Here is a 128,468-nt window from a genome sequence, read left to right as displayed (position 1 = left end):
AAACAGAAAATGCTGTAAAATCTCAGCAGGTCTGACTGCATCTGTGGAGAGAGAAAAGAGCCAACGTTTCGAGTCTGGATGACCCTTCATCGGGTCAGACCTGCTGAGATTTTACAGCATCTTCTGTTTTTGTTTGAATTTAATATATTGGTTATGTAGAGCAATCCCTCTCACTACTCTCCAAGTGCTAATGCCTCTGCTGTCTTTTTACTGTAGTTGAATCAGTGACAAAAACAATTTATTGGCATTATTACCTTCGTTTCCCTCCCTCCACACATGCTGGCAACTCTTTAAGACTTGTTTTTGTTTCAGTTTCCAGCATCCATTGTGTTTTGCTTTTCCATTTATAGGCCATCTAAAAACAGAGGAAAAGGACCCCAAATCCATTCATTAGATCAAAATTAATTTGCCAAAGCAGATAGAAGGGAATAGAAACGTCATCAAAGAGGTAGGTTTTAAGAGGGTCTTAAAAGAGGAGAGTGGTGGTAAGACAGCCATGTTTATGGAAATTAAGAGCTCAACAGAGCCAGTGAAAGCACTAGACAAAATAGGCGGTCATCCAGAGTGACCAAATTTAGCAGGGAAGGAGCAGCAAAAAACTGAATGAATTCTTCATGAAATTACGTATGTACACAAACAGGGAATGAAATGCCTAGATCTCGGTCTACTGATATGTTTAAATTTAAGTTTATTTATTAGTGTCATTAGCAGGCTTACATTAACACTGCAATTAAGTTACGGTGAAAATCTCCATATTCTGACACACATATAGATTTCCATGTATTTACATTAAAAAATTCAGATTATATTCCGCATTCTGTTTATGCTACAGTTTTACAAAATTGTGCTACATCTACATGACTATTCCAAAAATGCAAATCAGCAAAAATATCAAAGAATGTAATTTAATCGAGTCAACTCTATTGTAATGATTATTGATTGCTCATAAAATCATCTGGTAGCTGGGGCAGGAACACACATCATGTGAGCCATACTGCACATTATAATGCACATTTCTTCTCGTACATATCCTATGAAAAGTGTAGAACAATGAGAATTTACAATTAGTATCATAATATTCTTCTTTCTCATGTGGAAATGGTGGTGTGGTTTTAATGTCTCTGGATTAGTAATCCAGAGGCCCAGGCTAATGCTCTAGGGTTCAAAAGATACTGGTGGCTCTCTGATACCTAGCTCATGGCTGGAAATTCCTCGAAGTTGGTCCCTCTCCACCAGCCTTATTTACCAGAAACTCTGTTTGTGGATTGAACCTAATCCACATGTTTTTTTTTTGGTTTTGTGTAGTAATTCTAATTTCTAATTTGAAACGTACATAGGTAAAGGAGGAAAGATGGCCATTTTGCAATCCTCTCTTTGTGGTATCCATAAATTGAATATGACACATCTAAAAGAGCTATACTTTATAAGAAAACATTAACAACAATTCTGATGGGAAAGCAAAATCTTACTGGGAAGAAGATTTTCACTTTTAAAAAAATCTTGAGGTCTCAGTCTGGATTATCGCTTGCCCCTTTTGTCTCAGAACAGAATTCAGATTCAGCCGAGGCTGAACAGATCTCCTAAACAGGAGACAGTTCCACATACATGGAACTGCAACACATAGTTGGTTCTAATTGAACTGAAGCTCTACGTGGCAGCAGGAACAAGCCTGGGTATGTTTTTGTCAGGCTGAAAGCTTCCCGAAAGCGGGGAGCTAGCGGGAGAGGCTAGCGGGCCCGGAGAATTCACTCCCAGGCTTGCTAATACCACTTAAATGAAATTTAATATATAATTTAAATTCTAGCCCCGCTTCCCCGCCGATTTCCAGTGCGGAGCAGAGCATGCTGGAAATCCGGTACTGGGAGAGCTAGCGGGACGCGAAGACTCGCGCGAATCCTGCGCCCCCCCCCCCCCCCCCCCCCACCACACAATTCTCCCTAAAAAATTAGCGCGGCGAGATGGGAGAAATGCGGCCATTGAATTTTTGGCAAATAACCGACTGTTGGAATTTTCTGATACTGAAATAACCGGTGTGAGACATGAAAATGCCACATAGGTTCAGTCAGAGATTCATTTCTGAAACTAAAGGTATATGACAGCAATGAAAGTGGTCCTGTTCCAGTTTCTAAAGCTCCTTGACCCATGTTCTATGCTTTGTCTGGATCTTCAGTTCCTACCATGCATTAAAAGATGCGCTTGTGCCTTGCAATGCATGAATCACGTACTGTCTGATTGCAATTCACATTATGTTTTATTTGTTACTCTCTTTTCTCAAGAAGTGTCGAATATTTAATTATTGTAGAACATTTACAAATTATAACTACTTAAAAATCCTAAAGCTCCTTTACGATCATCAGTGATGATAAATGTTGTTATTTCCAGAAATTAGCTCCAGGTATGGGCGGCACAGTGGTGAGCACTACTGCCTCACAGCGCCAGGGGACCCTGGTTCGATTCCCGGCCTGGGTAACTGTCTGTGCGGAGTCTGCATGTTCTCCCCGTGTCTGCGTGGGTTTCCTCCGGGTGCTCCGGTTTCCTCCCACAGTCTGAAAGACATGCTGGTTAGGTCCATTGGCCATGCTAAATTCTCCCTCAGTGTACCCAAAAAAGCGCCGGAGTGTGGTAACTAGGGGACTTTCATAGTAGCTGCATTGCAAGGTTAATGTAAGCCTACTTGTGACACCAATAAAATAAACTTTAAACATTACCTTATTTTCAAATGGGGCAAAATTCTGCAAGAACATAACCACTCTCACGGACCTGTGAGGGCTCCTGGTGTCTTGTTCCATGTGATAATGTAGCACAGTATTGATTTAATAGAGCCACTCGGTCACTGAATGCCTCGCAATTGCATCAATATCAAATACTTTGTTGCTATCTCTTACCGTTATATCACCGAATCAACCATCCGGCATGATACACCCTTCACAAAAGCTGTTGATTGAATAGCAGATTTTCCAGCTGGCTCTGTTCTGAACTTTCTGTTGTTTCAACTCGTTAGCATTTGTGCTCAGAAGAACAGATGAGCAAACAATTTGACAGCTGAACTAAAGTTAAGTACAACCCCACCAACTGCTCATCATCTGACCACCTCTTCTAATGAACACTGATCGTACAAGATAATAAAATCGATTCAGAAGCTATAATTTTCTATTGAGAAGAGATGCATCACAAAGTTTTGAGTCGGCATTTGCCTGTGTGAGAAATATCTTACAACACACTTGGATAGCCCGTTAAAAAGTTGCATAGGATTGCAGACTGATTTTCTGCAGTTAGGTAGACTGGCTGGTTCAGCTGGTTGGATGGCTGGTATGTGGTTCAGAACAATGCTAACAATGCAGGATTCAGTTCCTGTTCTGGCTGAGGTAGGTTTGGGGCCTGCCTCCTCACCCTGCCCTGCAGTAAAATCTTGGCACAAGCTGTGGTTTGGCAATGAATAATTGAGAATGCTACCTGAAGAAGAAGTCAGATTTAATGGGGTTGTTGCCCTCAAACTTGGGTCAACTGCCGCCTCAACAAAAACACTCAAAATACAATGGATTGGCCATGGTAGATTGTCCCCGAGTGTCAGGGGGACTAGCTAGGGTAAATGCATGGGGCTATGAGAATAGGGCCTGGGTGGGATTGTGGCCGGTGCAGACTCAACAGGCCGAATGGCCTCCTTCTGCACTGTAGGAATTCTATGATAATTCTATGATAAAAAGACTCTCAAATTATTGTACAACAAGTCTTCTTTATTGTAAAAGGTAAAGTTGGTGTAGTCCCAGAAGAGACTGCTCTCCTCTTCGAGGGGGTGAACTGACTGGTGGTGATTTAACTTGAGGATCACCACACCTCAGACCTCAGTTGAGAAGGCATGAATAGCCTCAGCCGATACGGGAATTGAACCTGTGCTGTTGGCGCCACTCTGCATCACTGACGAGCAGTCCAGCCAACTCAGCTAAGCTGACCCTTTTATTGTACTATACCAAGTTATCACAAAGTATCAAATTTTACTGCAGAAACTTTAATACACCAGGCATCAACTTTGTTATACACAAAGCATTTAACCTCTGACTTATTTCATTGTACACAAACTAACTAACCTCTGACCTATATTGTTATACTCAAAGTATTCAAAAGGTCTCAAAACTTCTCAACAGATCCAAACTCACGACTGGACTCAGAGATGCTATCCGTGGCGAGGCGAACTGATCAGATTCCCTCCTGATGGGCTCTGTTCTGATGACGCTGAGTCTCAGACTTGGGGTCTTGCTGCTGCTTCTGCAGTGATTGACCCCGGGTTACTACTGTCGATGTCTCCGAATCTCTCTCTCACACAGATATTGCTGGCACTGATGGTGCTTCCAGTCACATACTCACAGTACAGGCACAAATTAATCACTGTCTTCTTGGTCATGAATGCGGAAGAGTTGTGCCCCTGTCAGGGGTTGTAATTCTCTCAGGAACACGACAGACAGAGGTCGGTGTTCAATCACTGTCTGTTCAAGGCACATCAACAGCCTCTGTCGAATCAACTCCCATGCTTGTTCCATAGCTGCACATCCTCTTCTTTGCTGCTCCCACTGTCCTAGTTCAGAATTCACTCTTTTAACCATCAGGTTTGCTGGTGTCTTCACTTTGTTGGTGCCTTTATGGATAACCATCAGACTACAGGGTTGCCACCATTGAATGTTAGTGTGTGATTTATCTCAATAATGAGGTCGCAGTAATGCACCAAGATTTAACATCCAGTTTAAGTTGGTGGTGATTTATTGAACGTAAGGTATTTCTATCCACAGATTTTTAAATAATAGTGAAACATGCCAGAAAAACAACAAATATAGAGATACAGGGGGGAATTGTCCTGCCACCTGGCCGCATGTTTCTCGGTGGCGGGAGGTGGCATGGTGGTCACTGGCAGCGGGATTCTCTGCTCCTACCTCTGTCACTGGGATTTCCCATGATGCAACCCCACACTGCTGTGAAACATATGGGATGAGATGGGCTGCCAGCAGGTCCAGAGAATCCCACTGGCGTGAATGGCCGGAGAAATCCACCCACAATCTATACTCAACTTTAACAACATATTAAAGTTCAGTTTATTTATTAGCCATGAGTAAGGCTTACATTAACACTGCAATGAAAGTTACTGTGAAATTCCCCTAGTCGCCACAGTCCGGTACCTGTTCGGGTCAACACACCTAACCAGCACGTCTTTCAGAATGTGGGAGGAAACCGGAGCACCCGGAGGAAACCCACGCAGACACGGGAAGAACGTACAAACTCTACACAGACAGCGACCCAAGCTGGGAATTGAACCCGGGTCCCTGGCACTGTGAGGCAGCAGTGATAACCACTGTACTATTCTGCTGCCCCGATTCAGAAAATTCAGACAAGTCTGCATTGTAGAGGCAACTGAAGCTCAGTTTGAAAGATGTTGTCATAGACAGGTTTTTCTGTACTGTATTAGAAACAATTGCTGTTCTGTTAGCTCTAACTTCTATTGGACCATATTTATACTTTCATACAAATACTTCAAAGCTATAACTTAGGTAACGTTAAGCTGTGATTTAAAGTTGAGGAACAAACTTTGAAATCCCTTTGAGTTGTTTTCTTTTGGAGTGGGAGGATGTTTGACTCAAAGCACTAGCTGAAGAAATAAATATATTCAAAACCACAAGGTACTTATTTTAAGTGAACTAGTAAAATGATCATAAAGAGTAGGGTGGGCAGCTTGTGAAGTAACCTGTCTGATTACTATGATGTAATTTTAAAATATGCATAGTCAGTCTGAGCTGATGGTAGAATTTGCACCTTTAGAAGTTGTGGTTTCAATTCTTACACGAGAACATAAGCACATTGCTTCAGCTGATATTTCAGTGAGTTCTGACAGAGGTCTGCATTACTGGAGGTGATGACAGAAAGAGCTGCTTTGTTGTCCTCAAGGTTTGATTGGGCCTGTTAAAGTGGTCAGAGAAGATGCATAGAAAGCACTCAGACTTCTGGGTTGGAGGCGCTGGTTCAGGCTGCAATCAGGAGAGGGAAAATCTTTCGTTCTGCCTGGGAGGAGAAAATTTTTCAGGCAACCACAAAAGGGAAGATGTCATCGAAGAGATTAATCCCAGAGACTTAGCTCCCGGGCCATGGCTGTAATACAGGAAAATATTCAATGACCTCAGCAGAATTACCGAGGTAAGGATATTGCCTCTTACTCCAATTACTCTCCACATCTCCGCACCAGCAACCATATTACCCGAATACTCCCTGTCCATGCTTCCCTCCATTCTGCAACAACTTTATTCCAACTACCTCTCCTCCCACTCTGCACTTCTATCCAGGGGCCACAGTGGTTAGCACTGCTGCCTCACAGCACCAGGGACCCAAGTTTGATTCCCGGCTTTGATCTCTGTCTGTGCGGAGTTTGCACATTCTCCCTGTGTCTGCGTGGGTTTCCTCTGGGTGCTCCGGTCTCCTCCCACAGTCCAACGGTGTGCTGGTGAGTTGAATTGGCCATGTCAAATTCTCCCTCAGTGTACCCGAACAGGCGCCGTAGTGTGGCGATTAGGGGATTTTCACAGTAACTTCATTGCAGTGTTAATGTAAGACTACTTGTGATTAATAAATAAACTTTTTAACATTTTCCTAATCTCACCATTATTTCAACCCTCTTCACCCTGCACCTCATACCTTCCACGCCATGAAAGAACTACTAAACTTTGTTAGACACGTTCTCAAAGCCACTTTACAAGGTTGTCACTTGCACACTCCCTTCCTTTGTTCAGAAAAAGGTCAAACACAACATGGAACATAGAAGGCTGAGGATGCCTGCACACCCTGTGTGCCTTTGAAGAAAACTTGCTGGGCACAATGTGCGAGGAAAAGGTCATAAAACTAGTCGGTGGCGAAGTGTTACTCAGGGTTCTTCAGAATGTTTCCTTTCTTGTTTCTGTTTCACCTTGCACACATTGCATAATAAAAGGCAATTGCATTTGGCAACCATTTCCCTCTCCGCTCTTCCTTCATATTTAATCTGACCCTTGTCCATTTCTTTCATTACAACTGCTGGAAATATCAATGCCTCTGTGCCACTTTAGGCAGAAGGTGTCAACCTTCCTGAAGATGCAGCATCATTCAATCTAACTTCACAAGGACGAGCTCAGAGGCTGGCAATGCAGGCACTTCAGAGGGTAGGCTAGAGGAGAGGTCTTTACGTTGGGAGTTGCTCGCTACTGGTTGGCAGGAGCTGGGGTGGGGGATAGGACTTAGAATTTCCAGCTCGCCACGTGTTGAGATCACGTACTAACCCTGCTGCAGAGGACTCCGATTCATATTTCACGGAGTCAGGCGTTTGACAAAGGCTGATTGGAAATACAAGATGCACTGGACAGCTTGCCAACAAGTGTGCATACAATGACGCAGATCATGGAACTCTGCCAGGTCCCTCTCACTGACAATGGGACCCATTCAGCCATGCTGCTTTAAGAATGTGACCTGTCACATCTTTTTAGTTGCAGCTCTTTTACAAGGTAAAAGCTCAGTTCCTTCTCATTACTAGGGTGTTGATAACTCAACCATCCTGAATGCAAGTTGTAAAAGAAAAAACTTGTATCATGGATTAACACAGAACATAATAACTGTTCTATCCACTGGGGAAACACATAGAAGCGGCATTTGCTTCAGTTATACAAGGCATTTGTGAGACCGTATCTCAAACACTGTGTGCAGTTTTGGTCTCCTTATTTAAGGAAGGATGTAAATGCAGATTGGAGGCAGTTCAGAGGAGATTGATACCTGGAATGAATGGATTGGCTTAAGGTAAGATAGAAGAACTGGGCTTGTCTCCACTGGAGATTAGAAAGTGAGGGATGACTTGACTGAAGTATGTAAGATCCTGAACAGTATTGACGAGGTGGACGTTGAAAGGATGTTTCCTCTTCTTGGTCCAGAACTAGGGGGTACATACTTAAAATTAGGAGTTACCCTTCTTAGACAGGGGTGAGGAGAAATCTTTTCTCTCGGAGGGTTTTGTGACTTTGGAATGCTGCCTCAGAAGGCAGTGGAAGCGGGATCATTGAATATTTTTAAGGTAGAGGTACATAGATTCTTGTTGGAAAAGGGAATTAAAGTTTGTCAGGGTAAATGGGGAATGTGGAACTCAACACAAACAGATCAGCCACGATCTTGTTGAATGATGGATCAGGCGCGAGGGGCTGCTTCTATTTTGTATGTTTGTATGAAAGATATGCACTCTGTGCTGTCACCAGAGGAAAGTACTGTTGTACAACACAATAACAGCACCTACAGTACCTCATCACACATACAAGACAATGATTGATAGATATTTGGATATTATGGGAGTTAAGGGATACGGGGATAGTACAACAAAAGAAGGGGCGAGGTAGAAGAACAGCCATGATTGCAATGGAGCAGCTCGAGGGCCGTATTACTTATTCTTGCTGCTATTTCTTATGTTGTACATTAACTCCGACTAAGGGCAAAGTCAACACTAAAAGGGAGTGTAGGTGCGTAATACATCAGCAACATAGTAGCACCAACCCTGCAAGGCATGACCCCTTGAAGTCGGGTTCCCCACCTCTCTGGTGCAAGTGCTGAATTTGTCCTATAGAATATTAAACTTGTTTATACACTTTTTAAAAAACAAATTGTCTAGTTAGTTTTCGCAGGTGTGATTAAGGTGTTAGCAGATCCAAAATGATTTGCAGTGATAGCTGAGTTAATGTTTAAAGAACAATGTTTGTAGAAGTATATGGGGTCATTGTACTATGACCATGTGAAGTGGATTGCTTGCGTACTAAGCAGGTTAGGTAATAAATGAGAGTTTTGTTTATGATATTAGTGTATGAGTCTTGCTGCCTGCAAAGGGATTTGGCAAGGAATTGGCCTTGCCAACGATGCCCACATCCCCAGGAGAATCATCCGGCAGAACTTCAGCACTAGATTGGGCACCATCAGGGGATCACTACCATAGAATCCCTACAGTGCTGAAGGAGGCCGTTCAGCCCATCATTGACTCTCTGACAGTGTCTTACCCAGGCCCAACCCCCCTCCACCCCGTCCTATCCCCATAACCCCACACATTTACCATGACTAATCCATGGGCGGCACAGTGGTTAGCACTGCTGCCTCACAGTGCCAGGATTCTATTTCCGGCTTGGGTCACTGTCCATGTGGAGTCTGCATATTCTCCCCCTATCTGTGTGTGTTTTCTCCGGGTGCTCCGGTTTCCTCTCACAGTCTGAAAGTCATGCTGGCCATGCTAAATTCTCCCTCAGTGTACCCGAACAGGTGCCAGAGTATGGCAACTAGGGGATTTTCACAGTAACTACATTGCAGTGTTAATGTAAACCTACTTGTGACACTTATAAATAAACTTTATTTCAGTGGGCATTTCTTCAGGGTCACTCTCAGTACCCTTGCTCTATGTCTGACTTTAGTTGGACTTCCTTCTTCACCATTTCCTTGATTAGGCCTCTCCGGATGGCAAAATTGTATCGCAATCAGCTAACAACAATCATCTCGGAGACTCTGGGAAGGATATAGTGTATTAGGCCTTCTAATCAGCCCAGAGATAAAGATGCCTATAGTGTAGCCCATAATGACCCGATTGATTGTATAACTCACAATGTGTGCACTCTTGGCTGTTGCAGCGACAACTATCTTCACAGTGAAGCTTCTTCTTCAAAGAACACAGGCACAAAGAATTGTCTGAAAACAGATGAATCAAGATAGAAAACCTCGAATAGTCCAATTGTGGTCTAACTAGTGTTTTATAAAGGTTCAGCTTAACCTTCTGCCCCAATGCCTATTGGACAACCTTCTCAATTTGCCCTGAATTTGTGTACGTACATCTCCACATCTCTCTGTTCCTACATTCCCTTTAAAATTATGCCCATTCGTTTGCATTGCTTCTCCAAATGAGTACTTTGCATTGATACTCCCAACGAGAAGAACATGGAGGATAATGAGATTGGTGTGGAGCATGCTAATATGGTAGGGCACTTTGAGATCAAGAAAGAAGTGGAGTTGGTTCTCTTGAAGAGCAATAAGATGGATAAGTCTCCAGGGCCCGATGGGATCTATCCCAAATTATTGAGAGAGACAACAGAGGAGATTGCTGGGACCCTGACAAAGATCTTTGTATCCTTGCTAACTGCTAGAGAGGTCCCAGCGAGGAGCTAATGTTGTTCCTCCGTTCAAGAAAGAAAAAATGGATAATCCAGGAAATTATAGACCGGTGAATCTCAAATTGGTGGTTGGGAAGATTTTGGAGAGGATTCTAAGGGTTTACACGTATTTGGAAAAGCACAGCCTAATTAGGGAAAGTCAGCATGGCTTTGTGCAAATCTTACGAATATGATTGTTTTTTTCGAGGAGGTGATCGATGAGGGCAGCGCAATGGATGTTGTCTACATTGATTTTACTAAGGCTTTCAATAAGGTCCCTCATGGCAGGCTCATACAGAAGATTAAGATGTGTGGAATCCATGGCAACTTGGCCACTTGGATTCAGAATTAGCTTGCCCATAGAAGTCAGGGAGTAGTGGTGGAAGGTTGTTTTTCTGGCTGGAGGTCTGTAACTAGTGGTGTTCACAGTAAAAAGTCTAACAACACCAGGTTAAAGTCCAACAGGTTTCTGTGTCGATATGTACGATCTTCTTGGAGATCCTCTCCACTTGGAGCCGGCAGTTTGCGGTGTCGATGGTATTCATGATGTGGAGATGCCGGTGTTGGACTTGGGTAAACACAATAAGAAGTCTAACAACACCAGGTTAAAGTCTGGTGTTGTTAGACTTCTTACTGTGTTTACCCCAGTCCAACGCCGGCATCTCCACATCATGACTAGTGGTGTTCTACAGGGACCTGTGCTGGGACGTCTGCTGTTTGTGATATATATATGTGTATATAAAGATATATATATATAAATGACTTGGATGAAAATGCAGATGGATGGGTTAGTAAGTTTGCAGATGACACAAAGATAGGTGGAGGAGCTGTGGATAGTGTAGAAGGTTGTCAAAGGATACAGCAGGATACAGAACAGTTGCAGATATGTGTGGAGAAATGGCAGATGGAGTTTAATCCAGACAAGTGTGAGGTGCTGCATTTTGGGAGATCAAATGTTAAGGGTAAGTATGCAGTTAATGGCAAGACCCTGAACTGCATTGATGTACAGAGGGATCTTGCGGTTGAAGTCTGTAGCTCCCTGAAAGTGGTCACACAAGTAGATAGGGTGGTAAAGAAGGTGTATGGTATGCTTGTCTTTATTGGTCGGGGCATCGGGTGCAAGAATCAGGATGTCAGTTTGCAGCTTTATAAAACTTTGGTTAGGCCACACTTAGAGTATTGCGTTCAATTCTGGTCACCACATTACAGGAGGCTTTGGAGAGGGTGCGGAAGAGATGTACCAGGATGCTGCCTGGATTAGAGGGAATGAGGTATAAGGAGAGGCTGGACAAACTAGGGTTGATTTCTCTGGAGCGGCGGACTGAGGAGAGACCTGAAAGAAGTCTATAAAATTGAGAGGCATAGATAGGGTTGACAGTCAGAATCTTTTTCCCAGAGTTGAAATGTCTAATACTAAGGGGCATGCACTTAAGGTGAGAGGAGGAAAGTTCAAAGGAGATGGGGCAAGTTTTTCACACTGGGAGTGGTAGATGACTGGAATGCACTGCCAGGAGGGGTGGTGGAGTCAGATAAGATAGGAATGTTTAAGGGGCTTTTAGATAAGCACATGAATATGCAAGGAACAGAGGGATAGGGACCAAGGGCAGGCAGAAGGGATTCGTTTAATTTGGGGTCATGTTTGGCACAACATCGTGGGCCAAAGGGCCTGTTGCTGTGCTGTACTGTTCTCTGTTCTATGTTCTCACCAAGCTGTATCACTTCGCACTTCTCGACAAATCCCATTAGTTTTAATCCTGCTAACAAATCTTAGAATTTTTCATTTATTTATTTGTGTCACAAGTAGGCTTATATTAACACTGCAATGAAGTGACGGTGAAAATCCCCTAGTCGCCACATTCCGGCACCTGTTCGGATATACTGGGGACCCCACACACCCCGGACATTCTCTCTTCCACCTTCTTCCATTAGGAAAAAGATACAAAAGTCTGAGGTCACGTACCAACGACACAAGAACAGCTTCTTCTCTGCTGCCATCAGACTTTTGAATGGATCTACCTTGCATTAAGTTGATCTTTCTCTACACCCTAGCTACAACTGTAACATTACATTCTGCACTCTCTCATTTCCTTCTCTATGAACAGTATGCTTTGTCTGTATAGCGTGCAAGAAACAATACTTTTCACTGTATGCTAATACATGTGACAATAATCAATCAAATTAAACTCATACTGAGGGCGAATTTAGCATGGCTAATGCACTGCAATCAGTAAGGATAGGCAACAATACGTCCTCCACGATCATCCTCAACACCGGTGCCCCACAAGGCTGTGCTCTCAGCCCCCTACTATACTCCTTATACACCCATGACTGTGTGGCCAAATTCCGCTCCAACTCGACTTTCAAGTTTGTTGATGGCACCACCACAGTGGGTCGGATCTCAAACAATGAGGAGACAGAATACAGGAATGAGATAAAGAATCTGGTGAACTGGTGCGGCAACAATAATCTCTCCCTCAATGTCAACAAAACGAAGGAGATATTCATCGACTTCAGGAAGCGTAAAGGAGAACATGCCCCTGTCTACATCAATGGGGACGAAGTAGAAATTGGTCGAGAGCTTCAAGTTTTTAGGTGTCCAGATCACCAACAACCTGTCCTGGTCCCCCCATGCCGACACTATAGTTAAGAAAGCCCACCAACGCCTCTACTTTCTCAGGAGACTAAGGAAATTTGGCATGTCACCTACAACTGTCACCAACTTCCACAGATGCACCATAGAAAGCATTCTTTCTGATTATATCGCAGCTTGGTATGGCTCCTACTCTGTCCAAGACCGCAAGAAACCACAAAGGGTTGTGAATGAAGCCCAATCCATCACTCAAACCAGCCTCCCCCCATTGACACTGTCTCCACTTCCGGCTGCCTTGGAAAAGCAGGCAGAATAGTTAAGGACCCCACGCACCGCGGACATTCTTTCTAGCACCTTCTTCCAATGGGAAAAAAGATACAAAATGCACCAACTGACTCAAGAACAGCTTTCTTCCCTGCTGCCATCAGACTTTTAAATGGACCTACCTTGCATTAAGTTAATCTTTCTCTAGACCCTAGCTATGACTGTGACACTACATTCTGCACTCTCATTTTTTCTTCTCTATGAACAGTATGCTTTGTGTAGTGCACAAGAAACAATACTTTTCGCTGTATATTAATACATGTGACAATAATAAATCAAATCAAACCTAACCAGCCCTCCAGCGCCTGGCTGTTGTTCATTGGTGTACTCTTCCTCTTCTTCCTCCTCCTCTTCCTCCTCCTCCTGCTGGGCAGCCTCCTTCCCGACGATGCCCAGCTGGTCAGCCTCCACGTCCTCCTCCTCCTCCTCCCCCTCCAATAGGCCACCTCTCTGCTGTGCCAGGTTGTGCAAGGCACAGCACACCACCACTATGTGATAAGAGATCACTGGGCTGTATTGGAGGGCCCCGCCAGAGTGGTCCAGGCACTGTAATCGCATTTTGAGAAGCCCAATGCACCTCTCCACTATCGCGCGGGTGGCTACATGAGCCTCATTATAGCGGGTCTCCGCTTCAGACACAGGCCTCCGCACAGACGTCATCAGCCATGTCCAAAGCGGGTAACCCATATCACCCACGAGCCACCCCTGCAGCCTGGGCTCCTCCTCAAATGCCTGTGGGATGTCAGAGCTCGTGATTATGAAGCTGTCGTGCACACTGCCAGGGTGTCTCGTGCAGACGTGCATAATGTTCATATTGTGGTCACACACCAGTTAGACATTCAGGGAGTGGAACCCCTTTTTGTTGATGAATCTTCGTGGATTTTGCAGCGGGGCCTTGAGGGCGACATGGGTGGAGTCGATGTGCCCCTGAACATTAGGCATCCTCGCAATGGCCACAGCCCGGGCTTCCTGATGGGCATGGTCCAGATTAAATTTGATGTACTGCCCAGCCCGGGCATACAGGGCTTCTGTGATCTGCTTGACACAGGTGTGCACAGCTGACTGGAAGATGCCATATACATCTCCGCTAGAGGTCTGGAAGGAGCCAGTTGCATAAAAGTTACAAGCGGCCATCAATTTGACAGCCACTGACAGTGGGTGCCCCCTCCCCTCCCGAGGTGCCAGGTCCTGCAACAGGTGGCACAGGTGTTGCACTGTCTCCTTTCACAGGCAGAGGCGTCGGCGGCACATGGTATCTGACATCTGTTCAAATGACATTCGTGCACGGAACTGCCGGGGTCTCTGCTCCCTCCATCTCCTCAACCCCACCTTCTGGGCAAATGGTGGCCGCCTCCTGCCTCTGGTGGTCGTCTCTCTCTATCCCTGCAAGTGGTAAGGCCTTGGCCTCCTGTGCCCGCAATTCTTTCTCCTGCACCTCCTCCTCAGCTCCAGCAGCAGCCAAAAGAACAGCAAGATCAATCAGTTGCATTGCAAAAGCCATCTCGTCATTCTGAAGGCCGGGGAAGGGGGGTGGAGGGGGGGGGACATTGGAGATGGAGAGGAACACATGTAAAGGTTCAGGAACTGCTTGCCCCTAGCCCAGCAATGGTCACTGTCCATACTGCCCATTCCCCCAGCCACATGCTCCCCAGAATCACAGACCCCCCTTTACCCCACCCACATGCTCCTTAGAATCACAGAGCCCCTCATTACTCCACTCACATGCTCCCCAGAATCACAGACCCCCCCCCCCCATTACCCCACCCACATGCTCCCCAGAATCACAGACCCCCCCATTACCCCACTCACATGCTCCCCAGAATCACAGACCCCCCCATTACCCCACCCACATGCTCCTTAGAATCACAGAGCCCCTCATTACCCCACTCACATGCTCCCCAGAATCACAGACCCCCCCATTACCCCACCCACATGCTCCTTAGAATCACAGACCCCCCCATTACCCCACTCACATGCTCCCCAGAATCACAGACCCCCCTTTACCCCACCCACATGCTCCTTAGAATCACAGAGCCCCTCATTACTCCACTCACATGCTCCCCAGAATCACAGACACCCCCCATTACCCCACCCACATGCTCCTTAGAATCACAGACCCCCCCATTACCCCACTCACATGCTCCTTAGAATCACAGACCCCCCCATTACCCCACTCACATGCTCCCCAGAATCACAGACCCCCCCCATTACCCCACCCACATGCTCCCCAGAATCACAGACCCCCCCCCCCATTACTCCACTCACACGCTCCCCAGAATCACAGCTCCTTGAAAGGTTGAGAGGCCGCAGAAATGCAATTTGCAAGGGCTTTGTGCACATCCTTCAGCTGGCAGAGTGCTAAGTGCACTAGGACCCAGAAGCATCCACAAGACCTGAGGTCAGTGCTGAGACCCGGGTCCGTGCTGCAAATTGGACACCCTGTTGAGCAATAGCCCTCCCCTCCACACACTCGCAGAGCCCTCACCGAACCGAGAAAGAAAATGGTCACAACGAAAGTGAGCAGCAGGGAGCCGTCGGACGCTATGCACTTACCTCCTCACTGGCCTTCACTGGTGAAGCGGCTGAATCAGACTTTTATGGAGCATGTCCATTTCGTGCTGATTCCGGATGGGCGAACGCTGTGGTAAAGCGGTAAAGTTGGGCGTGCAACCCATTAAGTCAATTTAAATCCATGCAAATGGCCGTCGCACCCATTTTGGGCGCGATGCGGCCATTTTCGGGCCTTGGTAAAGGGGGAACCGGCACGGATCGCGCTACTCACCTCACGCCCGACTTTACCAAGTTTTCGCGCCCAAGAGCGGGGGCAACCTGATGGTAAAATCGGGCCCATTTCTTCTGTTGGTTGGTGAATCAGTTCTAAATGATCATGGCCTTAGGATTATCATTAGAAACACAGTGGGAAATTCAGAAAAAATTTCGTTCACACAGAAGATCTTTGGAACATGGAATGCTTTCACCGCTGTGTACCACAAGGTATAGAAACAGAGTTTGTATATTATAAAATCGGAGAAGCATTTGATCCCTGCTATTCCCAAAATCCAGAAGATGGCGCAACTGAGCCACTGTCTGGCTGTTGAACCTGAATCCCAACCGGGATTTTGTGATTCCCGCTGACCAGCTAGTGGCCTTTGTTAACAGGAAGGGATTCAGTTCCATCATCGTGCAGCTGGAATATGACAGCTACCAGCGAATGCTGCAGTGTATTCATATGTCCTAAAGATGAGATTCTGGTGCCTGGAATAACTCTGCTGGGCATTTTAACATGCCCCAATGAAGATTTTGATTTGATTTACGATTGACACATGTATTAGTATAGAGTGAAAAGTATTGTTTCTTGCCCGTTACACAGACAAAGCATACCGTACATAGAGAAGGAAAGGAAAGGGTGCAGAATGTAGTGTTACAGTCATAGCTCGGCAGAATAGAGTTTTAGAAGGACAGAACATGAGCAAAAGATAGGATTAGAGGGGATGCTTGGAAGAAGTCGCCTCACTCCGGTGCCATCTTGTATCATTATGGACAGTGCTAGTCTCCTGCACATTGCACAACTCGGTGCCAATGAGGGAGACCCGAGTCACTGAGGATTTAGTGAAATCATAGAAATCATAGAAACCCTACAGTACAGAAAGAGGCCATTCGGCCCATCGAGTCTGCACCGACCACAATCCCACCCAGGTCCTACCCCCATATCCCTACATATTTCACCCGCTAATCCCTCTAATCTACACATCCCAGGACACTAAGGGGCAATTTTAGCATGGCCAATCAACCTAACCCGCACATCTTTGGATTGTGGGAGGAACACCGGAGCACCCGGAGGAAACCCACGCAGACACGAGGAGAATGTGCAAACTCCACACAGACAGTGACCCAAGCCAGGAATCGAACCCAGGTCCCTGGAGCTGCGAAGCAGCAGTGCTAACCACTGTGCTACCGTGCCGCCCTGAGTGAGGCATGCTCAGATGTGGAGGGTGATGAGAAATCTGGCGACCAGCTACATGCATCGTACAGAATTACATGGAAAGCTGTACAGAAAGTGCAGCAAGATATGTGCAAGGAAGTCACGGGAGGTGCTTATCATCACTCAATTCAAATGAACCTCCCACTGTGGACATCAACAAAATAAAGGGCCACTTTCACCCTCCACTTTTACCATTCTCCTCAATTCCAACCTCAGTCTTTGTTGCTGCCGCCTGTACCTTGAATAGTCCAAAAGATGATTGCACCCACCATGGTCCCTCCTAAACATCCCCCGGACTACCCTTCTGACCCCTGAAATACTCCCCACCCACCTGACTGCCCCACACTGGCCTAACTACCCTCTCAACCCCAGTATCCACCCCCACCCCGGCTACCTTCCTAACTCACCCCAAATACCCTCCACCCCCTTGACTACCTCCCACTGTCTCAGCTTCCCAGCTTCCTTCCTGACGCTGACTGTCGCCCGACCATGACTAATCTTCCCCTCTCCTAACCCACCACTGACCAGCGGACCCAGCCATCCCCAGGTAAAGTTGCCATAGTCCCAGGTGACCATAGGCTGCTTTCTCCATTGACGGGGAGAGCTGGCTGGTGGTGATTTAACCTGAAGATCACCACACCTCAAGCGAGGACAAGGTTGAGAAGGCAGGACCTTCATGAATAACCTCAGCCCGTATGGAAATTGAACCCGCGCTGTTGGTGTTGCTCTGCATCACAAACTAGCCATCCAGTCAACCGACCAAACTGACCCCATCCCCAACTGACTACCTGACGCCTCAGCTGACTACCCTCCCCCCCCCCCCCCCCCCCCAACTGGCCAGCTGAACACAACCACCCTCTTACACATTACCTTCTACCTGGCTTCTCAAAATGACTGGGACCTTTAAAATTGCCTGCTTTATGGCAAATAGTGCCATATGCCTTAAAAGAGAGCGTGGTTTCCTCTCCCCTGACGCTTTTTAAATTCAATCATGAGATGTGGTGTCGCTGGGGCAACACCTGTTGCCTATCCCTGAGGGCAGTTAAGAGTCAGCCACATTGCTGTGGGTCTGGAGTCACATGTAGGCCAGAGAAGATAAGGATACCAGACTTCCTTCCCTAAAGGACATTAAGGACCAGGTGGGTTTTTACGACAATGGTTTTGTGGTCATCGTTAGACTTTTAATTCCAGATTTTTATTGGATTCAAATATCACCAAATGCCGTGGTGAGATTCGAACTCAGGTCCTTAGAGCGATACTCTGGGTCTCTGGATTACTAGTTCAGTGACAATACGACTACGCCACTGCCTTCCCCGCTCCTGCACTTGACAGAAGGCCTGGAATGCCACTACATTGCACTTTTCTCACCCAGCCAGAGTGTGTGAGAAAGGTGCGGATGCAATTCAGTGTAAGTAAATAGGGATGGAGTGGCAATCCAACTCTGACTGCCATAACACAGAGGCTCTGGCCCATAAGTGGCTTCTATTTGGTCTTACACACAAGTTGTGCATAAAATGTGGAAGGAAACGAAGCTGGAATAAGTGGCAAATGATACTAATAATTTATCCTGAAATAACCCTCATTGCCATCATTACATTTTCCTAAAACGCTCCATCCATTTGAATCACTGATGAGCTGAGGACCTGCATAGTGTCTTTCACGGCCTCAGGATGTTCCACAGCAACATCCAGCCAACTTTTTGAAATGCAGTCTCCACTGTAATGAAGGAAACACAAGCAGCCAATTTGCAAAGTTCTCATTGTGATAATGTTCAGCTAATTTGTTTTCAGTGCAGTCTGAGGGATAGCTATTTGCCAGGATACTGGGAAGCACTCCCATGCTCTTCTTCAAAATACTGCCATGGGATCTTTTACCCAAGAGGAAAGATGGGACGTTAGCATCCAGGTCTCATCCAAAAGATGGCATCTCTGGTAAGAGTTTTAACAACACCAGGTTAAAGTCCAACAGGTTTATTTGGTAGCAAATGGTATTTGCTACCAAATAAACCTGTTGGACTTTAACCTGGTGTTGTTAAAACTCTTACTGTGTTCACCCCAGTCCAACGCCGGCATCTCCACATCATCTCTAGTAAGTGCAGCACTACCTCAGTACAAGACTGGAGTGTCAAGTTTCTGAAGTGTAAGTTGATTCCTCAGCCTTCTAACTCAGAGACTCACCCAACCACAGCTGACAATGTCCTCTTTTAGTCTCTCTCTCTCTCTCCTCTCTAAGGTCCCTGAATGTGTTATTGCTGAACAGAATAGAAATCTTGGTGGTGATTTTGCCCCCACATTCGCTATGAGTGCAAATGGTGACGTGGGCACGAAATCGCACGAGATTCAGAAAATAGAATCTCGCTGGCGACATCTTGTTTGCTGATTTTCCCCACCCCCTCGCCAGTGAGGTAATGTGACGTTGCCGGCGCTATCAGGCCCCGCCCTGCCACTGTGACGGTGTGGGCCACACCGCCAGAATTTTTGTGCACAGAGTGGCAGAATATCTGGAGGGAAAACTCGGCTGTGTAACTGACGAGCTGCATGCCAGTTTTCGTGTCTCAACCAGCACTCCGTGCACAGAGCGGAAAATTACACCCACCTTGTTTGTTTGGGGTCCCCATATTGCTGCCTATGCTATCTGAGTTTTAATGAGTTTCAGCAGTCCACAACTTTCTGTTGGCAAAGAGATTTTGTTGGCATTGACAAAGATTGTTTCCTATATCCAGTTGATGCCTACGATAAAGAAATACACATCCAATTTATGGACAAGGATCATTCTCTTTATTTAATTGTGGGTGGAATTGAGTAAAGGTAAGCAAACACTTAGGACATGACATTCTGAGTCCCATTGGGTGACAGAGGTGAGGCAACATGTAATGTGGTCTTTTGATTAAGATCAAACATAGGATCGAGTGCAAGGTCAGGTGTACTGCCTGTTCTTATCGGTTTGGTTCTCGTATGCCTCTTTTGTAGGGACCATGAGCTGGATTGAATTTGAATTGATATTTTTTGGAGCAAGCAAGGAGATGGATTAAAGGCTTGCCCTGTCTGCTCTGCACGTTGGCTTTGTAACTCTGAGAAAGGAATAAAAAAAATTTAAAATCTAGTGCATGCATTTGCGAGGAGACTTGACTATCAAATTCTGTTTCAATCACAATGGGTGGCACATGGGTAAGAGTAGAGGGAAGCTAATAGATGCCTGAAAACCTTGGAAGGTGGAGAAAGGCACATTATGAAGCCAATAATGCAAATGACAATGTTTACCTTAGGTAAAGTCATCCCTTCACTTACTTGGCACACTGATCAGTGAGCATGAATGCTTCTTTCCAGTTTTTGACAGGACAGAAACCCCAGCACACCCTGGGTAACTCCCCCAGGGAGAGTCTATCAAAGATTATGATCACCCAAAACGTTCTGCCTATCTTTCCCTATTGGAATGTTTGGAATTGCACATTTCACAGGTCAATTCAGGGACAAGTGGCAACTGTCCTTCTGTCCTTCATTATCCAAACACTTTGAAAAGGAAATAAAACAATGCTGCTCATTCAAAAATGAACCAATAGGAAATTCCTTTTTAAGAGGTCTAGCAATCTTTCAACTGTGAGTAAAATTCAAAGGTGAAATATTTGGAAAGCTGCAGTTTATCAATTCAACATTTTTCAACATACCTGTAAACAACAGTGGAATTTTTTTTAAAAATCCGACTTCCACTGAATAACAATGCAATTGGTATTAGTAACCTTTGCCTTTGAAGGAACATTTTGGAAGAAACTTTTGAAAATGCCTTAAGGATCTTTGCTGGAGCCAGGTTGAACTGACACGTGATGGCAACATCAAATGTTGAAGTACAGAACTGCATCCAATTCTATCAATTATCTTCTTCTGTATTTGAAAACTGAGCAAACTCATATGTACACATTTACAAATATGTATATTTCTGTCTGCAGCCAGATTGGGCTGCATTTTGTCTGGAAACGTTTGAATGGAAATTTGTTTGCCAGTGCTGCTTTGTTATATACAGACTGGTATCAATTCTCCAGGGGTAGGCAATACCGTGGGCCACTACCTGCTCAGTGTCATATGAATAAATATTCCCCTCTTGATACTTCACAATGCTTGCACCATTCAATGCAGATGAATAGTGTAATGGATAGATTGTTTCCAACATGACAGTTGCTGAATCAAGTCAAGAGGATTTTGTATCTCATTCTTTCAATATCCATTCTTCTATTCTCTTACAGTTTGACTGTATAGTAGTTGCATTTAGTCCCTTTTTTAACAGATTTTCTGAGGAAAGCTTAATTGAAAATGGCAAATTGGTTGAGGCTGAAATAAATTGTTTTACTTGAAATATTAATGGTTGGGTTTGATTGCATTCATGGGTAAAAGGGCAAAAGGATAATATTATGTACAATTTACTGCAGTGACTTTTTGCATCTTGCTCTCGCCTCCTGACTTAAAAGTTTGTTTATTAGTCACAAGTAAGGCTTACATTAACACGGCAATGAAGTTAAATTCCCCTAGTCGCCACAATCCGGGACCTGTTCAGGGTAATGCACCTAATCAGCACCTCTTTCAGAATGTGGGAGGAAACCAGAACACCCAAAGGAAACCCGCGCAGACACGGGGAGAATGTGCAAACTCCACACAGACAGTGACCCAAGCTGGGAATCGAACCTGGGTCCCTGGCGCTGTGAGGCAGCAGTGGTAACCACTGTGCCACCATGCCACTTGTATTCCAGACTATAAGATTCCGGATAAATCGATCATTTTCGGTTAGGCAAACTGGAAGAGTGTCACAGGGATCAGTGTTTAAATTTTAAAGTTTTTTTATTAGTGTCACAAGTAGGCTTACATTAACACCGCAATGAAGTTACTGTGAAAATCCCCTAGTCGCCACGCCACACTCTGGTACCTGTTTGGGTACACTGAGGGAGAATTTAGCATGGCCAATGCATCTAACCAGCATGTCTTTTGGACTGTAGGAGGAAACCGGAGCATCTGGAGGAAACCCACACAAACACGGGGGGAACGTGTAGACTCTGCACAGTCACCCAAGTCTGGAATTGAACCCGGGTCCCTTGCACTGTGAGGCAGCAGTGATAACATGCTGCCCTAGGTACCACTGTGCTGCCATATGGCTGGGGCCTCAACTACTTATGACCCTTATTTGGATGAAGGGATAAACTGTGTTGTCGCCTAATTTGCTGACCACATCTTGGCCTTTTGGCTAAGATCGAGTGTCGTCAGATCAAGCCCAAGATGGGCTGCATCTTGTCAACTTGGATCTTGTTTATCTCCCATGTTGGGGCCATGAATTAGATTCAATTAGACTTAGAATTTGGTTTTTGGAGTGAGCAAGGAATGAGAAGGAAGGAGTGAGCACAGAGAGTGGTGGGTGCCTGGAACTCGTTGCCGGGGGAGGTAGTGGAAGTGGATACGGTAGTGACTTTTAAGGGACGTCTTGACAAGTACATGAATGAGATGGGAATAGAGGGATATGGTTCCCGGCAGCGTAGGGGGTTTTAGTTAAGTCGGGCAGCATGGTCGGTGCAGGCTTGGAGGGCCGAAGGACCTGTTCCTGTGCTGTAATTTTCTTTGTTCCTTGTTCTTTGAATGGATTTGGGTTTGTTCAGTCTATTCTGAGCATTGGCTTTGTAACAATCTGAACCGGCACCCACCTCCACCCTCACAATGGCCACCATCAGCATCCCCAGCTCCTCGTGGCCATGAAATGCATGCCCCCCATGAGGGTTCCACTGGGGTCTGCCCCTTGGCACAGATTGCCAACTTGTGCTTGGGGGCAGTGCCATGGGGCATTGCCTGGCCACTGTCTGGGCCATGTCCCTGTCCCACAGGGGCTATACCTACCTTTGTGCCCACAACAGATTCATGTCTCTGTGAACCTGTTGTAAACCGCGCCAACGAGTCTTATATACGGTATGAGGGTTAATATCTGGTGAGGCACAGGTGAATTATTTTAAAATCTATTCAAACGCATATAAAGCGGGTTCATGCCTATTATGAACCTGATGATGTTGCAGGCGGGGGGCAGGGAAGATCCAAAATCGCGAAGTCGCTGGCAAGAACTGCAACTTCCAGATCTTGAGCCCCGCCCGCATTCGCACAGATGGCAAGCTTGAGCTCAAGCTCAGCCTCATTGGCTCTATAATGTCACACTCATGATTCAGTACCTAGAATTTCACTGTGCCACTGAGGAAAAAATAAAAGCACATGAAAACATGGAGAGGGAATACATAGATCAAAAAAACGGACTGAGTTTAATGGCCATGGGTGTGGGGAACTGGGGCCAAGCCCGCCACAGCCATTTCCAGAAGCACCAAAGCAATTGCATGGCCATCAGTTAGCTAACCACCTGGCATCCATCCCTTTAAGGGCTGAGGGCCCTCAGATGGTCAGCTAGTGTTTCAATCCCAGCAGGAGTGGTGACCACTACCGGATCTACAGCTAGCCTGAAGCAGCAACAGTGGAGGAGGTACCAGCCAGGTCAGTGGGTTGGGCTCCTCGCGGCCAATCAGGCCGACACCAGTAAAAGTGAAGGGCCATTGTTGAAGGAAGTGGGGCTTTCCAAACGGGAAGCTCCTGTCACTGGTGGTGGATGTCTGTGGGCCACAAGGTGCCTAATCAGAGATTCCTCCCCCTCTCCCTCCTCGATCCCACAAGGTGGCCACCAGCTTTCACTGAGAGGCCTCACAATGTGGTGTACGGCCTCACTACTACTGATGGTAGGCTAACAGTGGCAGCAGGATGAGGCCCTTAACTGGCCATTAATTGGCTACTTAAGGGCCTCAATTGCCTTTTTTAACCTCTGCATGGGAAGGCCATCCATTACCTTCCCAGTCCCTGTGTGGATCGGAGGGAGTTTGGAAGCTCTATCCTGATTCTATGATCCCCTGCTCCTGAAGGCAAAATTATATTCCATTCACAGATACATTGTTGAAAGGGGGGGGGGGGGGGGGGGGCAGAGTGCAAGTCTCCTTTCAGAAAACTTTGTTTTTTTAAGGCTTTATTTGGTGCATTTGCAATACCTGTCAATGTTAAAACACTGAGGCAAATGATTGGGAGAGATTTTAGGAGGCTCTTAAGGCATGGAGGGATGGTAAGCCCTGGACAGGAGGGATCTAAGTTATTTTTGGGGCCGGGAGGTGCTCGGTTATTTGATGGGGAAGCCACGATAACTTCCCTGCGTATGTCACTGTTTGAAATGAAGGCCCAATAAGGTTATCAAAGTCCAATCTGCATATTCGAAACAACGATCCAGCCCGCTTCCAACAGACAGTCCCTCTCAGCTGTTCAGGAAAGCAGGTCCCATGGCAAGACATTGGAATTGGTATAAATAAATCCAACTAACCATTTGGCTTTCTACCTGTCCAGTTTCTGCCAGGAATGCAGGATCAAAATCAGCACTCAAATATTTGTTTTGCTTCTTTTATGATTGTATTACCACTACCACATTTAATGACTTGCGTACCTGCACACGAAGGTCCTTTTTTTTATCTTCTCCTCAATCTAAAAGCTTCCCATTTAAAGTGAATATCCTGTTTTCATTCCTCCAATTTGTGTTTTTCTACGTTGAAACATATCTGTCCTATTTACGGTCTCCTGCATTCTTTTACTCTCTTATCATCATTTGATGTAATGAGCAAATTTTGAAATCCAGGGTCTGAATTTTTCCGATGGCAGGAAGCTCGACCCTTCCACCATCCGGAGAATCAGTGGGAAATGTATCCCCACTGATTCCAACAGGCCTGCTGCTGTTTTATGCCCAATTGGGTATTCATTGGCAGGAGGCAGGACTTCCGCCTGTACTTGGAAGCAGGTCCCGCCTTGGCTGACAGCTCTCCAGCCCCTCCAAGCACAGTGCTGGAAGAGGCACTGTCGTGTTATGCCTGGGACTAAGTGTCAGGAACCAGTGTGAAGCTAAGTGGCAGGGGCTTCAAGGAGAAGGGGTTAGTGGATGGGCTGGGGGAGTTGGGAGGAAGGGAGGGGGTAGAAAGGGGTATAGAAAAGGTAGGGGGTAGCAGAAGGGGTTATCAGGGTATAGGCTGGAGGGGCTGGCAGGAGGGGTTATCAGGGGGGGGGGAGGGAGGTGCAGATGTGTCCTGTCTGTGAGTGGAGGGCTTCTGATGGAGACGCCTCCTCTCCCCCACCTCCTGACCCAATATCAAGGTCCTTAGCCTTTTCTGTTTCCCATCCTGAGATAGCTGACATCTGCCAGGCTGAAATTTGAGGGCAAGGAATGGCTTCCCACCCGAGATTCTGACCACCCCAATGTAAAATCGCATCTGGGTTAGGGAGGGATTTCGGTTCATGCAATTTCACACTCCCTTCGCCTCAAAACCTGCCAGGGATGGGGTGGGTGGGGGGGGAGGGGTGGTGGGGGGGGCTGGTGTGGAGGGTGAGGGAGTGTAAAATTCAGGGCCAGGTTATTTGTGTATATAGTAAACAAGTGCAGCATCAATACCAATCCCAGTGGAGCATTATCACATTGACTAAACTAAGAAATTGTCCTTTACTCCTTTATTGCTTTTGTTTTCCAACCAATTCTCTACCCATGCTGCTGCTGCCCTTATCCCCATGCTAATAGTGTTGACATAAAGCTCTTATCTGGTTGTAGCCATATGCCTTTTTAAAATTTAACACAAGCTGCACCCAAATCGTTTTTCTTATCTACCTTCTCATTTGTTTCTTCAAGGAGTACAGTGTGGCTCCTCAAAGAACAATCTGCCTTTAATCAATCGGGCTGACTCATCCTGATTAGCTCATGTTTTTCCAAATCCTTAGTAAATTTATCCTATTCTACTGACTACATGAGGCATTCTTTTACTCCAGTAATGTTGCAACACCAGAGAGGATGATCTGTCGCGTTGTCTGGTGCAGAATCCTGAGGCCTGCTGTGTTCCTGTTGCATCCACACATCTACACAAGGTGATTTAGGAAGTGCTTATGATTCTGAGGGCTTTTGCACAAGCCATAAGGCCTCAGATTTCAGGCGAAAGATTTGTTTTAAATGGATAGCACTAACATTGTTGATTCACCTCTTTCATCAACACCTGTAAATGAGGGAAACTATGGTTGATGGGCAGCATGGTTAGTGCAGGTTTGGAGGGCCGAAGGGCCTGTTCTTGTGCTGTAATTTTCTTTGTATGGTGCAGTCCTCAAAATGCTAAAGCTTTTTTTTTCAAAGTTTACAGTCCATTTTTAAGTGTGGTATTGACCACCCTTGTCTAGTGCTCCTTCAACACCCAAGCTCTCATGCTGAACTTGCTGCTGGTGACATTACAAGTCACAGTTCCAGCATGCCCTTTTCCAGGTCTCTAGTTAGAAAGAGTTGATGGCAACTTCCAATGTCCATATTTTCTGGGAAGCCTTCATTTGGCACGTCAGCTCACCAAGGTCCCAGGGGAATGATTTGATTTGATTTGATTTAATTTATTATTGTCACATGTATTAGCATACAGTGAAAAATATTGTTTTTTGCACGCTTTACAGACAAAACATACCGTTCATAAAAAAGGAAATGAGAAAGTGCAGAATGTAGTGTTCCAGTCATAGCTAGGGTGTAGAGAAAGATCAATTTAATGCAGGGTAAGTCCATTCAAAAGTCTGATGGCAGCAGGGAAGAAACTGTTCTTGAGTCAGCTGGTACGTGACCTCAGACTTTTGTATCGTTTTCTGACAGAAGAAGATGGAAGAGAGAATGCCTGGGGTGCAAGGGGTCCTTAATTACGCCGGCTGCTTTGTCGAGGCAGCGGGAAGTGTAGACAGAGTCAATGGATGGGAGGCTGGTTTGTGTGATGGATTGGGTTGCATTCATGACCTTTTGTAGTTTCTTGCGGTCTTGGGCAGAGCAGGAGCCATACTAAGCTGTGATACAACCAGAAAGAATGCTTTCTATGGTGCATCTGTAAAAGTTGGTGAGAGTCATAGCTGACATACCAAATTTCCTTAGTCTTCTGAGAAAGTAGAGGCATTGGTGGGCTTCATGCTAATATCATTTCCACATCATTTTTAAAGAATTTACATTTTCTTTAATTTTTCATGTGGGTATTTCCTATCCGTTAAATATTTTAAAAGCATCGCATTCTAGCTTGAATGCATATGATTTGATGTTGATGTCATTCAGCTGTGTGCTTAGGCTGCTGTTTTACTTTCAGTCTTGTCCTGGATGCTAACAGAGAGTAGCTCTTCAATAAAACCTGCTGTGTGTTACTTTGAATCTATCTGTGGAGGCCTCAGCTTTTCTGTCTGTGTAAAATCCACAACCCCTAACATAATTAGGACATTATACTATCCACACCAAGGAATATAGTCGCGGAAATGTGCCTTAGCCCAGAAGGAAATAAACGAGGAAATAGGAAAAGTGATCTGAACTATTTTTCCTTCTGGAAAGTATATGTGGAGGGTTTGCACTCCAAATACCTTTTCCTAATGCCCAAGAACCAACTGCTCGCAAGGTATTGTCAGAGAAAGTTCAGCCCTTGTTGCCATAATTTCATCACCTTAATTTGTTTTGAGTAAATTCATTCATTCCATTGTTTGTAAAATATAATTTATAAGTCTTTAAAATAATGCAGCTTTCACTGAGCAAAATAGGAACCTTTGGTTCATTATTCTGTCATCAGCTCTTAAGAACAATGCTAAAGGGAAACAATGTTTTCAGATGGCCAGTTGGATTGGACCACATTTCTGGCACCAACTGTATTTCTGGAGTGGAAGTGACAATTAATGATTAAAATGGTATCTGGTCCAGATTTAAAAAGTTTATTTATTTATTAGTTACAAGTAAGGCTTACATTAACACTGCAATGAAGTTACTGTGAAATTCCCCGAGTCGCCATAGTCCGACGCTTGTTCGGGTCAATGCACCTAACCAGCACGTCTTTCAGAATGTGGGAGGAAACCGGAGCACCCGAAGGAAACCCACGCAGACACGGGGAGAACATGCAAACTCCGCACAGACAGTGACCCAAGCCGGGAATTCAACCTGAGTCCCTGGCGCTGTGAGGCAGCAGTGCTAACCACTGTGCCACCGTGTTGCCCAAGCAGATTAATATGGAGAGCACTTTTACAATCTAAACACTTCCAGCTCCAGGATCTACTCTGGTTGCAAAAGCCAATGCTCTTCCCTGAGATCCCTGCACTCATTCCCCATTGGGTGATTGGATCACATGACCCTCCTGATGTACGCCCCTTAAAGGGTCCAGTTACTACATCCCTCCTCCCCTTTAAGTCCCTTATTATACAATACATGAATAAGTTATACAATTTCCAAAACAACAGCAATAATGAACATTTTTACACAGTTTCTTAGAAACTCAGTTTATCGGGGACTTTATCTTTCACTGGGAGTGACATAGCCCAACTGGTTGTGATTCAACTGTAGAGGTAGTTTCCGTTGGACTTGCTTCGCTGGGACTCACTTCTGGAATCTGTGCCTCACCTCCCACTATTCCCTCAGTTTCACTGGGAGCAGAACCTTGGCCCGCCGCTGGCCACTTCATCACATTGAACAGACAATAACACCACTTGTTGGCACAATTGCATCAGGCAGTATCACTGGCTCTTGGGATGGCTGTTCCCTCCTCAAATTTCCTATGTGTTTCTTCATTAACTTGTCCTGCACACCCACCTCATAAGACAGTGGCCCCATCCTGGCCACCACAACTCCTGAGACCTAATTTGGTCCGCCTTGAAAATTCTAAGCACCATCTATTTCAAATGCTCTTCCTATTTACAACAAATCATGATTCTTTTTCTGACAATTTTGCATAGTCTCCACCCTTCTCGCTAAATTTGTAACTACCAGGGTCAACCTGGTCTTTAAGTGTTGACTCACTAGCAGCTCAGCTGGATCTATTCCACCAGTAGTATGCGGGATGTTTCTATAAGGTAACAAAAGACAAAGAAAATTACAGCACAGGAACAGGCTCTTCGGTCCTCCAAGCCTGCACCAAACATGCTGCCCGACTGAACTAAACCCCTCTACCCTTCTGGGGACCATATCCCCCTATTCCCATCCTATTCATGTATTTAAAACATGCCACTATATTTCTAATGAAGCAGGTGTTTACTTCTTCATAATGGTCTTGAACATTTGCACTGCGCATTCAACAAACCCATTTTGCCAATGGTTAGGTTGATTGGCCATGCTAAATTGACCCTTAGTGTTAGGAGGATGTCAGGGGGATTAGCAGGGTAAATGCATAGGGTTACGGGGATAGGGCCAGTGTGGGATCATTGTCAGTGCAGGCTCGATCGGCCGAATGGCCTCCTTCTGCACTGTAGGGATTCTATGATTTGATGATTTGATGAGGGGTGATAAGATGCAGTACGGAAATGTTTTATTCCATTGAAGGCCATGGAACTTCTGGAGTTTGGCACTTGTGAATACTGTCCCACTGTCTGAGATAAGTATTTCTGGTAGGCCATGGGTTACAAAATATTGGCACAGCTCCTCAAATGTGGCGTGTGAAGTTGTGACATCAGGTTGAACCAGACTGTTGATAATCTTGAAATCGTATTTGGCCTTGAGTTAAGCTTACGGGCCCATATTCTCTACATGCCATATGAATGCCTACTTCCGCCTTGATAGATGCTGCTGGCCCAGTCAGAAGGCTGGCCACCTGAGAGTCCTTGCAGTCCGACTGGGAGTGCTAGGCACTGCTAAGGCAGCAAGGGGATCAAGGAGTGCATCAATTTAAAAGCTTGCACTTCGATGCAACCTTCTTATAAACTCAGCAGCCTAAAAGTACTTTCCAACCAATTGTGTCCTTTTGAAGAGTAGATGCTGTTGTTATGGGGGAATTGAAGCAGCTAATTAGTATGCAGAAATCTCTTATAAACTGCAATGTGGTAATGAGCAGATGATCTGTTTTTGTGACGTTGATTGTTGACAGGGGACTAATGTAGGTCAATGAGAACAGGAGTGATAGATGAACGGGATTTGATACAAATTAAGACACGTGAAATTGATTTTTGGATGACTTCAGGATTATGGAGGGTAGAATATGGGAAACCAGTCAGGAGTGCATTGAAATAGTCAAAGCATGAATGAGGGCTTCAGCAACAGAGGAGCTGAGGCAAGAGTGAAGTTGGGCAATGTTAAAGAGGTGGAAATAGGTGAACACTCTGTACTGCAGATGCTGGAATCTGAAGAAAAACAGAAAAATGCTGGAAAATCTCAGCAGGTCTGACAGCATCTGTGGAGAGATGTTTCGAGTCTAGATGACCCTTCATCAGAGCTGATCTTGGTGATGGCCAATGAGACTGGAAATTCATCTCAAATGTGATTAAATGTGATGCCAAGTTTGCAGACAGACTGGCTAAATCTCAGACTGTTGCCAAGGTGAGTGATGGAGTTGATAACTCGGGAACAGAGTTTGGAGTGAGACTAAAGCTGATGGCTTCAGTTCTCACAATATATTTATTTGGAGGAAATTTCTTCTCTGCTCATCCAGGACTGGATATCAGATAAGCAAATTCCTGCCTCTCAGTGACCAATTCAAAGGCATATTAAGTTCCGGGCTATCTTCAGGAGCACCAGAAGAGTTCACCACTGATCTGTGCTCATTTAGTTGGTTTTTAGGTGAGTTGCTTTCTCTTTGACTTACATAGAATCAAAGAGGCAGCAGCCAAACTTTACAGGTAAGTAAGAATTTTATTTTGTTACAGGCAATCTATAGAGTTGGTTTCCTTGGGTCCAGACGGTTCTGGTCTTCTTGTTTCCTCACAGGAAATCAATGTTGTAATGGGAGCCTTATAGATTTTGTCTTGTTTTTCCAACTCTACGTGATGACCAGCAGAATTCTGGTCTGAAATGTACGCATGCTTCCTGCTTACCATTTTTGGGTCTTAGGATGATTTGTGACCCAATTTCCAGGCCATAGACTCTCTTTAAGACTGCTGTTACCATGATATCAAGGTCCTCAATAGTAATTCCCATAATGGCAACAATAGCAACAGCTTAGCACCTTTAACTTAATTAAATGTCTGGAGATTCATCGAAGGAGCATTATAAAAAAAAATATAGCACTCAGCAACAGAAGATATTAGATCAGATGACCAAATGTGTGGTGAAAGTGGTAGGCTAAAGGGGGAAAGCCAGGTGGAGAGATGAAGAGGTGTGAGGAGAGTATCATGGACTGCCAGGGTCCTTGACAACTGAAGGCACAACCACCAAATGGTGGAGTGATACACAAGAAACCAGAATTAGAGGAGCGCAGCTAGTCTTGGAGGGTTGTTGGTTGGAGGTAATTTTAAAGATAGGGAGGGCCATAGAGGAATTTGAAAATGAGGATGAGATTTTTAAAATCAAGATGTTGCTGATCTGGGAGTCAAGGTAAGTTAGTGAGCATGGGGGAGATGGGAAAGGGACTTGCTGAAAGTTAAGGGAGGGGCAGCAGAATTTTGGATGACCTCAAGTTTACGGAGGATAGAAAGTGGGAGACCAGACCTGAGTGCGTTGGAATAGTTGAGTCCAGACATAATGAAGGGTTTCAGCAGTAGATGAGCTGATCCAATCATAATTTGTTATGACACTTCTTTAATACCAAATAATATGCATAACAAGGAAACAAACATTATTGGTGACTTGGTGTAAAAATTAAAAGAGATAATCTTCTGTTTCCAATTTCAGCTCTTCAGTTAATTTAATAAACTGGTCTGAAATGATCAAAACATGTTGCTTAAAATTAAATTGCCTGCCCACTTGTTCTTTCAAGTAGTTAATTTCAAAATACTCATTGAAATTAACATCTTAAATAATTACTTTTTTTGAAGATATTCAAACTTAATTAACTGGATCTGTCCGTTCCTCATGCAAAATAGATGAACATTATATGAAGTATGTGATAATGTGAGTTGGCTGAGGTCCGTGCTTACACGAGTCAAATATCATTCTTGAATGTAAATAATTAATCTCTTTAATTAGCTCCTTATTAAAGAGAGAGATAAATTGCTATAAAATTTGGAGTGAGGAACTGTGACAAGTAATCATATACCTCCCCTTTTATTCTTTCTTCCCGCTTCACATTTTCCCTGGCTCTGTTCTGAACAGTTAATTTTCAAACTTTATTCATTCATGGGATGTGGGTGTCTCTGGCGAGGCTGGCATTTATTGCTCATTGCTGATTGCCCTTGAGAAAGTGGTGGTCTGCTTTCTTGAACCACTGTAGTACATATGGTGTAGTTACATCAACAGTGCTGTTTTTGAGGGAGTTCCAGGATTTGACACAACAATAGTGAAGGAACGGTAATATATTTCCAAGTCAATATGGTGAGTGGCATGAAGGGGAACTTGATGGTGGTAGTGTTTCAATGCATCTGCTGCTCTTGTCCTTCCAGGTGGTAGAGGTTGAAGGTGGTGTTTGGAGCGCCAAACAAGTGCGCTGCTTTGTCCTAGATAATGTCTAGCTTCTTGAGTGTTGTTGGAGTTGTATGCATCTCAGAAAGTGGAGATCATTCCTACATATGCCTAATTTGTGCTCTGGAGATGATGGACAGGCTTTGGAGAGTTCGGAGGTGAGCTACTCTCTACAGAATTCCCAGATCCTGACCTGCTCTTGTAGCTACTGTATTTATATGGCTGATCTAGTTTGTGGCCAATGGCAACTCCCAGGATGTTGATAGTGGCGGATTCAGTGATGATAATGTCATTGAATGGCATGAGTAGATGGTTTAACTTCTTCCAGCTTGAAGGAATTGTTAGGTTGTGTTACTGGGGTCCATGCTGCAGAAGCATGGAAGATGTAAAATTACACTGACTGTGCTCGAGACGAGTAATGGTATGGCCTGCGCGGCCTCCCATGATGTGAAGGATGTTACCCCAGATATCCCAGGCGGGATTTTATGGCCCATGTCCAAAGAAGAACAAAGAAAAGTACAGCAGAGGAACAGGCCCTTCGACCCTCCAATGCTGACCAATCATGATGCCCTAACTAAACTAAAAAAAACCTTCTGCCCTTACTCGGTCCATATCCCTCTATCCCTCCTTATTCATGTACCCATCCAGATGCCTCTTAAATGTTGCTAATGTGCCTGCTTCTACCACCTCCTTTGGCAGGCACCCACCACTCTCTGCATAAAAAACTTGCCCCACACATCTCCCTTAAACATTCCCCCTCTCACCTTGAACCTGTGCTCCCTTGTAATTGAAACTTCCACCCTTGGAAAAAGCCTCTGGCTATCCACCCTGTCTATGCCTCTCATAATTTTGCAGACCTCTATCAGGTCTCCACTCAGCCTCTGTCTTTCCAGTGAAAACAATCCTAGTTGATTCTATCTCTCCTCATAGCCAACATCCTCGAGATCAGGCAAGTAGTTTCAGGATGTTGCATGGTTGGGAGGAGAACTTGCAGGTGGTGATGCTCCCACATGTCTATTGTCCTTGTCCTTCAGGGTGATAGAAGTTGTGATTTTGGAAGGGGCTGTCAAAGGAGTCCTCATAAGTTGCTGCAGTGTATCTTTAAGAAGGTATGCACTGCTGCCATTGTGGCATGGATGGTGGAGGGAGTGGATTTTGGAGATGGTGGATGAGGTGCCAATCAAGCGGTTGCTTTGTCCTGGATGTTGCTGAGCCTTTTGAGAGTTGATGGAGTTGCACTCATCCACGTATGTGGAGAATATTGCATCACACTCCTGAATTGTACCTTATAGATGATGGACAAGCTTCAGGGAATCAGGAGGTGAGTTACTTGCTGCAGAATTCCTAGCCTCTGACCTGTTCTTGCTGCCATAGTATTTATATGGCTAGTCCAGTTCAGTTTCTGGTCAATGGTAACCCCCAGGATGTTGATAGTGAGGGGATTCAGTGATGGTAATGCCATTGAATATCGAGGAGCGCTGGCTGGACCTCTCTTGTTGGAGATGATCATTGCCTGGCACTTGTGTGGCTTGAATGTTACTTGACGCTTATCAGCCCCAGCCTGAATGCTGGCTATGTTTTACTGCATATGGGCATAGACTGCTTCAGTATCTGAGGAGTCGCAAATGGTGCTGAACATTGTGTAATTATCAGCGAAAATCCCCACTTCTGACCTTATGATGGAGGGAAGGTCATTGATGAAACAGGTGAAGATGGTTGGACCTAAGGTGCTACCCCAAGGAACTCCTGCAATGATGTCCTGGAATTGAGATGATTGACCTCCTTCATGTAAGGTATAACTCCAACCAATGGAGAATTTCCCCTCAATTTCCAATGACCCCAGTTTTTCCAGGCTCCTTGATGTCAGACTCAGTCAAACCTGATGTCGAGGACAGTCACTCCCACTTCACCCCTTGAGTTCAGCTCTTTTGTCCACGCTTCAACTAAGGCTGTAATGAGATCAGGAGCTGGTGGCCATGGTGAAACCCAAACTGAGCATCTGTGAGCTGTTTTTTTCTGAGTAATTTTTCTGGGCGGCACGGTGGCACAGTGGTCAACACTGCTGCCTCACAGTGCCAGGGACCCGGGTTCAATTCTGGCCTTGGGTCACTGTCTGTGTGGAGTTCTTCCCGTGTCTGTGTGGGTTTCCTCCGGGTGCTCCGGTTTCCTCCCACAATCCAAAGATGTGCAGGTGAGGTGGATTGGCCATTCTAAATTAGTGTCCCAAGATATGTAGGTTAGATGGATTAACCATGGTAAATGTGTGGGGTTATGGGAAACAGGTCTGGGTGGGATTGCCTCTTAGTGTCAGGATGATTACGTGGGGTTGCAAGGAAAAGACCTGGGTGGGATTGTTGTCAGTGCAGACTCAATGGGCCAAATGGCCTCCTTCTGCACTGCAGGGATTCTATCAATACAATTACCGCTTGATAACACTGTCGATGACACCTTTCATCACTTGGCTGATGATCGAGAGTAGACTGCTGGGGCGGCAATAAACTTGGTTGGATTTGTCCTGCATTTTATGGACAGCACATACCTGGGAAATATTCCACATTGCCAGATAGATGGCAGTGTTATAGCTTGAGCAGCTTGGCTCAGGGTGCAGCTGGTAATGGAGCTTAAGCCTTCAGTACTATTGCTGGAATGTTCTCAGGGGCTTTGCAGTATCCAGTACTTTCAACTATCTCTTAATATCAAACGGAGTGAATCGAATTGGCTGAAGACTGGCATCTGTGATGCTGGGGACCTCAGGAGCAGGCCGTGAATCATTCGTTCAGCATTTCTGGCTGAAGGTTATTGTGATTGATTCAGTCTTGTCTTTGGCACCGATGTGCTGGACTTCCCTATCATTGAGGATGGGGGTAATTGTAGTGCGTCCTCCTCCTATTAGTTGTTTAGTTGTTCACCACCATTCACAACTGAATGTGTCAGGGCAGCAAAGCTTAGATCTGATCCGTTAGTTGTGGGGTTGCTTAACTCTGTGTATCACATGGCACTTTTGTTGTTTGGCATGCAAATAATCCTATGTTGTAGCTTCACCAGGTTGACATCTCATTTTTAGGTACGCCTAGTGTTGCTCCTGGCATGCCCTCTTGCATTCTTCATTAATCCAGGGTTTGGTGATAATGGTGGAGTGGGGGATGTGCTGGGCCATGAAGTTACAGATTGGAGTTGTATTATTCTGCTGCTACTGGTGGCCTGCAACACTGGCTGGATGCCCAGACTTGTGTTGCTAAATCTTTTGAAATGCATCCCATTTAGAATGATGGTAGTGCCACTCAACGCAATGGAGGGTATCTTCAACGTGAAGACAGGACTTCCTCTCCACAAGAACAGTGCAGTTGTGACTCCTGGCAATGCTGTCATGCTCAGCTGCATTCTGAGACAGGTAGGTTGGTGAAGACGAGGTCAAGTACATTTTTTCTCTTGTTGGTCCTTCACCACCTGCTGCATACCCAGTTTATCAGCTACGTCCTTTTGAACTCAGCCAGCTTGGGCAGTAAAAGCGCCACTGACTCACTCCTGGTGATGGACGTTGACGTCACCCACCCTCAGTACGATTTGTGCCCACACATCACCCTCTGTGCTTCCACCAAGTGATGTTCAACATGAAGGAGTACTGATCTATCAGCTGAGGGAGGGCAGTAGATCGTAATCAACAGGAGGTTTCCTTGCCCATGTTTGATCTGATGCCATGAAACTTTATGGGGTCCAGAGTTAATGTTAAGACCTTCCAGTGCAACTCCCCCCTGAATATCCCACTGTACTGCCAGATCTGGTGGGTCTGCCCTGTCAGTAGGACAGAACAGGAATGATGATGGTGGTGTCTGAGACATTGTCTGCTAGGTATGTTTCTGTGAATGTGACTATGTCAGGCTGTTGCTTGACTAGTCTGTGGGACAGTGCATCTAATTTTGGCACAAGTACCCAGATGTTAAAAAGGAGCGCATCCAGAGTTGACAGGACTGGGGTTACAGTTGTCGTTTCCAGTGCCTGGGTTGATGCCTCGTGGTCGTTAATTTTTTTTTCCTTTTTGTAGACTTTGTAGCAGTTTTTAATACAACTGAGTTGCTTGCTGGCCCATTTCAGAGGACATTTAAGAGTCAACCACATTGCTGTGGGTCTGAAGTCACACGTCAGCCAGATCAGGTAAGGATGGCAGCTTTCATTCCCTAAAGGACATAAGTGAATCAAATGGATTTTTACAACAATCAATTTACGATCACTATTACTGAGAGTAGATTTTCTTTTAACTTCCAGATTTATGAACTGGATTTAAATTCCACCAGCTGTTATGTCGATTCAAACCATGCCTCCAAAGCCTGGGATTCTGAATTACTAGTCAGGTTGATGCACTATCAATTACGACGCGAAGACTTCTGAGAGTGAGGGAAAACTAATAGGCTTTTATTCACAGAGAACAGGAGCACACCCTTGTAGCTGATCTGGTCTGGACTGAGGCAAGGAGGAGGGACCATCACCTTTATACTCCACTCTGGGTGGAAAGGGAGGGGTCTCAGGTGGAAAGGGAGGAGTCTCGGGCCAGGTGCAGCATGGGTGTGTCCAGGCACATACATGTAGTGGTTCACCACACAGGTTACATTAGTACCATATCACTGCCTCCCTACATCTTGCTGAATGAAAAATGGCACTTCCTCACACAAGTCACTCTACTTTAATATAATTCTGTGAAATTCTTCACCTTCAGATAGAATAATGTGCCAAATATATCAGCGGAAGCCAGCAGTTTTAACTTAATTCAGAAACTGAGAAGAACAGATTCATTGCTTGTTCAATATGCGGCCTGATTTTAATTGCCATTGAAGGAAATAGAAATTAATATTGGGTGTAATGGAAATCCGGGGCAGAATTTTCCCATCCCGCCTGCCACGGGAGTCGTAGCGAGCGGGACATGGACCATGCAAAGGTTCGTTGCCCTTGGGTGGGATTTTTTGGTCTTGGGGCGAGTGCGGCTGGAAAATCCCTCCTCCAGCATTTCACTCAAATCCACTGCTTTTTTCTGTCTGGCTGCTGAGGTTCACTTTACACCCTTTCCTTTCTATCTCTCTTTTTCCACAACCTGGGCAGCATGGTCGCACAACAGTTAGTACTGCTCCCTCACAGCACCAGGAACCTGGGTTCAATTCCCGGTTTGAATCACTGTGCGGAATCTGCACATTCTCCCCGTGTCTGCGTGAGTTTCCTCCGGGTGCTCCAGTTTCCTCCCACAGTCCGAAAGATGTGCTGGTTAGGTGCATTGGCCATGTTAAATTCTCCCTCAGTGTACCCGAACAGGTGCCAGAGTGTGGCGACTAGAGTATTTTCACAGTAACGTCATTGCCGTGTTAATGTAAGCCTACTTGAGACACTATTAAATAAACTTTAAAACTTTAATTTATGGGTGGCACAGTGGCACAGTGGTTAGCACTGCTGCCTCACAGCGCCAGGGACCCAGGTTCAATTCCGAACTTGCGTGACTGTGTGGAGTTTGCATGTTCTTCCCGTGTCTGCGTGGGTTTCCTCCAGGTGCTCCAGTTGCCTCCCACACCCCAAAGATGTGCAAGTTAGGTTGATTGGCCATGTTAAATTGCCCCTTAGTGCCAGGAGAATTAACAGGGTAAATACCTGGTGTTACAGGGATGGGGCCTGGGTGGAATTGTTTTTGGTTCAGGTTCAATAGGCCAAATGGCTTCCTTCTACACTGTAGGGATTCTATGATTCTGTGAACATAAAAGCTGAAAGCCATCTTACTGCTCTCAGTCTTGGTCTCCTCATATTTGACGCCATTTAACCAGTATTTTATTGATCTGACTTCACTCTTACCCTTTTCAACCCTGTCCTGTTTTGTGCATCTTGGCTTGTCAGCAAGGTTCCTCAATTCAAAGGCAGAAAAATGACACAGGGTGCATTTTGGTGAGAGATGTATAATTCTACCGAATGTCTGTGAGCAAACGTAAGAAGAAATTGTCAACATTTCTTCATAATGATGAAACCCTTTTAAAACAAATGTATGTAACTTTTCCCTTGTTTTGGTGCCTATGCACTCTTTATAGATGGCTCGGCACTGTGCAGTGGAACTTTTTCCATTTGTGCAGCCAGTAACAGCATTAGGTTTCGATAGACCAAACAGCTTGGATTCCTGACGGTTCTTTCATGTTTCACTGCACCATTTTTAAAAGCCAGGTGTCATGTTGTTTTTACGAAGGCAATGCAATGCCAAAACATTTTATCTGAATATTAATTTATTTATAAGGGTAATTTTCTCTAAATTCTGTGAAGCTATGCTTGTTTTGAAATTTGAAGTTCCTCTTTGTAATAGTCCCCTGCAACCCAACTAAGTCTCCAACGAATCCTATGTTGTTACCTGTTACGGTTCTTGCACAATTCCCCCCTCTCCTGTCCTGATGGAATTGGCTTATGCACAGTTTTACTATAGCAACAGGAGTAGCTCATTCAACCCCAAGGGCCTGCTTACTTCTTAATTAGATCACGGCTGATCTGTATTTCAGCTCCATTCACCCAACTTTGACCTATATCCCTTGGTATTATTATGTCATTTTAACAAGTGTCAGTTTGCAGGCTTTAAAACTTGAAACAACATTTTTAGCCGTGTGCATGAGAGAATTCAACATTTCTGCCACCCTTTGGGTGATGTGCAGCTTCAAATTTAATCATGTGCTCCCTTGTCCTGGATTTTTCCACCAGAGGAAATAGCTTCTCTGCGTCGCCTCCTTAAAATCTTGTTGTCAACTGAAACACCTCAGTTAGATCGTTCCTAAGCTCAATGAAATGTAGTCCAAGTTTATGTGAGCTGCTCTCATAAATCCTGCATCATTTCTTTAAAATAGCATTTTGCCTCCTCTAAGACAGTGTCTTTCCTGATGCAAAGCCCAGAAATGAATGCAATACTCCATGTGGGATTTTGCAAAAGCTCTGTATCTGTGGAACATAACTTCTTCCTGTTTGTTTTGCAAACTTTTGAGATAAAGGTCAACATTAACTCTCCAATGGGGCAATTACCTAGGGCTGGGATTTTCAATTCTGAATCTGGAAGCCAGCTGCTGGTTCAGTTCCCAACCCTGCATGATGACATGCCCCCTGGGATTTTTAAAGGACCTGGCCGATTAATGCCAAGGAACAATCTTGCTATCCAATCAGAAATGGGCCTTCTGGTGCTCAGAGATTGGACGGCCCACTGGGTGGGAGCTATTGATCTGTGCATGGAGACTGTAAGGGAGAAAGCTCGGTGAGTTTATGGTTATTTTTAAAAGATCATGGGTGTTGAATATGAGTTGTGGCCCTGTGGCTATTATGAAACTGGCACAGAGACTGGTGGTACCAAACTGTGTGCACAGCACCCACATCCAAACTCAGCCCTGACCCATTTACAACTCACAAACTAGTTGGAGATTCTCAGCACGAATCTTAGGATCCTATTCAACTTTCATCGTGATAGGCAATGCTGTACATTGACCCACTGAGACATTGGGAAGGCCTGCTGTACTACTGGCTCATTCATACCTGCAGGAATTATTAACCTGGAAACTGGATTGCAGTGCACCTATTTTACATGTGCAACATAAGATTCCAACATGACAGTGAGTGATTGTGAGCTAATTCCAGACCAAATGTGCATTGCCCACCATTAGTTAGGATTACTCATTGGCTTGTCTGGGTTGTGTGACTGAAACTAGTGTTGGGCCCATTGCATGTATAAATCCAGGATCTAACACCTGGTTAAGACCCGTTTCCTACAGTTCACTGTGAATGATCGCAGTGTGCAGTTTTTTCAGGTACTCAGTAGTCAAAACAATAAATTTGACTACTGGAGGCTGCCATTGAAAAAATAAGCTTCTTGTTCTTTGTTTAACTTATTGTTGAGTCTGTAGGAGCCTCATCACAGAATAATTGTAACGGTGCAAAAGGATGCCATTTGGCCCATGACGTCTGCACCAGTTTTCCAATCAAGCATTTTGGCTTCGTGCCATTCCCCTACCTTTCCCTGTACCCCTGCATGTTGTTTCTAGTCAAAAAATCATGCAGTGCCCTCTTGAATGCCTCGATTGAACTTGCCTCCACCACACCTACAGGCAGCTCATTCCAGATCACATCATGTTTTCTGCTTTTGCAAATCACTTTAAATCTGTGCCCTCTCGTTCTTGATCATTTTACGAGGCGGGAACAATTTCTCCCTATCTACACTGTCCAGCCCCCTTGTGATTTTGAACATCTCTATCAAATAGCGGCCGCAGCTCACCCAAGGTGACTGGCAAACTAATTTACCACAGTCTTGTTGCCAGCTTTATTTAGGAATGTGCTGCTCCAGGAGAAGATCCAGATTCAAGCATGATCCAGTTACTCAACCATTTTGTTTTAAATCTATTCTCTGTTGCTCACAGGTGACAATATAAACTTCAGCTATGGATATGAAATGACATTCACGAAACAGGTTTCATAATTCTGATATTATTCTTGCAGATTTATTGAGAATTAATTTGTATCCAATTTCCAGAAAATTCTCAGTGCAGTGTATCTGATCTGAGGAATATTGCACAGTTGTATATAAGTTATTTAATCAGTGTATGTGAATGGTTCACAGCTGTCGAGCTGACTAGAAAATGACTGTTTAAGTGTCGTGAAGCCTGCCTCTGAGTAAATTCCCCTGAATAAACTATTTGAAAAACATGACAACATACTCACTTAACTATATCTTAATTAAAACTCCCCTAACACTGACTAAAGTACTGTGCACGCCTTTTACTCATTGTTAATTTAAGGGTGACACCCTCATTTCTCAACAGACTCTACTTTTAAATATATGTGCATTCATCTCCAAGTTGAACTTAATGGTATATATTTTATATCAACAGAATAAGTGAAGTATTTATGACAATCCAAAGTTGCTAGAAAATAAAAAGCCTAGAATCTCCAACTTTTGGAGGGGACTGGATAGAGTAGAGAGGAAAGGCCAGTTTCCCCTAGCTGAGGGATCAATTACCAGGCTCCTGGTACCAAATGGCCTAATCCTGCTCCTAATTCCTGTGTAGGAAATTGCTGGTGAGGTTCCAGGACAACCTTGAGCAGGTCTGGGTTTTGTGGGCCTATTGATTCTGATTGTCCGTATTGCCATGGGGAATGAACCAGGGGACGGCTGTCTTTCATCTTTTATTTGGATGAAAAAGGCACAATATGATTTTTTTTGTAAAGGAAAAACACTTATTTTGGACTATTCCAGTCACTTTGTTGCCTCCCACAAGCTCTCATTGATGACTCAGTGAGTCTCTCAATTTTTCCAGTTCAACACCCTGTTGCAGCACCTTACGAACATGAAATTGGCTGCTGCCAAGTTAAAATGGCATCTGCTGGGAATGCATTGGGAATATGCCACAAAGCCTCTATGTGGATCTTAACTTATTGCCCAGCCTTCTTGCCAATCCATCAAGCAAACCAGCCTCCCATCCACTGACTCTGTCTACACTTCCCGCTGCCTCGGGAAAGCAGCCAGCATAATTAAGGACCCCACACACCCGGGACATTCTCTCTTCCACCTTCTTCTGTCAGGAAAAAGATACAAAAGTCTGAGGTCACGTACCAACTGACTCAAGGACAGCTTCTTCCCTGCTGCTATCAAACTTTTGAATGGACCCACCTTGCATTGAGTTGATCTTTCTCTACACCCTAGCTATGACTGTAATACTACGTTCTGCACTCTCTCGTTTCCTTCTCTATAAACGGTATGCTCTGTTTGCATAGCACACAAGAAACAATATTTTTCACTGTATACTAATACATGTGACAATAATAAATCAAATCAAATCAAAAAAGAAAGCCTGTTAGTGCTGGTCCTGCTGAGTTAAAAATGGGGCTAGAAATGCAGTTTGCAAGATCAGAGGAATGGGCAGGACGGGGGGTAATGAGAATGAAAGTAAAGCTGACAGCCACTGAGGGGAAGGAATCATTTACATTGTCATCTAGCATGGTGACTTGGATGGGAGTTAGCGAGTTAGTGGTTCCACTGGAATGTGTTCCAATGAGCAGCAGATCCAACAACTGTACGTTCGGTAATAAAATAGTTCAAAGAATAACAATGTGTGGATAAGTAAAACAAGCTGCTGCTTTAGTTCAATGTTTTGCATTTTATTATGTGGATTTCAGTATTTGTCTGATCGCTAATAAAGTCACATTCCTTAGCAAACTCACACTGCATTGAAAGAATCAATGTATAGAAGAAGAAATAGCCAGGCACACAAATGTGAAATTTGTCATGTTGTTATAAATACTTAATTGTATAATTATTATAAAAATTTTACCAATGGCCTAGTTAAGGCGTAGTTGCCTGCTAAAATAATATGGTGGTTAACTCTGCTATTTTATTGACATGACCAATACAGTAAGTGGCACAGTGGTTAGCACTGCTGAGACTTCTTACTGGCCTCACAGCGCCAGCGACCTAGGTTTGATTCCCGGCTTGGGTCACTGTCTGTGTGGAGTTTGCGTGTTCTCCCCATGTCTGTATGGGTTTCCTCCAGGTGTTCTGGTTTTCTCCCACAGCCCTAGGTTAGGTGCATTGGCCATGCTAAATTCTCCCTCAGTGTACCTGAACAGGTGCCAGAGTCTGGTGACTTGGGGATTTTCACAGTGACTTCATTGCAGTGTTAAGGTAAGCCTACTTGTGACACTAATAAATAAACTTACTGTTGTTAGGTTTTTTTGACTTGAAGATGATATCTATTCTATTCATTTGTGGGACATGGGCGTCGCTGGCTGGCCAGTATATATTGCCCATCCCTTGTTGCCCTTGAGAAGGTGGTGGTGAGCTGCCTTCTTGAAACGCTGCAGTCCACATGCTGTGGGTTGACCCACAATGCCATTAGGGAGGGAATTCCAGCATTTTGACCCAGCAACTGCAAAGGAAAGGTAATATATTTCCATGATGGTGAGATGCAGGCGTTGGATTGGGGTGGGCATAATGTGAAGTCTCACAACACCAGGTTAAAGTCCAACAGGTTTATTTGGAATCACAAGCTTTCGGAGCGCTGCTCCTTCATCAGATGAGTGGAGAGATAGGTTTACAAACACAGCGTATATAGGCAAAGACACAATTGCAAGATAATGGTTGGAATGTGGAGTCTTTACAAGTAATCAAGTCTTTACAGGTACAGACTGTGTGCATGGAGAGAGGGATAATCACAGATTAACGAGGTGTGAATTGTCTCAAGCTAGGACAGTTAGTAAATATAGAAGGGTTGACTTCTAATGTCAAGTCATATTTCTGGAAGTGACCCTCTTGTAGAAGGCAAGCTCACGTGTCAATCAATGGGGTTACTGGATTATAAGAAAAAAACAAAATCAATTATATTTCTTTTTTTCAGTTCTCTGCCCATAGGCAGGTCCTACCCACAGCACAGCAACCTCCACCACGGTCGGGCAAGGAGGCAGGTACCATATCCACTTCAACCAGAATTGAACTCTGTGCTGTTGGCACTAGTCTGGTCCACAGCGGCCACCCAGCCAAATGAGCCAACTGGCCCCCAAAGCAGTCCCAATTACTGTGGCAACACATACATCTACACGTTCTGAGCTATGAATAGTAATGGTAGAGGCTCTAATTTTCTTTCCATTATGTGGTTGATGAGGAATCTCTCCTGCTTTAACTGCCTGCCAGTGGCATATGTTGGAAAATTGGCAGTGTCATGAATGCACCTTTCTTGGCCATAGAGTCCTGGAGTTCGGCTTGAATGATGTGGAGATGCCGGCATTGGACTGGGGTGAACACAGTAAGAAGTCTCACAACACCAGGTTAAAGTCCAACAGGTTTATTTGGTAGCAAATACCATAAGCTATCGGAGCACTGCTCCTTCGTCAGATGGAGTGGAAATGTGCTCTCAAACAGTGCAAACAGACACAAAATCAAGTTACAGAATACTGATTAGAATGCGAATCCCCACAGCCAGCCAGGTCTTAAAGGTACAGACAATGTGGGTGGAGGGAGCATCAAACACAGGCCAAAGAGATGTGTATTGTCTCCAGACAGAACAGCTAGTAAGATTCTGCAAGCCCAGGAGGCAAGCTGTGGGGGTTACTGATAATGTGACATAAATCCAACATCCCGGTTTAGGCCGTCCTCATGTGTGCGGAACTTGGCTATCAGTTTCTGCTCAGCGACTCTGCGCTGTCGTGTGTCGTGAAGGCCGCCTTGGAGAACGCTTACCTGAAGATCCAAGGCTGAATGCCCGTGACTGCTGAAGTGCTCCCCCACAGGAAGAGAACAGTCTTGCCTGGTGATTGTCGAGCGGTGTTCGTTCATCTGTTGTCACAGCGTCTGCATGGTTTCCCCAATGTACCATGCCTTGGGACATCCTTTCCTGCAGCGTATCAGGTAGACAATGTTGGCCGAGTTGCAAGAGTAGGTACCGTGTACCTGGTAGATGGTGTTCTCACGTGAGATGATGGCATCCGTGTCGATGATCCGGCACGTCTTGCAGAGGTTGCTGTGGCAGGGTTGTGTGGTGTCATGGTCACTGTTCTCCTGAAGGCTGGGTAGTTTGCTGCGGACAATGGTCTGTTTGAGGTTGCGTGGTTGTTTGAAGGCAAGAAGTGGGGGTGTGGGGATAGCCTTGGCGAGATGTTCGTCTTCATCAATGACATGTTGAAGGCTCCGGAGGAGATGCCGTAGCTTCTCCGCTCCGGGGAAGTACTGGACGATGAAGGCTACTCTGTCTACCCTGTCCCGTGTTTGTCTTCTGAGGAGGTGCAGTACTTTGTCGTCCAGTACTTCCCCGGAGCGGAGAAGCTACGGCATCTCCTCCAGAGCCTTCAACATGTCATTGATGAAGACGAACATCTCGCCAAGGCCATCCCCACACCCCCACTTCTTGCCTTCAAACAACAACGCAACCTCAAACAGACCATTGTCCGCAGCAAACTACCCAGCCTTCAGGAGAACAGTGACCACGACACCACACAACCCTGCCACAGCAACCTCTGCAAGACGTGCCGGATCATCGACACGGATGCCATCATCTCACGTGAGAACACCATCTATCAGGTACACGGTACCTACTCTTGCAACTCGGCCAACATTGTCTACCTGATACGCTGCAGGAAAGGATGTCCCAAGGCATGGTACATTGGGGAGACCATGCAGACGCTACGACAACGGATGAACGAACACCGCTCGACAATCACCAGGCAAGACTGTTCTCTTCCTGTGGGGGAGCACTTCAGCAGTCACGGGCATTCAGCCTTGGATCTTCAGGTAAGCGTTCTCCGAGGCGGCCTTCACGACACACGACAGCGCAGAGTCGCTGAGCAGAAACTGATAGCCAAGTTCCGCACACATGAGGACGACCTAAACCGGGATGTTGGATTTATGTCACATTATCAGTAACCCCCACAGCTTGCCTCCTGGGCTTGTAGAATCTCACTAGCTGTTCTGTCTGGAGACAATACACATCTCTTTGGCCTGTGTTTGATGCTCCCTCCACCCACATTGTCTGTACCTTTAAGACCTGGCTGGCTGTGGGGATTTGCATTCTAATCAGTATTCTGCAACTTGATTTTGTGCCTGTTTGCACTGTTTGAGAGCACATTTCCACTCCATCTGACGAAGGAGCAGTGCTCCGAAAGCTTATGGTATTTGCTACCAAATAAACCTGTTGGACTTTAACCTGGTGTTGTGAGACTTCTTACTGTGTTTGACTTGAACCCAGAGGAATGTCACCCACTGCTCCACAATAACTCCTTTTAACATCAATGACACTTGGCATGTTTTATCCCATACAAGCACCACAGAGCACTTCAACATGTGTCAGTTTAAGAAAAGCCATGATTGTCGTTCAGGCAAACAATTATCAGTGCTCTAATAGCATCCCACAATAAAATGCTGACCAGTTAACTCAAAGCAAACAACTGCCAATGGAGAAAAATACCAAGCTTTGTTGAAAGAGCACTAAAAACCACCAGGAACCTCAGGCTGCCCCTGAACGGCATAAACTGGACAGTGTGTGAACTATGAGGAGATTGTTGAATTTGCCGAAGGGTCATCCAGACTCAAGACATTGGCTCTATTCTCTCTCCACAAATACTGCCTGATCTGCTGAGTTTCAGCAGCATTTTATTTGTTTCAGATTCCACACTATTTTGCCTTTATTTAGAAATTAATTAATTTTTTTGAGCACAGGAGTTGAAATCGACATACATTTCTTCAACGAAAATTGTATTGTCCGAGAAATCAATGTTTCATCGCTGCAGGATCAGCCTACTCTTCATGGCAAAACAAAAAAATCCAGATGCTTGGAAGTTACATTCATCATGGATGGTACAATTGAAATGTATGGATTTCTAGTTAAATCAAACCAATTAATAGAAACACAGAAAATAGAAGCAGGAGTCGGCCATTTGGCCCTTCGAGCCTGCTCCGCCATTCATTTTGATCACGGCTAATCATCAATTTCAATATCCTGATCCCGCCTTCCCCCCATATACTTTGATCCCCTTAGCCCCAAGAGTAATATCTAATTTCTTCTTAAAATCACATAATGTTTTAGCGTCAACTACTTTCTATGGTACTAAATTCCACAGATTCACCACTCTCTGGGTGAAGAAATTTCTCCTTACCTCAATCCTTAAAGGCTTACCCTTTATTCTCAAACTATGACCCTTGGTTTTGGACTGCCCCCAAATCGGGAACATTCTTTCTGAATCTACCCTGTCTAGTCCTGTCAGAGAATTTTAAAAGTAGGGTGGCACAGTGGTTAGCACTTGCTGCCTCACAATGCACCTAACCAGCACGTCTTTTGGACTGAGGGAGAAAACCAGAGCACCCAGAGGAAAACCACGCAGACACAGGGAGAACGTGCAGGCGCCGCACAGGCAGTGACCCAAAACTGGGAATTGAACCCGGGTCCGTAAAGTGTACGAACCTGGGTTCAATTCCCAGTTTTGGGTCACTGCCTGTGCGGCGTCGGCACATTCTCCCCGTGTCTGCATGAGTTTCCTCCGGGTGCTCTGGTTTTCTCCCTCAGTCCAAAAGACGTGCTGGTTAGGTGCATTGGCTGTGCTAAATTCTCTCTCAGTGTACCCGAACAGGCACCAGAGTGCGGCGACTAAGGGATTTTCATTGCGATGTTAACATGAGCCAACTTTTTGATTTGATTTATTATTGTCACTTGTATTAGCATACAGGGAAAAGTATTGTTTCTTGCTTGCTATGCAGACAGAGCATACCGTTCATAGAGAAGGAAACAAGAGACTGCAGAATGTAGTGTTACAGTCATAGCTAGGGTGTAGAGAAAGATCAACTTAATGCGAGGTAGGTCCATTCAAAAGTCTGACGGCAGCAGGGAAGAAGCTGTTCTTGAGTTGGTTGGTACTTGACCTCAGACTTATGTATCTTTTTCCTGACGGAAGAAGGTCGAAGAGAGAATGTCTGGGGTGCGTGGGATCCTGAATTATGCTGGCTGCTTTTCCAAGGCACCAGGAAGTGTAGACAGAGTCAATGGATGGAAGGCTGGTTTGCTTTATGGATTGGGCTACATTCACAACCTTTTGTAGTTTCTTGCGGTCTTGGGCTGAGCAGGAGCCATACCAAGCTGTGATACGACCAGAAAGAATGCTTTCTATGGTGCATCTGTAAAAGTTGGTGAGAGTCGCAGCTGACATGCCAAATTTCCTTAGTCTTTCTGAGAAAGTTGGTGGGTTTTCTTAAATAAACATAAAATGTCCATAAAACTTGAACAAGTTTGTTAACTGACTAAAATTTTAAATCCTTCTCCCCCACGAACATGTCGGGACGGCCAGCTTTGCGCAGCTTGCCGAGTCGACAAAAGTTTGGGAAAGTTCGGACAAACTTTTTTCGCTTGCCACATCGACCCTCCACGGAAAAAAAACAGCTGCGCAGTTACACGCTCCGCCCAGGAGGTGGCGCCGGCGGCCGGTTAGGAAGATTGACAGCTCGGCTGACCATTGGGAGGTCGCGGTTGGGACGTGGCGACCAATGGGCAATTGGCGGGGGGGCGGGGCCGGTGGGCCCAGGGGGCGGGGCTGAGTTTCTCCACTGCTGCTGTCGAGTTAAAGAGTTTGGACAACTTTTCAAAAAAATTAATCCGCGGCTCCCACACACAAACAAGAGAGGCGATGAAAGTATGACATGTAAAACTTCTGGAGAAAGGATCTCTTCACCTTGAAAGAGGGGAGGCTGCCTGGAGCTTCTTTAAAGCCACTTTTTTGGGGCAAGTCAATCAATACTTAAGATGATCAAAACTCTCAAAGAGCTGAAAATCAGATGTTTGTTGAATTGTACCTCGACTTTTTTTTGTGTTTATGGTCCTTAGCAACAATTTAAAGGCTTTAATCCCCCTGAAGCGACACCCTTATTTGACTCATTGTCTGAATATTGGTGACTCAGACGCCGGGCTTAGATTTGTGAATAATTGCTAAATGCTTCCCCCCCCATCAAAAAATATACCCGGCCACCCCTTAACATATGGAAACAGTTAGTTGTCAGGGCTGAAAGCACTGTTGCTGGACCAGAGCAGCCCATCCCAGAAAATACTCAGCAGGTCTGGCATCATCTGGGAAGAGAGGGAGACAGACAAGAGAGTTCACATTTCAGGTCGGTATTTTTTTTTTGCCTCTGCCATTCGTCTAGCCAGAGTATGTTTGTCTCAATGGAACAGTTCCGTGAGTTTTCAGAAGGGTTCAATCTTAGTTCATTTGTCCAGATGCAGCAGACTGGATTGCTAAAGTGAGGAGCCATGATGTGGAGATGCCGGCGTTGGACTGGGGTAAACACAGTCAGAAGTCTCACAACCACCAGGTTAAAGTCCAACAGGTTTATTTGGAGTCACGAGCTTTCGGAGCTCTGCTCCTTCACCAGGCGTTCATGATGTGGAGATGCCGGCGTTGGACTGGGGTAGGCACAGTACGTAGTCTCACAACACCAAGTTAAAGTCCAACAGGTTTATTTGGTAGCACGAGCTTTCGGAGCTCCGAACCTACTACTCCTCCAGTGTTGTGAGACTTCTTAAAGTGAGAAGGGCACTTTCAATTGGATTTTAATAATGTCCTCCTACGATTTTTATTTAGTTTACTTTAATCTGTTTCATTATTCAAACACTTGGGTGACTCTGAATAACGTCCTCTGCCCATATGCTGTTCTGCAGTACATAGTACTTGACAAAGGTGTGCTTATATGCAGGGTTAGATTGGTAGCATTTATTTATTATAAAGGTTAAAAGAACTGGATTTCATATTTTAAAATTAAAGCATTGTGTTAAAACATGGTTGTTATTTCTAGTGGAATATTCACTTGAGCAATCCTGATTGATGCAGATTTAGGTCTGCATGAGGATTTTAAAGGTACAAGTAGACTTTCAATAGTTTGGTTGGAATTGTTCAGTTTTTAAAAAGTAATTGAGTCACTTTTATGTAGAATCAAGCATTATTAGCTCCTCTGTTTGGAGCCGATGCCATACAGCATTTATACCCATCAGTGGCACGTTGTACTATGTGTAGGGTGGCACAGTGGTTTGCACTACTGCCTCACAGTGCCAGGGACCCGGGTTCAATTCCAACCTTGGATGACTGTCTGTGTGGAGTTTGTATGTTCTCCCCGTGTCTGTGTGGGTTTCCTCCCACAGTCCAAAGATGCACAGGTTAGGTGGATTGGCCATGCTAAATTGCCCTTTGCTATCACAAAGATGTGTAGGTTAGGGGGCTCAACGGGATAAATGTGTCCGGTTAGGGGGATAGGGCTGGGTGAGGGGCTGGGTAAGATGCTCTGTCGGAGAGTCGGTACAGACTCGATGGGTCGAATGGCCTCCTTCTGCACTGTAGAGATTCTGTGGTTCTTTGTCAACAATTCGTTCAAAAGAAACCAGTTATGTTAAGCATTTCTGGACAAGAAATCTGCAGTTTAGAAAATTTGTTTTTATCAGTTTCAAAAAAGTATTTAGCTACAAAACTGTTTGTGTGAACTTTTTTAAAATTAAAATATATTTGAGAATACACAGCCAGAGAGGGTGGTAGAAGCAGATTCAACTGTGGCTTTCAGAAAGGAATTGGATAAGCATTTGAAGGGAAAACATTTACAGGGCTACGGGGAAGGTGTGGCATTGTGAGTGGAAATAGCTAACTTGCTTTTTCAGAGAGCTGTCATTGACTCAACTGGCCAAATAGCTCCTTTCATTCTGTAACCATTCTATAATTCTATCTGACTACCCTCCTAACCTTGTGCAAATTCTAAATAATTTTCCATTTGAAAGAAATACATTTATCACACTATGATTGATATCTTGGCACTGTAAATTGTGAGAATGTAATCCAGTATATTTTCCAGGTTTCACCTTTGACTTGCTGTATGCTAGCTTTTCTCAGTTGTCACACTATTACAATTGACTTAAATATCCCTAGGTCAAGGAACAGAAAATCAGTTAGGGCTCCTGGTCTTGTCGGAAATGCATGGACAGTGGGTGAGAACGTGCTCAAACCCAACCAGTGTGGTGCCCATAATTGAATACTCTGCTGACATGCATGTCAGGATTCACATGTTAAGTAATGACTCCTTGAGCTGCCATTTGATATGCAAGGAACTGCACAAATTTCAAAGGGCAGGGAGAGAAAATAATTGGCAAGAGATGTATGTTAGACAAAATCAGGGTGATCATATACACTGTAATTTCACCTATGGTCTTGGATGCCAAAGGTTGACTGGTTGGGTTGATGGCTCATAGGTAGATATTCCTGATGTGCAGGTTGTGAAAGTCCCAGGTTTTATTGTTGAACAGAGATATTGGATATTTCATATTGTCATGAGGTACGTGGAGTTGAGATTACAATCAGATCAGCCATGTTCTTATTGAATGGCAGAGTGGGCCCAACAGACTGAGTGGCCTACTCCTGCATATGTTCGAATGTTCAGGTTGTCACATGAGTGTAAATTTGCCAATCCTATGCCAGTTGGGAACATGGAAAGGGCGAAGATACGAGAGTGCTGATTTTCTAATCATCAAATATGAGGTCATGAGATTGACGAATTAAGCCTATAGTGATGTTTGTTTGAGGAAATAGACTTTTGTACTTAATAATTGTTACAATTTTTGTGAAACTTTTCAATTATTTAGTTTCTAACTAAATACATCTGAGAAATATGATTAATTGACAGTTTTAAACTTATGTAGATTACTACATAAGATCTAAACTTATGTAGATCTTTCGTACTTGCAAATCATTGATGAAATTCTGATATTAAGCCGGACTATCTGGATCCGCTACAGTTTGCCTACCGCCGCAACAGGTCCCACAGCAGTCGCCATCTCCCTGGCCCTGCACTCAACCCTGGAACACCAAGATAACAAGGACACCTATGTCACCTATTTATTGACTACAACTCAGCCTTCAACACCATTATTCCCACAAAACTCATCTCCAAACTCCATGGCCTGGGCCTCAGCACCTCCCTCTGTGACTGGATCCTGAACTTCTTAACTCACAGACCACAATCAGTAAGGATAGGCAACGACACCTCCCCCACGATTATCCTCAACATCAGTGCCCCACGAGGCTGTGCTCTCAGCCCCCTACTATACTCCTTATACACCTGTGACTGTGTGGCCAAATTCCCCTCCAATTCGATTTTCAAGTTTGCTGACGATAGTGGATCGGATCCATAGTGGATCGGATCGGATAGTGGATCGGATCCATAGTGGATCGGATCTCAAACAATGATGAGACAGAGTACAGGAATGAGATAGAGAATCTGGTGAACTGGTGTGGCAACAATAATCTCTCCCTCAATGTCAACAAAACTAAAGGAGATTGTCATCGACTTCAGGAAGCGTAAAGGAGAACATGTCCCTGTCTACATCAACGGGAACGAAATAGAAAGGGTCGAGAGCTTCAAGTTTTTAGGTGTCCAGATCACCAACAATCTATCCTGGTCCCCCCCATGCCAACACTATAGTTAAGAAAGCCCACCAACGCCTCTACTTTCTCAGAAAGACTAAGGAAATTTGGCATGTCAGCTACGACTCTCAACACCTTTTACAGATGCATCATAGAAAGCATTTTTTCTGGTTGTATCATAGCTTGGTAATACTCCTGCTCTGCCCAAGACTGCAAGGAACTACAGAAGGTCGTGAATGTAGCCCAATCCATCATGCAAACCAGCCTCCCATCCATTGACTCTGTCTACACTTCCCGCTGCCTCGGCAAAGCAGCCAGCATAATTAAAGACCCCACGCATCCCGGACATTCTCTCATCCACCTTCTTCCATCGGGAAAAAGATACAAAAGTCTGAGGTCACGTACCAACCGACTCAAGAACAGCTTCTTCCCTGCTGCTGTCAGACTTTTGAATGCACCTACCTCGCATTAAGTTGATCTTTCTTTACACCCTAGCTATGACTCTAACACTACATTCTGCGCTCTCTCATTTCCTTCTTTATGAACTGTATGCTTCGTCAGTATAGCGTGCAGTTAATACATGTGACAGTAATAAATCAAAATTATTACCAAGTGAGGTTCCACAGGTTACCTAATGCTGCTGGATAGGTAAGAAACAGGTTTTATTGTTTATAATCTGTCAGTCTCTCAATTTATTGCATAAAAAGCAATCTCATTTTTTTCTCTTTAAAAATGCTTCCCACTAAGTTACCTTCACCCACTTTAATTTCCAAAAATGTTGCTTCTCAATGTTATATGGTTCTGCAGGTATCGGTTGTCCTCTGGTAGCTTGCCTGAACTATTCATGTGTAAGGTTTGACGATGAGTATCATTTGGCATTTTGCCTATGAGGAAATTGGATCAATATTAATCTTGATCCTGTGCTTTCTCAATGTCACACAGTTCCCAACAGAGGCCACTGAATAACAGTCAGGAGCAGCAACCCTGGCAAATGTTGTTTTGCACTTCTTAAGAATCCCGTTCATGTTCAATGTGAGGGCATCCCAAATCCCAGAAGGGAAGCTTAGACCGTTGGTTCTTAGCTATTTAATTTTGCAATTTGGAAAAAATATGAGAGAGATGAAACCTGGTGAGGAAAGGGGTCAGCCTAGTCATAAATATTCAGATTGGAAGACCTTTATTAAACTTTAATATACACAAGAAAGACAACAGCAAAGAACAACATTTGCAATTAACCACAATAATGGTTACCCAGACAGTATGCTTAAATTACCCCCAATCCAAACTTTATTTTCCTAAAACACAAGAATATATCTTTCCCAAAATGACATCCCATAGGTTTTAACACTATATTAACCAAATCCAGCAAATAATTACTAAACATAACCTATAGTTTTTTTTAGGGACCTTTTTAATTTAGAGTACAACCTCTGGGGCTTCACAAAGACAGAATTTCTTCTGCTTTCTTTTCTGCGCAACAGCTCGATTCTCTAAGAGAGTTCAGCTTTGCAACAGGGTGTGGCTAAGATCTAGGTCCCGAGACTGCTAGTCTCCACTTTGCTTAACAAAGTATCTGTTTCACCATGCCACCCGGCTAATCTGCATCTTTCAGATGCAGCTAAATTTCTATCAGTTGCTTTTTTAGCCAATTCCTTGCTTTTCAATTCATTCCAACTTCCTAACAGATTTTTTAAAGTAGTAAGTTCAGGGCAGATGGTAGTTCAACAACTGTTGTCCCAGCTTTGGATATCACACCAGGGACCTTCTGGTAGGTATAACATAGTGCCAAACTTTATCCATGGGATCAAAGGATGAGCCAGCAATGTGCTTTATTTTATTTCTTCCTTCTCTGCCCTCAGCACCCTATTTGCAAATGAAATACTATACCTCAGTTTACTACCTGACTTAAAGACCAAGTTGAGAATGGGAGCTTAATGTGTGTGGTTTAATGGCCATTGATCCCTGTCCGAAGAAGCATGTTTGTCTTTAATAAATTGCATTCTAAATTATTCTTGGAGGTTGCAGTTCTAGTTGGCTGACATGATCTATTTTTGACATAATCTGATTCATTCTCACTGGAATTCTAATTAACACATATGGATAATCATATCCTTGCCATCGCTAATTACTCCTGTTCTTCACAGGCATAACAGCTTTGAGAAACATTTAAAAAAATGCTGGTATTAAAGGTAAAGCACGACACCTTGTTCACTACTAAAGAAGTGGAAAAATCCTTTCTCAGTCTGTAGGTTCTCAAACAGCAACATTCTTCCTCCTCTCTTCTGGTTAGTAACCTAAACCAAATAATCAAATATTTATTTCTATTGTTTTCAGTTTTCTACATGCTTTATCCCTCCTTTGCTTAAGTAACTGAAGGTTGGTTTCATGGACAGTGACAACCATTCAGTACTTTGCCAAGCGACCATCAATCAAGTGCAGAAAAATAAGTATTTATAAAGCACCTTTCACACCCTCACTGCCTAAAATGCTTGACAGTCAGTAATTTATTTTGAAGTGTTTTGACTATTATGTAGGCAAATATGGGAGTTAATTGTTTTACAAACAGCAATCAGACAAATAACCAGTTATCGTAGATCACAGCGTGTATGTCAGTCGATCTTTGAAGCATCAAAGTGTTTCCAAATAAGAAAAGGTCAAAAAAGGTCCATTTTGGCAGGTCAAATGGGATGAAGGAGTACAATATAAAGGGAAAGACTCTTAGTACTGTAGAGGATCAGAAGGACCTTGGGGTCCGGGTCCATAGGACTCTAAAATCGGCCCCGCAGGTGGAGGCGGTGGTTAAGAAGGCGTATAATGTGCTGGCCTTTATCAATCGAGGGATTGAGTTTAGGAGTCTGGGGATAATGATGCAGCTATATAAGACCCTCATCAGACCCCACTTGGAGTACTGTGCTCAGTTCTGGTCGCCTCATTACAGGAAGGATGTGGAAAAGATTGAAAGGGCGCAGAGGAGATTTACAAGGATGTTGCCTGGATTGGGTGGCATGCCTTATGAGGATAGGCTGAGGGAGCTCGGTCTTTTCTCCTTGGAGAGACGTAGGATGAGAGGAGACCTAATAGAGGTGTATAAGATGTTGAGAGGCATAGATCGGGTGGACTCTCAGAGGCTTTTTCCCAGGGTGGAAATGGCTGCTACGAGAGGACACAGGTTTAAGGTGCTGGGGGGTAGGTACAGGGGAAATGTTAGGGGTAAGTTTTTCACACAGAGGGTGGTGGGCGAGTGGAATCGGCTGCCGTCAGTGGTGGTGGAGGCAAACTCAATAGGGACTTTTAAGAGACTCCTGGATGAGTCCATGGGACTTAGAAATCATAGAAACCCTACAGTGCAGAAGGAGGCCATTCGGCCCATCGAGTCTGCACCGACCACAATCCCACCCAGGCCCTACCCCCACATATTTACCCACTAATCCCTCTAACCTACACATCTCAGGACTCTAAGGGGCAATTTTTTTTTTAACCTGGCCAATCAACCTAACCCGCACATCTTTGGACTGTGGGAGGAAACCGGAGCACCCGGAGGAAACCCATGCAGACACGAGGAGAATGTGCAAACTCCACACAGACAGTGACCCGAGCCGGGAATCGAACCCAGGACCCTGGAGCTGTGAAGCAGCAGTGCTAACCACTGTGCTACCGTGCCGCCCTTAGTAACTAGCACTTAGCACTTAGTAGGATGGAGGGTTATAGGTAGGCCTGAAAGGTAGGGATATGTTTGGCACAACTTGTGGGGCCGAAGGGCCTGTTTTGTGCTGTAGTTTTTCTATGTTTCTATAAGATGGTCAATTTGTACACCAAGTATAAAATGTGAACTGCTGGCGTTGGTGCAGGTCGTCATCCTTCTGAAATGTGAAAGAAGCATAACACTGGTAATTTAAATTTGACAGACTTTATTGAATTAATTAATTCTACAGGGATACCCTTAACAACAATCAAAACTTAAAAACAAAATGGCAAATTCATTGCCTTTGACATCTGACATGAATAGTTCATCAAACTCATTCTGAATCACTTTGGAAATGGCACTATGATAAGATTCCCAATCTGGATCAGATTAGGGGGCCACATGCGGCAGCCTGGGTTCTGAGTGCGGCCCACAAGACATTTTGTTGACCATTGCCCACAAACAGGGTTGTCAGATTCTGCTTGTTCATCTGTTTAGTTTTTTTCTTACTGGTATGACTGACATGATGCACTCATAAAACAAGGACAAATTAAGTGAGGTGCATGCTGATTCCATACAATATTGATACTGTGTCCAATCAAAGCATAAATATTTCTTTTGTTTTTACCATTTGAAGTTGATGACAGTTCTATTAAGATATGAATGATTAAGCATTTTCTATAGCTTATGAAATATTCAACATGTATTAAATGTATTCAAACTTATTCGTAGGGTCATGGTTAGTGAACAAGCCTGATTTCAATTTGATTTCAATCTTGTGGCCCACTGAGATGATGGGCGGCGACTAAAATGGCCCACTGACTAGCTTAGGTTTCCCGTCACCTAGCAAACATGAATTTTGAATAGCTTGTTGAGTCACACACTCAACATTTGAACTATATAAGGTGATTCTCCAGTATAACTGCAATTTGCATCTTATTTCTTCACAGGTGCGCCTTGATGTCAGGAAAATAGAGATAGTTGAAATGAGCTTTATTTCGATTGTCAAATATTAGAAATAAGGTATAGATTTAAGTGGGTTTAATTCAGTGGTTTTGTGTAGGAAGGGGTTCAACTTTAGTTAGGTTCATGTTAAACAAAGGTGTTTGCACATATGGGGGCTTTTGTTTCAGTTCAGTTGTGCTGAGAGAGTTTATGATGGGAAAAGTAAACAAAAACTTAGAGGAGGATTGAGATGTTGCTTCGCAACTAGAAGTCTTTTAGTGAGAAGACCTTTTTGAGTGTAGTTTTAACTGGAAGCCAGAGGAGGAGGAGCTTCAGAGAGAGAGGGAACATCTCTAACAGGTTTACTAAAATAAAAGCCATGAAATGGAGTAAGGATCAAGAAACCAGGTGCCAGAAACTTAAAAGTCCAGCCAGTTAAGGAAACTAGAGAAATGAAGAGAAGTTTCCAAGAATTCTGAAGTTAAAAGATCAGAGGAAACTTGAGCTAGAACAGAGTACTGTTCATTGAAACCCACAGGCAGAGCTGAGAAGGAGTTGGCTAACAAAAAGCCAAGCAGATAAATGACATGATTCTAAGGTTTGTGATATCTTATTACAGCCTGTGAAGCAGTAATTGAAAACAAATTTGGAAATTGGTGGCTGGATCTCCAAGTTTGTGTAAAAGCATTCAAGACAAAGGAATCCTGAAAGGAGTATTAGAAAACCTGGAGGCAGATCTTTCTCAAAACAGTGGAGAGGAAGCTTTGTTTAGAAGGATAGTTGGAAGACCTGGAGGTGGATCCTTGAAGAAAATTGCTGAGAATAAGCATAGTTTGAAAGAAGATTTTAACGCATGTCTTTTTGAGAGTGGAGTTTGGAAACACTCAGGTGACAATCATTTGGGGGAATCTGAGGAGAAATACATAGAAGATTGATTGAGCGGCATCTGTCACTGGGTTTCAGAGTGGGATGTTATCCTTGAAATCTGTGTACATTTGTAAAGATAAGTGGGAGTGAAGGAATATTATATTGCAGTCAAACGTTTCATGTTTAATGTTTTTCTCATTGTTAAAAGCTAATTGTTTGAGTGACAAATGTTGGCCAGATAATTATGAGAACTGCTCTGCTTTGAATAATACCATAGTATCTTTTATGTCCACCTGAATAAGTAGTTCGACCATACCAAAGACATGGCATCCCAAACAATGCAGATGCCCCTTTATACGACAGTGGAGTGCCAGACTGGAGCTGGTGTTGATTATACATCTTTCTGATAGAAGACGTGAGAATGCTATCACTGAACCAACCTAGAACCTGTCCATAGGCTGTTGGTCTGTGGAAGGCATCATTGTTAGGATCAGTCCTGTGCTCATCCAATGTCTAAATACAGGTATCCAGCAATAAGTGCCGTGGTACAGCAATCAGAAACTAGAGCCCCTTCTAACATTCACATTATTGTTTGATGCAGTAGTCATTGGGTAGAAAGGTGCAGCAACCAGTTAATGCCTAACAAGGTCACATGAAGGGCATATCAGATAAATGACTCATTAATCTATTATGATTGGTGTTAGTTGGAGCAATGATACCAAAAGAACTTCCTGTAAACTTTAAAGTTTAGTTATTAGTGTCACAAGTAGGCATAGATTAACACTGCAATTAAGTTACTGTGAAAATCCCCTAGTCGCTACACTCCAGCGCCTGTTCGGGTACACCGAGGGAGAATTTAGCATGGCCAATGCACCTAACCAGCATGTCTTTTGGACTGTGGGAGAAAACCAGGGCACCCAGAGGAAACCCACGCGGACATGGGGAGAATGTGCAGACTCCGCACAGACAGTGGCCCAAGCCAGAATCGAACCCAGGTCCCTGGCGCCAGTGCTAACCACTGTGCCACTGTGCTGCCCTACCTTCCTGATCAGGAAAATATAGAGTATCAGTGCTAAATCCATTAAATAAATAATTGTAGTCATAACTCTCATCGATGTCCTTTTGGTTAATTGAATGGAAACATCTGCCAATGCAGTGCTTTCATTTATTGACATTGTTTTTAGCTGACTTGTGTAACACACTATGTAGATCTGATGCCATTTTTGTGTTATTGAAAAACCTAAGTGCAGAATCAAGTAGTAATTAGTGGAAAGTTTGGATTTCAAAAATCTACAGATTGTCAGTGGAAGTTTAGACTGAAGGAGTTAAAAGCAAAGTAACGTTTATTAGTCATTAACACCAATTAAGTTACTGTGAGATTCCCCTAGTTGCCACAGTCCAGCACCTGTTCGGGTCAATGCACCTAACCAATTAGATATTCTGGCCTTAAAATGTACAGGCCATCTTAGGCACAATTCCATTTAGGAGCAGAATAATTATGCATTAAGTAGCATAACACCTGGCTCTTCTTCTAAAACAGAGTATGATACTGATTCTGTTGTCTGAGCAGTGTCATTGGCAATTGATGTATGCATCAAATATACGTCATCACAAGTTCTAATGTGACATTTTAAAATTAAAGTTAGTTCTTAAATAGAAGTGTCAGTGTCATAAAAACTCCCACAATGGAGAATAATCTCTCCGTGACTTCTGGATGTAACCAGAAGCAATTAATCTCAAAATAAAGCGCAGAAAGGTGTTTATTGAATGTCTTTGACACCTTCAGGGTATCTCGCGTTATTGTCAGTAAAGTTATTTGAATGTAGTCATTGTTCTTTTGTACTGAAAAATGGCAGCTGGTTTTATCCCGAGGGATTGGGGGGGTGGGCGGGGGGGGGGGGGGGGGGGGGGGGGTGCTCAATGGCCTCTGATTCTATCAGCGAGGGCATCATGTCTGGTCCCCATTGATGGGGGACCATATGTGATCATCGCCGGAGAAAACCTCCCCCGGCGAGGCCACGCAGGCAAGTGAGCCTGGACGAAGAAAGAATTTATTCAGCCTCGTTCCAAAAATGGGAACAAGACTGAATGGGCCAGATATCCAGTGCCAGTAAGATTGTGAGAGGTGAGAAATTGGGCTCGAACCTGATTTCTCGACTCTCTCCCAATCTTACCGGCTCACCCTGACCATCGGCCGGTGGGGTGCAATGGTAAGATTGCCCCCAGAAATGTCATCTTGGGTGAGAAAACCAGTGCAATTGCCGGCGTGAATCAGATTGCAATTGTCCAGCACTTAGTAATTTCTTTTGAGGGGGAGGTGTTTTGCACTGATTCGGAGGAGGTGGGGCAGAAACATGCTGGCAAACCCAGTTTCATAGAGATCCAGCATTGTTTTTAAATGGCACCTCAAGCTCAAAGTGAAATTGAACCCCCCCATGTTGGCACTGCCCAGCAATATCCCTGACCACCTGGGGTCTTCAATATCTTTCGCACACCCTGGCATGGCCATCACACCTAGTCTCTGAATCATAGAAACCCTACAGTGCAGAAAGAGGCCATTTGGCCCATCGAGTCAGCACCGACCACAACCCCACCCAGGCCCTACCCCCATATCCCTACATATTTACCCGCTAATCCCTCTAACTTACGCATCTCAGGACACCAAGGGGCAATTTTAGCATGGCCAATCAACCTAACCTGCACGTCTTTGGACTGTGGGAGGAAACCGGAGCACCCGGAGGAAACCCACGCAGACACGAGGAGAATGTGCAAACTCCACACAGACAGTGACCCAAGCCGGGAATCGAACCCAGGTCCCTGGAGCTGTGAAGCAGCAGTGCTAACCACTGTGCTACCATGCCGCTCTGTGGAAACCAGTAGTGATTCGCGCCGGGTTCCTGCTGTGCCCATGGGTCGGAGAATCCGGGAGCAGGGAGAATGTGATTTGGAACTGACTATGCATATTTTAAGGAAGATTTAAGTATGCTAATCTTGTGCCCGCCCTCGCTGGGCGTGAACTGGATTACATCCGGGTGCTGTTGCAGATTCCCGAAGGTGTTTCCCACTGACGCTGACTGTGATAGGCCCCTCCCCTACAATTCTCTGATCCTGTGCAGCCCCAATGTGATCCGCACCTGAGTGAGTGGGATTGGAAAATTGCCCCCAGTATTTCATTCACCAGCTCCAATAATGTAGACTTACTCGTGATTATCTCATTACTTTGGTGAGACTTTTATGTCTTCTAAAAATGTGTTTCTCCACTGAGCAGTGACTATTTTCCAATTAATATTTGGAATGCTCCCGAGAATGTAATAGAGCTTTGCTAATGCAACTACTTTCCTATTTGTTGAATATCTTGTTTGAAACCCAGATAAAAAACCATTTGGGAGAACATAGAACATTACAGTGCAGTGCAGGCCCTTCGGCCCTCGATGTTGCACCGATCAGTGGAACCAATCTAAAGCCCCTCTAACCTACACTATTCCAATATCATCCATATGTTTATCCAATGACCATTTAAATGCCCTTAATGTTGGCGAGTCCACTACTGCTGCAGGCAGGGCATTCCACGCCCTTTCTACTCTCTGAGTAAAGACCCTACCTCTGACATCTGTCCTATATCTATCACCCCTCAATTTAAAGCTATGTCCCCTCGTGCTAGCCATCACCATCCGAGGAAAAAGGCTCTCACTGTCCATCCTATCTAATCCTCTGATCATCTTATATGCCTCTATTAAGTCACCTCTTAATCTTCTCTCTAACGAAAACAGCCTCAAGTCCCTCAGCCTTTCCTCATAAGACCTTCCCACCATACCAGGCAACATCCTGGTAAATCTCCTCTGCCTCCTTTCCAATGCTTCCACATCCTTCCTATAATGCGGCGACCAGAACTGTACGCAATACTCCAAGTGCGGCCGCACCAGAGTTTTGTACAGCTGCAACATGACCTCATGGCTCCGAAACTCAATCCCTCTACCAATAAAAGCTAACACACCGTACGCCTTCTTAACAACCCTATCAACCTGGGTGCGAACTTTCAGGGACCTATGCACATGGACACCGAGATCTCTCTGCTCATCCACATTACCAAGTATCTTACCATTAGCCCAGTACTCTGTATTCCTGTTACTCCTTCCAAAGTGAATCACCTCACACTTTTCCGCATTAAATTCCATTTGCCACCTCTCAGCCCAGCTCTGCAGCTTATCTCTCGGTGTGTGTGTCTCTCTCTCTCTATGTGAGTCTCCCTCTCTCTCGGAAAGTATCCAGAAAAGTCCCCAGAATCTTTTGTAATAGTTTTGTTGACAAAGCACATGTTTTCTGGAATGCAATAGTGCAAGCTGATGAACAGTGTAATGGCCCTGTTGAGATATCCATAACAGTTGATCTCAATTAGAATGCAGGCATGACAATCCATTTTGATGAGGAATTTTGACACTTGGCACAGATGTCTATCCAGTGACACCAATAGAAGCGCAGGTGTGTTCATTAATAGCAGTCTCTTGATCACAAAGTCAGAATTAGAGCTGTTCGTTGATAGTATTCAGCCTCATTCACAGCTTCTCTCATGACATAACAACCTTTCCTCTCCCAAAAAGCATCACGCCGAGGCTTGGGCTGGTATGTCGCAGGTGACAGTCATGTTGCATAAAGTGCCAGATATTAACAATTGAACAATAAAACTCCAAATAACCTCATCATGATTTGATTTGATTTATTATTGTCACATGTATTAACACGCAGTGAAAAGTATTGTTTCTTGCGCACTGTACAGACATAGCATACTGTACATAGAGAAGGAAAGGAGAGGGTGCCGAATGCAGGGTGCAGAGAAAGATCAACTTAATGCAAGGTAGGTCCATTGAAAAGTCTGATGGCAGCAGGGAAGAAGCTGTTCTTGAGTCGGTTGGTACGTGACCTCAGACTTTTGTATCTTTTTCCCGACAGAAGGTGGAAGAAAGTATGTCCGGGGTGCGTGGGATCCTTAATTACGCTGGCTGCTTTTCCGAGGCAGTAGGAAGTGTAGACAGAGTCAGTGGGTGGGTGGCTGGTTTGAGTGATAGACTGGGCTTCGTTCATGACCCTTTGTAGTTTCTTGCAGTCTTGGGCAGAACAGGAGCCATACCAAGCTGTGATACAACCATAAAGAATGCTTTCTATGGTGCGTCTGTAAAATGTGGTGAGTCATAGCGGACATACCATATTTCCTTAGTCTTCTGAGAAAGTGGAGGCGTTGGAGGGCTTCCTTAACTATAGTGTCGGCCTGGAGGGACCAGGACAGGTTGTTGGTGATCTGGACACCTAGAAACTTGAAGTTCTCGACCATTTCTACTTTGTCCCCATTGATGTAGATGGACATGTCCTGCACTATACTTCCTGAAGTGGATGACCATCTACTTCGTTTTGTTGACATTGAAGGAGTGATTATTGTCGTCGCATCATTTGGTTTGATTTATTATTGTTACATGTATTAGCTTGCAGTGAAAAGTATTGTTTCTTGTTTGCTATACAGACAGAGCATACCGTTCATAGAGAAGGAAATGAGAGAGCGCAGAATGTAGTGTTACAGTCATAGCTAGGGTGTAGAGAAAGATCAACTTAATGAGTTCCCAGTTAACGAGATCCTCTATCTCTTACCGGTACTCCATATCATTGTTTGAGATCTGACCCACTATGGTGCTGTCACTAGCAAACTTGAAAATCGAGTTGGAGGGGAATTTGGCACCACAGTCGTAAGTGTATAAGGAGTATAGTAAGGGGCTGAGGACACAGCCTTATGAGGCACGGGTGTTGAGGATGATCGTGGAGGGGGTGTTGTTGCCTATCCTTACTGTTTGCGGTCTATGGGTTAGGAAGTTCAAGATCCAGTCACAGAGGGAGGAGCCAAACCCCAGGCTACGGAGTTTGGAGATGAGTTTCATAGGAATAATGATGTTGAAGGCCGAACTGTAGTCGATAAATAGGAGTCTGACATGGGTGTCTTTATTATCTAGCTGTTCCAGGGTTGAGTGCAGGGTCAGGGAGATGGCATCGGCTGTGGACCTGTTGCGGAGATAGGTGAACTGTAATGGATCCAGGCAATCTGGGAGGTCGGAATTGATTGGCGAAGCACTTCATAATGATGGATGTCAGAGCCACCAAATGATAGTCACAAGGCACGCTGCCTGGCCTTTCTTTGGTACTGAAATGATGGTCATCTTCTTGAAGCAGATAGGGACCTCAGATTATTGTAAAGAGAGGTTGAAGATGTCTGCGAATATCCTGGCAGCTGGTCCACGCAGTGTCTGAGTGCTTTTCCGGGTACCCATCCAGGCCAATCACTTTCTGTGGGTTGACCTTCGGGAAGGCTGTTTTGACGTCGGCAATGGTGACCTCGGATACAGGTTCATCCGAAGCTTCCGGGGTGGAAGGCGTGCTCTCGCTACTCAACCTCTTACTCAAAACAGGCATAGAATGCTTGAACATTCTTCAAGCCACCTTTGACCAAAAGCTTAACTGGACTGGCCACATTAGCAGCATGGCTAATAGTACAGAGAAAAGGCTAGATATGCTGCAACAAATACCTCACCATCTGACTTCCCAAAGCATCTCAATAATCGACAAGACTGGAGTCATAAATGTGCAGAATTACCACCGTTCACTAGACAGAAGATCCTGACACAATCCAGTTTGCTTGATTAGTATCTCTGTTACTGGACTGAATATCCACTTCCTCCACCAGGACTGTACTGCAGCTACAGTATGTACTCGATGTAATATGTACTAGCTACATAATAGATGAGAGAAACTTGCACAATTAATTCAGTCGTTCCTACCGGCACCACTACACCTAAAAACAAGGACAACAGTAGCAATTTGTGGAAACACTAATACCACAAATCCCCTGCAGGTCACATACCTTCGATTTTCAAGTTTGCTGACAACTCCACCATAGCGGGTCGGATCCCAAACCATGACAAGATAGAGTACAGGAATGAGATAGAGAATCTGGTGAACTGGTGCGGCAACAATAATCTCTCCATCAATGGCAACAAAATGAAGGAGATTGTCATCGACTTCAGGAAGCATAAAGGAGAACATGCTCCTGTCTACATCAACGGGGACTGAAGTAGAAAGGGTCGAGAGCTTCAAGTTTTTAGGGTGTCCAGATCACCAACAACCTGTCCTGGTCCCCGCATGTCGACACTATAGTTAAGAAAGCCCACCAACAGCTCTACTTTCTCAGAAGATGAAGGAAATTTGGCATGTCAACTACAACTCTCTCCAACTTTTACAGATGCACCATAGAAAACATTATTTCTGGCTATATCACAGCTTGGTATGGCTCCTGCTCTTCCCAAGACTGCAAGGAACTACAAAAGGTCGTGAATGTAGCCCAGTCCATCACACAAATCAGCCTCCCATCCATTGACTCTGTCTACACTTCCTGCTGTCTCGGCAAAGCAGCCAGCATAATTAAGGACACCACGCACCCCGGACATTCTCTCTTCCACCTTCTTCCTTTGGGAAAAAGATACAAAAGTCTGAGGTCACATACCAACCGACTCAAGAACAGCTGCTGTCAGACTTTTGCTGCTGCTGTCAGACTTTTGAATGGACTTACCTTGCATTAAGTTGATCTTTCTCTACACCCTAGCTATGACTGTAACACTACATTCTGCGCTCTCTCGTTTCCTTCTCTATAAACGGTATGCTTCATCTGTATAGCATGCAAGGAACAATATTTTTCACTGTAAATATATGTGGCAATAAATCAAATACCATCTTGATTTGGACATTTTGTATTCATTTGTTGACACGGGGCGATGCTGGCTGAACAGCATTTATTGCCCATCCCTGTTGCTCGAGGGTAGTTGCGAGTCAACCACGTTGCTGTGGGTCTGGAGTCACATATAGGCCAGACCAGGTAAGAATGGCAGATTTCCTTCCCTAAAGGATACTAGTGAACCAGATGGGTTTTTCCGACAATCAACAATGGTTTCATGAAGTAGATTCTTCATTCTAGATATTATTTATTGAATTCAAATTCCACCACCTGCCATGGTGGGACTCAAACACAGGTTCTCAAAACATTAGCTGAGTTTCTGGATTAATAGTCTAGCAATAATAACGCTAGGCCATGGCCTTCCCGAAATATATATAAATATATGCTGCAAGTGCTGGAAAAAAATCAAAAGGTCTGGTAGCACCTGTGAAGAGAGAAAATGTTAACATTTTGAGTCTGAAATGGCTCTTTGAAGGAATGACTCGAAGGCAGGAATTTTACCGGGTGCCCGCCCTGATTCCGGGGCAGGCGAGGCTCGCAGAATGGCATTCTCCGTTAGCCTTGGGCGGGCAAGGCAGTAAAATTCCAGTAGGAATGTTAACTCTGTTTCTCACTTTTTGTTTGTGCAGCATGTTTAGTTTTTATTTCAGATCCGCAGCATTTTGCGTTTATATGTATATAAGAACTTATTTGTGTGTGTGATATGTCACTCCTAGACCTTCCTTAGGACAGTAGATAGTTACACGTTTTAACTGGTGGAACAGCTGGAGAAATTTTCATGTTAACATTTCTAATGTTCTTCTTACTGTGCTTACCCCAGTCCAACGCCGGCATCTCCACATCATAACATTTCTAATGCCAGTGTTGTGACTAAAATTACTAAGCCCGGAGATTCTTCTTCTTACACAAGCACATTTTGATGGAAGGATTGCTATTAATGCAGCATTACACCTGCATTTCTGTTGGATAGAAAGCTGTGCCAAGTATCAAAAGGTCATAGCATTCCTCATCAAAATGGATTGTCATGCTTGCAATTTAATTGGGATCAACTGTTATGGATAACTCAAAAGGACCATTCTACTATTCACGAGCTCACACAGTTGCATTCCAGAAAACATCTGCTTTGTTAACAAAGCCTTTGCAAAAAATTCTCGGGTACATTTCTGGATACTTTTTCCAAGTGTTTATAGTTATTTATTCTGGAATTCAGTCAGACAGGACTTCCACAGACAGGATGGAAGTGCATCCTTAAAGCTCCATCACATTCTCCGAAACGTTTACACAAGACACATTGGTCGCGATTCTCCCAGCCCGCTGCTCCGCTCAAGTAACACAGCAAGCCAGGAAATATCAGCGGGGGCCTGTAACAGGATTCATTGCATCAGCATCCGGCCGATTGCAACTTTCCCAGGCCCTTTTTAAGTGTAATCAGCCTCGCACCGGAAATCAGCGTGAGACTGATTACAACTAGTCTGATTACATTAGTGAGTGTGGGACAGTATTGTCCAGGCTTGTTAATGTTTCCCACCCCATCGGGAGAGATTCCCACCGGTGGGGTTTACGTCTGGTCCTCATAAACAGGGGCAGGGGGATGCTGTTTGGGAAGTGCCAGCCTGGCACCCTAGCACTATCCACCAGGCAATGCCAAAGAGGCAGGGCCTGCGGGGGCAGGGCCTAATGGAGGTGGGGCCAATCGGTTGTGGTGGTGGGGGGAGACCTGCTGCGCACTCTCCATTGGGGATTAGTGAGGTTGGGAGGGAGGGGGCAATCGGGGCTGGCCATGGGGAGCGGGGTTTGGGTTGGAAAGGGGGATCGGGCTGGACATGGGAAGGAGTGGGGGTTGGGCTGAATATGGGGGTGGAGGGTCACGGCAGCCAGCGATTGGGGGCGGGTCACAGAGGTCGGCGATCGGGAGGTGGGGTATGGGGTGGCAATCGGGAGGCTGGCGATTGGGGGAGAATCGCCCCCAATTTCTTTGACGAAGGTAGCATTTTCGTATTAGTCCAAAGAGAAGCTTATCGGGAGAGGTTCACAGCGATACCTTTGTGCAGAAAACTTTACTCCAAATAATTGGGAAGGATGCTCACAGCAGGTTGATGGGAACCGTGGTAGGAAGCTTTGCAGCATGAAACAATCAACAAATTAGTTCACTGTGGTGGCAAGGCAGGGAGTTCAATTTGCTGCTGGAAGTCAGGAGGGGCAGCCGACAAATATACAACCTTCAATTTCTGTTCCAGCAATTGCATCAGAGGAAATCCTGTCAGTACTCAGTATAAAATTGAATTGGATCAAAATGATGGATTGATTAATAGTAGTTCATATCAGAATGGTATCACTTTGGCAACTAAATAAAATCCTGCTTCCATCAAGGTTATTGAAATTCCTCCAATAGTATCCCTCTACTAGAAATAATAACTGATTTTTTAAAAATCCGTGTAGTTTATTGAAGTATGCTTTGTACAATTAGCAAATACAATGTTATTTAACATTGGAAATTGAAGGAAATTTTCTCTTGTAATTTAACCCACTTTTGTTGCCTTTGTGCCCTGATTACTCTGCAGCCAAGAGGCCAAGTGTGTGGCTTGTTGTAAAAGACACTCAGTTTTGATGGGGATGCATCAGGAATGGCCTAGGTGTAACTCTTCGCTCTAATGTTCCTTTTTCAACAGTATTGTCTGCTGAGGAAAAAAGAATCAGAAGCTGCCTGGAGAACTATATCGACAACACCATGCTATAATACTGGATAGATTTTGGCTACCACAGTGGGTAGCTTGAGTCAGGAAATTTCCTGCCTCACTAAAACCCACCTTGGTAGAGAACACAAAAATAAACCAAACCACGCAATATTTGCACCGTGGAGGGATGGGGTGGTGGTGGAGATGGGGGAGAGATGGGGTGGTTGGTGTGAAATGGAGTGTGGCTTACTGACCCTGAAAGCAGAGTATAGGTGACCATGGAGGTGAGTGATTGCCAAGGCAGACTCATTAGGAGGCCACATCTGGTTCTCTGGGACTTCATTCTACTTATTTAGAAATTATTTGATCCTCTAACTCTCATCTTCCTGTCCACTCCTCTCATGACTCCTCATACTCTCCATGCTAATCCAATACCAACTCATGCCCCCCAACGACCCACTTGGTTCCTCATACACCCCTTGCCAACTCCATAGCCACTCATCCAGTATCCACCACGGGACGACCTCAGGAGCCATATGAAGATGAAAAAAAAAACTCCTAACAATCTAATACAGCTCTTACTCCTACAAACTTGAAAGTGAAAGAAACTCCCATTTCTTAAGCCATAAAATCTCCTCAAGTGGTCAATCTTGTGCAAAAACAAGAAAACCTTTATTCAGGCATCACAACAAAGACAGCTACTCCTTTAATAAACTGTTTTTCTTTGTCAATCAAACTGTGAACTCAGAAGTCCCTGCTGAGATAATTGTAGCTTTTTGAAATTCAACCAAACATTCAGAATGACATAATGATAGACCTTGAGAAATGTCACCAAAGGGCTCAATTGGAACTGCATGATCAGCTGCTAATTATTTTTTCTAACCTACATCTGCCAATCAAGGCAGTTCAGCAGGTGAATCATTTTTTAACTACACTGACAACTGCAGTCTGTTTTGTAAGATTAAAGATTAAGGTTAAGGCATTAAAAAAAACCTTCAGATCACAACAGTTATGCAGACCTTATCCACCCTTCCGTAGCGTTTACGTCTACTCCATCAACTAGTGCCTCCCCACACTATGGATTAAGGCATTGCAATAGCCAAAATGGGGTCTGTTGGAACTCATCATTGGACTGAGTTCAGATGGCCCTGCTGAGTTTAGATTTCCTCCTCTGTGAATCACTCCCATCCCCTTACCCCACCAGCAAAATTGAATATGTTCCAATTGCGGGGAGGGGTGTGGGGGGGGATAGGGTGAAGCTTCCCCATTCAAGTCCCGCTTGCCATTTTTATAGGCCTGTGGAGTCTTCCTGACTCTGTAAAAATCTAGACCACTACTGTAGTACTTTGCTCCAGAGAATCATTTTTACAGATGAAGCTTGAAGGGGAGCGAAAAAAACCCTATTTTGAAAGCAAAAAAGGGATCTCAATACACAAGGGTGAACTTTCCAATCACAAATAATAAATCATAAGCACCTATTCGGGTATTTTACAAATCTCTCTGTTCTCATACATTTTGAAGTGGCCTCTTAGCTGATGTTACCAATGGAGACTTGTGATCTGAGGATGCTATCTGACGCATATTCCCAGACCAGTGAGTCTCTGACACTCTGTCTACATGACAACCGCAATTGATGCATTTTACTAACATTGCATTTATTTATGCTCAAGCTATCCCTTGATTTCTCGCTGGAGGCAAAGGATCTGGTTTCGACTCATGTAGGTAGCCTGACCAGAATTCTGGCTGTGTGTACTTGTTTTGATATTCAACACAAGCGTTACCGTGTAATGTAAGAAAATATCATACCCACGGACTGCTTTGGCAACAGGATGGTTTGAAAATGGAAACTTTTTTCCCCTGGATCGGTAATCACAAATTGAACCCAAACCTCTGAGAGAGGGATTGAATCACTTACGCAGGTGGTACACCTACCTGGCAGTTGTGAGGTGAATATGTTGCTTCTTTTGTGCTGGCTTTATTACTCTCTCCACATCATTAGATGTTTTGCTTTTCTCTAAGATTCTTTGCAGCACCGCACACTGTGGAGTTTGTATGTTCTCCCCTTGCCTGTGTGGGATTCCTCTGGGTGCTCCGGTTTCCTCCCACACTCCAAAGATGTGCAGGTTAGGTGGATTGACCATACATAATTGCTCTTTAGTGTCCCAAGATATATAGTTAGGGGGATTAGTTGGGTAAATACGTGGGGTTACAGGGTAAGCCTGGTTACAGGGTAAGCCTGGGTAAGGCTTGATGGGCCGAATGGCTTTCTGCTGCACTGTAAGGATTCTATGATTCTATATGTTGTACGTGTGGCCATACCAGTAACACATCGAGTTACTGGAGGAGACAGCATACCTTGACATACACTTCGTAGCTATGGTTGTACTGTATTTTGAAGTTGGATTTCAGGAACATCACATCTTCAAGTCTGCTCCCTGCATTTATGTTGTAAAATCTAGTTGCCATAGGCTGTCAGCAGATTTGTGAATTGGATAAAATACCAAGAACTGGCTCCTAGAATCCAACTTAAAAGACGATCAACATTGAATGTCCTTAAATTTACTTACTGGCTGGAATGTCAAACTCATTATGGTAGAAAGGACATTGTGGTGACAATTCCTGTTCCAATTCTCTTCCCTCACCCAGTGGAGCACTAAGGCAGACTATCGTCTGATTCCATAGCTAGTAATTTTGGGAACAGGTTGCTGGCCTGTTGTGGTGACAATGATATTTTGGGTGTTGTGGTGGTTCTCCACCTGATTCTGGAACTGAGCTGTTTATTTGAATGTGTCTCATTGAAGGCAAAGCATTTGAATCAGAATGTCATTTGCACCGAAACTTTCGAGTCAAATTCTTGTAAGCTGTATGTTCATAATACATTGCAGCAGGAAGGAAAAGTTTAATTTAAAGGCTCATTTTAATTGTAATTTATTTTTATTTTGATAAAGTTGAAGGCTAATCAGTTACTAAAGACCTGGAAAAACACAAGGCTGCCTATTTTGAACTGTTTTAAAGCCGTCTTAAAAGTGCTTGAATTGCCCATGTTGAACATGCTGGTTGGTGGCAGTTTCTGAAACTGGATGGAATTCAGCCACATTGACGAGTCATCCATAATTAATTAGCATGTAGCAAAGGCAGGAGTCACTTGATTAACAAGTAACTTTGTTTATTTGTCTCCCAAGAGGATGGGTTCTTTGTGACTGTCACAAAGAGTTTTGTTCCTGGGACCTGGAACATGTCTCCAGTTTAACACCATTGTGTAATTTGGCTCCTGGTTATCGACTGACTGATGATATTTGATCTCTCCAGCAGTACATAGAAAACTGTGTAGTCCCTGCGTAGGACTTGTAAGCAAATATTTTATGTTTGTAATAATATCTATTTATTTTTATCATCAGTACCAACTCCAAAACATAATGCATGAGCATTAATCTAATGTCTGTTTCTCAGTCCATTCTTATAGTTAAAAAAAAAATTGTGGCTGCTTAAAACCTTCAAAAAACAGTTGTATTTGAGAAGGCATGAGAATAAATTGATCCATACAATTGGCTCGATAAGAAATATGCGCATTTGATGTTTTAGTTATGTTTTGCTGGGCAGGAAACAGCAAAATACAAGAGCTTGCTGATCTGATGTACGCCAGCACATGTTTCATTTGATTGATTCCTGGTTATGAGGTGGCATTTAATCAGAAGCCCATTAAAAAAAATATTTTCGGAAAAGAGCTGCAAGATTTAACCTTTTCTGTGCCCTGTTGATACTGAGGTTCCTGGTACAGAATCAATTGTTGATTCTTGCAAAGTTAACCATGAATGTTGCTTTTAAATGTTAAATGTCACTGCACAGATGTGCTGGATGGGGATTGTTGCAAGACATATTTTTATAACACGTAAATGTCACTCAGTGATTTCAGTCCAGTATCCTAAAGAAAGGGGACACAAATAGAATAGATGTATTAACAGAGAGATGAGAAAATTGGCAGAAAAATAGTGGCGAATGAAGCATACAGCTTCTTTCAAAGTGCCAATGTATATAATGTGGGACTATCTATTGAGGATCAAGTACCTCATGTTTTAGTGGATGATACAGATGAATGATTGTGCGGAAAATAAACATCTTTGTTGGATTAGTTGGGCTGAATGTCCTATTTCTGTCTCGTAACTTCAATATCTTTCTGTGCAATACATTATGGAACACTCATCATTAACACCACAGTCGTATTGTATTTGGATGCAATTCAAGTTCTGTCCTTCCATCTGACAATATTTGCACAATCCACAGATTCATCAAGTAACATTTATTAGAGACAGTTAGACCTTGTTTGATGTACATCGCTCTGAAAAGTAAACTCATCTGTATGTGGAAGCAGATTTATAACCAGTGTCACTTTTGCTGACAAACTCTATGTAAACCATTTTTCTAAAGTTGACTACCTGATTTGCAGTAGTTTCTGTCGATGTCCACATTGCAACAAATTCACTGGAAGATTTAGTTTCATTTAGCATCATACTTTACATGTGTGGATCATTATAGCAATGTACATTGTGCATCATTCATTGTCCTCCAAAACATACTTGCCTTAAACTTTGTTTTATTATTTTTAATTGAAGGTGGGAAGTAAACGCTGCTAAATTTAATTTTCGGGAATTCGTATTTCAGTGGGAGAACATTTGGCAAATAGCAGTCTGTTTAGAGTAGTTATGGAAAAAGAAAAGTCCTGAACTGAAGGAAGGCTAATTTTATTGATGGATTGGAACAAAAGATTGGGTGGAATTCAATGCTCTTTCCCCTGGCAGGTTGGTTGGTAGGGAGGGGGCGCATTTAATCAGGCAGGAAGCTGGCGGGTGGGAACCTATCTCTCCATCCCGATTTATGTCTGTGGTGGAAGGCCTATGAATTGCTTTCTTACCCCATTGCCAATTGAGGCCCTTAACTGGGCAATCAATAGCTATGCAAGAGTCTCACCCTTCTGTTATTGGTGTTAGCGACAGCGGGTGGGGGGGTTTGCCATATGGGGAGCATAACAAGCAAACCAATGTGGGTTTGCTTGCCAACTCCATGGAGGTCCCTCATTTAAAGGCACTCAGTGCTTGATTGAAAGATCCAACACCTGACACCAGGGAGGGGTGGAGGGGTGGAAAGAGTGTTGAGCCTCTACCTGCCATTAATGCTGGACCCCTCTCCCTCCCTTCCCCAGCAACATTTACCCTGTGCCCCCCCCTTCCCATTATATAGGTTGGGGGCGTAGCCCCTTTAAGGAAATGGGTCATGTGACCCTGGGTGTCTGGAGATCTGCCAAGGACCACCCTGGGAGTGTGGAGCAAGTGAGAACTGCCAATAAATAGCTGTGTTCCCTGACGTCTGTCAGTGGAGTCAGTTCTTGGGATACACCCCAGTAGCAGAGTACACAACAACCCCCACCTCTTACCATCTCTCATCTGTGGCCTGAGATCCAACAATGATGCTGGACCTCTGGTGGATGTCATACTGGCAACACCCACCACTGCCGTGGTGGCACAAACCCTCTGATTAGCCTGCAGCTCTTGGCAGGCGGGGCTTCCATCCCTGTGCTCCTCGATCGCCTCTAAGTCAGAATCCCACTTAAAAGTGGGACAATAATAAACCTAACATCTACAGGTCAGTCAGCCTAACTTCAGTGGTGTGGATCGTTTAGGACCATTAACCTGGGATAAAATTAATTGGCACTTGGAAAATAATATGTTAATAAATGAAAGCCAGCACAGATTTGTGAAAGCAAATCATGTTTGACTAACTTGTTTGAGTTCTTTGAAATAATGGAGAGGAATGATGAAGGCAGTGTGGTTAATGTGTAAATGGACTTTCCAAAGGGCATATAGGCTTGTTAGCAAAATTGAAGCCCATTGAATTAAAGGGTCAGTGACTTTGACTATGAAATTGGCTAAATAAGAATCCCATTTGTGAATGGTTGTTTTCTAGCCTGGAGGGAATCGTGCTGTGGTGTCTTCCGGGGGTTGCTCACTTAGATACAAAGTAGTAGGATTAATTGCATAGCTCCTACAGAGAGCCAGCACAGACTCAAAACGGCTGAATGGCCTCTTTTTGGGTAGTATCTGTCTATGATTCTAATAATAACCTTACTCTCTTCCCATCATATTATCCAAAATGTAACCCAATCTTCTGGTTTCAACCACATTTTCCATCACCCATTGAACACCCTTTATAATTAAATATTTTCTGACGTCAGTACTAAACTTAGTATTCACAGTCCTGAACCTGAGTACTGTTGTCCTTCTGTTTTGGTAAACAGGAAGTATAGTTCCGAGTTACATTTTCTAGCTTAGTAAAGCATCTTGCATGCATTTTTGCTGTTTATTCTGAGCTGTCTCCTTGAGAGTCTTAACTTATAACCTCTGTTCACTCTAATGCAAGGATTAGTCTTGACATTTACCTTTGTACTGCTTTGAGGACCTTGTGGTGTCAACTCCCATACTTATGTGGTGTAAATTGAACAATTTACAGAAAATCTGCTATTTGGGAACATGACAAAGTTTGCCATTTGAATAAGCATTCATTTGTCTAATGTTTTGGATGGTTCCAGCTGATGCATAAATACAGTGAACCTCGCTTACCGTGACTGTCTGCCTCCTTTTGCAAATGATGATTAGTTGAACCACTCCCACTCTCTTCCCCCTCTCCACACAATGTCAGCTTTAACATATGAACCTTTGCTTTTGCTTTGCTAATAAACAAGCTTCATTTACTGAAAACAGTTGGGAGGAATGTCTACTGTTAAACTGAGGTTATTTACTGAGATGATTGTTCTGTGACAAAATTACAGCTTCCAATTTTTCTCAAGTCTATATTACATTGTATGGTCTATTTATTTGCTCTCTTTTAAATTTCCAGCTAGTATGTGGAAACAATATTTTTTTTATACATGTAGCCCCCCCCTTATTTTTCTTGTTTTGTTTTTGACTTCATCTTTTAGAAAATATTTTTTCAACAAACACAGACAGCCTTAATCAATCCAAACAAGGAGCTGAAGTGATACTTCCAAATTACATTTTCCCATATTTGGGAAAGTATAACTAATGCTCTAAACAACTGTGGCATTTTCTCTTTGCTAATCACCAGAGGGTGGAACTGCAGCTGAAACCTTGCCATTCTCACCCTAACCTGCATCCATTCTTCCTTCCCACTGGATAATGATTATTATCTGATATATTTTGCTCAATCTACTCTTACTCGTGGTTGTGATTGACATTCTTTTGTTTCCACTTACGAAGCAACAGTTATAGCACTTCAGAATGATTCTCGTACGTTAAGTATTTTGATTGAGATAATTCTGAAAGATGTGATAAAGTATATACACACTGGAGCAGAGTGATGTGGGAACCACAGGCTTTTGCGAGTTCTTATCCATGATAGGACTCTTCTTCTAGGGCGATCATTCGCTAATAAGTATGATTCTCCATCTAAGGAACTCTGTGCCACTGGTCATGGGTTCTGTGGGCCCTTGTGTGGCTGATGAGCCTGATCCGAAAGCCGCATCTTCAACTGCACACATGGCAGGAGTTTCTGGAAAATGGGTTCGGTCCTTGGAATTCCAAGTCCCTGGATCACTGGCATTTCTTTCTCAGGCTCCAGGTTTCTGAGCCATATAGAATAGTTGGAAGGATGGCTGCCTTGTGCTCAAGGATCTTGGTGTCAGCCTTGGCCATTCTTTTATTTTATATGGGTTGATAGCTTGTTGAAGACTCTCATCTTTTGGCGTCCTTAGTCATCCGAAGGTGGCGCTCGCAGACTGGCTGTTGGATCTACTCATCAATGTCAGTCTTGGATGAGAGGTGGCTCCCCAGGTAAGAGAAATGTTCCCCATTTGGGAGGGTTTCTCTGTTGACCTTGATGGAGGGAGAGACCAGATCTTGTCCTGGCGGGTTGGTAAAGGACTTAACTCTTCTTGAGATTAAGGCTGAGACCCACTTGTGTGGTTGGAGTATAACTTTAAGAATAAAAAAAGGCGAAGCAGTATGTCATTTAGAAATCATTGACGTTAATTGCCTTCAATAAGGAATGGGATCCCATCTGTAAGAATAAAAGGCAGGAAAATAATCCACTGAAAAAAAACGATGAAGAAACTGTGTGAAGGTGTAGGCTGGGTGGTAATCCCTGTTACTGTCATGTTCATCATTATACTAGATGCAATCTGCCATGGGAGAATAAATCTCACTAATTTTAAACTCTATTCTGTGTGCTTCACAGAGAACTGGGGTAGTAGGTCTGCTTCAACCTATTACAATATGTATATAAATGATGTACAATAAGTTCCAATGAAAGGAATAACATCTTTGCTAAAATAGCAGAACATCTCACATGAAATACTGTCCACCAAGGAGAGTTAATTTTAAAAAGCTGCCCCAGTCCCTAATTCGGCTCGTCCCATCTCCCTACCCTCTCTTCCCATTTTAGATGGGAGTGACAAATACGATGATGAGTTGTTGAATCTGCCTCTGAACACAGGTCATGTTCAAGTTGAAGAGTTAGGGTAACCTGAAGCACAAATCAATTCTCGCCCTATCTGTATTGGAAGTAACAGTGCTGGTGGGATAACAGCAGCCCTTCTGTGCTGATTTTATTTTTCAATGATATACTTTTAATAGGCAGATTAACATTTAAATGACTTAAACAGAGTTACTGGACTCACAGATCTAACATGGAGGGGAGGAGGGCAGGATTTGTGATTTAGAAAGGCACGTGCTGTTTTAGCACCACCTTTAAGTTCTAGGCTAAATTCTGTTCCATGTAAGGAAGTATATAAAACAGTCAACATCCTGAGGTGGAGCGACACAAATTATTTGTTTAAACCAGGAGGGCATCGGGTGCGGCATTCTCCTGTTTGGGGTCGAATAATAAACGGGTGGGACGTTGGCCCACCCTCCAAATTTGTCCCAAGCCCAACCCATTTCTCTGGCTATGAGGTTATTACCGATGTAAGTCAGGATCCTGATGAGATTCCCATCATCAGAATCCAATGGTGCTGCACGCAGTGAGAAAATGGATGATGAAAGAATGTCAGTAAAAGACCAGTAAATCTGACCGATCTTTGAGAGTTCTCATTAAATCTTGTGAAATTCCCACTATTAGGATTTGGTTAGGGATCAGTAACTTTTGTTTAAAATAGACGAAGTTTGAATTCCCCAAGGAAAATATAGCCACAAGATTCCACAGTTTGAAATAAACAAACATAATATACAAAGTCCGAAAAGTGTAAAAGCTACATCTATCTTCTACTCTTTTTAACATTCAGAATTAACATGAGATAAATATGAATAACAGGGAAACTTTGGTAGAACACACCTCACTGTACATTAAATGGCAGATGCGACCAAGGCAGATCCCATGGATTTCTCAACAACCCACTCACATGTCTGTGACCACTGTGAGTCACAAAGTTTTGTTAAAATTCTGACTCCCTCATGAGGGTAACACTGTCGTGCCTGTGGGAAGATCCAAGGTCGGAGCTGGAGACAGGAAGCCCCCCCTTAGCCTATGCCAACCCCCCCCATTGCTGAGGGTTACTACACAGAGTGAGAGACAACTCATTGTGGATTATGAAGATGATTTAATAGTGCAAGTATCCATTTTGTGCCCCCTTCTTCCTAACTAATGCCGTGATACTGTACCCATGCCAACTCGGTGCTCCTACAATTTCTTAATCTTTCTAGCTCTTCTGTTCCTTCTTGGTGTTCCCCCAGATTGCACATCTGAAGTGGGTGTGGCCTGCTGCTTTAGCTCCCTTTGACTTATGATGTCCTTGGTAGGCATCCTCTGGAGGATGTGCAACAGCAGCTCTGTGGTGCCTATCAGAGAGTGCCCCAAAAGCCTGACCTCTTAACATATTCCACCAAAGTGAGTGTCTCTGTCCTGGTGCTCGGTGCTTGTGAAAGTGGTGCCAAGAATTCTGTGTCCTCCCTGGAGCTGCAGTCCAGGTCACTCCGAGGGCTTAGACATGGGGCTGCGACCCTGGATGGGCTGACCTCATCTAATGGAGTTCCTGGAAGAGAAAGTTGATGGGGTCAACTTTTGGGAATATCAAGGGTGTGCAAAATGATAGACTCACTTGAGATAGGTCATCAGGATTGCCATGTTAGTTGAGGAAGTGAGACTGAGGATTGCAGAGAGCGTGTATATACAGCTCGTGCTTATCGGAGCCAGTTGGTGATTCCCAACTCCAGTGGATCAGACGCAGACGGAGTCCGAGAATCATGTAATTCACGTGGGCCGGCCTGGCCAATTTGAATAGTTTGAATTGCACCTTTTCAGCATTGCCTGTGTGAACATGAGTCACTCCTGTTTTCACAGCAGTGGAAGCTAGGAATGAAAATGGGTGATCCCCGCCCATTATTACTCAACCATAAAATCCTTATGGTGCAGAAGGAGGTCATTCGGCCCATCTCATCTGCAACAGCTCTCTCTGAATGAGCATCTTACTCAAGCCGAACCCCTGGCCTATCTGTGTAACCCCGCACATTTGGCATGGCTAATCCATCGGACCTTCAGATTTTTGGACTGTGGGAGGAAACCAGAGCACCTGGAGGAAACCAGGCAGACACTGGGAGAGCGTGCAAACTCCACACAGACAGTCACCTGAGGCTGGAATTGAACCTGGGTCCCTGGTGCTGAGGCAGCAGTGCTAACCACTGTGTCCCCCCCCATAAAATATTAACATGAACTATGAACTATTTGTCACACCACTGATTTAGGGAAGTTCCGACAGACACCCATGCACTGCAAGATGATGTGTCAATTTAAATGAAGCCGCTCATATGTTTGTATCAAGATGGTGATAGCCATTGATTTGTGTTTGCATTTCCAAATATATTTCTACTCTTAAATAGTAAAGAATGCACCTCAATGGTAATTTAAAGCCTTCACACATGCCTTTGCTGACTGTGGGGTGTAAATGAACCTCATCCTGCACGGGTCAGGGCCTTATTGTTCTGTGGGTTATAAAGTTGCCATTTCCTTCCAAATGGTCTTCGCTGCTTCATTGAAAAATACCTTCCCACCGAGACCCGTTATCGGGTAGACTTGAGGGATGACCTTGCCACGCTGCTGTCAATTGAAATGCCCGCTCAAGGGCCACATCCTACTGCTGATGGAAGTCGCTGAGCAGTGGGCAAGGCAGTTGGGTTTTCTTGTGGGCTCCCAAAAGGGGTCCCTCATTTAGAGCAGATTGCAGGACCTGGCATCGGAAAGAGAAGGGGGGGGGGGGGGGGGGGGTGGTGGGTAGGTCGGAGCTGAGAGTCAGCCCCTGCCCTTGCTGATCAACCTTCCTGATCAACCTTCCTTATCCTGAAACCCACATCAAGCGATTCTCATCCCATCCTCAAACCTGTTGCCTGGGATCCTTCACTGACCCTTGGTCACTTGCGTGTGCATTACTGCCAGTGACCACCATTCTGCCAGCGACGCTGCCTGCAATGAACAGCTGCTGGCCTCTGAGCGTACAGCAGCTCATGGTGGGGGAGTTTCACTCCCTGGAATCTTTGATCCCGGGGAAGGACCGTCACATGCCACCTAAGTGCTTGATTGGCAGGCCTTCTCCAAAGGAGGTTCAGTGGTGCTCACTTTCAGCTCTCCAACCGGTGGTTAAGAACTCTGTCGCCTTCATTAAATACTGTCCAATGCCGTGGCAAGAGGAGCGGGAACTCAAAAGGAGAACAAGCTCAATTATTTATTTTCTAATTTCCTTTCGGGAGAGACCACTCAGCTCAGTTGGTTGCATGGCTAGCGTGTAGTTCAGAATGAAAACAATACTGCAGGGTTTGTTCACTGTTCGGCTGAGGTAGACTTGGGCTTGCTTCCTCATTCCGCCCCATAGTAAAATCACAGCGTAAACCAATATTTGGTGATGCCACCCAGCAGAAGAGAAGAAGAATTTCCTTGTGCGTTTGCTGGAGCAGGAGTGCTCCTCTGGGCCCTTCAAGGTAACCTTAGGCCTCCAATGTCCTCTCTGTTACCCAACCACTTAATGGAATGCAGCTGACTGTTCCTTCGCATCCCGTGTGACCTCTTGCTGTCTGGAATCTTACTCCTGCCTGACACACATCTTTTTGTTGATTCATTCATGGCATGTAGGCCCCGCTGGCTAGGCCAGCATTTATAACCCAGCCTAATTGCCATTGAGAAGGGGTGGAGAGCTGTCTTCTGGAACTGCTGAAGTCCATATGGTGTGGATACACCTGCAGTGCTGTTTGGGAAGAAATTCCAAGATTTTGATCCAGCGACAATGAAGGAACTGCGACATATTTCCAGGATGGTGTGTAGCATGGAGCAGAACTTGCAGATGCTGGTGTTCCCAAGCATCTGCTGCCCTTGTTCTTCTAGGTGGTAGAGATCGTGGATTTGGAAGGTGCTGTTGAAGGTGCCTTGATGAGTTCCTGCAGTGCACCTTATAGATGGTACTGTGTGTTGATGGTGGAGGGAGTGAATGCTTATGGATGGGATGCCAGTCAAGTGGGCTGTTTTGTCCTGGATGTCAAACTTCTGGAGTGCTGTTGGATCTACACTCATCCAGGCAAGTGGAGAGTATTCCATCCCACTCCTGACTTGTGCCCTGCAGATGGTGGACAGGCTTTGGGAAGTCAGGAGGTGAATTACTCACTGCAGGATTCCTAGCCTTTGAGCTGCTTCTGTAGCCACAGTATTAATTTGGCTAGTCCAGTTCTGTTTCTGGTCAATGGTAACCCCCTGGATGTTGATAATAGGGGATTCGGCGATGATAATGCTATTGAATATCAAGGGGCGATGGTTCTCTTGTTGGAGATGGCCATTGCCTCTGGCACTTGTGTGGCGTGAAGCCACCGGTGCCAGGTGGAATTAAAATCTCCTCCTCGGCCTCATGCTGCACAGAGCTGGTTGGTCTGTGTTCTGCCTTAGCCCCCACCCACAAACGGGAATTAAAATCAGGGCTTTTATTATATGCAGCTATTTAAAAAGTCAGGAACTTATTAATAAATGACATATTAGCTACTTTGATGCTTTTATGATACTAAATACACATTGCTAGCGCTGAAATGGGAAAAACCAAAGGTTATGTCCTTCATCTAGGACTAGAACACATTCTTGTGGGGATGATTTTCCCCAAAAAATCTAAGTGCCCAACAGGCGGGAAAAAGGGAGATTTTCCCACTTGTACTTAGTGGGATGGATTTCCAGCACTCTGTGCTCCACACAGTCCACGGGGGATTCACGCCTCTCACGGGGGCAAGGCCTCATTCCGCCAGCAGCATAGCACTGAGCAGGCCACTGTGCATGCATTGAACTGTCAGTGGGGAGATTGGTGCATGCGCACTGGTATCCCGATTGTCGCACCCTTGGCGGTGCCTGGTGGGCAGGGCCAAGGTGCTAGGCTGGCACTGCCCAAGGGGGCACCCACCGCCCACATGCCCCTCATCCCCGACCTCTTGGGAGAGGCGTCAATGGCCTCTTTGCACCAATGGCATGATCACGCCTGGTCCCCGTTGATGGGGATCAGCTTTAATGCCCGCTGGTGGCAACCTCTCCCAGCAGGGTGGAGGGGTTGGGCGGAGATACTAGCGAGCCTGGACGATGCCATCCCAGGCTCACTAACGATATCGCAATTGGAAATTCCATATTGTAATCAGCCTCGTGCTGATTTCCGGTGCAAGGCTGATTAGGTTATAAAAAAGGGCCTGGGAAAGTCACAATCAGATGGACATCGGTCGTGACAACGGCTGACATTTCCCGATCTGCTGCACCAGGAAAATCGCACCCTGTGTATTGTGTGGGGAAAATATGTTGTTGATATTTGTAAGATGGTATTGAGGGCAAAAGAAAATATACATTTTGCTTAATTTAACTTTTAGTAATGCAGATATAATCATAAATAAGTGAGCAGTTCCAGCAACTGGTGACATGCCAGAACATTTCACTTTCTTAGTTCAATGTGCTCATTAAGTGGTTTCCATAGGGATAAATGAGATGGCTTCGGATCAAGCTTTATGGTCTGTTTGAGTCAGTAGTTCTTCAGTTCCAAATAGGTACTCTTGATATGTTAACCTTAGCAGTTAGTGTTTCCCAGTCTACTCAGCTGTGGAAAAGGTCAGAACCACGTCTGATTCTGTTCTGCTTTCGAGTTCCGAGTACACTTCCCAGTGAATGGTCACTGGCTATAAGACATACTGAGGCTGGTAGCGTAGTGGTAATGTTACTGGACTAGTAATCCAGAAGCCTGCGCAAATGCTCTCGAGGCACAAGTTTAAATCCCACCATGGCAACTGGGGGGTATTTAAATGCAGTTAATTAATGAATCTGGAATAAAATACTACTCTGATCATGAATTGACTGGATTGATTGGTTGGTTCCTTATGGGAGGAAATCTGCTGCCCTTATTTGGTCTGGCCTACATGTGACCCCTGATCCACAGCAATATGGTTCATTCTTAACTGTCCTCTGAACTAGCCTAACGACGCATTCAGTTGTAGGTGGCCCATCTCCGCCTGCTCAAGGACATTTTGGGATGGACAATGGGTGGTGCCTTTGCCAGTGTGTTTTTCCAAAAGGTTTTTAAAAAAATATTGCTTTTTAGTCAAATGGCAGGGAAACAATGAGTTTCATGTTTCCAAGAATTCTGTCATGTAGCCGTAACAACTTCTAAGGTTTGTGCCAAAGTATCCACGGGCAACTTCATCCTCTGGTTTTATTTTGTATTATTTAAGTTTTTTCCAACTGCTGTCTACACTTCATCCTGATGGGCACTAGAAATTCTGAACTTATTGGGGTATGAGTGTGAACCCCTGTCCTTTCATTCTCGAGCACAGAGCAATACAGCAGTAACTACTTTGGATGGACTTTAAAGTACAAAAAAAAACAATACTTTTGAGTCAGAATTGTCCCTGCGTATTCGAAAGAAGAGGCCAGGAAAGTGGTTTTATGATTGATGACTTACTCTGACTGTTATGAGCCACTGAAGAAGGCATTGCTCCCAGCTAAATGGTCAGGAAGCATGCCCTAGTGTTTGAGTGCGTGTGTGAGCACACGTAAGCTTTTGCATCTGGAGTTCTTTTCAGCTGAAGCCAGCTGCTGTAGAAACTACACAGTTTCAGGCTGTGAACTGCTTCGAAAAAAATTATGAGCTAATCTCGATTCTTATAAGTGATGGCAGGCAGGATGTTGTCTTTGCTTGTAGTTTAGCACAAAATGGAACTTAAGCCAATAAAAGAAGAACAACTGGCTCATTGTCTCTTGGGTTCATTGCCTGAAAGAGTCTGTGATGGGTATGAACCCCTGGCTTAACTGTTACCACAGAGATACGGGGGGAGCTAAATTGGACAGCACCTGAAGAGGGGCATATGATGCTAATGAAAGACTCACATTTAAAGTTAATGTTTATTTAAGGTTTATCTATTAGTGTCACAAGAAGGCTTACATTAACACCGCAATAAAGTTACTGTGAAAATCCCATAGTCGCCACACTCCGGTGCCTGTTTGGGTGCACTGAGGGATAATTTAGCATGGCCAATGCACCTAAGCAGCATGTCTTTCAGCCTGTGGGAGGAAACCGGAGCACCCAGAGGAAACACACGCAGGCACATGGAAAACATGCAGACTCCACACAGACAGTGAGCCAAGCTGGGAATCGAACCCGGGTTCCTGGCGCTGTGAGGTAGCAGTGCTAACTACTGTGCCACCGTGCGCTCCTTATAAAAGCACAGTGCATCCCAAAACACTTTACAGCCAATAAAGTACATTTGAAGTGTCATCTTCGTCTCTCCCTCAGTTTGAGGATGATGTCTAGTCAGGGTCATGAGTTTCTGCTATGGGTCGTCACCTGACTTAACTGGCTGATTCTCGACCCACAGATCTTTAGGCACATAGGACGGACTGTCCAATGAGGGAGTGGTATCCATCGTGCAGCTGCCCCTCTGCCTCACCATTAAGACATCATGACTCAAACTTGGCCCATTGGACATGTTGTCACCAGTTTGAAGTTTAAAGATTTTCAAGTTTTTAAAGTTTATTTATTAGTGTCACAAGTAGGCTTACATTAACACTGCAATGAAGTTACTGTGAAAATCCTCTAGTTGCCACACGGGTACACTGAGGGAGAATTTAGCATGGCCAATGCACCTAATCAGCATGTCTTTCGGACTGTGGGTGGAAACAGGAGCATCCCGAGGAATAACTTGTAACAAGTTCCGCCTGATTGCTAATGACCGTGGTGCCTTGCTTCACGGAGAGCTTCAACATGTCTTTGAGGCATTTTCTTTGCCTTTCCCTGGAACATTAGCTACTTGAGAGTTGAGGAAGCAGGACCTAGCTGGGGAGACTGTTTTCAGCCGTTCAGACAGTGTGCAGTATATCAAGGTTGATTTTACAAGGGTTTTGGTTGACTGCTTGTGGAGTTGTCTTTAAGAAGGACACTAGCATTTGTTCAACAGCACTCGTGTTGAATCTGCAGGATGTAGCAGAAGCATTGCTTATGGAATTTCTCTAGAGCTCTTGTATGTCACTGATACTCTGGTCTAGATTTTCATGAAGTGGAGACTATGTGGCTTACCCAAAATGGTGCTGGAAACCTGAATCTGGAAGCCCTGCCCCCATTTCTGACAGATCTTATTTTTACTGTGGTTGGGGGGGTAATGGGGAAGAGAGTGAGCCACACATGAAGGAAACTCAAACTCAGCAGGATCATTTGAATTCAATGTTGAATTCAAACAGGCCCTGTCTTTGCTAAAGCAAGGTGCCTTATCCCACAGAATCTGTATTATGAATTCTTAGAGTACATGTAAATGGTCCAAAAGGGCTGATAGGGTTTGTGAAACTGCCAAGTTATTTACATAGACTGCCCTTTAAAAAGATTGAGAAAAAATAGCCTACCTATACCTGAGAGTTGGAAAAAATATGCGCTTGTAGTTCCAATAGCTCTTTGTTGACATAACTTTAAGTGCTATCATTATATAATTTCTACTGCTTGACAGCTTTCCACATCCTACCATTATCACAGTGGGGGTTTGTAATTTCATTGTTTGATTGATAACTCCAATAAGTTTTTAAATGATTAACTGTTAATGATGTGGGTTTATGTATACAAATATTTTTCTTCTTCTAAGGGATTAGGTACTTAAGGGGAGTTAAATTGAATGTGCTTTCATAAATGAGAGTGTTTTTATATATGATGAAATCTGTAATAGGTATTTAGGACTTTGTTATTCTATCTCAGCATGGCACCTGAGATCTGCCCGCAGTGGATACTGGCTTAATTGGCATGGAGGGTGTAAGGGAAAAGGGTAGTGTATGGGGGGAATGAGTTGGCATAGGGCTTTAAGAGATCATGGGGGTAGGTGGGGGTCATACGTTGGCATGTATGAGCATAGGGAATGCCTGGGGAGTGAATGGCTGAGGGTAAGGCCTAGAGGACCTATTATTTAATAAAATAACTGGGAAGATGGCGGGTGTGGTAAGACAGTAGATTTCCCCCACTCTGTGCACCCTTCTCAGGAGAGAAACTCCAGGCCACTGAGTCCAGGTCTCACTGCAGTACAAGATTCTGGTGACAACAGCTGCTCTGTACACTTGGACTTTGCTTGACTTGTGATGGCCTTTTATTGTCAAACATTCACTGCATTTGTTTGTAGAGTGTTGAGTGAGTGCAACTGATCCAATGTTGGACCTCCTTGTCAATTGTGACCTTATTGAGAGTGGTGGATGTCAAGATATGGGAATGCTCAGCATATTCTGGGGTCTCTCCTTCAATCTCCTTGAACAGCTTCTTCGCTGCTGCTGTCAGACTTTTGAGTGGCCCTACCTTGCATTAAGTTGATCTTTCTCTACATGCTAGCTATGACGGTAACACTACATTCTGCACTCTCCCCTTTCCTTCTCTATGAACGGTGTGCTCTGTATAGCGCGCAAGAAACAATACTTTTCACTGTATGCTAATACATGTGACAATAATATACCAAATCAAATCAAAAACATATTTGGGAGGTGGACTGTTGATCTAATGTGGGTCGATTGAGTTTTGTTTTGGCAACGTTCAGGAATAGGCTGAGTTTCTTGTACACAGAGTTAGTAACGACACTGCAGTCATACATAAACAATAGACAACTATGGTGGCCAGTTTAGCTTTTGTATGGAGGTGACTGAGGTTGAGGAGTTTTCTATCCTGAAGAACCTGCAGTCCAATAATGTCATAATATTCATGAAGCCAAGGAGAACCCTGTGCTGTTTGTGTGGCTCAGCAGCGGAACCACAGTGGGCGGTGTCAACTGGCCTGAAGGGGTCAGGGAAGTCTTTAAAAAATATTTCTGTTGGAATTCCATTGAAACCAGGTGAAGCAGAACTATTTGCCTGGAGTCCTAGGCCACATTAGCACACTCCATTCCCCCCCATATCCCGAATTGCTTTGGAATGTCTCCCAATTCCTCCTCCCACAGACTTTCAAGGAAATGACCATGGGTCACTGGGTCCATTCTCCTGTCACGATGTTCCTACTCCCACCCATTGGTGATGTTCTGATTCTGGCCCTATATTGAGCAAGACTTTGAGTACCTTTGTTTGGATGAGACCCAGACATTAAGATGGGCGAAGCCTCCATTTCCTTACTTTACTAGTGCACTGGCAGCTTTGGGACTCACACACGTTTCAGATGTGTTGAAACTGTATGGCATTTCTTCTTCCCAGTTTTCTGGAATCTCTGTGCTGTATTTTGTAAAACATGCGGGCATGGGTTGAGAGGGCGTTACATCTGGATGGAAAATGTTTGAATCTCTAAGCTCTAAGATATCCATTTATACTAATTTATGCAATTGTTGTAATTGCAGCTTCAAACTGCCCATAGTAAATATTATTCCGGTATTATGTTTTCATCCTGGGAAGCTAGGATGCCTCCTGAGTGTTTCTTTTACATTACCAGATACATAATAGGCCTTTCATGTCTATTTTAATGATGTTGTTTCTGGGTGATACGGTACAAACTAAGTAAGTTACTCAAACAGAAGCAAAGGTCGCTTGTAAGCCATTGACAACAGGTACAGTTTCACGTCTCCCTCGCTGTCACCTAAACATGCAGCTACAGTACTTCCTTGCATTGTTCCCACAGGTGTTGCTATATGCAATGCCCAACTATTACTATTGCTGTTAACGTTAACATTAACCCTTTGGGGGTGATTTTTAAATACGTTTTGTTTAAAATTAACTTTTAAAGAATACTTCATAATTTTTTCTTAGCAAATAACATATGTTATTTGTGTATATGTCACTTTCCCTCCTCTGGTTAAATACTGCGCAGATGCTTGATGCATATATTTAAATGTGAAGACTTTAATGACATACTGGAGGGCTATTGTCATCTGTGGACCTAAATATTAACACCACCTGTGCCTTTCAGAAAACAAGGGAGCTGAGGGAAAATTCAGTAGGTTTTTAAGGGTTCAGTTACACATTATAGATAGTTCATGTAGGATTAGTGAGTTCTATATCTTTTTGCTGTTTTGTTCCCCAACTTTTAAACAAATCAATTCTAAAGTGCCATATTTGTATCTCAAAAATAAGGTTATAAACAAAAGAAGAATTATTTATGACTATTCTTGAAATAGATGCATTTAATTTTGTATGGTAATATTTCACAAACTTTAAAGCTGAATGGTTTTTGTTTCCCCCCCCTCCCAGATGGAAAGCGTTTCATGTGCAGATTTTAAAGGTGGACGTATTAAAGAATGCCAGTTATTTCAACAATGTACTTATAATTCCGTGTTCTCTTATTGATGGCAATAGATAGGTATCATTCTTTTTACAGATGTATTAAGTTTAATTATTTTTATAGGTGCCATACTAGCTGTAGTCTTTGGCAAGATGTGCATGCTGCTGTAGTAGATGATTAATAAGCTACCACAATGCTCATAGAGTAGCCAGGTAAGAAGTTCTCATTAGCTGCCAAATCACCTGTTTGCATAGCCGCTTGGAAAGGGAATATAGCTTGCTTGCCGAAACCGCCTTTCAATTTTCAATTAAATTTTGCTAATGTTACGGAAACTGAAGGTGCAGAGCAAATACTAAAGGTAGGACATTTCATAGATTCTCATCTGTAAAGAAAAGCTAAATATAGTGTGAGCTGGTTGATCTCAGAGTGGCCTGCTCTGTGTACTGCGTGCAATACAGTGAAGTAGTGTATGTTATATCAAAAGCTGGTAAATAAGTGGCCTCCTAAATGTTTAAAGTAGGATATGAGTTGAGAAAATGCTACGTGGTCTTTACTTGAAACACAGTCCTTGCAGTTCTCTGGATAATGAGAAATTTGTGCAGCAACTTTGTGCCTATGGTTGAATGTAGCTTTTAAGGTGCACTAAATTGTGATTTTTCGGGTTAAGAGTTCATATTCAAGATTTACCTCTCATTAATCCATCAGTCAAATTTGGATAAATATTGTCAGTGTTCAGCCGTGTTAAAAGGTGGAGCACCCAACAATACTAATACAAGAATAATCCATTCTTCCACTGGAAAAGGTGGCAGAAGTATATTGGTGAGCAGTTTTAATTTTTTTTCTATCCTGCCTCACTTTCACTTCCCTCTGATAACCAAAGGTGGCACAGTGGTTAGCATTGCTGCCTCGCAGAAGCAGGGACTCGGGTTCGATTCCCGACTTGGGTCACTGTCTGTGCGGAGTCTGCATGTTCTCCCCGTGTTTGTGTGGGTTTCTTCCGCGCGCTCTGATTTCCTCCCAAAGTCTGAAAGACGTGCTGGTTAGGTGCATTGGCCGTGCTAAATTCTCCCTCAGTGTACCCGAATAGGCGCTGGAGTGCGGAGACTAGGGGATTTTCACAATAACTTCATTGCTGTGGCCTACTTGTAACATTAATAAGTAAACTTAAACTTAAAATTCACAGAAACTCTAAAGCCGAGACATTTCTGTCAATATTAGTTACTAAGGCTGGGGTGGTAGTATGTGAGTATTTGAGAAGATCAGCCGGATATTAAAATTAACAATGGGCCAGCTAACTTTGCAAAGTAACACTGTGAGCAGGATGAACCAATTCTGATTGTACGCAGTACCATTCTAAACTCCTGTTTTTGTGTGAAGCTGTTATTGCGGCTCATAAATATTTAACAGTTGTTGTGCTTTATCAGATTTTCTTAACAGTTGTAAGTTCAATGTTCATGCTTTCGTGTTTTAATTTGTTTTCTTTAGATATCCAAAAATGGAAACATATTGCCACATGCGATTTTGAAATCAGATTTGATTAGGTATCCAAATGTTACTGAATTTTAAAGTCTGTGGTTTGGCATTGAAGAGATTTGGTTTTTTCCCATAAATATCTGTTTTATGGAGTGGAGTCCTTGCCCATCCACTGCTGGCATCAGACAAGCAGGTCGCCTGCATTGATGGGAACCTGAGTTCCCCGTGAAGGCAATTCAGAGTAAACAATTGTACCAACAATTGGGGGGAGGGGGGGAAAGGAAGGAGGGGGAAGGAAGCTGGCAATAATGTTCATGGGACCATCAGGCATGCGTCAATATCCCAGTGTTATTGGGAGATTGGTAGACATCCCCCACTCTCCTCGATTGCTCCAACCTCCGATGGCCGACTGTGACCTCTGATGGCCAGCTCCAACCTCCGATAGTCGGCCCCATCCCTGATTGTTGGCCCCACATAAGTCCGCACCCACTGATGCAGAGATTCCCTCCTTCCCTCATGATGCCCTGCCCCCTCAGGTCCCACCCCTTGGCACTGCCTGGTGGGCACTGCCAGGCTGGCAATGCCAGGGTGCCAGGCTGGCATTGCCCAAGGAGCACTCCCCTCCCTGCCCCGGGGGCCTCAATGAGTTCTGGTCCTACCAGCGAGGCCATCACATCAGGTCCACATTGCTGGGGATCATCTGTGATCCTTGCTGGTGTGGACCTCCACTGGTGAGGTCGGAAATCCTAGTGAGCCCAGACAATATTGTCCGGAGCTTACTAAAAACTGTTCTCCGGCGCAAGGATGACTACGTCAGTAAAAGTGGTCTCGGAAGATCACCACTGCCGGACACTGGGCCTGATTCCTGTCATTGGCCTCCTGCTGACATTTCCCACTACTCAACCAGCGTAGCGGGATGGGAAAATTGCGCCAAACATATTCAGCTTACATATGTAATGAAATCAGTAATCCTTTTGTGGGATTTAGTTATATACCAGATGATATTGTCTGGTGTTGTACAGCTTTATGCTAAGCAACATCTGTCAACCTTATACTTGATGGAGCTAAAGATGTATCTATACTAGTTACCTTTCAGTGAGCGTTGGATGTGTACTCCGCTATATTGTTGGGAAAACCATATCTTTACGAACTATACTTTTCTTTTAAAATATGGAAGAACACAAATTTATTTGGAGACTTGGATTTTTTTAAGGAAGGTCATAAGTTCACCTTGGACTGTCAATAAGCATACCTTTATTAGGAAATCATATGGTTTCAGACACATGATCAGCATGGTACTTGGGGCGGAAGAGCTCTTCATTTGACCTGCAATTATTTTATATGATGGAAAAAAACTGGTTTAAAGGCAAAGGCTAGTGATCTACTGGAAACCACCTGACAAGAGGAGCTTTACGTTTTGAACATTTTGTTTGGAATTCAGTTTTGGGGAATAAACCAAGAAGAAACGCTGCCCCAACTCGCTTTCTTCCTGCTTTGTCTAAAATTTCATTTGTTGTTATCAACCTGCAGCCTGAGATTCCTCATCTGAGTATAACTTGTCTGCATTTGAAAATAAAGATGAAGAATTGATCCAACTCTATATTCTCCTCCATGCTGAGGCTCTATTGGCGAGAACCTCCATACATCTACTGGGACCAGAGGCCAGCCTTCACATAGGGAGCTCTAGCACCAGGACCCTGTGAACTTTATCCTTTATTTTATCAATCTTATCCTTTGAAGCTCATCTCTGCAGTGTCCCAGTGTGCATCTGTGTGTGCATGCATACATATGACTGTGTGTGTGCACATATCATGAATTAATTATTATGAATTTGCTGAAAGAAGCCTGGTTGAAGTCTTTCTTTATTCGGGCCGAACAGTAGCAAAGGTAAATAATTGGCCATTTTGCTGAGTGAATTAAACTTTTAAACTAATGGTGCAATCTGTGGAGTACTGGGACTAGACAAACTCTGCACTGTTTCCATCTGGATTGTAACAAAAACAGTAACCCCCTTCAGTCCTAGTACAGGTACACAGTGCCCCATAGAGTATATTCACTAAAAGTCTACAGGGCTTTAAAATGGAAGCATGCCAGAGTGGTTCAGGGTGAACTAAATATCGTCATTTTGCTTCATCTTTTTGATAAAGGCACAAGCTGAAGAAGATTGGCTATAAATACATAAATAGTGGTAGAATTATGGTAGGAACACTTGTTACACAGGAATAGGGCACGTATATATACACTAGTAGTAAAGAAGGAGAAAAATTGAAATTAAGATTGAATGCCAAGATAATTAAGACAGTAAAATTGCTTTGTAGCTCACTGAGACACATCAGAGTGAAAAAACCCAAATAGATTTAGACACCTGCAATTACACAAAATGGTGTAAGACAAACATGAGTTTTATCTTAAAAACCATAAAACAAAAAACTGGAGGGGTTGAACCAAGAATTATTTAGAAGGTCTATAATGTAACTAATCCAATTCAGCACCTGGTAAGTATTTTTTGTGTCTGGAGCAGCAGAAAAGGGGAAGAATACAGAGAATTTATTTTGTAAATTAAAGAACAGGCATAACAAAATTAAGATGTTTGAAGTGTGGACTTGAGTAGATTTTCCAGTTCTACCCAGTAATTACGAGTAAAATGTGGGCAATGAGTGGGCAAAATAGAGAGAATCCACTGGTGAATTAAAGCACATTCAGCACTCTGGCCAATTTTGTAGCTGGGTTATATACTGACAGCAGATGTTTGTAGACTGTCATCTTAAAATTAACCCCATGATATCATTCAAGTAAAATTTCCTGGCACTTGGTCGAGCAAAACGCTCAGTCATCTATAACTGTATAAAATGGGTGTTCAGGGCTGCTAGAGACTGCACTGTGTATGAAACTGTATGTAAAGAGCCCAGTTGTAAGGTTAATAGGAGAATGTTGAGACCTTTTCTGGATCATTGTTCTTGTTTCTTTCCTGTTTTCAGGAGACTTTAGACCAAGTGTTTTGGCTTTGCAATTTTTTTGGCACATCCAAATTCTAGGGATGGATTTTCATGGAGTTGAATGCTGTGGATCTTAAAAATGACAGATGTGACCCTATTCCGGGATTCCCACTATATTCCGGTGCGCGCAATTTTCATTTCTGCAGGAGAAAGATGTGAGTTCTGGCTGGCTCCATTGCAGGGGTAGGCATCAAGGGAAATTGTGCTTTTTGAGGAATTAACAAGCAAGGTGGATAAAGGGGAACCTGTAGATGTAGTGTACTTGGATTTCCAGAAGGCATTTGATAGGGTGCCACATCAAAATTTACTACACAAGATAAGATTACATGGTTTGGGGATTAACACATTAGGATGGATAAAGGATTGGTTAGCTAAGAGGAAACGAAGAACAGGAATAACTGGGCATTTTCTTGGGTTGGCAAGCTATAACAAGTGGAATGCCAGAGGGACCATGCTGGGGCCTCAATTCCATCAATGATTTGGGTGAGGGGTTCAAATTATGGGATCGAAATTTGCCAATGACACCAAGTTGGTAGGGAAGTTGTCAAGAGGAGGCAGAGAATTTGCAAAGGGATATAGACAGGTTAAATGAATGGGCAAAAATTTGGCAGATGAAGTATACTGTGGGAAAATGTGAACTTATCCACTTGGCAGAAAGTGTAGAAAAACAGTATGTTATAAATGGGGAGAGATTGCAGAATTCGGTAGTACAGAGGCATCTGGGTGTCCTGGTACATAAATCACAAAATGTTAGTATGTAGGTACATCATGTTAATGGTGTGTTTATATTATTAGGTTTCAGACAGAGGTTAAATTATTTTCTCTTGACGGGTTGTTAGTTTGTAGAACTTCCATCCCCAGAAAGCAGTGAAGGTGGGTAATTGAGTTTATTCAAGGCAGAGTTAGACAGGTTTTGCTTAAACAAGAAAGTCAAAGGTTATGGAGGCCAAATGGAGTTGAGACCAAAACCAGACCAACCCCATGATCTTACTGAATGGTGCGACAGGCTCAAAGGGCTGAATGACTTAGTCCTGCTCTTAATGCCCAGGACCCTATGTTCCTATCTTCTAGATCACTGCAAATCTTGTGTAGTCAGGTCAGCTTCTCAAAGACTCATGGTTCATGGCCCCTCAGAGGAGTTGTCTAGATGTGAAAACTTTTCAAAAGATGACTTCAAAGGGTCTTACCCATGTCCCCATGCCAACAAATGCTCCACATCCCCCCCCCCCCATGGCTCCCCATAACCTCCATTGCAACTCCTAACACTTGCATACCTGTTCATCCAATATACACTCTGTGCAGAAGCAATGAACAATAAATTAACAATGACATGTATGGAAATGCTTAAAAAAAAACCACACATTACTTTCTTTTTAAAAAAACTGCCTTTATTACAACCCTATACAGTGTCAGTGAGTGAGATCTTTATAAAGTATCGGTGGCAGAAATTACAAGTTTGTGAAACCTCAATTTTTATAAGTAGGCATTGAGCCATTCACAATATATATTGAAGAAGTTTTTTTCAGCTGTCCATCAAGTAATGTTTTCCCTTCTCTGGACCTATTTAACCAAACTAATGGAAGCCTGGGTTCTCAACCAAGCTGTATTATACACGCTTGGCTGAGAGCCCAGAATTCCATTAGTTTGTTGAAACAGAAGGGAAAATATTGATTAAGAAAGAAAAATATAGAGGTAGAATGTACAAAGTAAAAGAAATATGTTATATTTTATAAAAAATCCTCCAACAATATTTACATCAGAAGGAATGAGACTTTCCACTTGTGAAAGTTATTTTTCTGTGGTAGAGAGTAGAAATCATCATAGAAATCCTACAGTGCAGAAGGAGGCCATTCGGCCCATCGAGTCTGCACCGACCACAATCCCACCCAGGCCCTACCCCCACATATTTTACCTGCTAATCCCACTAACCTACACATCCCAGGACTCTAAGGGGCAATTTTTTTTTAACCTGGCCAATCAACCTAACCCGCACATCTTTGGACTGTGGGAGGAAACCGGAGCACCCGGAGGAAACCCACGCAGACACGAGGAGAATGTGCAAACTCCACACAGACAGTGACCCGAGCCGGGAATCGAACCCGGGACCCTGGAGCTGTGAAGCAGCAGTGCTAACCACTGTGCTACCGTGCCGCCTACAGTAGTAAGAGTTCCTGTGTAGAATCCCTTTCCGTGCCGAGTTTAGTCCATATCTATGACACTTTTATTAGGAATTTCTTACTGTTCAATACAATTTGAATGGGAAGTCAGATGGTGAGGTGCCGTTCTCACACAACCGATGTAGGCGTGGTGCATCTCGAACAATAATTTCTGAATTTTCTTATTTAGCTACATATTTATGTTTTGATTTGATTTACTAAATCAAATGGGCACCATGGCAGCACAGTGGTTAGCACTGCTGCTTCATAGCGCCAGGGACCTGGGTTCAATTCCCAGCTTGGGTGACTGTGTGGAGTTTGCACATTCTCCCCATCTCTGCATGGGTTTCCTCTGGGTGCTCCAGTTTCCTCTCACATTCTGAAAGATGTGCTGGTTAGGTGCATTGACCCAAACAGGCACCGGACTGTGGCGACTAGGGGAATTTCACACTAACTTCATTGCAGTATTAATGTAAGCCTTGCTTGTGACAAATAAACTTTAACTTTAAAACTTTATTATTGTCACATGTATTGGGATACAGTGTAAAGTATTGTTTCATGTGCACTATACAGACAAAAACATACCATTCATCGAGTGCAAGGGGAGAAGGAAAGGAGTGGGTACAGAATATAATGTTACAGTCATAGCTAGGGTGCAGAGAAAGATCAGCTTAATATGATGGGTTAATTCAAAAGTCTGATGGCAGCAGGTTGGCAGCTAGGTGGAAGTTGTCTGATTTGCATGCAAAGGATGGTGAGCAATGCTAGCCTCACCATTATTTTCAGAGCAAAATATGGACCAACATTTGCTAGTTTTAAAAATTGAAACTCGCATACATTTGGAAATCAACAGTCTTTGGCAGTCAGAGATTGCGTAGGTACACTGAGTGACATCTGAGTGGCATCTGGTTGTTGTGCAACCATCTATAAACCCTTAAGGATGCTTGTTGTTTCAGATTGCCCTTTTGCCTGTCAAATATTTTCAAATACAAGAGGGCTTTAATCATTAGGAGCAGGTGAGTGGTGCAGTGGATGTGCCGTTCGAAATCTCAGGAGCTTGTCTGCTGCATTCAGGTTGTCAGTTTTCTCAAACGCTGCTCGTTTGCTAACTAATTAGACTGAAAAATATACGGGGGTGCATGAGTGTCCAGCTGTCGATATTCAGAACAAGAAGCTAATTATCTCAGATAACATGCAGTACCTTGAACACAGCATGTTTATTTAATTGATGTGTTTTAGACTTAGGGCATTTGGAAATTCTAATTCTGACTATTTGTTCTTCATCTTCCTCCAAGGCACACATTTGGTGTTTTATTTTAATTGAACAATTCCAGTGCTTCTGTGTTTACAGGTCCCTACCCTCCCAATCAACAAGCCTTTGCTCTGCCATTTTTACACGTCAGTACGATTCACAATGATGTCCTTATGTGTCATATTTTTAAAAGACAGTCATGGCCTTTGCAAACTAATTCTACGCAACTGCTTCCAGTGTAGGATACAACCATACAACAAAGCACTAGTTCTTTGTTGCCGAGCCAAGATGGAGGAAAGGGCAACAATTAGCTAGGGATAGAAATAGACAAAAGGAATGAAGTGAAGGGGGTCAGAGCAAAACAAAACTGGGAGAAAGATTTGCCATTTTGTGAGTATAGACACTATTACTGGGGATGGATTTTGTCAACAGCATGCAGTTCTCAATGGCATAACTGGGAGTGTAGACCAGTTCCACACTCTGTTTTTGCCATTTCCTGCACAATTACAATTAAAACTTTAAGTGCTGGCAGTGTCCATGGGAAACATATGTGATTCAGTGGCAGGGAAAGTTTTCATTGGTGAAACCCACCATCAGCTGGCCATACTGCAGCTCCATAAAATCCTCCTCCATCCCCTCTGTATTGTCGGAAAAGGACATCTGCAGCCCAAGCCAAAAAAGCATGCGATGGTTAGAGGCAACACCAGAAAGTCTATAAAGGAGTAAAAAATTGTACATGTGACTTGGGTCAAAATACACAGTTCCTTCAATTCCATGTTTTTTTTTATTGCCATGTTCTGTTTATACAGGAAAACCATCATGAAATATATGAAAAAAGGAGGCAAATATACATTAGAAGGACTGGGGCCATTGTGTAATCTCTCAATTGCTTCTTGTTACTAAAATAAATAAAGGTGTTCCATTTTGTATTTATATTTTGTTTCCTTTTTTAAAGCTTGATATTTCTCCTTGTCTCATGGTCAAGTACTAGCTCTAGCTTCCAAGACCAACACAACTTTGTGGCTACAACAAGTACAAGTCCTTTTGAGTGAAACACCCTTTCAGCTTTTTTCCTTCTCCATCAGTGAATGTATAGCCTTCACTCAACACCAGTCCTCAATGACTGAAATTGGGAAGTTGGCAGATAGTTGGCAACCAGCACCTGTAGACATAAGCAACTTATACGCAGTGACATTCCTTGCCCAGCAAAATGTCCCCACATGCTGCAAAGCTGGGTACTTCTGACCTTTGTAGATATAGAAGAAAATTAGAGGTCACCAAAGGCTTTGTCAAATTGGTGTGTTTTTAGAAGGCTTTTCAGTTTAGGAAAAGAGTGTATTCCATACCAGGAGGCAAACATTGATAAGGGCTTTGTCATCAGTGGTCAAATGGAAGGTAGACCACAGCTGAAAGTGTGTGTTAGAGGGAGACAGGCCTGGAGGAGGGTCCAGGGTAGCACAAGGTCATGAAGGCATTTGTAGATGAGCACAAGAATTTTGAACAAGATGTGCTGAGGATTAGGGAATCAATGGAATTTGACAAGAAAAAATGATGAGTGAACTGGCCTTTGTGCAGGATAGGTAGCTCTGTTCCGCTACTCCCCCACCGCGACACTTAGATTGGCTGACAGCTTTGCAAGACGGGACTTCGGTCCAAGTGCAGACAGAAGTCCCTCCACTGCCAATCAGAGCTCAATTGAACCTGAAATGGCAGCAGACCTGTCGGAGCACCCCCACCAACTTTCAGGATGATGGGTGGAAATTCAATTGGTCACATAATTGGAGCAGTTGGCAGACTAGGACAATTATTGGAAGGAAAAATCAATGGAAAATGTAGGAGACGGAAGCAAAGGAGGAAATGAATGATGCATGCAAGGGATTGGGTGCAATTGACCTATGCGCAATGTATAACAGCAGTCAAACCTTTGGGGGATTGTATGTGGGAATGGGTTCTGCTCTTTCAGCATTTTTAATTGATTGTGTTTCCTCATTTCTTTTACAGAAACTGAAAAACCATGGGTAATTTCAAAGGACATGCACTGCCTGGAAGTTTCTTCCTCCTATTTGGCCTGTGGTGGTCAGTGAAATATCCTATGCGGTACCTCTGCAGAAAGAATAAGAGTGTTTGTTACTTGGTATCAATCTCAGGGCATCGGAAATTAGACATCATTGAGGGAATTGTGAAAGCTAGCTTTGCACTGATAGGTGAGTCAAAAATATCCACTTATGCTTGCTTCATACTTGTCCATTTCTATCTAAACCCTATACTTATCGTGGGATATCTTTTTCTTCTGTTTTGAAAATTGATGTAAGGAACACATTCCTCATGGGTAGAGGTGTATCATCAGTTCTCACAGCTGATAAAAGGTGTGTCTGGATAGCCTCGTGTTGAACCTTTTCCTTCTCTGCACCTTGTCAACCAAGGCCTCTGCTGCATTATAGGACAGTCTTTCCTATGGTGTTCTATTCCTGTATTTCCCAGACCACAATGTTCTAAATTGATTTCCAATACCTACACCAGCCAAAGCTGAGCTCCATTTTAAGAAATGTAGGCTGGCTTTTAAGTGCTGCAGGCTGGCTTTAATTGGTGCTAGACTTTCATCACCTTCGTCATCTGTTGAGGCTAGCGACCACTGAATGTTATGGCTGGCTGGACTTTACAATCAGTGCAATGAGCAGGCAGCATAAAGTTGGTGTGTTAGTTTAGTTGCATTGGAAGCAATGGAATTGAATTAATAGCATAATGCAATCCCTTTGCCTTTTTTCAAGAGATATCAAATTTCCTGTCCACTGTGTCTTTCCAACATTTCTTGTTTTGATATGTTTGAAAAACTCCATGCTTCCATTTTACGTAACTTGTTCACTGAAATTAAAGGTGAGATTTATTTTTAACATAGCCATCTATGTAGTCGCGGGAAGCTAATCTTGCTGAGTTTCTGATGCTCACCTGGTTGCCATAGACTCTTGATTATAGCAATTGAAGTTGTCATTTGCTGCTGATGACATAGATTGGATACAGCATGTTCTTTTTTCAAATCAGAGCAGTGCAGTTGATAATGTGACTGTAAAGTAATTTAAGGTAAGATGAAGGAGGTAATCAGGGAGATGGAAAGGCAAGCAGTTGGAGACCTGAAGTAGAAGAAAAGGCTGGAAATGCACAGCATTGTGGGGGGGTGGGGCCTATACCGCCCAAGAGGCTGGCAGCAAAGCACTGAGCGGGCCACTGAGCATGCACCGACCGATCTGTCAGAGAGCAGTGGCCCAGCATTGCCTACCTCCCGATCGCTGACCTTCCCCACAATCCCCATCGCTGGCCTTGCAGCCCCCCACTGCCCCAACAGCACCACCACCACTTCAGTCCTGGGCCCACTATTGATAGGGAAATTAAGATTTCAATATTGTAATCAGCTCCACGCTGATTTCCGGCATGGAACTGATGATGCTGGAAATCTTTGGCTGGGTGATGCACGGAGGCCGTGACTCCCAGTGGGAAGCCTGGGAAATGGCCTCCGCTGATGTCTCCTGGCCTGCTGTGCTGCTCGAGCAGTGCAGCACCGCCCTCCCGCCCCATATCTCTTAATCTTGATCAAATAAACATTGATAAAAGAAATCATAGAATTGAATATCTTATTCTAAGCACTAAAAAAGTTGGCAATCAAGTAAAGTCAACAGTTTTCTTTAGTCGTCAGAACAAAACCTTCTACAAAGATAATCCTTTTATACCAAGCTGGAATAATAAGGACTAGTGTAAGAACTCTTCCAGTAAAACTAGCTGGCCACATATGCTCTGCTTCCAGTCGGTCAGTAGGTCTATCTCCATCGCAAACCTGTCCCTTACCAGTGTGAAAATCACAACATTTGGGGATCTTTTACTCCAATGCGAGTCTGGCAATTCAAATCGAGCTAAAATAAAGTTTATTTATTAGGCTTACATCAACACTGCAATGAAGTTACTGTGAAATTCCACTAGTCGCCACAGTCCGGCGCCTGTTCGGGTCAATGCACCCTAACCAGCGCGTCTTTCAGAGTGTGGGAGGAAACCAGAGCACCCGGAGGAAACCCACGCAGACATGGGGAGAACGTGCAGAATCCACACAGACAGTGACCCAAGCCGAGAATCGAACCCAGGTCCCTGGCGCTGTGTAGCAACAGTGCTAACCACAGTGCTACCATGCCGCTCCTGCCTCAATAGTGAAAATTGCAGCCTAACAGCTGCTTTGGTTACTGTCTACATGCATGAATATCTTGAACCATCTTTCCCCTTTAACCATTAACAACCAAGCCATCTATGCTTTTTGTCAGTAGAATTAAGAGCAGGTCACATGACCCCCTTCACGCCTCCATTTTATCCTAAATGCATCATGTCAAAACATAATCTTACAAACTTCATCTGTGTAATAAAATATTCTCTTTATTTTATAGAGTCCATAGTGACCTCTCTGGTAAGTTACTACAAGATAATGCATGATTATTGATTTTGCAAGATCAGCAATAATGTGCTTTGTTAACTTTCCATTACATCAATGAAACCGATCATACCCATACTTGCTACTTTTTTTCAACAGTGCAATTGAACAATTGCCAAATTCTGAAAAGTAACAGCACTGGAGGAACCAATGTTCACTCTGATCTGCGAGGCCACAGAGGAAGTAAACAGGCCACGCACATCTAATATTCCCTTTAAAAAAGTGCAAAAGTACAAGTGCAAACAATCTTAAAGGGATCATATAATGCAAAGAGAAATTTCAAGGAACATTGATGGGAAACATAAAATGTTGGTCCATTGGTGCACGGAAATTAAGGAAGAAATTCACTTCAGTTCGTGTGTTTTGGGTGTCCTTTAGGGCGGCATGGTGGAACAGTGGTTAGCACTGCTGCCTCGCAGCACCAAGGACCTGGGTTCAATTCCGGCCTCAGGTCACTGCCTCTGTGGAGTTCTTCCTATGTCTGTGTGGGTTTTTTCCGGGTGTTCCAGTTTCCTCCCATATTCCAAAAATATGCGGGTTAGGTGGATTGCCCATACTAAATTGATCCTTAGTGTCAGGGCGATTAGCAGGGTAAATATGTGGGGTTACGGGAATAGGGTCTGGGTGGGATTGTTGTTGGTGCAGGCTCGATGGGCTGAATGGTCTCCTTCTGCACTGTAGGGATTCTTTGATTCTATAATGATTGCTTCCTTGGAGCAAATTCTGTATAACCTCACAACTTACAAAACTGTTTCTGTTAGAAGATAGAATTTAACGCACTATAAATACATTTTCGTTAATGTTGTCTGGCTGTTCTGCAAAAGACTGAGGGGCTGATAATGCACTCTGGGTGCAATAGATTGGATGCCCTTTAGGTGCTTGCCCTGCATTTATATGACCTAATGGACTCAGTGCACTGAGACAATATTGTGCACTTTCAGAGGTTGAATTTCAGCAGAGCTACTGAGGATTCATCGGTCTGGTCATTCTGGAGAAGACCCAGGGAAAGTAAAGCTAAGAAATGGGGCAATAAGCATTTGATTATGTCATTTTGTTCAGTATAAGGTATCAAGGTGCTCTACAACCAATAAGCCTGAAAGGACTTTGAAGTGTTCAGCATTTGGAGAAGTAATGCCGATTAACTATGAGACTGGAATGTCCTTTTAATTTTAAGCTTTGACAAAGGGTCGTCTGGACTCGAAACGTCAGCTCTTTTCTCTCCTTACAGATGCTGCCAGGCCCGCTGAGATTTTCCAGCATTTTCTCTTTTGGTTTCAGATTCCAGCATCTGCAGTAATTTGCTTTTATGCTTTTAATTTTGTGTTGTTGTTGCAGGGATGATGGCTGAGCAGTTTGTTCCTGATGGGCCCCATCTTAAGCTGTATAACCGTGAGGAAAAGCATTGGGACCACCTGATGAATTGGCAGCATGCAACAATGTATCTCTTCTATGGCATCTCCGGGATTGTGGACATTATAGTCCATATAACACCTGCAGTGCCATTAGCCCTGGACAGGCTCATGCTTGCCATTGCAGTCTTCATTGAAGGTTTGCTCATTCATTCTTAACTAACAAAGAATTCTGGCATAACTATATGTTGTTTATAATTGAGATTTAGCCACAGAGGGGCACGCATCTCAAAGTACTTCTGTAGTCTCACATCCACCCAAGATGCTCATTCAGTGTGGTACCTTGTCAAAAAATATGTGCCAAGTATCTTCAGGGAAACCACATCGATCAGCCATGAAACTGTTAAACATCAATCTGTTTTAATGATATTGACTACCAGAATGATTTGGACTACTAATATAATTAGAAAACTTTATTTGATACCTATAGTCACATGTATGCTCATTAAGAAAATTAAATTTTGAAAGGAAATAGTTGAAAATTTGTGTGACACAAATAGTCATGTCAGGTGATTGTTATCAAAATTGTTTAGCTTCTCAATTCTTGTGATTGTACATTTAAAAAAAAAGAAATTACACTTATGGAAGATCTTGCATCTTGGAAACATCCCGAAGGACTTTTCAGATATAATGAACTGCTTTGAGAGTACTGTCATTATTATCAGGCAAACATGGGAGCTATTTTTTTCACACAGCAGTGTGTCACAAACAATAATAGCTGTAACTTTTGTCTGGTGGTTGTAAGAGTTGCAATGCAGAAATGAACATGACTGTATTGGTCTTATCACCCTCATGAGCAGTTGTCCTAATCCCATATGTCCACTTTAGTCCTATATCCCTTCATTAGCCTATCCTTTAGTCCTACATCCTTTCATTAGCCTATCTTAATGTTGACATGGTGTCCACATCAATCATTAACTCCAACAGTGAACCCCAGAACCACATCGCCCTGTGTAAAAAAAAAACAAAGTTTTAGGCTCTTTGTTGTCCTAAATCTCTTATATATGTGCCTTTTTGACATCATGAGAGTTCTTGCTCTTCAAAATATAACCTGGAATCTTTAATATTTACCTGAGCCACTAGAAGACAAGGCCTTAATTTAATATCTCGCCTGAATGCAAACACTGTTGACACTCCTGTAGAAATGCACAATTGGCCCAGATTGTGCGCTAAAGTCGGCATATGGGGCTTCAGCCCTAAACCTCCCAACTCAGAAGTATAAATGTTTCTAACTGACCTAAGCTAATACAGAACATTTCTTTGTGTGTTAATAATGACATTCTGGTAGATTCTGATCTTGTTAATCAATCCAAAGGGGACTGCATGGCTCTCTGCATTCATTCCCTAAGGCGTGGATTAATTTCAAGTAGTCCCACTTGCTCATTTCACTCGAGTGAGTAACACTCATTGACATTGTTTGTGATTATTGTACCTATCATGGCAACGTACATAGAGCGGCACGGTGGCACAGTGGTTTGCACTGCTGCTTCACAGTGCCAGGGACCCGGGTTTGATTCCCGGCTTGGGTTACTATCTGTGTGGAGTCTGCACGTTCTCCCCATGTCTGTGTGGGTCCCCTTCACACCCCCTCACCCCACCACACATTTTCCATGCTCATCCATCATGCTATCTCATGGTCCCACCTGCCCTCCATGACCCCTCATACTCACCGGGCCACCTCATGTCCCTCTACCCACTCCATTGCCCCTCATACCTTCCATATTAATCTGTGCTTCGCTATCCATCCCATGGCCTCCTTATACCCTTCATGCCACCATAGTGCCATTCATCCCAAGCAATGACCCCCTCACTCATTCCCATGGCCTTTTATTGCTCCTATACCAACGTGATGTCAACCTATGCTCTCCAGCCATCGCCCTTCTCCCTTACATCCTTTATGCCAACTTATCTAGAATTTGCCCTGGGCAGATTACAAGAGCCATACTGTGATGAGGTAAAATAAAGATTTAAGTATCTACTGGACTCAACTATCTATAAAAATACTCTAATTGATAAAAGCCCACTCAATACCTTTAAATACTTTCAAGTACTTAATCCCTTATAAAACAAACATTATTGGGAGATGTTGGTACAGGTGTAATCACTGGACTAGAGTCTAAAGATTGAGCCTAATGCTCTGGGGACAAGCATTCAAATCACACCACAGCATCTGGTAGAACATAAATTTAGTTAATAGATCTGGAATATAAAGTAAGTCTCAGTGAAGGCAACCATGAAACAATCATTGATTTGTTGTAAAAACCAATCCGGTTCACTAATCTCCTTTGGAGAAGGAAATCTGCCACTTGGTCAGGTCTACATGTGACTTCAGATCCACAGAAATGTGGTTGGCTCTTAACTGCCCTCTGAAAGGGTAATGAGGGATGAGCAACAAGTGCTGGTCTTCTCAGTGACACCCACATTCCATGAAAGAGTAAAGAAAGAAATAGTTGTTTACATTGCCTCACATCAAAGACAACTAATACCTTTATAATTATTTGGAGCTGTCAATCAAACTGTGAACTTGCAAGCCCCTCACTGTGACAATTCTTATCATGATAGCCTTGGGGGTTTATGTCAACATCTATTTTTTGAAATTGGAAGTATGGATTTTTTGCAGCAGAGTGTCACAGTCGGCAGGGAATTTAAATGACTTTACAGCTTGACAGTTCCATGGACTTCATACACTTTTTATGCACTTTTATATCTACTCTTAACAGTCATATTGAGGTGCCTGCCCTCTACAAAAGAGCTCTTTACCTCTCCAGTTGTTACTGACTGACTTAGTTGTGTACTAATTTGTCCCATTTTCTAAACATGTCATAGTTTTAAATGCATAGATTTCTTTTGAACCTACTTTGCTCTTTATGAAAACATCCTCATATGTTCCTGTCTCTCCTGATACCTAAAGCCTCCGCCAACCACCCCCCCCCCCTTAAAAAAAATGTTCTTGGAATGCTGGCAAGCCTAAATTTATTTCTCATTGCAAGTTGACCTGAGGAGGTGGTTATGGGTTTTCTCCTTTAAACTGATCCTTGTCCGACTGATGCCATCCAATCTCAGGATATTGACTCTGCAATGAAGAAGATACAGGGATATTGTAATAACTCAGGAAGCCAACTGGAAAGGAATGGCGTTTTGTTTCACAGAGCAAAAGTTAAACCACAAACCTGTGGTGCATATCCATAAGACCCATTTGGGACGATAGAAAAATGGACCCGTTCAGAGGCCTGTTTTATAAAGGCTCGTGATATGAGTTCCACCTGATTAGATAATTACTGCTCACCATGGGAACTTGTATTCTATGAGTCCCACCGGGAGGTCAATCAGGGTTTTCCCATATAGGTCCCTAGGGGCTATCACATATATATCCAAGTCAGAGTGGAACAGAAGGGAAGATTGCAGTGAAATTGGTGCTGTTGTGTTTTTCCATGGTAGAGGTCATAGGGTAATGAAGTGTTGTTAAAGTAACCGTTGAGAGTTGCTGGGTAACAGTAAGATAATTATTGGTTGGTTGTTTACACAGCAGACACAGTAGCATGAGGGCATCAATTTAAGATCAATGCTAAAAGAATTAAAGGAGCGATTAGAAAAAAATGCATTTACATAACGAGCAGTTAGATTTTTTTTCCATGGAGACACTTTTATTTTTGCACTCTTGCCTCTATTCTGTAATTTCCTGGATAGGATGGAAATGTCTTTCATCTGCATTTGTGAACATTTCAATAACAAGCGGGTGTGCTTATACGTCATGCATTGTGAACACATCTTCTCTCCCAGATCCTCATTTACTGCCCCAGAAACTCTTTCCTAAGTACCACAGAGGAGATCTGTCTTTGGCTGCTCAGTTTCTGATTGGAGACGACTGTACATCCATGACACCTGCTCGAGGTTGACCCACAGACATCTTATACGCTGGGAAAGCTTCTGCCCATTGCTTGAAAAGCTTCTGCCATAAATACTCTCCAGCTGTTAAAGTGACACATGCCAAAGCAGTCAGCCAGCTGTCTAAAGAAGTGTGAAGCAAGGTGCAGGTTATTTGTAAAAGGACAACATGTTTTACAATTTCTAAGTGGAATGGAGGCATCAGATCAATGGAGCACAAAACATTTCCTGATGATAGGGTTCATAAGAGTGCTGAGCCCTGGCCACTTCCTCTTGACATGCGAGATACATTGCTGTGAGCTATGACATAGTGGTACCCATCTGTTCTCTGAATTGGAAGGTTGTTGCTTGAGCCCCACTCCAGGAGCTTGTGCACATAATCTTGGCTGATGTTCCAGTACAGTACTGAGGAAGTACTACATCATCAATGGTGCATATTTTTCATTAAATGTTAAACTGAGGCTCTCCCAGGTGGAAGAAGAAGAGAGTTTTCCAGGTATCTGGAACAAAATATTTAGCTCTCAACAAACAGGTCATTGTTGCATTGCTGTTTCTGTTTGTGGGACCATGGTGTATGCAAATTAGTTGCTGTGATTTTCACATAGCAACAACAACAACTTGTGCTGTATTTACATAGCCCCTATAATGCAATTAAATGTCCCAAGACACTAATTCTATCAAATAAAATTTTGACACTGAGTCATGCAAGAAGACATTAGGCCTAAGATGTAGGTTTTAAGGAGTGCCTTAAAGAAGGGAAAAGTAAAGCAGGGAAGAGAGGTAAAGTGTAGAGGTTTTGGATAGGAATTTCAGATTTTAGGCAGCTGAATGTATGGCCACCGTCGCGGAACGATTAAAATCGGAGATGCTCAAGGGGCCAGAATTGGAGGTGCACAGACATATCAGAGGGTTGTAGAGCTGAAGGTGATTATAGAGTAGGGAGGGATGGGGAAATGAATGAATTTGAAAACAAGAATTTTCTGTTCATGCAGTACTGGATGCCAGAGGAGCAGTGACTTTAACATATGAAGATAGATTGGAGAAGTTGGGATTCTTTCCCTTGGAGAAAAGAAGGCTGAGAGGAGATTTGATAGAAATATTCAAAGTCATTAGGGGCCTGGACAGGGTAGATATGGGGAACCATTAGCGGAAGGATCGAGATTTAAGGTAAATTGGTGAACAAAACAAGGCAGAAGTGATATGGGAACAAAAAATCATCTGGTGAGTGGTTAAGGTCTGGAATACACTACATGTGAGTGTGATGGAGGCAGGTTCAATCAAGGCATTCAAGAGGGAATTGGCTGATTATTTGGAAAGAAACAATGTGCAGTGTAACAGGAAGAAGATAGAAGAATGGCAATCGGTGAAATGCCCATCCAGAGATCCAAAGCAGATATGATGGGCAGAATGGCCTTCCTCTGCACTGTAACAATTCTGTAAAATATATGGGTGGAATTCTCCCATTGGGAACCAAGTCCCGTGGAGGAGGTGGGAATAGGGAATGTTTCCTGCTGCGGAGGTTGCCAGGAAACCATCCATGTCCTATGGCCCCGACCTCATTAATTATGCAACCAGATATTTGCCGCCGTATTCTGTGACGGGAACAGCTGATGATGCAGAATCTGTCATCACATCTGGCTGCCTTATTGAAAAGGAGCTCAACATTACTGACCTGTTATTGAAGAAAGTAGATGGGTCTCCTGAAAGTGAAGATAGATCTCCAGGAACACTCTAAGGCTGGAAGATGGACCTCCTCAATGGCACTGAATCTGGAATATCCACCTGCAGATGCTCCCACCTCCCGTTACTGTGATGTTTCAGGGTTGCTGGCGGTCGACATTCTGAACTCTGGTGGCAGCCCCACGTATTGTTCAGGTGAATCCTGACCTCTGCATGACATATTGTTCCAGACATGCTCTGCACTGGAGTGTTTCCCCGCTGGCGTCGCGGAGAACCAGGTGCGAGTGGAAGATTCTGCTCGGGCCTTCATCTGCATTCCACTAGCAAGCTGCAAATAAGTTTCCTGCCAGCCTCCAGCAGCTTTTCCGATCCGACATGGCAGGCACCAGTGGAAAATGCCACAGGAAATTCACGCTGGCGTGAAACCAATTTTTGCACTTCTGTCAAATTTGCCCCCACCCCCAACCCCGCCGGCAGGCCATTCCTTTGGCTGCAAAGCACTTGTGTCTTGAGTTCAAAAACACTAAACATGTGAGAGAAATATATGTCTTCTTTCATTAAGGGAGGATAATCCAGAGTGCCAATCAGGTCACTCTTCCTCATGTGGCAGGAGGCTCATCTACAAATCATCAAACTGGGAAGAGGATGTTGTGTTTCTCTAACCTGTGCCACTGTGATGTTCTACATTATCAGTCTGTAGAGGAACTGCATTTTATTTTTTAATTTTCCTGTCAGGTCTTTAAAGTTGCATGCAGAGAAGAATAATGGCATTACAATTATTTGTCTCTAATTGCCATCACCAGTTTTAATAAGAGTAAATTCAGCTGTCCCATGATCCTTGTGCATCATTGCATGTGAAGGGAGGGTGATTAAGAGAACTGTAGCTTTACATTGGTTTTGACATGCTGCAAAGGACAATCTAGTGTAAATGTTGCAATAAAATGTAAAGAACCATAGGATTATTAAGATTGTCTTCTAAATCTGTAAATATGTAATTTAAAGGCAACAATGTCATAATCCATCAACTCTAATAAAAGTTAGATTTTCAGACCACCTCAAAGAATATACTCAAACGTTTCATGCAGATTAAAATAATTATTTTTCTCATTATAAATAACTCCAGATGTGTTTTGGTCTTTCTGATAAGTAATTAAATTGAATTGGAATGCAGCCGTAAATAATCTTGTTTAGTTTTAACCTTCAAGGTGTCTCTTCACAATGTTTTTACCTGACATCATCAGAAAACCAGGGAATTAAAATCATGTTGGGAAACACTCATCTTAACATGCCTTAATCTGTTGTATATGGAATTGGGCTCGATGGGACCCTATTAGAAGGTTGTACTTTTGTAATTCAAAATATAGATGCTGTAGAATTTTTATTTGCATCCTATTGAGGTGATAAGTTAATTATAAATTCCCCAGGGCTCTCTGAAAAGCAGTTTGCATACTTTATGAATAGACAATGAAGTTCATTATTAACCTTAATGAAAAACATTTATTATTTTAACTCCTCCAGTGTGTATATGGTGGGGTTTTCTGTATATACGTGTGGGAGATTGAAGCCATTGCGAAACAAGTATGGGTAGATGGTTGGATCATTTGTTCTTGCTTATATTTAAGCTGTGTGTGTTTCTCTTCAATGCAAAAGATAGACGGGTTGAATCTCTGCAAATCTTTCAGATTGTGCATTTTCATTTCAGCCACGCCCCTGACAGAAGTTCAAAAGTTACAGCAGGCATTTAAGAGAAGGCCACAAAAATTCACCACCAAACAAAAAAGCACCAAATCTTTATTTATGTTTGACTTCACACCTTCAGTAATTCGCTTGATAATATCTAGAATGTAAGAAAATCATAAAGAATGTAATCACTCTCCTCCAGCCCCCCCCCCCTTTCCACCTCACCCCAGTCTCCATAATCATGTTATTTACTCTGCAGGTTTTTTGTTTTATTACCACGTCCATGGGCGTGCGATGCTTGACATTCATGTGCACATCCTGCTGCTGGTGGCAATATTTGGCGGTTCCATTAGCATCTTTCTCGAAGTCTTCCTCCGGGGGAATATAGTACTGGAGCTTCTGAGGACAAGCCTTTGTATACTGCAAGGCAGCTGGTTCTGGCAGGTAAGGGATTCTTTCCGTTTGAATCTCCCCTTGGCCCTGTTATAAACTATTCATGTAATTGCTCAACTAAATCCACTAATTCCAGTGTGTATCATTAGGCATAAAACAGTTGACCCGGTTGATAGAAAATGAATAGACGGGGACAAGAATAAGGGTAAAGGAGCAAAATTAGATTTGTGATAATGAGAGCCAAAATTATATTGATTTATGCAGATAAAAGCCTTGAACATGTGGCTGGTTCACTGATGTCCTTTTGGGAAGGAAATCTGCCACCCTTACCTGGTCAGGCCGACATATGACTCCAGACTCACTGCAAAGTGGTTGACTCTCAAAAGCTCTCTGAAATGTAGGGTAGTTAGGGATAAGCATTAACCACTGGCCCAGCCAATGACGCACCCGTCCCATAAAAATGACTAAAAAAAGAAAGGTTAATGTGTGCAGCAATAACACAAACATAGTTAAAATACAAAAAACAATGTAAACAAAAAAAGTCCATTCAGCCCATTGGGTTCATTATCAAAACCCCATCATAAGGCCAGATGTTCATGGAACCGGGCCAGCTCTAGATGTCTTTAAAAATGGTGGACAGGACCCAGATGCAGAACCGTAGAATCCCTACAGTGCCGAAGGAGGCCATTCAGCCCATTTGAGTCAGCACATCTTACCCAGGCTTGTCCTCAGCACCCCCCCCCCCCCCCGCCCCATTCCCAAAGCCCATGCATTTACCATGGCTAATCCATCTAATCTACATAGCGTTGGACACTAAGGGACAATTTAGCATGGCCAATCCACCTAATCTGGATATCTCTGGACTGTGGGAGGAAACCCACGCAGACCTGGTGAGAAAGCTAGACACTGTGCCACCATGCTGTTCCTTTCAGGAAAGTCCCATTTTTGCTCTGCTATGGAATAGAAGACAGTTGGTGAATCACACAGGCAGGAAGCCCAAATTCAGCAGGGCTATTTGAACTTGGTGCTGAGTTCAAAAATACTTTGTTTTCACAGTTCCAAGGACCATAACCCACAGTGTAGGAGTCACAGGTTCACAAAAGAGATGTTCATGTTTTTGAAAGGTGGATAGTGTCTGCTTAAAGTGTCATTATCCAAATTATTTAAATCCCCAGCCTTTTAAAAATGAAATAGATTAAGCTGTAGCTGTCAAGTAGAATGAAAAAACACAAATGCTGCTGAGAGTCCATTGATTGACAGGTCATGTTCTGTTTTGAGAGCTGAGCCCATTACAAATACTTGGTTGAGTTTCAAAAAGTCTAAAAGCACTTGCCTCAGCAGAGAGACTGAATTCATATTTTGATTGACAGTTTTAGCAGGCTATTAAAGGATCTGGTTACTGAATAGGAGTTTGTTTGTTTTTAAAACTGACCACTCGAGGGGATTTTAAATCTTTGAATGGGTTTCATGAATGTTGGTGTATGAGTGTGCATGAGTGGGAGCTCTGTTCGATTTTTAGAAAATAAATGTATTTTCATTTCCACATGCCTTTTGAGGTCTGCCCATAGTGAATACTGGGTGAGTGGCTTAGAAGTGGTATAGAAGGTGTGAGGTGGAATGGAGGTGGTTTGGCTGATACGAGGTAACATTGGGCGGTGTGGATGGGGGCTGAAAATGAAAGCTAAAAGGGTTAACGGTCTTTTGTAAAACTGGACCAAAGCCTTGGAGAGCCAAGGCAGGCCTTCCAACCAGCCCGCCTTAGCACTTGCTACCTCCGTGGTCACCTCCAAACTATGTCTAGAGGTGGCAGTCCCCAACTTGATCAAGCCCTTGCCCCACCTCTTCACACACCCCACTCTGGCAGCCAAAATTGCACATGACTGGGATGTTTACATCAAGGAAGTTCTGCCAATTCAGGAACTTTCCTGACTTGAACTACCCACCTTGATAGTGAAAATCTGGCTCATAGTATCCAACTATATCTGAGATTGTTCAAGGTTTACACTACATTGCTAGAATTGGGTCTACCTGATTACTCTTTGCGTGATAAAGAATCTCCTGACATCAGGCTTCATGGCTTATTTTGATGTTATTTTCTCAACTTACCTTTTCTAGTCGGCAAGGTCACTTCTGAATCACATCCTCTCTGCTGTTTTAACTATCTAGCTGTAATGTTGTTTTTTCTTATTGCTGCTTTGCAATGATTGACAGGCTGAGTGCAGAATCTAGTCAAAAACCGAAGGTGGTGTTTATTTAGGCCAAAGGGTGAAACAGGTGCAAAATCACCTGTTTCATGAGCATGTTTGAAAGCCGGGGTTTAGCAAACAACTTCAGTCCTAATTGCTGATTACCATAATTTGAATTTGCCTGGAGGTTGTAAACCTGAAACCTGCATGTTTAGTACTCGAGTGCTGATCAAACACCATTTCTGTGGAGCAGTGTATGTGGGCTATATGGGTATTTCTGCTTAAGACCCCATCTCAGTGACCTTGAAGGCTCTTAGGAGCCTGAAGGATTTAGAACCCAGGTAATTGTGCGTCCGTGTGTGTGTGTGTGTGTGTGTGTGTGTGAAATATCAGACGGAGAGGCCAATAATCAGATGCAAATTTATTGTGATGCCTTTCCAATGTTCCCGCCCAATGAAAACGGGAACAGAAAATCGCCCCCACTGTTTCAAAGTGTCTTTTGATTTAGGAGTATGGCTGCAACTTTTAACAAACATAATAATTCATTCTCCAGCATTATTATCCTGAACTTGATCAGTATACTTATTCAGAAAATAATGGCTTTTAGTATCTTTGCACACGTGGTACTAACTGTGTGTGCTGTGTTTTGAACCTTGTGGATTTGAGACATTTGAGTGTTCAATACTGTTAGTTCTATAGTAATTAGATGTGAAACATGGTAATTACCCTTCAAATCCCCGCCCAGTTTGCAAATCTTCCTTACCTTTGTCTAGGCTGTTTTTTCTATTCTTCCCAGACACAACAAATTTCTCCAAGGCTCTTTCATCCAAAAGTAATAAAAGCAGAACAAGAGTAACAGTTTTGGAATCTGGTAAATACATTCTCTGTCAAATGAGCCACAAATGGGCTTACATTCACACTGCAATGAAGTTACTGTGAAAATCCCCTAGTTGCCACACTCTGGCGCCTGTTCGGATACGTTGAGGGAGAATTTAGCATGGCCAATGCACCTAACCAGCACGTCTTTCAGACTGTGGGAGGAAACTGGAACACCCAGAGGAAACCCACGCAGACACAGGGAGAACGTGCAGACTCCACATGGACAATGACCCAAGCCGGGTCCCTGGCGCTGTGAGGCAGCAGCGCTAATCACCATGCCACCACCATGTCACCCCCTCAAAGTACCCTCAAAGAAATAGCAAACACTGATGGCAAGTTTTAAAGCACAGTATGTTTCTCTGATGAGAAGTGTTTCATAATATTTTGTGGAACTTTAATCGATTTTTTATTAGTTTAGTACCAGAAGTGAGTGAAAATATCTTGAAAATGTTTGATATAAAATGTTTGCCCAATTTCGTTCACTCACAGATATTCATTTCCCTGTTTTAAGAAGGTGTTTCTTGCCCTCTCGAACCCAGAGAACAGTGGTTTGATTATATTGTTTATATAGGTTCCTGTTGCCAAGATGATAATACATAAAATCACAATCATCATACAGTGTTGAAACCGGTAGTTTAAGGATTGGATATGAATTTGAACATAACTCATCTGGATTTTTTACTCTCTAGGGATTTTCTTTGTTTCCTTACTTTGAACATTTTGTATATTTGTAATTTTCCCTTTTTTCAAAAATTCAATGAAGAAAATTCAATGAAGGGATGGCACGGTGACACAGAGGCACAGCTGCCTCACAGCATCAGGGACTGGGTCCAATTCCAATCTTGGGTGACTTTTTGTGTGGAGTTTACACATTCTCTCCGTATCTGTGTGGGTTTCCTCCGGGTGCTCTAGTTTCCTCCCACACTGTGTGGAGATGCCGGCGTTGGACTGGGGTAAGCACAGTAAGAAGTCTCACAACACCAGGTTAAAGTCCAACAGGATTATTTGGCAGCACTAGCTTTGGAGTCTCAAGCTCCTTCATCAGGTGAGTGAGGACTTGTGTTCACAAACAGGGCATATAAAAACACAAACTCAATTTACAAGATAATAGTTGGAATGTGAGTCTTTACAGGTAATCAAGTCTTAAAGGTACAGACAGTGTGAGTGGAGAGAGGGCCAAGCACAGGTTAAAGAGGTGTGTATTGTCTCCAGCCAGGACAGTTAGTGAGGTTTTGCAAGCCCAGGCAAGTTGTGGGGGTTACAGACAGTGTGACATGAACCCAAGATCCCGGTTGAGGCCATCCTCATGTGTGTGGAACTTGACTATCAGTTTCTGCTCAGCGATTCTGCGTTGTCGTGTGTCGTGAAGGCCGATTTGGAGAACGCTTACCCGAAGATCAGAGGCTGAATGCACTTGACTGCTGAAGTGTTCCCCGGCTGGAAGGGAACACTCCTGCCTGGTGATTGTCGAGCGGTGTTCATTCATTCGTTGTTGTAGCGTCTGCATGGTCTCCCCAATATACCATGCCTCGGGACATCCTTTCCTGCAGCGTATCAGGTAGACAACGTTGGCCGAGTCGCAAGAGTAGGTACCGTGTACCTGGTAGATGGTGTTCTCACGTGAGATGATGGCATCTGTGTCGATGATCCGGCATGTCTTGCAGAGGTTGCTGTGGCAGGGTTGTGTGGTGTCATGGTCACTGTTCTCCTGAAGGCTGGGTAGTTTGCTGCGGACAATGGTCTGTTTGAGATTGTGCGGTTGTTTGAAGGCAAGAAGTGGGGGTGTGGGGATGGCCTTGGTGAGATGTTCGTCTTCATGGTGACATGTTGAAGGCTCCGGAGAAGATGTTGCAGCTTCTCCGCTCCGGGGAAGTACTGGACGACGAAGGGTACTCTGTCCGCCGTGTCCCATGTTTGTCTTCTGAGGAGGTCAGTGCGGTTTTTCATTGTGGCACGTCGGAACTGTCGATCGATGAGTCGAGCGCCATATCCTGTTCTTATGAGGGCGTCTTTCAGTGTCTGTAGGTGTCCGTTGCGATCCTCCTCATCTGAACAGATCCTGTGTATACGGAGGGCTTGTCCGTAGGGGATGGCTTCTTTAACGTGTTTAGGGTGGAAGCTGGAGAAGTGGAGCATCATGAGGTTATCCGTGGGCTTGCGGTATAGTGAAGTGCTGAGGTGACCGTCCTTGATGGAGATGCGTGTGTCCAAGAATGCAACCGATTCCGGAGAAAAGTCCATGGTGAGTCTGATGGTGGGGGATGGAACTTGTTGATGTCATCATATAGTTGTTTCAATGATTGTTCACCATGAGTCCAAAGGAAGAAAATGTCATCGATGTATCTAGTGTATAGCATCGGTTGAAAGTCCTATGTGGTGAAGAGGTCTTGTTTGAACCTGTGCATGAAGATGTTGGCATATTGAGGTGCAAATTTGGTCCCCATGGCTGTTCCGTGTGTCTGGATGAAGAACTGGTTGTTGAAGGTGAAGACATTGTGGTCCAGGATGAAGCGGATGAGTTGTAGAATTTCATCTGGAGATTGGCAGTTGTCGGCGTTGAGTACTGAGGCAGTTGCAGTAATGCCGTCGTCATGGGGGATGCTGGTGTAGAGTGCCGAGACATCCATTGTGACGAGGAGTGCTCCTGGTTCAACTGCTCCATGTGTGCTGAGTTTCTGTAGGAAGTCCGTAGTGTCACAACAGAAGCTGGGGGTTCTTTGTACAATGGGTTTCAGGATGCCCTCGACGTAGCCGGAGAGGTTCTCACACAGGGTCCCATTGCCTGATACGATGGAACGGCCGAGTTGGCCTTGTGTATCTTCAGGAGGCAGTAAAGATCTCCAACACGGGGAGTACGCGGGATGAAAGCAAGGAGGATGCTCTGAAGATCCGGATCAAAGGTCTTGATCAGTCTGTTGAGTTGACAGGTGTGTTCTTTGGTCGGATCTGCGGGTAACCGTCTGTAGTGTTCCTGGTTGTTCAGTTGTCAGTACACTTCTTTGCAGTAATCCGTTCTATTTAGTATGACGGTGGTCCCTCCTTTGTCTGCTGGTTTGATGACAATGTTGCGGTTGGCCTTGAGAGCACTGATGGCGTTGCATTGTGCTTGGGTGACGTTCGGGGCTGTCTTGTGAGTGCAACTAATGAATCTGGCATTGACGCACCTCCTGATGGCTTGGGCATACATGTCAAGTCGAGGGCAGCGGCCTTTCAGAGGAGTCCAATTCGACTCTTTCCTCTTTGGTTGCTGCACTGCAGATCTCTTTGTCGGCTGTTCTGGTTCATTGGCTGTCTCATTGTGTTCGCTGTTGGCCTCTTGGGATTTGTGGATTTGTTCCTCCCACACCCCAAAGTTTGTGGGTTTGTTCCTCCCACACCCCAAAGATGTGTAGGTTAGGTGGATTGGCTATGGTAAATTGCCTCTTACTGTCGCAAGATGTGTAGGTTGGATGGATTAACCACGGTAAATGTATGGGGTTATGGGGATCGGGCGGGGGGTGGACCTGGGTAAGATACTCTGTCGGAGAGTTGGTGCAGACTCGATGGGCCGAATGGCCACCTGCGCTGTAGGGATTCTGTGATTCTATGAGTAGCAAGATAATTAGCAACTGCGGAATGTTCCACTGAAGAATCAGAGAAGATAGCATTGTTGTCACACTACAATAGAACTCATCCGTGTTTTGAGTATTAATGATGAACACAAGTCCATGCTTTTTTATTTAAATTAAGTTAAGTAATAACTGATGTTGCAAACAAGCATACTTTAAAAAAAAAAGTGGCAATCCAGGTCGACAGTTTGGTCTCTAAACTTGCCTTTCCCTTGTAGTCGCACTGTTTTCCTTTACTCTGCGTTGATGGGCTCACTGCCATGATTGCAGCAATACCAGATGGCAAATAGATAATATCACATATACAGGAATTATTCCTGTGCCATTCCAAAAGCTCCTTAATGAAAACATTTGTGAAGATCATTGAGTCAGTATTAGATTTGTTTAAATATTTAATTATATTTGTGCATTTGGTTTCACAATCAACAATTATACTGGTAATTCCTGGTCCAAATCTAATATTTATTTGCATGCTGCTTATGTGTTTGAAAAGTATTCTAAAGAATTGGGGTGGAATTTTCTCATTTTCTGGCAGAATGGCGTAGCGGTGGGAAAACAGGGTGGAAGCCACCACTGTACCTTTAGGCTTTTAGAGAAAAAAATGAAGGGGAGGGATAGATAAGTTTTTGATTAATAAGGGGATCAGGGGTTATAGGGAAAAGGCAGGAGAATGGGGATGAGAAAAATATCAGCCATGATTGAATGGCGGAGCAGACTCGATGGGCCGAGTGGCCTAATTCTGCTCCTATGTCTTATGGTCTCATAACATCATGTTGGAGCCCACCCCGCCAGCAAAGACTGGGACGCAGTTTTTAAAAGGTGGCCCAATACAGAGAATTAAAAATAGAATACCCCGCCCCCTTGGAATCCCCCCACCATGGAACTCCATCATACCCTTGCAATCCCCCTACGATGGAACATCCCCCTGGCACTTTGCCGAGAGCAGTGCGCAGGCAGTACCAAGGTACTACCCAGGCATGACCCTTTCCCTCCTGGGATTGTACTCAGCAGCGGTACACCTCCAGCCGGTTCTGCTCACCAGATTCATGTCATGGGAGACCGGTCGTGATTCACGTTATGCGTGAATGGACAATTTTAACGGGTGGGGAGGAATGATCAGGCGTAAAGGCTGATAGCTACAGTTAATATATTCAGCTGGTGATCTCACGTTATACCTATTCTGTCATTGTCAGGAGGGCATGGGCAATTACAACGGGAAATTCCCCCCAGCGTAAAACGTGTTTTGGGACTCTGGTGGGATTTTCTGTTCCTGCCGCCAGTCCAAACCCCACCCCACCCAATAGGACTGAAAAGTCCTCCCCATAATATAAAATCAGCCCAAAAATGTCCTGAAACAATTTCCAGGTAACAATGAATCTTCTTCTGGCTTCTCCCATTTTACTTGGGATCGCCACAATGCTGATTGATCTTCTCCATCTCTTCCTGTCTGTCATCCAATCCCACTGCTTTTATGCATCTCATAGTGCGGCTTTCCATCTGTTCTTCAGCCTTCTTCCTCGCAGACCCACCTCCATCACTCACTTCAGCACATTTCCCCTCTCTCCACAATAGATGATCGCACCGCATTAACCTCTACTTTTTCTTTATTGCTCCCACAACCTTCACTGACCCTTTGTTGTTGCTGGTTCCTGATTTTGTCCTTGTTATTCCACACGTCCACCTGAGCATCCACATTTTCTTATTATCCAGTCATTGTTCCTCTCTTCCTGATGCTGCCCATGTTTCTACACTAAATGGCAATACCAGTCTCAGAACTCTTGTGTAGAATCTTCCTTTCAGTTTCAGTGGCACTTTTCAATCACATAACACTCCGCTGCACTTCTTCCAATTACTCCAATCAGAGCCAATCTGTAGTTTAATTTCCATTCCATACTTCCATCTTCTGCCACCAGTGACCCCAGCTACTTGAAACAATCATTATACTTTCACTGTGATCGTCTTGCTTTTGCTCAAACTGAAGATCCATCAGTTGAATCTTTGGTCTTCTAGCACATCTCAAGCTTCCACCCAAGGCATAAGCCTTCTCTAGGTCCAAGAATACAATCTTCATGTTGCATTGGCCTTCTCGATATTCCAAGTGCTGAGGAACATGACTGTAGAATGTGCTATTAATTCAAAGTTTATACATTATTGATCAGTTGTTGTTACTGATAGGTATCACTCTAACAAAGCCATGTGCCTTTTTTGTCACAATGAACCTTTGGACAGCCATTATCGCTAGACCTTAATTTTTAACTTTAAACAGTGCAATTGTTTCATTAGGAATAAACTTAATTTAGAGCCATATTAGTGGAATTTAAAAATGACCACAAATATTTCTCATCTCCTTCATCCATCTTGTTTCATTTCTGTTGACAGATTGGATTTATTCTGTATCCTCCAAATGGAAGTCCAGAATGGGACCAAACCAGCCATGACAATATGATGTTTATTACCATGTGCTACTGCTGGCATTATGCTTTCTCACTCCTCATTGTGGCTGTTAGCTATGCAGTTGTCAGTTGGTGAGCAAATATTTTTTTTCTCCACTCAGATATTTGAACACGAAGAGACTTAAATACCTATGGAACATGCTGCTTGATGCATTACATAAAATGTCTTAGTTGCACTATTCTAACACACTCATTCATTTAAACACTATAACAATTGTACAAAGAAACTTTTTCAGAAATGTATTCATAGAATCATAGAAACCCTACAGTGCAGAAGGAGGCCATTCGGCCCATCGAGTCTGCACCGACCACAATCCCACCCAGGCCCTACCCCCACATATTTACCTGCTAATCCCTCTAACCTACACATCTCAGGGGCAATTTTTTTAACCTGGCCAATCAACCTAACCCGCACATCTTTGGACTGTGGGAGGAAACCGGAGCACCGGGAGGAAACCCACGCAAACACGAGGAGAATGTGCAAACTCCACACAGACAGTGACCCGAGCCGGGAATCGAACCCGGGATCCTGGAGCTGTGAAGCAGCAGTGCTAACCACTGTGCTACCGTGCCGCCCTAACCACTGTGCTACCGTGCCGCCCTAACCACTGTGCTACCGTGCCGTCCTAACCACTGTGCTACCGTGCCGCCCTAACCACTGTTTAGTCAGTACACTGTCAGATAAAATTAAATCCCCAAATTAACTTATTTTAGTTAAGGTCTAATGTTTCACTGAAGAAGGACAGAAACGATCTGTACTGTTATTCAACTTCTGTAATGCTTTGAAAACCATAACAATATTTCTTCTTCAAGCTTAAACAGAAAACATGATTGTCCTGGAGAGTTTTATTGATTTCAGTGATATTTTGAGAACTAAATTTAAGTTCTAAAGTCATAAAATTGTATTTCAAAATTAATTTCAATTAGCTCCTGTGGAAAAGTGGAGATTCCGTGGAGATTCTTTTTTTTTACAAATTATTAAGCATTATTTGAAAACTGCAAACATTGGCCGAAACTCTACCACTGGGGCAGGCGAAGTTCCCAGAACGGAAATCTCTGTTGGTCTCGATTTTACGATCTCGCCCGAGCAAGGCTGTAAAGTCCCACCCATTCTGTCAGTTTTAGTTCACCCTCCTTGCATTAAAACTCCCATGGGCAGAATTCTACGGTGAAAACAGCACCCAGTATTCAAGACAACTGAGCAGCTCCCAAAATCACTTCCTGTCCCAAGCGCCACCTCAACACATTTTAAGTACAACCATTAATGACATTGAAGTGCAATGTCTGACAATTTTTACTCAGCAACAAAGTTACGCACTCAGAGGCTTAAAAACAAGGCTAAAACTGCCAACAAAAACATGAATTAGGCGAAATGAAAATTGGTTGTATTTGAAATGCCAATATATATAGTTCAAAGTACTGTAACAATTCTGCCCCCTAGAGTCAAAATGTGCATCTTCACATAAACAGCATTATTCTTGTGGTAAACACTATAATTCAATCACTTAAATTATTAAGATTGAGAGTTGGAGGAGTTTCTCCCAGTAGACTTCAGTAGATGGATGCTAGAATCTTAGTAAACATGAAATTATTTCAGTGTTTTCAGTCAAGACAGGGTTTTCCATGAGGGGAGGACAAATCAATTAAAAGCTCAGTCTTTTTTAAAAATTCTTTCATCGGCTATGAGCATCGTTGGCAAGGCCAGTATTTGTTGCCATCCCTGATTAGCCTTGAGGAGGCGGTGGTGAGCCATCTTTCTTGAACTGCTGCAGTCCATCTGGTTTAGGGGCAGCAGGACCCCACGCATCCCGGACATTCTCTGTTCCACCTTCTTCCGTCGGGAAAAAGATACACAAGTCTGAGGTCACGTAACAACTGACTCAAGAACAGCTTCTTTCCTGCTGTCGCCAGACTTTTGAATGGACCTAACCTGATCTTTCTCTACACCCTAGCTATGACTGTAACACTACATTCTGCGCACTCTCATTTTCTTCTCTATGAACGGTATGCTGTGTCTGTATAGCGCACAAGAAACAATACTTTTCCCTCTATATGAATACATAAATCAAATCAAATCAAAAAGGGAGCGAATTTAAAGTTTTTTAACCCGGTGGCAGTGAAGAAATGGTGATATATTTCCAAGCCAGAATGATATGTGACATGGAAGAAAAATTGCAAGTAATGGTGTGCCCTGCAAACAGTAAAAGCAGTGCTTGGGACAACTAACAAATCTGGATAAATAAAAGCTCTATATCATAATGAACCAACAATCAAATAATGTATTTTTTAGACTTCAAACTTGAGCCATATTTCTTAGTATTTTATTCCAGCAACACATTTGCAGCCCAAAGGCTGATTTGCAGTGTGATTTACGCCTTACATCTTTAAAAGATCATTTGTAATGATTGCAATATCATTCACACCATCATTAATTTTGCCAATATATTTTCTGTGTTTGTAGGGTGATTCATACAAAGTTAAAGCATATCGCGCCTCTGGAGATGGGACTGCTGAAATCATCTGAAAAAGATCAAGAGATTGAGGAAGAAATGTAGCCCGATTAATATTGTAGTTTGCCACCTTTGTGCCTTTATTTATTTTTTATTGCAAGAGTAATTTCAGAATCTTTAATAGTTTTGATGTTGACCCCTTTTCATGTAAACCTGTGCCTACAAATGAACTGCCGTGTGCCTATGCGTGGAAATGGTCTAATTTATCTTGTGTACATTTCTGCACTGCTGTCTTTAATTCCTGAGAAATCAACTGGGGAAAGGGTGATATTTGCAACTTTATGTTAATCAACATTTAATACTGCTCTCCAAAACCTTCAGTGACTGGTGAATAGGGGAAATACATCCTTTTCTACTGGCAGTCTAAGTTTTATTTCCTGTGTTTTAGGGCTCATGACTTAGAATGAGCAATGCGTGAAAATAAGTTATGATCTTCCCGATGACAATGCTTCGAGAGAACTTAAAAGGTGCAAGCTACATGTTTAAATTTTTAAATAAAGATCACAGGGTTAAAATTGGCCTTTGCCACAATTGCAGAAAGAACTCACAGTCAACCTGCATCCCATTGTACATCCATTGAAAAGAAGAATTGAATGCTGTGTAAAAATGGGTTGGCAAGTCAACAATAATCCCTGAACAATAAGTGAAAGAAAGATTTAGGGGTTAGAAACCAACAGTTATAAACAGTGAGAATGGTGATTCTAAAACTTCTACCGACACATAGTGTAAATTAAAATATGCAGAGAACATTTACATACAGCAGCTCAAATGTTGTTATTTCAATCCAGGTTCTAATCCTTAAATCCACACCAATAATTTGAGGTGATATAAAATTCAGTTTGTGTATCTATGGGATGACAATTCTCATTTATAATAATTTTAATGCTTTTTTTTATGCGTGCCCCTGATGAAGTAAACTTTACAGTTTTGAAAATGTGTCTCTCGGAGACAAATATGTATGAAGATGTTTGACATTGTGAAGGAACTTTAAAGTCTATCCTTTCTAAGTACCTGCAGTATGCTCTCTATTAGCTAGGCTCATTCCACTGTTATCCACTGGTACTAACCTGTGAGGAAGACTAAGTGTCATAGAACCTTGAGGTGGGATTGTTCCTCATAGGATATGTCTCATTAATATTATCTCTCTGATAATTGCACATCAAATTTAATAAGTGATAACTTAATAGGAATTTTTAAACAAAGATCACAGGGATGGGATTGGGGTTAACCATTAATGCAGAACCAGTGAACTAGCACTGGTTCTGCATTATTACATCCAATGGAAAAATAAATCAAGTGAAATGTGAAATGGACTGCGGAGTCGCCGCGAGTCCATTTCACACTGTTGTGAAATACAAAGTTTCACGCCAACACATGTGCTTAAAGTGTCTGCAATAGCATCATTGCAAAGTTTGTTTCAGAGCTTCATTCTGAAAAATGTTTAACATCATGGGGAAAGACTGCACATAATCACAAATGTATTTTCATATATGAGATTATGCTTTTGTTACAATTAGCAAACAAAAAAATATCAAACCAGCATAAAACTAACAATTTTTCATTTCCACTTGCGAAATATGGGTGCCCAGAATTTCCCAGGGGTTTTCTTGTTCAGCCATCGTAAGTTCCGTGGAGTGCCCAGATGCACCGTGCAGAAGGGATTTAGATGGAAGTTACGCTGACAGATTGAGGAACTCTGGGAAAATTCCCAGCTGGGATTGTTTAATAGGAACTTAATCACTGGACCATGTACTATTTCATGGTAACACTTTTTTTTTGGATTATTTCATTTCTCCTATTACACGTTCCAACAGTTAAACATCATTGTGTCTACTGTTCAACACGTTCAAAGGGAAAAGATTCCATATAGTAAGACCAATCTTAAATTTCTTTAACACCTATTTTAGAATGAGAAACTTATTCTAAATCTTGTTAGAAAATAAAACCCATGAGATCCATGACAGACTGGAAAGTAGTGGCTAATGCCAGAAAAATTGTCAAATGCTTCTGGTAGCAATATGCAGTTTCCACAATGACAGTGTGATAAGAGAAACAGGACATTTTATTGTAAATAATACATTTTTTTAGCAACTGTCTCATTGAGGATTCAATTAAGTCACAGAGGTCAATGTATGAAATGAAATCTCTTAAAGGTTGGAAATGTAAGTCATTACCAAAACATAGTAGTACAATAGGTGCTTTTCAATTCAATGGTGTACCTTAATGATACTAACATTTTGCTGTACTTTTAAAGCATATTTGCTTGAAATTTTTGTTATTCAGTTTTTCAGAAGGACAAGGAAATGTGTTGCAAACTCCTTTATCAGTTATGATGCAAATGACGATTTGTGCTTCATTCTAATGGCATCTGTCATTAAATAATAGCTAATGCTTTTTGTCCCCTCTCCTCCTTTGTCCCCTCTCCTCCTTGCCATTAAGGCATTGCACTCCAAACTCCAAGCATTAATTCTGAAGCACTGTCTGGACTAACATTCAAGCCCATCTATTGTCCTTAAGCACGACTTGCCATTTCTCAGAGGTCTTTTACACACAAGTCTGCACTTTAGGATATGTACATGACTTTGTGGTGTAGAAAAATACGTTACACAATCAAAGCAAATAAATCATGTCCCAGAAAAATTGAGAAGTTATATTAAATGTTATTGTCTACCTGTAATGTTCCTTTGATGCTTCAGTGATCATATCCAACTTGTGGCTAAGCTTTACAGGCTAGGAATGCTCGAAAACCCAAATGCCTATAACTCGCTATCACCGTCACTGAAAATCAGCTAACAGCCAGCACCAGGAGTTCCCTGTCCTCAATTGCTAAAACCAGAAGCAATCCATTCAAAACTAGTAATGAGTTACTGGAGCCACTCATTCCACCAACCCCTAAAATCACAATCAGCCACCAACAGCTTGGCAGAAATCCCCAGCAGCCAGTCAGTGGAACCACCTATGTACAATCAATTCACAGCTAGCTGGCAGGCAATAGAACAGGAGACCTCGAAGAGGAAGTGGGAAGAAAGAAAGATAAGGAGCCGGTAGCCAAGCGAGAGTTTAGATCTAACTTCTGAAAGGAATTGAATTAACAGCTGCAACTATTACCACCTATCTGGAAAGTGGAAAACAGCTCAACTGCCTGAATGGCACTGCTATTTAATTCTGGTACTATCCTGGTAAAAGTGGAATTGATTGACAGTTACATACTGTAGACTCATTTAATCCTTTTTGCTTGTGCCATATCAGAAACAGGATTCAATGGATGGGCAACAACACTTGGTGGGGGTTGGGGGGCGGGGGGGGGGGGGGGGGGGGTGGGTGATGGAACTGACTCTATGACTGATGATGATCAGTTGATCAGTTTCAGGGTCCCCAGAATTGGACAAAAACTTACTGGGCACACACCATAACCTTAAGTTGACCCTCCAACCACCCTCTATGGGAGAACAGAAGGCAATGATGAAAATCTGAGAAGTGGTACATAACCATTTAATGCAAGAAATTATATTAGAGTTCTGTCCTCAGCCTTAGATTGGCCATCATATTTCAAAGTCCTTGTGATTAAAAAAATTGTATGAAATGTAATTTGAGTTGACCAATATTATTGGTAGTTCAGTCAGAATACTCTGATTAGGGGTTTAATGATTGGAAGACAGGCAGAACACAACTGATGGTCACTTTCTTGGCATTTAATAATGCATGACTAGATGCAGAGTTCAAAAAATGCAGAAGAGATTTGAGCATTTACAAAATATTCTTTTTTTTCCTCAGATACAGTCTGCTCTCAAGTCCATCTTAACATTTCTATGCATCCTCCCAAATACTTTCCACCCCAACATATTTATGTATTCAGTTTTTAAATGTTAAACGTTTGCAGAAAATCATATTCATAAATAATTTACAGGATAATTGATAGATGTTTTGAGAACCGTATTTGATGCGTAGCATGTAAAGGATAGAACACGAAAGCTTGAAAACATAAATACAAATTAACCATTGCAATTTTTTTGTAGAATTTACATTTTATAGACAAATAGAATTTGGATACACTTGGCTTTCCCTCTTTTATAATAGATTATATATTATAGTTAAATGAGCAGTATGTACCTCAAAATTAGTATTTATTTTCTATGACTGAGAAAAAATATATTATTTAGTTTCTTACTTTGTAAAACAAGTACAACCTTTAGAGTCGATTCAGTTCTTAACTTAATTTAAATGTTGTCTGATGTGATGTGTGATTCAGTTTGTCAATCAGCCTGTTTATAATGCAATATTGTTCAGGAAAGACCAAAAGAAAATTTCCAAAAAGCTTTGTTTTTAAAATAAATGTTAAATATTGGTTGGTAATGAATCAATGTGTTTTCCATTTAATTGTACGACGTTGAGTCATACTAAATTTCACAGGCTTTTGATATATTTAATATTTGTTGTCAGGAAGAAGTATTCATGTTGAAAATGGCAAATCGTACTGTCCTTAGGTAGCTATATGAATATATCAATGTGTTATCAGAACGCAGTCATACTTTTGGGAAGGCTTACAAAGAAAAGAAGATTTACTTTTCAACTTTAATCAATGAGGAATTGTCAAAAGCTTTTTGTTCAGTTTTGAAGAATGCTTGAATTACTGCTAATTTCCCAAGTTACTGTAATATGCTTATGTCTGTGAATGAGATGTCTCTATCTTGTGAAAAAAATTATTAAAATCACTGTTCTTGAATGCACTTTGTTCCATACGTTGTGTTCAATTAAGAGTGACTGAGAGACTCAGTGGCCAGAATTTTATTGTCCTGCCGGCCCTGGGAATCGGAGCGGGCGAGGGGCGGACTATAGAAACATCTGCTGACCACGGGTGGCACTTTATGGTTTCGGGACGAGCGAGGCTGTAAAATCCCACCCATTATGTGGGGGGGGGGGGGGGGAGGGGAGGACAGTCAGAGATGAGAAAAAAATATTCAGCTCTTCAACACTTGGATCCGTAGTACTCTTCCCAGCATCTGATAGTCTGAAAGACTTGCTGGTTAGGTGCATTGGCCATGCTAAATTCCCCCCCAGTATACCTGAACAGATGCAGGAGTGTGGTGACTAGGGGATTTTCACAGTAACTTCATGTAAGCCTACTTGTGACACTAATAAATAACCTTTAAATTTTATTTGAAATTCCCCAACTATGCTGCTTTGTTTCGCAAATAATCCCAAACAGTTCATGACTTCTTTCCAACATATCTAGTTTAAATTCATTTCTCATCAATTTCACTGTATGTCCTCTGGTCCTATTGATCTAATTTACCATGAAAATATTCTGGGTTCAACTTACCTTGATTTTTTTCCAGATTCAAATGATCTGGATCACTTTTCCCTCTTAATTTTTTTTCTCCCTAACTCTGTTGTAGGAAACAAGCTCTTTGTTATTTCCACTAAACTCTCACTATTTATGTTTGGGAGCATTGTGCTCTTCTCAGTGTTATCTCCAACATGGACACATTCTCTTGAAACATGCTGACCAAATTTGAAAGTAGCAGTAAGTGTGGTCTGGTTTCCTCCCATTTTCATATGTTGTAGTTGGTGATCTCATTTGCATGATGGCAGTGTTGATTTGATTGCAAGCCATGGGTGCTGGCTGCCTGAATACTCAATGCAGGGCCCAGCAGTGTGTGTAGCGAGTTTATATTTAAGCTAACTTGCACTTCTTGAGGGAGAGCTGCACTTATTAGAAGAGAGCTGCATCTGAGTAGTGCAACTGGCTGCAAGTAAAGTTTATTACTCGCAAGTAAGCTTACATTAACACTACAATGAAGTTACTGTGAAATTCTCCTAGTCACTAATGCACCTAACCAGCACATCTTTCAGAATGTGGGAGGAAACCGGAGTGTTGAAGTGGAAATTTTCCTGCTTCTTGACTGTGATAGAAAAACTCAACAAAGTTCGTTCCGACAAAATAACTAGCCTTTATTTACGAAAGACTGCATGCAGTATTGGCTGAAACTTGAGTTCAGAGAGCAGTTGGTACAACTTGCTAATTCCTCCTCAAGTCCGCGCTTACAGAAAGAAACAGTTCGGTATTTATACATAATCATTACCAGTTTGCGTGACCAGAGCTTATTCAGGAATTCGATCAGTAATGGAATCATAAGCAATGTCATTAATCATGGCACAATCTGCTGATCTCCTAGAACTTTGTCTCATCATTCATACCCTTATCTTGCCCTTTGATGTAACAGAAGAAGGTCGGTGATTCCTTCATCCCTGACCTTATCTTGTTTTATTTACTCATACAGCCCTAGGTTATGAGGAGTCAATCTTATCAGGCCTTACAAAGGTCAGGCATTTTGGAATAGCTTGACCTTCTCTGGCCTTATTCACGTCTTAAGTTATGCGGAGTCAGCCTTATCAGGTCTTATAGGGGTCAGGCATTTTGAAATTCTTATATTGTACCAAATAGTTGACCAATTTTCCCATCATGCCATTACTTAGTTCGTACAACTTCACATTCCCTCCTTTTGTCATATCTTGACAACTAATTAAATAGGTATATCCATGACCCGATTAAAAATACATTTACACAAGCAACCAAGCAATCCTATCCCCAGTAGCAGTAGTAGTAGTAGCATAAAGACCTTAAAGATCCAATCGAATAATCCGTGACCCAGCCATCCTAACCAACCCAGTGGGTCATAATCATGAAATTCACGGTCAATCTCTTGATTTTGTTCAGCCTGTCTCTTAATATGGTCGGCCAGGTTGGTGATATTTTCAGAGGCATCTGGGATATAAGTACAGCATTCCTGACCTAGAATGGCGCACGTTCCTCCCTGCGAGGCTAACAGATAATCCAAAGCCAGTCGATTTTGCAATGCCACGGTCCGGACAGCCACCAGCTCAGCCGAGACCTCGGCCAGTGCCTGTCCAGTTGCCCTGGCTTCTGCCGCTGTTACGTTTGCCAGTTTCAGTGCTGAGGCCATAAGAATCAGTTCGTTGGCAGCCCTGCCCCTTCCATATAGTGGAAAGGCCATCATGAAGAACCGTTCGGTCCCGCTAATGGTCCTTGCTATTCAGCTGTAAGGTTGCATCTACTTTGCCCCATCAACTTTCCTTTCCCTGATTTACTAAAACATAGGGAACCTCGCACATCACTCGAGGGTGGAAGCAAGGCATGATTATAAGCAGGCTGGTACCAAGCTGAAAACCTAGTCATTTCATAGCCAGCCGATTCCCATTCTTTCATATCTCCCCCGCTCCCTGTTCAGTTTTGATGTAGAATCCATTCAACTGTCTCTTCTATATGGAATGGGAGGGATTGGAGAGGTATTCCTTCCCTCAAATGGACGGGGATGTGGGTACAAACCCAACACTTGCTTACATTCAATTTTTCAGCATAAATATATGACATATATAGATAGGTATTGGCATGCAGTCCCCGGGTAGTTCGCTTTTTCACTACCAA

At 43.4% G+C, this 128,468-nt stretch overlaps 1 protein-coding gene across 1 annotated transcript; it reads left to right on the top strand.

Moving 5' to 3' along the window:
• Positions 1–48,988: 48,988 nt before the first annotated feature.
• Positions 48,989–121,190, top strand: tmem45a (transmembrane protein 45a). The gene is made up of 6 exons (XM_078232873.1): positions 48,989–49,061; positions 97,875–98,077; positions 101,674–101,886; positions 109,252–109,436; positions 118,438–118,583; positions 120,973–121,190. The coding sequence occupies exons 2-6, from the start codon at positions 97,888–97,890 to the stop codon at positions 121,064–121,066; spliced, it is 828 nt and encodes a 275-aa protein (XP_078088999.1). The 5' UTR covers positions 48,989–49,061; positions 97,875–97,887; the 3' UTR covers positions 121,067–121,190.
• The last annotated feature ends 7,278 nt before the right edge of the window (positions 121,191–128,468 follow it).

Source organism: Mustelus asterias, chromosome 17, assembly GCF_964213995.1.
Source record: "Mustelus asterias chromosome 17, sMusAst1.hap1.1, whole genome shotgun sequence".
Lineage (NCBI taxonomy): Eukaryota > Metazoa > Chordata > Chondrichthyes > Carcharhiniformes > Triakidae > Mustelus > Mustelus asterias.
The sequence above is the reverse complement of the archived record's forward strand: the minus strand, read 5'-3'. Positions and strand labels throughout refer to the sequence as shown.

Excerpts from the sequence above, each read along its gene's own strand:
- tmem45a (XM_078232873.1), top strand. The coding sequence starts at position 97,888 with ATGGGTAATTTCAAAGGACATGCACTGCCTGGAAGTTTCTTCCTCCTA. Across the intron at positions 98,078-101,673 it reads AGCTAGCTTTGCACTGATAG|GGATGATGGCTGAGCAGTTT; the intron begins GTGAGTCAAAAA and ends TTGTTGTTGCAG. Across the intron at positions 101,887-109,251 it reads CATTGCAGTCTTCATTGAAG|GTTTTTTGTTTTATTACCAC; the intron begins GTTTGCTCATTC and ends TTTACTCTGCAG.